This window comes from Vitis vinifera, chromosome 14 (assembly GCF_030704535.1).
Source record: "Vitis vinifera cultivar Pinot Noir 40024 chromosome 14, ASM3070453v1".
NCBI lineage: Eukaryota > Viridiplantae > Streptophyta > Magnoliopsida > Vitales > Vitaceae > Vitis > Vitis vinifera.
In genome coordinates this window covers 3,907,815-4,029,710 of record NC_081818.1, presented here as the reverse complement: position 1 = coordinate 4,029,710, position 121,896 = coordinate 3,907,815, and the positions used below count along the sequence as shown (strand labels likewise).

Sequence of the window (121,896 nt, the reverse complement as noted above, 5' to 3'; positions counted from 1 at the left end):
GATGCTTTTTTCTCATCTCTTCTTCTAACTCTGAAGTGGCCTCTTGGATACTATAATTACTTCACTGAACCTTTACCAACTTGACAACAACATGTCCTAGTACCTTATCCATCACATCCACAATTTGAACGGGCACCTCTTCATAGGTCAAGTCCTCAAAAATTTGAATAGGCTCCAACTCCACAACATGAGAGGGATCATAAATATATTTCCTCAAAGTTGAAACATGGAATACATTATGAATCTTAGATAGACTTGGGGGCAAGGCCACTTTATAAGCCAAAGTGCCTACTCTTTCTAATACCTCTAAATGTCCCACAAAACAAGGATTGAGTTTCATTTTTCTTCCAAATCTCATTATAGACTTCATAGGTGAAACTTTCAAGAAAACATGATCACCCACCTCAAACTCCAAATCTCGTTTGCGATTATCAACATAACTCGTCTGTCTACTTTGTAATGTTTTCAATCTTTCCTTAATTAAAGAGACCTTTTCAATAGTCAACTGCACAAGTTCAAGCCCCAAAAGTTTCTTCTCTCCAACATCATTCCAACAAACAGGAGATTGACATCTCTTACCATATAACGCCTCAAAAAGTGCCATCCCAATGCTAGCTTCAAAACTATTATTATAGGCAAACTCCACTAGGGGCAAATAATCATCCCAATTACCTTTTAGGTCCAAAGCACAAGCTCTCAACTAATCTTCCAAGACCTGAATTACCTTCTCTAATTGACCAACAGTTTGCGGATGAAAAACAATATTAAAACTTAACTTAGTACCTAATGCTTTCTGTAAACTATGTCAAAATCTAGAAGTGAAACGAGATCTCTGTTAGATACTATAGAAACAAGTACACATGCATTCTCACAATCTCCTTAATATAAAGAGAAGTCAAACGATCCATAGAAAAATTGACTTTCATAGGCAAAAAATGAGCAGACTTTGTCAATCGATCAACAATCACCCAAATCGTATTATTGGCCCCTAAGGTCCTTGGTAACCCTGTCACAAAATCCATAGTAATATGTTCTCATTTCCACTTGGGAATAGAAAGTGGTTGCAAAAACCCTACTGGTCGTTGATGTTAAACTTTCACTTGTTGACACACCAAACACTGAGCCATAAATTGCGCAATATCTCGCTTCATACCTGACCACCAATAATTCTATCTCAAATCTTTATACATCTTTGTCCTTCTCGGGTGGATCGCAAGCTTAAAACAATGAGCTTCCTCCAAAAGCTCCCTTCTTAAGTCTCCATCATTTGGGACACAAAGTCTAGTCCTAAACCTCAAAATCCCATCATCTGATAAAACAAAGTCAGGCTTGCTGCCATTTTTAACCTCTTCAATACATTGCACTAAATTCAAATCATTCTTTTGTAGGGCCTTAATTCTCCAAACTAAGTCTGGTTGCACTCTAAAGTTCGCCACAAGAGCTCCCAAGTCCAAAACTCTCATATGGACTTGTAAACTCCTCAAATATTCCAATAATTTCCTTTGACAACCTCTAATAGCTACTAAGGAACCAACAGATTTCCTGCTCAAGGCGTCAGCCACAACATTCGTCTTCCCTGGGTGATACTGAATAATGTAGTCATAGTCTTTAAGTAGTTCAATCCACCTCCTCTATCTCATGTTCAATTCCTTTTGGGAAAACAAATACTTCAAACTCTTATGATCTGTGAATATCTCATAAGTTTCACCAAAAAGAAAATGTCTCCAGATCTTAAGTGCAAAAACCACTACAGCTAACTCCAAATCATGAGTAGGATAATTTCGTTCATAAGGCCTCAACTATCTAGAAGCATAAGCTACAACTTTCCCATGTTGCATAAGAACACAACCCAAACCCTGACGAGAGGCCTTATGCCTGTCACTATACACCACAAACCCTCTTGAGCCTGAAAGGATAGTAAAAATAGGAGCTGTCACTAATCTATTCTTTAACTCTTGGAAACTACGTTTACAATCATTAGACCACTCAAACTTAACCTCTTTCTGAGTCAACCTGGTCAGAGGTAGGGCAATCTTAGAGAAACCCTCAATCAACCGCCTATAATAACTAGTCAGTCCTAAGAAACTTCGAATCTCAGTCACAGTATTAGGTCACCTTCAATTTGACACGACATCTACCTTTCCAAGGTCAATCGAGATGCCATCCTTGGTTACCACATGCCCAAGGAAAGAGACTTTATCTAACCAGAACTCACATTTCTTTAGTTTAGCATACGGTTGCTTATCTCTGAGAATCTGTAATACAGTACTCCAATGGCGGTCATGCTCCTCCTTACTCTTTAAGTACACCAAAATGTCATCAATAAAAACCACCATAAACTGATCTAGATAGGGCTTGAATACCCTATTCATTAAGTCCATAAAAGCAACAGGTACATTAGTCAAACCAAAAGGCATAACCAAAAACTCATAATGCCAATTCGAAAAGCAGTCTTGGGTACATCTTCACTTCTAACCCTTAACTAATGATAACCAGACTGAAGATCAATTTTAGAGAACACACATGCACCCTGAAGTTGATCAAACAAATCATCAATCCGAGGAAGGGGATACTTGTTCCTCACCGTCACCTTATTCAACTCTCTATAATCAATGTAGAGTCTCATAGATCCATCATTCTTCTTTACAAATAAAATAGGAGCTCCCTAAGGTGAAACACTAGGCCTAATGAAGTCCTTATCTAACAACTTCTGACGTTGAATCTTCAACTCCTTAAGCTCCATAGGTGCCATCCTATAAGGGGCCTTAGAGATAGGAGTTGTCCCGGTGCCAAATCAATGGTGAACTCCACCTCCCTCTCTAGTGGCAAACCAGGTAGATCCTCTAGAAAGACATCAGGATAGTCCCTTACAATGGGTATGTTTTCCAACTTTAAATCATTTTCCTCATTCACAACATAAGCCAAAAAGCTTTGATAACCTTTCCTAAGCAAAGAACTAGCTCGCAAAGCTGAGATCATATGCAGTGGTTTGTCCACATGCTTCCCTTCAAAACTAAAATCAGGCTGACTAGGAATGCTAAACGTCACTCTTTTCCTAAAACAATCAACAGATGCATGGTATGAAGCTAACCAATCCATCCCCAAAATCACATCAAAATCCTGGAGGTCAAGAAGTACTAAGTCAATTGTCATCTCTCTATACCTAATCATCACACAACAATCTCTAAGTATTTTATTAACCACAAAAAAATCTCCCAAAAGAGTAGCAACAAATAAATCAAAGTCCATGTTATTAATCGGCATACCCAACAAACCAACAAAAGATACGGAAACAAAAGAGTACGTTGAACTAGGATCAATTAAGGCTCTAGAAAATAAGGTGTGAATTCGAAGAGTACTTGTCACTACATCAAAAGTAGCCTGAGCATCTCTATGAGTCATAGCAAATACCCACCCTTGAGCCCTTGGCTTCTGTCTATCCTCTTTATTCTCCTCCTTAGGCTTCCCAAATACAATCTTCTTACTCTCTGGACAATCCCAAACCATATGTCCCTGTTTTCCACAACCAAAGCAAGCTCCTGTCTCTCTATAACATGGCCTACCTCCATGCTTCTTGCCACAAGTAGGACAAATCTCATCTAAATTTTGTATTGTTTTTCATTTATTCTGATTTCTACTTGGAGCAGACTTTTTCTGTGTTTGGTTACCATGATCACCATCATTTCTATTCCTCTTCCTTTGTTATTCCCTATACTGGTGAAGCTCTTCATTATCCTTCTATGCAATAAGGGCTCTGTCTACCACATCTGAATAAACACTAAGCTTCAGAATTGATATCTTATTCTTCAGATAAGGCTTCAGTCCATCTTGAAACTTTAATGTTTTTTGCTCCTCTGTAGCAATCAACTATGGGGCAAAACGTGATAGTTCGATAAACTTAACCTTATACTGGGCCATAGTCAAATTCCCCTGTTCCAAAAGGACAAACTCTCCCACCTTTTGTCGTCGAACATTGTTAGGAAAGTACTTCTTATAAAAAAACCTCCCTAAACTGACTCCAAACAATAGGCCTCTGATCCTCCAAAAGCCTCTTAGTCATGTGCCACCAATGGTTTGCCTCTTTGTCCAACATAAATGTTGCATAAGAGGCTTTTTGCTTCTGAGAACAATCAATGACATCAAAGAATTTCTCTATCTTCATAATTCAAGCCTCTGCCTCTGTTGGATCTAAAGTACCAGAAAAGTAAGGGAGACCCAACTTCTTAAAGTCGTCAAAGGAGCTACCCCTAGTAGATGAGGATTGTCCATGACCATTACTTCCATTAGCTCTAGCCTAACGTTCAACCAAGCCAACCAAAGTCCCTAAGTATCTATAAAGCCCTTCAGTACTCATAGGGGGCCAAACCTTAGATGGAGGAGGTATATCATCATTAGCCTGACTGTTTTGGGAAAATGTAGGTCTCTTTGGTGGCATGGTGTCCTATAAAGCAACATGTATAACTAAATTACTCACTAAGAAGCCAAATAAGCAAATTAGAATAGTAAGGAATAAAAGGAAACGGACTAGATGAAGTTGAAACTTAAACTAATGCGTCACTCATCTATTCCCAAAGGTAAAGTAAATAAGTTCACATCAAGATCACAACCTAATGCTCTGATACCACTCTGTCATGCCCCAAGACCCACTCCAAGGGCGTGACGGTCATTTCACACCTCAAACCCGAAAGGCTTAAAGTGTAAGTTGGCCCAAATAATCATATTGTAACTGGAAGTAACCAATTACCAAATACTTGTTTAGAGTAGTGGAACAAAATTCTAAAATCTTCAAACTTAACTTTAAAACTAAGCATTCATCAACCATAATCCATTATCCAAATAGATTGCAAACTCAAACAAATCAAGTGCTAACAAATTTTCATAATCTCCAAATCTCAATTTCAAACTATCATAAAAAAATTTGTAAGTTCAAATCTAAATAGCTTCCAAAAACCAAATAATCCAAATGAACATAAACTTATAAGCTAACAATGTCCAAAAATAACATCCTAAGTAAAATCCTAATGATGACCATTCCCTAACCTAGCCATCACTCCTCTCCCGAACTAAGGGTACCTGAAAAATAATCAACAAATAGGAATGGGCTCAAAGCCCAATAAGGAATATTAATACAGTCCATGGATCAAATATTTCAAGTTCACTTGCAAAATAGGAGATATTATAACTAATTATTTTCATAACCTTTGAGTAAGTTTTGCCAATACATTCAAAACTTTTAACTATACACTTTCATTTCTGATTCAAATATTTTCATATCAAATTCAATCAAAACATTCAAATCATTTAGTTACTTTGGTAATCAAACATCAAATGGTGCCCAGTTAGGTGAGACTTTTCAAATAGGTGGCTAGCCTCAAATTGTTCCTTTAAGGTGGACAAAACCAAGCACTACTAGTACTATAACCTACCAAACCTATAGAGGCTGGGGTCTAAATCAATTACATTCCCCACCAAGAAATGTAAAGGTCAACTATTATATCCCGTTGACAAGGGCCAAAAAGTCATAAGTCAACTATTATATCTCGTTGACAAAGGCCAAACAAACCAGAGTCAAACACTTATTTCAATTATTCAAATTTACAAAACAAAATATCTCCACATTTTTCTGGTGTAAATAAAATATAAGGTTCTAACATGCTTTTCATACAAAACATATTTGATCCATGCATAAAACGAATAATAACTCAAAATGTTTCCAAATGATGTATACAAAAATTTGTTTCTAAAAAAAATAATAACTGCATTAATTTCCCTTACCTCAAAAGAAGTCCTAAAAAACTTTGGAGAAAAATAATTCTGAAAATCTACTCTTCACCTAACAAAATATAAGAGAAATAATCATTACTATTTATCTAAAATTATAGGTTTGATAATCCTAAAATTTTAGGTATTCAAATTAACGTTTTTTAATTATGAAAGATAATTTAATCTATTCCTATTTTAGAAAATTTAATAAATTTCTAATTCATATAAAACTTAAATTTTATTTTCAATTTATTTCTTGGGACACAACATAATTTAATTAAATTATAATTTATTTCACTAATTAAATTCTATGCTATTTATTAACTTACACCCATCATTAATATAATTATAATACCAAAAACTTTACTTTCTTTTATTTATAAATTATATTTTCTCACTTTCAAGTTTTTTTTTCCACTAAACATAGCCTATACATAGCAACTTTCCATCATTGCTAATATAATAATATATATTTATATATATTAACCATCCCAATATCATCCGTACACATATTCCTTTATTAAATAATACAGTACCCATCAAAGTCTAATAACACAAAGTCCTGCCATTATTAAATAATACAGTACTCAAGTACCCATCAAAGTCTAATAACACAGAGTCTTGCTACTATTAAATATTACATACCCAAGTATCCATCAAAGTCTAATAATAGAGTATGTGAAAATCACCGACTAGATTTCACCCATAAAATCCTCACATCATGCTACAAAGAGTGGATGCACAGTTCCCACATGCATGCAACCAGTGCATACACGTTTTTTTTTTTTCTAATCCCTTAAGCCACAATTAACAATATATTTATTTACTCTTTTTTTTAATAAATTAACCTTAGCCTAAATCGAAATCTTCCAAAGAATCCTTTTTTTTTTTTCATCTAAAAACTTAAGATTTCCCAATTTCCAACAATAAATCAAAATCTTAAATTTTCACTATTTTGATATTAAAACGAATTAAAAAAAATAAACTAACCCTAATCTAGATTTGGGTTTTCCAAAAAAAAAAATCTAATGTGCTTGAAATTAACTAATGAATCTAAAATATTAATCTAGGGGTTAGAATCTTACCTATAGAGATCTGTTCTTCAAACCCTGAAATCCGACTTCAACCTTAAATAGGAATGCTATTCAGAAAAGAACAGGAAGAACAAAATTTCTAATTTATACCTAGGTATTTATTCATAAAATTACATTTTTACCCCTCTTTCAATTTTGTTGAATTGATTAATTAATTAATTTAATTATTATTAATATTTTTCTAAATTACCCCTAAAAAAAACTTGGGCGTTACACCGCTGGTGAGCATAATGTGGGATATGCAACTTGGGCAGAGGCCGAGTTACTTTCTTGAATATGGTGGACGTCTGATAGTAGTATTTATGAAAATGGTGTCAGATGTTTGTAGGCCTAAGTGCGATATATTCAGGTTTGATTGGCTGGATAGGGTTTGGATGAAAATGGAAAGCTTGGAAGGTGGCGCAATATTTCTTGGGAATCCTTGCCTTGGGGTTTAAGCAGGAGAGAAAACAAAAATAGTCGCGAAATAGGGTTTACCATTTCCTTCGGAACACAACAACGTTCATCACTTATGGGCCTATAAGTCCGGGAATCGGGTCTGTGTCCGAGGAAAGAATGGCTTATCCTCGTACTTCTGATCCTGATAATCGTTTGTATGGGGACAGAATCTGGATCGATCCCCCTCTGCTCCAGCCTTTGGCGAGGTTGATGAATCAAGGGTTAGGTTCCTTTTTCTCAAATTCTTTACGCTTTACTGTTTAATTTGTGGAATAGTTTTAAATGTCCATTGTTTAAGTTGTTTTGTGGAAGGAATTGCTTCTTTTGATGTTGGCTTGCAAGACAATTTGAAACACAATGCAAAGAGATCCATTAGTTTGGAGATGTCTCGACTTGAATTTATATGAACATAATTTCCCTCAAAAGAGGCAAATAGGAATATCCACTGCTATTTGTCCTTACTTCACCTGACTCGGGAGCAAGGCTATGGATTTTCTATTCAAACGTGGTACACCTTGATGGTAGGTACAAAGGTTTCACCATTAGTATATTGAACAAGTGGAGGATTTCTACTTGATGGATGGAGCTGGATAGGTTGTGCATGTGTTCACCCTACTTTAATCCAATCTTCATGATGCAAATGTTTCAAGTAAATATAAATCATAACAACAATCTGAAACTTTAAAACACATTTTGAATTGAATAGTCATCCAACTCTTTCATACACTCTAGAGAATCAAGGGTAGTGACATCAGACATGTCAGATTTAAGGTAAAAAAGGTGTATTTTCTAAACTTTAGATAAGAGATGCATTTTAATTTCAACAAAGAAAAAAAAATTAAAACTAAGAAGAAGTAATGGAAAATATGTAAATAAAAAAATTGGTGGAATTTAGATGAATTTGGAATTAGAAATCTTAAACTTAGATTTATTTTAATGAAGATATTAGAACAAGCAAGGGGTTATTGTGAACATATATTTTTAATTATGAATGATAATGTATATTCTTTTGTAAATTCTGAAAATTGTTCAGATAATGTTGAAGTACAAAAAATTGAGAATTATTTTTAATTTATTTATATTCTATTTTTTATATACATTTTTGTTCTCTGACCCTAATAAATAAGGAAAAATATTTTGACTTTTATTACTCGAGTAAATTCAATAAGTAGGGTACTTAGTGAATTATAGCATACCATTATATTAGTTCAAATTTAACCTACAACACGTTAGAAACATTTGAGGTAAAGTTTTACTGTGATGAGTATTTTTGTTAATAACCAGAATTCTTGAATATATATGCATGTTTATCGAAAATTTTTGTTTGATATTGTTTTGAAAATAATATTTGTTATGTATGCTTACTTTGTATGATTGGAATAATGCTATAAATATTCCCTATTCCATTTTCTAAAGTAAAAATTTACTTGATGTCAACCTCTTATTAGGCTTTTGAACTCACTTCTATTAGTAAATATTTTCAGGTGCACTTGATTTTGGGAAGGAGTAAGAGTGTAGGAGGGCTCTACAAGTATTTTCATTTCTTTAACTATGAGATTAGTTTAATTGAATACATTTTGTGATGAGTGGTTATTTTTACTACTATTCTGGGAGATTTGTCATAGTTTGATCCATGGATTTTGAATAGAAAGAAAATTTATTTCTATACATTTGATTGGCTTAATTACTATTTCATACAGGTTTATGATTAGCATATTACTAATCGTTCCAATTTGTTAACTCATTTTCATGTGAAGCTTTATGTTTCACATGTGTGAAATGATCGTGGTGGCCTAACGTTCACGTTTGGTCATTTATTAGTGGTTATGTTTGCTATTACTATTTTGGGGGATGTCATAGTTTGATCCATGGATTTTGAATAGAAAGAAAATTTCTCGCTACAAACTTGATTGGCTTAATTACTATTAATTCAAACAGGTTTATAATTAGCATATTACTAATCATTTCAACTTGTTAACTCATTTTCATGTCAAGCCTTTAGGTTTCACACATGAAATGATCGTGGTGGCCTAGCTTTTGGGTTCGATCATCACATTGACCATCCCATAGTACATCTCCCCCAAGCTTGTAATAATTAATGCCTAACCATCTCTAACTTTACAAAACTATCTCAAAATAATTTCTTTAACGGTTTATCATAGGTTTGTAATGAGTTGTGTTGTGCAAAATTAGTATTATGTTGATATTAAAAATAACCATCTCTAACATTACTTGCCTATCTCGAGATAATTTCTGCAGTTATCATTTTCCAAGGAGTGATATATATGGTTTATCATAAGGTTTGTTACAAGTTATGCAGTGTGATGTTGATGTTAAAATATATATATAAATTATCAATTTCAAACAAGACCCCTTTAATAATTATTTAGTATGATCTAACCTGAATATGACCTATTTATTATCCGAATAACATGATATAACATGTTTAATAATAGTGGTGAAACGATTGTGTATAAAATGGGATACATGACCCAATATGATTTTGATAAAATTGTATTTCCATGCATTCATATGAAAATACTTATAAAATAGAAACTCAAGTTTATAAAATGATTTTGTGTACTTTTTTTATGAAAGGTAATATCTTTGACCATTAAGAGGTACTACATTTTAATGATATACATACTATCTATGGCCATCCTATGTATTATCTTTAACCAATCAATACATGACATTTGAATTAACAATTCCTATTTTGTAGTTATTTTTCATATGAGCATGGGAACACACACTTTTCCCTTTGATTTAACCCTACTAAATTCATTAACATGAGTCTAACAAACACAATTATGATCCTTTTAACCTTTTAAGATTTTAAATTTTTAAAAATATTATTTTTAAAATATTTTTTGCTAAAATATTAATTAATTTAATTATTAATTTTAATTGTAATATATTTATAATATAGAAAATAAATTAGAATTTTAATTTTACACTTATTTATAATTGTTTAATGTTTTAATTATAAAATATTTTAGATCTTTATCATCTTTAGTTAGTTATTAATTTTTTTATTCTATAATATTTATAATTTACAAATATTTATAATAATTTTTAAAATATATAAAAGTAATAAATAATAGTCATTTTGCTATAATTAACTAAATTAGTTAAACAAATTATGATAAAAATATGACTATGCCTAAGTAAATCCCCTAAAATTGCCATCCTTGTGCTCAAGGTAGCCTTACACATGTTATGCAAGGCCACACACAAGGATTGGCTTGCACTAAAAATAATATTTTTAATGCATTTTTCTTGTAAATTGGTGACATATATACATATGATTTGATAATAAATTTAATTTCAATGAAAGTTCACATACTCTTTAAATATTTAATTAAATTTATTTATTTTATCCTTATTTTAAAATTTTTTAATTTTAGTGAGTTAATTTCATAATATAATTAAGAAACAAATTCTTTTTTATTTTACTTAATTTTGTGATTTACTGGAGGACTCCATACCTATCTATTGCATTCTACCATCCAAGTTTCAATCCTAATATTTATTACGGTATTAATAATAAATTTTAATAAAAGAATCAAACAATTAACAATGAATTTCAATTTATTTTTAAGAATTAATTTTGTTATTATTTGATTTTTATCTAAATTCTTTATACTTTGTTTGATATTTTAATAATATTTTTAAATTGTAGTTTTAAGTTAATGCTGGTATTTTATATATAGCCCTTCATATTAAGATTTTATTTTATTTTTAATATGAAGTTACTATCTATTAGTTAGATTTATATTAACATCCATCCATAATAAGATTAAGAAAATAATAACAACTTAGAAATTAAGGTCTTATTAGATAATCATTTTTAAAACAATTTTCTATTCTTTAAAATAAAAAACACGTTTAACAACCGAAAAATAGAAAATAATTTTCTATCTAAGAATATTTTTTTAGTTATTTTAAATTCTTTTTACGAAGTTCTAAAAAATAATTATATAAATTTAAAGAATTATTAAAAATAAAGCTATAGGCATCAAAATATTTTTAACGGATTGAATCATCACTAAATTAATCTTTAAAAATTGTAACTTGGGCTTAGGTTTGACAAGTGATGGGTTACAACATTTCTCTATTTTTTTTTTTTTTACTTATTTTAGTTGATTCTCCTCATCTGATTATATCTACCCTTTGTAGTTATAATTTTTCTCCAGGACTATCGTAGCACGCAACAATATTGATCCTCTTAGTGAGGATCACCATCTTCATAGTTGTGATTTTTCTTTAAAGCTATCATAGCACTCAACGAAATTGATCTTCATCGTAAGGATCGATGTTGTCAAAGGATTAAATATTATTAGAATTGTATTGGATCAAAAATTGTACCTTATTATTTTTAAGATGGTATTGGATCACAAAATTCATATTATTCAATAAATAAACCTTTTTAAAATTAATTTTAAAATATTTATCTATAATTATGAAACAAAGATGCTAGAAATCAAATTAATATTAATAAGAAAAATATCTTTTAAAAAATTTCATGAGGAAGTCAAATTAATATCAGTAAGGAAAAATATCTGAAATAATTGTGTTGAGAGTTATTTATATTATTTTATATATTTATATATGTTATGTTAATTAATTTTAAAATATCTAAAAATTATTTAGTTCAAATAAACCTTTAAACAAACTGTCTAACTTATTTAGCGCAGTCTTCTCATTTTATGGAAAGTCTTTATGATTTTTAGGCGAGTAATTCTGAACTTTTTATTTTTTTAACAAGAAAATCTAGAGTTATATTATTCTCCTATTAGGTATTAAGAATTGAAGAGGAGCGAGCCGTCTACACCAGCCATGGCAATGCGAGAAGAGAGTGGAAAGCCCGATCCTGATCCTCCGGAGGAACAGGAAAGCTGGCTATGGTCTGTTCTTCCTCAAGATCTTCTGAGACTAATAGTTGAACGATTGTCCCTAGTGGATTTAATCCGCCTCCGTGCAGTTTGCAAGGATTGGCTTCTAGCACCCATTCATGACCTTCAACCCATTCATAACCTACCATGGATTATGAATCATTGGTTTACACTTACTAGTAGGCTATGCTTACTCTTTGAACCTTTTCGCAGACTGCCCTACGTTATAGAAGATACACACGTTATACCAGGTAAAATGGGGTTACCACCAGGAAGCACCGAGCTCCCCGCTGCAACAGTCTGTGCGTCCAGATCCGGTTGGGTGCTTTTCACCGAAGGGTTGGAGTATTGTTTATTTAGAAGGGTAGTTAAAGATATGGCAAGCAATGTTAGGGTTACTTTATATCGGAAGGTGGGTATTAGTCGATATTTTGTACATAATGTTCTCACTAAAAAGATTATAACATTGCCGGGTTTGAAGGCCCCGGAACATCAAACTTTATTTAGGGATTTTGCCGCCACTTTCTCCTCCATTCCGACTTCTCCCGACTGTGTCTTCTTCGTGTCACATCCATCCACTAGCGATCAAATTTTTACCAGCACACACTCTATAGGGGATAAATCATGGAAGACTCATACCTTTACCTGTCCCAATGCGTCGAGTTATTCTGCTGAGAGTGTGGTTTACATGGAAGGCAGTTTTTATTGTTTTAGCGAAAGGGGATTACTGGCATCCTTCAATATCGCTACCCAAGAGTGGAGGCCGCTGGTGAGTATAATGTGGGATATGCCACTTTGGCCGAGAGAGAGATACTTTCTTGAATACGGTGGACGTCTGATAATAGTATTTATGGAAAATGAGTCAGAGTATTCTGGGACTGAGTGCGATATATTCAGGTTCGATTGGTTGGATAGGGTTTGGGTGAAAATGGAAAGCTTGGAAGGTGGAGCAATATTTCTTGGGAATCCTTGCTTTGGAGTTTCAGCAGGAGAGAAAACAAAAATGGTTGCAAATAGGGTTTACTATTTCCTTTGGCACACACCAACATTCATCACTTATGGGCCTGTAAGTCCAGGAATCGGATCTGCATCCGAGGAAAGAATAGTTTATCCTGATACTTGGGATCCTGATCGTTTGTATGGGGACAGCAACTGGATAGATCCCCCTCTGCTCCAGCCTTGGCAAGGTTGATGAATCTAGGGTTAGATTCCTTTTTGGAATATCTTTTAAGTTTCACTGTTTAATTTGTGGAATTGTTTTAAATGTCCATTGTTTAAGTTGTTTTGTGGAATTGCTTCGTCTGCTGCTGGCTTCCAAGACAGTTTGAAACATAATGCAAAGACACAGATTAGACTTAAATTTTTAAGAGTATAGGAGGGTTCAACTAGTATATTTCTTTAACTATGAGGTTAGTTTAATTGGATACATTTTGTTATTAGTGGTTATTTTTTCTACTACCATTTTGGGAAATTTCTCATAGTTTGATCCATGGATTTTAAATAGAAATTAAATTCCTTGTTACACATTTGATTCGCTTAATTACTATTTCAAACAGGCATATGATTAACATATTATTAATCATTCCAACTTGTTAACTCATTTTCATGTCAAGCCTTTAGGTTTCACATGTGAAACAACTGAGGTGGCCTAGCTTCGTTGTTCCGTCATCACATTGACCATCCCATAGTTCATCTACCCCAAGTCTATAACAATGTCTAACCATCTCTAACTTTACATAACTATCTCATGATAATTTCTTCAGCTATCATTTTCCAAGGGGTATGGTTTATCATAGATTTGTATTGAGTTGTGTTATGCGAGGTAAGTGTTATGTTGATGTTAAAAAATATTAAAAATAACCATCTCTAACTTTACATACCTATCTCAAGATAATTTCTTCCAAAGAATGGCATATGTGTTTTATCATAAGGTTTGTAATGAGTTGTAAATCCATGGACATGTCTATCCAAACTTGCTCCGGAATGGGTAACAGTTGTAGTAGCCCAAGATAAGAAACATTCTCATGTTTGTTCCTCTTAACATACGTCGCATTCTACCACAAATGCACCTATTTCCTTACGCATCTTCTTCCAATTAATAAAAGGCCCGTCGGATTCTTGCCAAAGTATTCTTTATACCAGAATGTCCTCCTACACCCGCATGAGCCTCTTTAAGTATAACTGGTTTCAAGTTTGAACTCCTGCCTAACCATAATCTTCCCTTATACTTGAGTAATTCATGTCCCCAGTTGAACTTAGAGTGAGAAGTTGGGTTTGCTTGTAATTCCTGGACTAATTTCTAAATTTCCACATCCTATTGCCATTCTTGCATGAGTTGTTCCACCCAGTCAGTCAATGGAAATGAAATAGTCATCACTATAGCCTTTTCAGAGGGCTCATTCATTCTCGACAGCAAATCAACAACCTTATTCTCTTTCCCACTTCTAAAACATATTTCAAAATCATAACCAATCAACTTAGAGAGCCATTTTTTGTTGCATTGGGATAGAGATGCGTTGTTCCAACATGTACTTTAAGCTAAAATGATCAGTGTATATCTTGAAATGTCTTCCTATAAGATAAGGACGCCATTTTTGAACTGCATACACGACTGCTATCATCTATTTTTCCATAGACAGACATGCCAAGATGTTTGGGTGACAACCCTTTACTCAAGTAAGCTACAGGTCGTCCTTCTTGTGAGAGTACTGCTCCAATTCCCCCACCTGCTGCATCGCATTCAATCTTGAATTCCTTCTGAAAATTAGGCATTGCTAAGATAGGAGCCCTACACATGGTTGTCTTCAGGTTGTTGAATGCATCATCTGCCTCCTTATCCAAAAGAAGCTATCTTTCTTAAGTAAATCTGTTGAAGGTTGACTAATCTTACCATAATCTTTTATAAATCTTCTATAATAACCTGTGAGTCCCAAAAATCCTCGTAAAGACTTCAAGGAGTTGGGTATAGGCCATTGTGTCATACATTCAATCTTGGTTGGATCAGTTTCCACCCCTTGCACAGAAATTAAGTGTCCCAAATATTCTAATTGTTCCTTACCGAATGAACACTTCATTTCTTAGCATATACTTAGTTTTGAAGTAAGACCTTCAACACCGTCTCCAAATGTTCCAAATGCTTAACCCAACCCTTACTAAATACCAAAATGTCATAAAAAAATACCAACACAAATTTTCTCAAATAAGGCTGGAAAATCTCATTCATGATACCTTGGAATATTGATGGAGCATTTGTCAAACCAAAGGGCATGACCAAAAACTCATAGTGCCCTTCGTGAGTTTGAAAAGCCATTTTGTGGATATCATCAGGGTGTACTCGAATCTGGTGGTAACCTAATCTCAAATCCAACTTAGAGAAGGACTTAGCCCCATGTAATTCATCTAACAGCTAGTCAATCACTGGAGTGGGAAACTTGTCCTTGATTGTGATGTTGTTCAGTGCCCGATGATCCACACACATTCGCCAACTCATGTCTTTTTTTCTCACAAGTAAAACGAGCGAAGAAAAAGAACTAGCGCTCTTTTGGATGCTTCCAACTATGAGCAACTCATTAACTACTTTCTCAGTCTTTCCTTTCTGCACATAAGGATACCGATATGGTCTAATATTTGGGGGAACACTTCCAGGCAGCAATGGAATGCGATGATCTTGAAGTCTTGTTGGGGGCAAGCCCTTGGGTTCAAGGAATATACCTTCATATTTGTTCAGTAACCCTTGTAACTCTTCTAGCATCTCCTCTACTACGACCTCCTTAGGTGACTCGTAAGTAATCGACTCCAATTACATCGAAAAAATATGGACAACAGCAATTGTTGGTGTATGTTTAAGATCCTTCTCTATGTGAGTGGTCGAAACTAACTTCAAGGGACCCACTGTAGTTCCGAGTAACACCACTCTCCTCCCATCCCACCTAAACTCCATCCATAAATTTTTGAAATCCCACAAGATTGGCCCTAATTGAGCTAGCCATTGTATCCCTAACACCATGTCACATCCCCCTAAAGGAATCAACCTCATATTTGCTTTAAACTCTTTGTCTTGCATGCTCCAGACTAATTGCTTGCAAGTAGCCGTACTAGCAAGCTTGGTTCCATCTGCCACAGCTACCATTAGAGGCTTGTCTTGTTGTACTACACAATCGTGCGCTTAGCCACAGTGACATCAAGAAAATTGTGGGTACTTCCATAGTCAATCAGAATGACTATAGCTTTTTTCTTGATATTACCTCTAATTCGCATGGTCTGATGAGAGGTGGCTCCTGCAATAGCATGGACTGACACTAGAGGCTCCTCCTCTTGTCCTTCGGGCTCGTCATTCTCACCAATTATTTCACCATCCTCCTCCCCTTCTAATAATTAAACTTGTCTCCTTTTACACTTATGCCCAGGGTCATATTTTTCATCACAATAGTAACATAGCTTCTTTTCCCTCCTATCCTGCATCTCGGCTTGAGAAATTTTTCTGATTTGGGGAATTTGTCCAAGGGTTCCTCTTCCTATTTCCTATGTGCGTGGTAATGAGCTAGTAGTGATCCTTGAGGAGGACTTGGCTTCCTTAATCATTGCCTCCATGGTATTCTCTTGTAGTAAAGCCAACCCTATGGCTTGAATCAGTGTAGTAGGTTGAAACATCATGACTTGATTCTTGATTGTATCTCTCAAACCACTTATGAAGCATTGCACAAAAAAATCCTCGGTTAAGCCTCTAGTCCTTGCCATTAAGGCCTCAAATTGCTCTTGATAAATTCGTACTGATGTGGTTTACCTCAATTTAATAATCTGGCCCATCGGATTGTCATACATTCCTGATCCAAATCGCACAATTACATCTGCAGCGAATGTTTTCCAATTCAATTCCTTAACAGAAGCTTCATAACCCTGAAACCATTCTAGAGCCTTGCTCTCTAAATGAATAAAGGCAATCCCAACCTTCGTTCCAACACTTCATTGTATTTGAAAAACCTCTCACACTTATACACCTAACCCGCATGATTTTCCCCCTCAAAAGTTGAAAAATACAGTTTAGAAAATTTGGTTTGTGAATTATTCATGCCAGAAGCAGAACCTGTTCTTGGCTTGGTTGGAATTAAACTACCATGGAAACCGCCGGAACCAACAATTTTTCCGTTAGTTGATCAATTTTGAGGTTCATTGTTGTCATCATACGAGTTAACTCCTTCAACTCTGTTGATTGCTTATCTCAGGTCTCCTTCAATCGCTTTACGGAATCCTCCAAATGGCAAACTTCTTATGTTCTAGTCCCATCTGCCATTCTTGGTGTCATACCAATGAAACAGCCAAGAAGAAGAAGACACAGTATAGACTACAGAAAAATAGAATTTTCTTATTGAATAAATTTTCTACTGTCTCTACATAGGAACCAATCCCTTTTTATACCTAAGATTCAACAAAAATAAAAGGAAAGCATAGATAATGGAAAGCATAAATCACGGAATCAAAAAAATCAAGCAATTGCCAAACTTGGCTTATTCCTAAATACCTAAAATAACCAAAATAAAATCAAAATAAAATCACAGAACCCTAATTTAAAATGGGTCGTTGCACCTTCAACCCATTCATAACCTACCATGGATTATGAATTATCAATTCACACTTACTAGTAGCCTATGCTTACTCTTTTTGAACCTTTTCGCAGACCGCCCTGCGTTGTAGAAGATAAACACGTCATACTAGGTAAAATGGGGTTACCACCAGGAAGAACCACGCTCCCCTACGCAACAGTCTGTGCGTCCAGATCCGGTTGGGTACTTTTCACCAAACAGATAGAGTATCAGTTCTTTGAAAGGGTAGTTAAAGATATGGCAGGCAATGTTAGGGTTACTTCATATCTGATGGTGTGTGTCACTCGATATTTTGTGTATAATGTTCTCACTAAAAAGATTGTAACATTGCCGGGTTTGAAGGTCCCGGAACATCAAACTGGTTCTAATAATGTCGTCACTTTCTCCTCCGTCCCAACTTCTCCTTACTGCGTCTTTTTCATGCCACATCCATCCACTAGCGATCAATTTTTTATCAGCACACACTCTAGGGAATGAATCGTGGAAGACTCATACCTTTACTTGTCCCCAGGCATCGAGTTATACTGCTGAGAGTTTGGTTTACGTGGAAGGGAGTTTTTATTATGTTAGTAAATACGGATTGCTGGCATCCTTCGATATAGCTACCCGAGAGTGGAGGCCGCTGGTGAGCATAATGTGGGATATGCCACTTGGGCGGAGAGAGAGTTACTTTCTTGAATATGGTGGACGTCTGACAATAGCATTTATGAAAACGGGGTCAGAGGTTTCTAGGCCTGAGTGCGATATATTCAGGTTTGGGTGAAAATGGAAATCTTGGAAGGTGGAGCAATATTTCTTGGGAATCCTTGCTTTGGAGTTTCAGCAGGAGAGAAAACAAAAATGGTTGCAAATAGGGTTTACTATTTCCCTTGGCACACACCAACGTTCATCACTTATGGGCCTGTAAGTCCAGGAATCGGGTCTGGGTCCGAGGAAAGAATGGTTTATCCTGATACTTGGGATTCTGATGATTGTTTGTATGGGGACAGAATCTGGATCGATCCCCCCTCTGCTCCAGCCTCGGCGAGGTTGATGAATCTAGGGTTAGATTCCTTTTTCTGAAAATCTTTACGTTTCACTGTTTAATTTGTGGAATTATTTGGTCTGCTGTTGGCTTCCAAGACAGTTTAAAACATAATGCAAAGAGACAGATTAGACTTAAATTTTTACGAGTGTAGGAGGGTTCAACAAGTATATTTCTTTAACTATGAGGCTAGTTTAATTGGATAGATTTTGTTATTAGTGGTTATTTTTTCTACTGCTATTTTGGAAAATTTGTCATAATTTGATCCATGGACTTCGAGTAGAAAGAAAATTTCTTGTTACACATTTAATTGGCTTAATTACTATTTCATGTCAAGCCTTTAGGTCACACATGGCGACCTAGCTTCTGTGTTTGGTCATCACATTGACCATCCCATCGTACATCTACCCCAAGTTTATAACAATGTCTAACCAGCTCTAACTTTTTATAGCTATCTCATGATAATTTCTTTAGCTATCATTCTCCAAGGTGTATGGTTTATCCTAGGTTTGGACTGAGTTGTGTTATGCGAGGTAAGTGTTATGTTGATGTTGAAAAATATTAAAAATAACCATCTCTAAGTTTACATACCTATCTCGGGATAATTTCTTCAAAGAGTGGCATGTGTTTTATCATGAGGTTTGTAATGAGTTGTATTATGTTCATGTTAAAAAAATATAAAATATTTACTTACTTCAAATAAGACCCCTTTAATACTCATATAGAATGATCTAACATGAATATAACCTATTTATTACACGAAATAACATGACATAACCCGTTTAATAATAGGGATGAATTGATTATGTATAAAATAAGATACGTAACCCATTCATCTGATTTTAGCAAAAGTCTCTTCCTATGCATTTATATGAAAAAAATCCATGAAATAGAAACTAAGTTTATAAAATCCAAAAGTAGGATTTTGTACACTTTTTAATTAAATATAATACGTTTGATCATTGAAATACTACATTTTAATGATATAAATAATATCTTTAACCTTTCGGTACCATCTTTCACTAATAAATACATAAAACTTGAATTAATTAACTATTCTTATTTTATGATTATTTTATGTGAAAAACACACTTTTCCTATTATTTTACCCTACTAAATTTATTAACACTAGTCTAGCACATTAAATGTGTTCACATAATTATAACCCATATAACCTATTATGATTTTAAATTTATAAAAATATTATTTTAAAACACTTTTTTGTTAAAATATTAATTGATTTAATTATTAATTTTTTATTATAATATATTTACAATATAGAAAATAAATTAAAAGTTAATTTTACACTTATTTATAATTATTTAATATTTTAATTATAAAACATTTTAAATCTTTATCATCTTTAGTTATTAATTTTTTTATTCTATAACATTTATAATTTAAAAATATTTTAAAACTTTATAATAATTTTTAAAATATACAATATTAATAAATAATCATTATTTTGATATAATTAACTAAATTAGTTAAACTAATTATGATAAAAATATGATTATGCCTAAGTAAATCCCCTAAAATTGCCATCCTTGTACTAAAGGTAGCCTTACACATGTTATGCAAGGCCACACACAAGGATTGGCTTGCACTAAAAATAATATTTTTAATGCATTTTTCTTGTAAATTGGTGATATATATACATATGATTTGATAATAAATTTAATTTCAATAAAAGTTCACACACTCTTTAAATATTTAATTAAATTTTATTTATTTTATTCTTATTTTAAAAATTTTTAATTTTAGTGAGTTAATTTCATAATATAATTAAGAAACAAATTCTTTTTTATTTTTACTTAATTTTGTGATTTATTGGAAGACTTCATACCTATCTATATTTAAATTTTAAATAGGAATTGATAGAAGAAACAAATTTGATGAATTAGAAGGTTGGACACCAAAAAATCTTAGATTTTGTAGGAAACTTATAAGTTCCTTGGGCCTAATATATGTTGGTGTGAATTTTCGCTCTACCTCGCTTAACTCATCCAAGTTGCAACCCTAATATTTATTCTAATTAATGTTTATACTAGTATTAATAATAAATTTTAATAAAAGAATCAAATAATTAACAACGAATTTCAATTTATTTTTAAGGATTAATTTTGTTATTATTTGATTTTTATTTAAAATCTTAATACTTTGTTTGACAGTTAGAAAGCAAAGCAAAAAACTGTTTTTTGTTTGAGAACATCTTTTAATTGTTTTAACTTATTTTTACATTGTTCTAAAAAATAATTATATAAATATGGAGAATTATTAAAAATAAAACATAAAAAATAAAAGTTATTTTAAAAATATAGAAAATAAGCTAAGAACATTATAGGTTTTCAAATAGGCTTTTATTTTCAAAATTATTTTTAAAACACTTTCCAAATAAAGCTTCAGACTAATTTCAAAAATAGAAAGACAATATGTTTCCTATTTTAAGAATTGTTTCAAAAAATATAAATTGTTTACTTTTAAATACATTTTTTCATTTTAAAATATGTGAACAAATTGATAATTTAAAATAATTTAAAATTTAATTCTTTCAACATTTTTATATTATTTTTTCCTTCAAGAATTAGAAATAAAATTTAAAAAAAAATAGCTTTCCATTTTCTTTGAAAGTACATTGTTTAAATTTTATCACGCAATTGGGCTTAGTCGACTCATGGATGAATCCTATGCAAGGATCCAAGAAGTTTTTCTTGTTTCCTTCTTGATAGAATCCCTTATTTTTAGCAAAGAAAGTTCTCTACAAAATTTGAAGGATTTGAGCTTGATTTTTAGAGTATAGGGTGGTTATCATTATGAAAATAGTTTTTTGTTTTGGACTTTCAAAGTAAAAATTATCATGATTTTTTTTTTAAAATATAAAAATAAAAATAATAGAGGAAATTAAATAAATAAAAATGGAGGAGACTTTTTTGGCTCCTATAGTTTGAATCTTTTTAATAGAGGAATTCCAAAGCTTTTCTGAATGAGAAGATTTCTGGGATTATATCCTTACTTGGCATATTTCTGTAAATAAATAAATAAATACCTTTCAAAGCAATATATCTTTTAACGATGATGGGAGAGAGCAATTCTTTCGCTCGGAGTTTTAGAGTTTAGTTAGAAAACATGTTAGCATATATCTTGAGCTAGTTTAGGGAAATCTTGAAGTCTACGGCAGCCATGGCTAAAGGGAAAAGAAAGACAACGGGAGATACCAATCCTCTTCAAGCCATTGGCAGTACAGTTGAGGGTGAGGGAAAGAGAAGCTCCAAGTGTGGCACAAAGATCCGGCCATGGTCGGATCTTCTTCCAGATATACTAAGATTAATAGTGCAACGGTTGTATCTAGGGGATCGAATCCGCTTCCAGGCAGTTTGCAAGGGTTGGCTACACCTACCCATTACTGACATTCAACCCACTGAAGAATTGCCATGGATAATGAATTATGTCTTTATACCTACTAGTAGCGTATGCGCACTCTTTGAACCTTCCCGCAGACTACCCCACATTAATCGAAGTAAGAGTGACTTGAGAAAGCCGAGCAAGCTGTTCCTTGCAAAAGTGTCTGCTTCCAGAGCTGGTTGGGCGCTTTTCTCCAAAAAGGCTAAGGAGCCAGTTAAGTTTACTTCATATTTTGTTTATAATCCTCTCAGTAAAGAGATCATATCACTGCCTAATTTAAAGTGGCCTTACTGCAATGATGTGGCCACATTCTCCTCTGCTCCAACTTCCTCCGACTGTGTCTTCTTTGTGCCCCATCATTATAAAGATGGCCGAGGTTTCATCAGCACATACTCCATTGGGAATATAGAATGGAAGACATGGGAATTTTCTGCTTTCCACCGACCCATTCAAGCTTCTGGTGTCGTTTACCTGGACGGCAGTTTTTATATTTTTACTGTACAGTCTATGGTGGGTGAGTAGACATGCTTCAATATCGCCACCCAAGAGTGCAAGTCGTTGATGAGATATTTGAGCTGGATCAATTTTCCAAGACCGCCGAGCCATTTTCTCGTATATGGTGGACATCTGTGTGTGGTATATTTGAGAGACTCAGATGCTGGTAAGCCGCCTCAGTGCACTATATTCAAGTTTGATTGGTTGAATAAGGCTTGGATAGAGATGGAAAGCTTGGAAGGTGGAGCAATGTTACTTGGGGTTATTTCGTTTGGGATTTCAGCAGGAGAGCAAACAAGAATGATAGCTAACAGGGTCTACTATTTTTCTTCCAACACACCCTAGTTCTTCACTTATGGGCCTGCAAGTCTGGGAACCAAGTCTGCGTCCCGGGTTTATAGAATTCCTAAGGTAAATGATGATTCGAATGAGAGTAGGATCTGGATTGAACCTCCTCCAGTCAAATATTCTTAGCAAGGTCTCATGTACATATTGGTGTGAACTATACATAAAATTAGTTAGGTTAATGTCCTGGAGATGACAAGGCAAGAGAAGTCTGTTGCATCAATTTCATCAAGTTGTCAAACCAAAGAGAGATTGAATCCCTTCAAAGAGAACAAGCTTTCTATGCGTCAGTCTAATTATTCTGGTTTTTGTTTCTCAATTACTACAAGTCTTTTTACCGTAGTTTAAAATCCGAACTCAACCAAATTTTGAAGGAGAGCCCACTGTTGAAAAGCAAAATGAGAATGTTGGACATGTCAACAAACTCTTAACTTTTTTCTAAGGGGAGCGCACTTCAAAGGATGAAAGGAAAAGTTCTTTTCTATCCTAATCTTCCCAAAGTTGTTTGTATTCCCATTCCTAGTGAAAATATCATGAATGAAGATGAGCTTTATAAGCATGGAGAGAAGACTAAACAAGATGAAAAGGAGGAGTACAATTGTAGATATCAATATCTCTTGACTTATCTTACATTTTTATGTTTATTATTAAATTTGTAAATCATTATAGAGCTACTATGACACTGAGGAGGTGGGTGAATCAAAATTGGTGGCAACCTAGTTGTAGCTAACATTATCGACAAGTCACTACTACCATAGGAATTTTAGAAAGAAATATTTAGTTAAATGGGATAAAATAATTCTCAAATTAGGAATTTAACATTTCTTATATTTTTTTTTTTCAAATAATCCATTTTTTACATAAATATTATTTACCATTTCAAGTATTTACATATAGGTTTTCAACAAAAAGTTATTTTTACAAGAAAATAACGATGATGACATTTTTATCAAAATTAGACCAAAAAAAAAATAGGGGATTAAATTTTAGAAGTTGAGTTTTCACTAACCCTTTTAATCAAAAAATCCTTTTAGAAAAGCATGTGCAATAAGTAAAAGAAGATGCATCTTCGGAATATGTTACAAATGTTACCACGCGTACATATTTGCATAGAAAATGATGCAAGAGACCAAGATGCACTCATATAAGAGAACAATATAAACGTAAATTAATTTAGTTTACCCAAATTGTCACTTTTCTAAAAATTCTCAAGAAAGGAAATGATAAAGGAAATCCAAGTCAAATGAATAACAAAAGATGGACGATAATCTAAAGTTTGTCTTGTTTGTAGCAAAAGTGAACAAGTTGCTCAAATTTGAAGACATCGAAAATGTGAACTTATTACTCACTAGGATGACATGATCAAAAAGTCTTTCATAAATATGATTAATGACATTAACATGGTTTGAAGTGTTGAAGGATATATATATATATATATATATATATATGGCGGGAAATCTCTAGCGCCAATTCAAAAAGATTGATTAAAGACGTAATCCTTTTAAGGAGCCTCATACTATTATTATGCTTGGTGATCCACACTAATCAAGTGCTTGGAAGTAGCAAGGTTGAACTAAAACTCATCTTTAAAAGGGTACTAAACTTTGAAAAATGTACTTTATACTCCTTCCATTAGGAAAAATCTTATGTCAAACTTCTTTCTTAACGAGGTTGGGTTCAAGCAAACAATGAAATTTGACCAATATGTAATCTCAAAGAAGATCTTTGTGGAAACCAACTATGCTTCCAATCTAATGTTTAAACTACAAACCAAACTGGTTCAAACCCAGGAAAAGCCTTTATTAACCTCCGAGTAGAAAAGCTTGTTGGCCACCGTTCTATTTCATCAAATTTTTTGTCTGGAAATGTAGAATTGAGCATATGATATTTATGAAAAACTAAATACGTAATCAGCAATGGTACTGGCTATAAGATACTTGAATTTTCACAATTTTTCATTACTTAGCATCAACATTTGTACATGGGGAACAACCCAGTTTGGTTGCTAATCTATAAATTGTTCATGGGGTTTTATTTTACATTCTTTGCCTCCTTTATAGGTATGCCTCATTATCCTATACCTGAAACTCAAAAAGAATGGAAAACGTTATAGGGAGCTTCTCTGAGTAGATGAACATAAGAATGAAGTTACAATTAACTCGAACCCCAAATTAACCTTCCCCATTGACAGAACCTTTGAGAGAGTGTTGCTTTCTGTCTGCTGGCAGATGTTAAACAAATCAATGTCAAGAGTTTGAATTCAGCAACAATGCTCCTGGAGTGGAGGTCATGCTGCTGGAGTGGAAATCCAAGCTACTAGTTTGATGATCTAGTCGGGTTTTGTGTACTCAAGCAGCATGTGTGGTGATCGATAGATTTTCACCAGTGTCCAATAGAGAACTTCTTCAACTTCAAGCTCACCCTCTGCCCTTGCTGCATAAATATCCTCACATATTGCAAGCAACCTGCAACGATCATGTAAGCAATTTCAACATCAACTTGAAAAAAGTACAGTTGGGACATTAGCCATAAAGAGTATGAAAATCCATCAAAAGCTAAGTAGTGATCTTCACTTTCCTTTTGCTGAAAACAGGATGATGTTGATGGGAACATCTTAGAACTGTTTAATGCATCTTATTTTCCCAACCCCAGAGGGAGACCATATGAGTGGGAAGATTGTCACACCCCAAGACCACTCCTAGTTACAACTTACAAGATGAATGTTTGGGTCAATTCACACTTTGAACCTACCACTTTGTCACACCCCAAGACCCACTCTAAGGGCGACATGAAGATCCATAATGAAAAAAATTCTAACTTGAAGAGGATTTCATGCAGTTTAACATGGAAAATATCTCCCATAATTGGATTTTAGGGTGCTGTACTGCATTCCCAATTTGTATGTGCAAATATTGCTCTTCCACCCCCAAACTAATGACACAAGAAAAGCCCACTACCTAATCAATCAACTGGACTTTGGAGAGAATTTGAGACCCAAGAGCAACACAAACAGAGGTTCAGATATGCAGAATTATTCACAACATTACTGGGTGTCAGACGAGCTAGTGACATGCAGCAGACATGAAAATTGCTTACCTGTCACAGGAGGGAAGATTCTCAAAGGGTATTCTCATTCTCAGGTCTGAACACTGCAGTCTGATGAAGCGGCCAACAGCTAGCACAAAAGTAATGTAGAGACCCCAAATACTGAACTTGCTTAGTGTTTCACCAAGAATGCCCTCTGAAGGAGTATGACAGATTATCAGCAGAAAAGGAGGAAGAAGGTAGAAAAAAGAAGAGCAATATACCTTCCATCTGCATAGATGACTGCAAAATAGACAGGAGTAACAATCATTTTCACATTATTTCTAGAACTTACGAGGTGTTTCCTCAGATACTATGATAGCCATGGGTCCTGCCAATTCGCCACATCCATTTACAGCAGATGCATCAATATCATGGAAAGACCACCACTTTGGATTGCCTTGATTGAGAACAAGATCCCCACTAACCAGATCTACCTGCATTTTAGGTTTAACATGGTTTTGTTCAGTGCCCAGTCAGAAACTATTAAGCCCATTACGGTCAAACTGAATAAGAGGTGTACATATTTGGAAAAGAACTAAGATTGCTGGATGTATCATACCGCCTGTTCAAGAAACCGAACATCGCCAGAGCCAGTGACCCGGAAGTATCTAGGATACACATTATATATTCTGAAAGTGTTGGCAGTACCATTTATCACTTCCATCACTTCGGATGGTTTTGGAAGATCCTGATCCTGGACAACAAGTTCATATTTCACAATTTCTTTTCCTTTTGGCCTATCCCTTATAAATTGCCAAGAAAAAATAATGTCCATACTCCACTTAAGAGATTGAACAAATCTAGACTGGACAACCTGGGGAACAACCCAAACAGAGCTTGCATCAGCTTGGCAGCATATTAATTGAACATCTTTTTCAGTGTATGCACTTAGATAACCTTGAGGATCCAGATTAAAATGTACATCAAGCTCATCCCATGAGAGCTTTTCACATAGAGTGGTTTCAAACAAAGTAAGCCTTCCACCTGTTGTCTTTATATCAATTCGAATGCTGGCATCTTTAATAGGGTTTGCAATGTTCGTAGGGTTACCACTGCTGTACATCTGTCCATGAAAAACATATGTATTTAAAAAAATAAAAATTAAAAATTTGATTGTAGATACTGATGAATAACACTAAAAAATGGCTCCAATGAAGATATGGTTCTGATGTGTTCCACCAAACCAATCCATGGAACATATACATAGAATGGTAGTTAATGAGAATTTAGGAATTTTCTGGCATTTTACTGCTAATTACCTTCATAATTCATGCTTTAGTTCCACTCATTTTAATATGGAAATGAAATTCAAACCAAGCAAGCTTGACATGTTTGTAAGAAATTCATTTCCTCTAGCATCCTCTTAATGGTATGCATTAAAAAGGGCAGCCTGGTCATTTGACGGTCTCTGATTTTCACAATGGACTGTTATTCACACAACTCAAAGATTTACGGATAAGCTAGGGCATCAATAATTGTTTCCTTTTCCTACTCATAATCTTTGTGAGATCATTCGTACACATACTCTAAGTAATGATCATGTGACGTGACCCACTTACAGAATAGGAAATTTAGGAATTGAAAGAACTTCTTCAATGATTTTAATTAAGGAGTTTTTTAGGTATGAAATTTTACTTGCTAGCATATTTTGGTACCTGAATAGAGAAGTTTGTCACATATTTTTCCATAGGATTCAATTTCAGAAATAAACTCCCTACAAAATAGCATTTTTCTTTTCAACTGGGGAAAGAGTCCAATGTGTCAAAAAGGTATGGTAAGCCTAGTTATATTATTTAGATTTTCCCGAATTGTTGAAATTTTGCTAAAGAATGTTGTGGAAACTAGATTTTCCAGAACAGATTATCAGATTTGGTTCAAGACTCTCACCAGCATAGGAGCCCATATAACACACATCAATATGAAGAACAAGCATATCCCATTGCAGAATTTAGTCATTCTGGTTTGCTTCTGCCCTTGTTGGTGTCTAGCCCTATTTAAATCAGCATCGCATTTGACGAGAAACAAGCTGGCATGAATATCCTCCAACTGAGAAGAAAGCTCATGTCAGATCTTAAGCATTCATGTTATATACTAAAACTAATAGGTATATAAGAAAACAAAACAAAATATATATATATATATATATCCTCATACCTATAACGAGGCAAAACTACCTACTGAATTTATTGATCATATTATGTGCAAAGCAATCATCTTTCTAGTAAAATATTCTATAGAATTAAGGAACATGAAGACTAGGCAATAGAAAATTGCCATGCAACTTGGTTTGATATTTTGTTTAGAAGGATAGAGAACGTTATCAATTGCAACCTTGGTACCAAACTACCACTTGATCTCACAATTCAAAACCTAGCCTGTTTTGAAATAAATCATGAAATTCATAATATTCCCAAGTAAGATAGCATCGCAATAATCTAGGCATTCCTTAATGTCTAAATACGCCAGTTAGTTTCTCAACATCTTAAACATACTCATTTCACAGTAATAAACTTGTATACGCACAGGTAGGGCTGAGGTTGACAAGACCAAACTGCTGACAAACTTTAACAATGAATAATTTATAAGATGAGTCATTCTCGATACCTAGAATGCTCCAAAAATTTGGGTCAAAGCATTACCTTTAAAGTTCCAGTGTTTCAAGCATGTCTACAGAATTTTATAATAGAGTCTTAAAGAATTTGAAAGCAAAGAATCAACCTCCCTGTTGAAATGGGAAGAGCCATAAAAAAATGAAGAAGCCATGGTTATAAAGGGATGGAAATCTATTTTCATTTGTTGATTTGTTGTTGTTGAAGCCCGGAGTGATAAAGTGATGGATTTATTTATTTATTTATTTATTTGAGAGCAAGAACAAAGAAAAGGCAATCTCTGTAACTTCCAATCTTAAGGATGGAGACAAGGCCCCAAACCCAATGGCATAAGCTTTCATGTAAAATTTCATTGGCAAAGTCTTAATTCAAACAATGTCACGCAACAAAAGGAGTTTCACTTTAACTACCTATTTTAAGATGGGATCTCCAAATCAATGCTTTGCCCTATTTGGTTACATTATAGAACTGTTTAGAAAGTGTATATCGCTGTGCAGACATACACGACACCTACATATATCCATGTCCATATATCTATAGATAGACATACAAACACAAATATACATCAATATGCACATATATACACATGTAGGCATATTCCAAAGAACCAAACTTATTGGCTACTGGAACAAATATAATCTGTCCAAAGTATCCACACCATGATCCACAAAGTACTCCAGAACATAAAAAGAGACTGCAACAAGAAGATGATCCCTTAAACATTTAGTCAACTGGAGGATTATCTTTACTCTCCATTCTATTATGTGCATGAATGATTGGAATTCAGGAATTCAAATAACTATTCTATGAAAACAGCTATTACGACAAAAAACCAACCAACAATATGGGGGAAATACAATTATTTACTAATAACAACAACAGCAACAACAACAAAAACAGCATTGCAATAATAATAATAATAACAATAGTATGAAGGTTGAGGCTAAAAGGAGATAGTAGTAGCAGTTTAAAATTTAAATAAGTAAAAAAATTTATAGGATGAAAGCTGCAACTAACTCACCTTCAACCAGTCGTACATAGTCAAAGATGTTGTTGTGCAGGACCAGTCAAGTACACATCGCAATTCATAAAGAAATGGCAGAGCACGATAAATTCGGAAACCCACATAATTAATTTGAGAAACACTACTTGTCAAAAACTGACGATACAAAGTACCCTTATTAGCAATCCCAAATCGGATTTGTATGGCCTGTAGTGCAAGAGAAATTGCCTTTGTGAGATAAATGGCACGGAGTGCTAGTTGTCCACCACATTGGTGTGAAGGCTCCATGCACCAGGCATACTTTGTGATAGAGAATGTGAAGAGGATAAGGGTGAAAACATAGAAGATGACTTTTCCCTTGGCAAATGAACAAAGGTATATGATACGATCAAGGACTATCAGAAAAAAAATAATCTGCAAGAGAAACGACTCTAATCACTTCAAAAAATTCGCTCAAGATAATAGATTTATTAGAAATAATATAGATTCAAGAAACCAGCTCGATTAGCTGTTGCAACTTGCCTTCTTTGAGTCCACTCAAGGACTCAGATTCTGAGATTTGTTTCATGTCAATACAAGTATTAGACACTTCGGAAAATAGTCCACCATAATTTTATGAACTTACTATAAAACTCATCCAATTCTAAGGCAAATTTATGCTAGGAAAGAGCTCATTGAGGGCATATTTCAATGCTCCATGAAAATTAAATTGATGAATTGTGTTTTAATGCCAAGTGTTGTACAGAACTTCATACTAATTGGGACCTTTACAGACAATGCAGCCTTTATAACAACGGATGGTCAACATTTGAGATGGTTTCATTTATTTAAATCCTAAAACTGATCCACATCATCAGTTGTGGGGAAAACTTTTTTCATGTAGAATGGCCCCATTAGGGATTTGATGGATTTGTAATATGTAAAACCACAATGGACATACAACTCAATAAAATGAATTGAAACTTAAGCTATGAAGAATGTATCAAAAGGAAAAAAAGGCTTACCATTAAAATAAATACAAACTCTTTTGGGAATTGGTCTTCAAGTTGATATACTTCAAGAAACTCACTGTTATTTTTTATGACTGATTGATAGAAAACGGCAACCAAGAAGAAAACTGTCAGATCTGCACAAAAGATGTAGGCATACAGATCAATTTCCCTTTTCCCTCCACCAATCACAGAGAGTATAGGATATGGGAATCTTGTTTCTTCAAACATTCCATCAAGTTGAGCTTTTAAAATCTCATTTGCTACATCGGCTGCTGGAGTTAGCGACTGGTACCGTTCCACTGGGGTAAATTCTTTAGATGGGGAGGCATAAACCACCTCAAAAACAGCCAGAGCGATATTAGGGTTTTCTGGACTTCTTTCGATGCTTTGAACACGAACCCTGCTCGCCAAGTGGAAATAATTTAGGTTCTTCTCCTTGCATCTCCTCTCACAAACAATGTTGAGCACCTTGTTTACTCCTGACTCAATTCTCTCTGGCTGAATCCCATCCTCAGGCCATAAGTTAACTTCCATAGACAGCTGTACAAAATAAGGAGGAGTTTCTGCTCCATGTGTCAGTGATTTCCAATATCTATGAAGACTTCTTATCATCAGCTTCATCGCATCTTTTATAGGTAAGATCAATTTCTGCAATCTCTTCCTAAAACTGCAACTCATTACTGTCTCCTTCTGATGAAGATTTCTTCTCTTAAGAAAGCTGAATTCTGTAACTACCGCCCATTCGCCCTCTCTTGCAGTAATGGAGGCTTGTAAGAGAGTAAAGAAATACACCAAAAATAGAGGCAAGTTGCTGATAACAAAAGATGACACTATTTTATGAGAAGGAAATCCTAATTCCTGAAGTAAGCTCAGATGGATGCTCAATCCAGAATGTTGGATGATGATCTGATATAAATACTGAAGCAAAATACACATTTCAGTGTAAATTAGCATAACAATCCAAAAAATAAAACCTGGGCCGGTAGTTACACAGAGAGCATATAAAAATAGAGCCGCAAGGTAAACCATAGAAAGCAAACTGAAGTTCCATAGGAACATCAAAATGAAACAGCAGTAACAAACAATATCATTATTCGATCGCATTTGGGCCCACATGTATCTGAAAATCATACCAATTTGCAGGAATGCAGAATCCGACATGGTACCCTCAGTACCAGAATGCGTAGAAAATGTTCGATCAAAATGTTTGCAGCCCACTTCCTGACTCTCTATCTCATCATACATCCCATCCTCAGACAAGGGCTCATTTGAATGTGGTTCCTCATGATCTATGTTTAAGAAACTTACAAGATTGTTAACTGCCAGATTACCAAGAGATTGAACTTGAGAAACTCCATCACCAATAAGATGCACTGCTGAAATTATTGGGTTTTCCTTACCTTGGGATTTTGCCTTATCTCTTTGGTCTGAATACAAAAAATCATAACTTGTAGTTTTCTCCTTGAGTTCAATGATCTCAGGAAGAGAATCCCCTGAATGCTTCCTGGACTCTACTGCTGAAGGACTTCCAGTTCTTACTCTTTCTGGAGATTCAATCGTATTGAAATGGGAAAAAGAATCAGTGCCTTCCTTCTTTAATTCATTTTCCCCTTTGTCAGGGTTGCCATCCACCCTGTGTGAATCTAGAGAAGAATTCCATCTCCTTCTAAGACCTTCATTCCTGGGAGAAGTTTTACCACAGTTTGAATTGGTGCTCATGCTCTGAAGCTGGATTTGTAGGTTGAGCATCTCTGATTTCATCTTTTCTACCTGCAGATTACGATGGCGTTTCTGCTCTTCAGATTTACGGATAAGCAGCAACTGTGCAGTCTTCCAAGCAGCTCTTTTCTCCTGCTGACTCACTATGGCTCCAATTTGCTCTGCTTCTAGATATTTTGACACATAATCAAACTCCTGGGATGAAAACATATATGATTGCAGTGATACCAGCATAAATATGATAATCTCAACAAGTGCTGATCTCGATGTAATTCGAAACCCATAATCATATTTATAAAATCCAATCACCTCACTTATGTAGTCTATCATTTCCCATTTCCCTTTACTGAAATCTCCTACAAAAGGAGATTGATAGGCAAGAGAGAGAACAATTAGAGCAAAATTGTACATTCGCAAGAACTTGAAGATTTTATTCTTCTTCTTTAGTATTTCAAGCCTCATTCGAAAGAAAACCATAGCAAAGCCAAGGTAGCCAAGGTGCAGAATGTCATACTCAAGGGTTCCCGTAATCAAAATCAAAGCAAGAACTAGATCTAGTAAGTGACAGTAACTATAAAGCCTCAAGTAGTCGATAAATGTCCACATGCTTTTTGTTTCAAATGATAGATCACTCAACACCGATGCCTTCATAAATCGGGACATGATTTTTTGATATGTATACGCCTCTGAAAGACTAGACAAACAATTGGCACGGAACTTGAAACACGCAAGCATGAAAACCACATAATAGCTAATCAGCATACGGGGATCATCAACAACAATTCCTGAAGGAAAGCAAAATGGTAGCTAAAGTTAACATTTGTCCTGCTTCTGATTAAACAAAATTCAATGAAGTGCTCTGAAATCAATGGAAGTGAAATGCTTCAATTTTTCAAGTGTCATGGCATGGACAAATAAGATCATAATGTTCAATGGTGTTGTGACCAAATTTACTAACATGATAACAGAAAAAGAATACAAGGACATTTAATAATGAAAATTTCTTGCTTTGAGCAAGCATCAAAAAACAGAAGGAAGATTGAAATCCCATGAAAAGCATGATAGACTCATTTAAAATGTAAGGAAAAGCAAAAAAGAATAATCTCCCTAACCAAAGTATCATATATTTTACTTATATAAAGGACTCATTTAAAATGTAAGGAAAAGCAAAACAGAATCATTTAACTTTTATGAGGTTTCGGTATCACATATTTGACTTATATAAATGTCCTAAACAAACATGCGACCAATTTTCTCAGAATCCCACAAGTGAAACAAGTGCCAGATGGCAGGTATCAATAAGTAACATGAACTGGCGGCAGTAAAGCCTTTCTATCATGCCTCTGAACATTCTGTAGAAACTTGAGTCAAAAAAATTGGTAACTATTATTTTATCCTCAAGATAAGGAAAGATCTGTAATCATGCATAAAAAAAGGGCTGAAGCAGAAGCAGGACAATACTACTGAGAATTGGAACCAGTCCATGTAAATAAGACAAAATTAAGAAAAAATGCATATTAGCATCCTATTTAGCCATCACTTGAGAGATATACCTAGCCAACATTTTCTACAGTAGTCAAAAAAAAGATCAGAGCTTCTCCAACAGTCATGGCAAGGCAATTTTTCCTCAGTGGGGGCATGTTGCTTCCAAGGTGTCAGATTCAACCAAATGGCCAAGTACTCCAGAATGATAACAGAAGCAAATGAGAATACAAACATGGGCCACAGTTTTTGTATTATTTGCCGATGTAAAATAACACAAGCAGCAACTGAAGCAATATAAAGCAAAGAGATTGCATTCAACACTGCGAAGCTGGCAAGAAGTAATGCAATCATGTTAATCTCAAGGCCAAAGAGACTGAACATATTCTCTATCCCATACTTTATATATAGTTTCAGGGCAGTTTTCTGCATGTCGAGCCTCTCCTTTCTAAAGACAAGAATCCGCTTCTTGTTCCATTTATCACCCTCCTTAGGACTTCCCCAAGCATACTTACATGAACTTTTTCTACTGTTACCACCTTCTGAGCCTCCTGCTTCAGAATGCATCTGATCGAAACACTGAGAGATGCCAGAGTTAAAAGATGGCAATGAGCTGCTCCTTTCTTCTTTTTTCCCTAAGAGAGGAGTAGTATCTCTAGATGGCTTACTTTCCTTGATACAAGAGAGAACATCATTCGGAAATTCTTCTGCAGAGCCAAACAGAGCACAAGGCCCCTCCCCTTCTCCTCTAACTCCAAAACCATTAGGCATATTTTCCGACCAATGAAAGACATTGTACTGAAGCACACATGCAATAATAACCAAAACTTTTCCCCTCAAGCCTGACTCCAAACCAGAGAAACCCCGACTAAACAACCTCAAACCCAGAAAAAGGGACAAATAAGAGCGCTTTTGACCAGGGAACATGTCTGCATGGCCTCCCCACATCTGAAAAAGATAATCAACCAAAGCAAGGAGTCCTGAATACACTAGAAACAATTTTGAAGGAACCCGAGAAGATTTTGGCAAAATTGAGAAAATGACCACGCCTAGAAGATACAAAAAACCAAAAGCACTGATTGGGGAAAGAGATGCATACAATAATGCAAGAAATAGTATCTTCTCACTGTGCCAAATCAGAAGGCGTTTAACAAATGCAAAAGCTCCAAGCTCTAGAGCATCGCGATCCTCCAATCTCAAGTTCTTGCTATTTCTCCTCTCATAACTGTATAGTTGCATTACAATCAAAACAGCTAGAGATTCCCAAATGTTTTTCAAGATTGAAGCTTCCGGGTTATAGCCAAAGGCAGTATAAGGATCTACTATTGTAGACACCCATGTCTCAAAGCTGAGGAAGACACTCAAGCAGTAAACAAACATAAATACTGCAACTGCATATACTTTCAGAGGAAACCAAAGGCGTCGCTTTGTCTTCTCCACAAGCTGCCGCCCACTCATCCACAGTAGAAGGAACAAAAGGTAACCAAATGAAGTATAATTAGGTTTTACTAGGTATAGTGTGACGAGGATAGTCAGAAATGCAATGTAGGTTCCACATGATCGATATGCAGAAAGAAACTTCTTTCCCACAGCACTCAGATACAATGCTATTCTTCTCTCTGAAAGTTCAAAGAAAAAAATCATTTAATGACTTTATTTGTAATAAAATTTGGTTCATTGTCATGTTTAAGACAATAAGGTACCCCTACCATGATACAGGCAAATTGAAATCAAATTTTGAAACAAGTAAGATATAAATAGAACTAAAGGAGATCAAAAGCATGCAGCATTTATTTGATTGTAGATTGAACCCTACCATGAGAAGAGTTATTGTGTTGGCTCTCTCTGGATGTTGACGTGTAAACTGATAGTAAAACTGATTTATTCAATCCAGCTTTGAGGACGCTAAACCCAATTGGAGGGCGGGGAGCATGCTGCACAATTGCTGAAAATGAGAAGAGCACTTCAAACCCATTATTATGAATGGCACAAAAACATGCAAGCACCGCTATCTTCAAGAAATCCCCATAACTATCACCCTCAAGGAGACCTGCAAGAATTCATAATATGTGAAAATAGATTGACTGTTAAACAAGGTGTATCTTACTAACAAACCTAAATTGCATCTACAACTTTATAACAATTCCAGGAAGGATGTAATGGAATATTTTACCTGACTGTGAGAGAAGTTCCCTAGCCAATGAGCCTTTCTGTTCTAATGCTTTGGAAATCAAGTTGAGCTGCAGAATGTACAAAAGCGCAAAATGCCCCTCACATAGAACAATCAGGGCCTGGCGTATCCTCCTACTTATGGTGTGACTCAACAGATGGATCATAAAGAAAATCACTGAGGTATGATACAGAAATCAGCACGAGTCAGTACATTACTAAGTTTCTCTACATCAAAATAACTAATAATTAATTCAGTGATACCATATCCAAAGGCATCTGAAAAGACAGAAAAGATGGATGCCTTCCAGGAGCATGTGAATTAAAAGTTTAAAACAAGACTTTATTGAGTGAATGCATAAAGAAATTGAAAATTTAAATAAAAATAGTTGAAAAAAGGTGAGGGACTGAACATACTGTATACAGCATGAATGAAGCCAGGCTTCGTGGCAATAAGAAAAATCAGCGCCAGCACTATAGCACGAGAGCTTTTGCGCAGTCCCCATGCTATTGTGGCTACAATCAATACTTTTGTCTCTTCTTTTTCTGAAATTGAAAATCATGATGAAATTTATGGAGATACAATCACAAAAACATGGATATAAGATGAGGCTGAAACCTTTTAAGGATAAATAACTGAAAGAAACTAAGCACAAAAAGAATTGTGAAAACCATTGCCATTGTTTATGCTTTGGTTAGGTTTATGCCAAATAAGAAAATGCTGCTTAGAAGGAAGCAAATAAAGATTCCACTGTTATTGGGGCACTTCCAAAGTAAGGGTTTAGCAGTATCTGACACTTACGTGTATGTAACAGTTTAATATTTGGCAAAATATTCAGTGTAATGTTCTGTGATGTTTCAAGTTCCTATCAAGAAAAAAAAGTGCTACTATTTCCCATGCTTAAGACAAAGAATCATTAGAAGGAATTCAATCAACCCTAATGGTGAAGAAAAGACAATTTCCAAGTTTAAGTATCCTTCAGCTAAATCGATAGTCTTGTGGACCTCATCCTCATCAGGAGACTGGTGGCTTTCCTTTGTCTATCTATTGATAGACTTCCTTGTACAAGAATACACAAGGGTTCAAAGTAATGTTCAACCTTTTAAGAATAAATAACTGAAATGAAAGTAGGGAAAAAAAAAAAGCACAGGAAAAAATTGTCAAAAATCATTTTCATTGTTTATGCTTTAATTAAATTTATGCCAAATAAGAAAAATACTACTGGGAAGGAAGCAAATAAAAGATTCCACTGCTATCAGGGCTCTTCAAAGCAAGGGTTCTAGCTATATGTGACACTTAGACATATCTAATAGTTGAATATTTGATAGAATTATTCAATATTATGTTCTAAGCCATTCAAGCTAATATCAAGAAAAAAGGGCTATTATCTGCTACACTCAGAGGAGTCATTAGAAGGACTTCAACATAGGAACACTGATGGTAAAGAAAAGATGAGTTCCAAGTTTAAAGTATCCTCCTGACAAATTGCTATTCTTGTGGACATCTTCCCCATCAGGAGACCAGTAGCTTTCCTTACTGTATCTATCCACAGACTTTTATGAACTGTGATGCCTTGACTTATTTTATGAGTTTTGGGTTGACCCTTAGAAGGTGTTCTTTCTTTAACTCTGTTTCCTTTAGTCGTTGCCTTTTGCACTATTTTGAGCTCCCTGTTTATATTTCCTGTGTAAGTGGTTCCTCCCCTTCGGTGCTTCCTTTTGATATATATATATATCTCCATTTTGTGTACACACAAATAAGCACCAAGGTGCTAACTTATGTTAATTCTTTGTGCATGAAGTATCTATTTCATTCATCAGATATTGGTACAGGCATAAACAGTATCTTGAATGTTAATGCTTTGGCCTAGACATAATTAATATTACGTATCAAGCAAGGTCAATAAGCTATCTTCCCAAAATAAAATTAGCAAAAATATTCAAGATACAAGTGTTCTAGCAACTTACGCTATGTTATTTACTAACCTTCTGTAGTACAATTGTCCCTTGTGGATTGTCCTTCTCGATCAGACAAGTAAAGGAAAACAGAGTTGCTCACAAGATTACCCAAAGCAATAAGAATTCCAAGACAAAATTGTGCTAGTAGATAAAATCCTGGAATAGGGTAGTGCCATAAGCCAATAGTTTCCCAAATCTCCATGTCCTACAAACATATGCTAAAAGATCTCACCAAGAGAATTCAACTATAATTATGAACAGGAGCACAAAAGGATTTACCAGAACAGAGATAACAGAGATTACCTTCCCCATTTTCTTATTTAGGAAAGCGAATGCCACATTAAAGATATATGTGCTGGCCGCCCACAGGAGAATGAAAACAAGAAGCAATCCATTTAAACGGTGCAGGTGAAACACAGAGGGAAAGGCATATAGAAGGTGACCAACATATGCAAGTAATCCAAGTGCACAGAGGCTTGCAAAATGGAAACTCCAAAATGAAAGTGCAAGCAAGGAGATCTGCCATATTCACCACTGAAAGCTTTAAGTAAAAAAAATTTATAATCTCAATTGTATCAATATATATCAAGAGAAGGGGAAAGACAAAGAAAACTCCATGGAAAAGCATAAGTAGTAGGCATTACTGAAAAGATAAAAATCATCCAAATTGGAAAACACGAGTGGTCAACATCTAGTATCACATGAGTTGGAAAGCAAGAGATTTATTTGCAAAAGGAAGGAAATCTTACAAAAAAAAGAAAAAAACAAATGCCTACCGGAAAACCGTAAGTGAAAAAGTTGATACAAAAGGTCCGAAAAACTGCTCCCCTTAGTAGAACATTAGCATGCCGTACACCAGATCTAGAAAAGATATATAAGAGAAGAAAAAGTAAAGTGCTATTAGTTTGTTGAGAGAGAGAGAGTTAAAAAGGCTTTCTTAGAAGTAGGATGTACGATAAAAATCCTAGAAACATCTTAGAAGCAAAATGCCTCCAAACAATCTTGTTACCAGACAATACACACATGTGGGCAGACATGTTCACAAAATAAAGCAGTGGGGTGAGGGGGGAGAAGAGAGATATGGAGAAGGAAAAACACATACCTAACCAAACAGACTATTGGCTACAAAAAATATATGAGACAAAAGTTTTAAAATCTGAAAGCAAATATATCCTCACATAGACAATGCAGCATGTATATGATTGTAACAATTCTTGAAACCTCAACCAAACAGAGTCTTAGATTGATTATTTGGGTTCATTCACACAACCTATCTTGTTGTTCCACTCCACCTTTGCCCATATTGCTCATTAAATCATAAAGCAATGCTTAATTTCCCATTACCTTGGCCCCCATCATTTACATTCTCCCCTAACCCTTGCATCGCTTCCAACCTGCTCATACAACTCCTCATTGGCAAGTCATCGATCTTTAGCAGGGCCAAAGCATCTCAACCAACTCCTGAACCTATGTCCCTAATTAGGCCTACCTCTACCTTCTCATGAATTCATTTCACTGTTAATAGCTCATTTGCACTTCTTCACTCATTTCCACTTTGTCACACTGAATCAAAAGGAATGGTTTATTGTTATGCATGTGGTATACTGTTACAATTGAACTTATATCTGCATTTAAATGGTTTCAATATTAAGTTACAGAGCATTGCTTCTAACATTATGAATATTTTAATAAAATTTTCCTGCTCTAACACATGATATGCTACATTTCTTGAAATTTGAGCCATGCCTATAACTTATTTTTCTTTTTGATGGCTCGTAAATGTCCACTGATTTTTTAGCCTAAATCGTTTACCTAATTTTAAAAATCAATAAGAAGCTTCCTGCAATAAAGAATATGAAGATTTAACTTCATAGACAGAGCCCAGACGACCTACTGTAGTCTTGCCCTAGTTTGAAACATACAATGATTCATATTGATAAGAATTGATTTCACATTCGATAAACTTACATTCAGTCCTTCCAAAAGAGTTCAAATACTCATTTTTTTCCCTTCAATAACTTTGAATCTGCTGACACAGTTTAATAGTATCTTGAAAACACCCCTGTCCATGCCCTGGCAGAGTAACTTCATTATAAAGATGTCAATCAAACAAAATCTTAATCACTAAAAGTTCCTATAGAATAATTGCTCCATGAGTGTTACTTTTATTAGAGCATGATATGAATGGACCAAAATCCTAACAGCTTAAGCTTTTTAGAAAATTAATAACTTAACATGGTATCAAATCTCTGGTTAACCAGAGATCTCATGTACAAGTCCTCCCCCATATATTTTTCTGCCTGTTTATCTATGATAACAAACCTATTTGTTTTACTTTGTGAGGGAGAGTGTTCGAACATATGTATACTATGGGGCCCACATCCTAACAGCTTAAGCTTTTAGGAAAGTTAATAACTTAAACAAATTTCATTCTAAATATTGGACAGGAGATCTTTGAAATGAAATTTATCATAATTGCCAGAACACAATAACCAACCAAACAGAGCAATGAAATTTCAACACTTGATTCTTTGAAAAGATCTTTGAAATTATGTTTTCTTGAGTACACCACACACTTCAATCTAAAACCATATCAGTGCCTATTTTATGCCTTTTTATTGCATGCTTAAATTTCTTATTGAGATATATTGACAACAGTAGTGCCGCATACTTAGCAAGACAATTCTTGAGGCGAGAAGAGATATGGAAGGTCACATGAATAAAACAACCCCAGTACCTCGATTGACGAATAAAAAATGAATGCTTGGAGGGAAGAAGCTGCTCGGTCAAACTGTTTTCTGTTGAGGACATAATGAAATCCATTTCCATAAGATCACATCTAACCCAGGTTAGCTGTAACAAAAAAAAAAAGTATATATATATAAGAGATAACAGAACCAAAAAACAAAAGTAATACATAAAGAAATTATCCTACTTTCTTGGAACAAAAACTAAGGCATAGCAATTCTCATTTTCAATTTTTGAGATCTGAACAATACACATTTTTTACTCAGCAAGTTGTATAGGACTCAAATAGCATTTTGATCATGGGAAGTTGCATATGTGACATGGACCTGGATTATCCAGTTTTTCAGCCACAATTTAATCTGCTGGAAACCAAAATGGTATTATGTATCTCTTTATAAATTCCAATCATTAGCAACACAGTTTATTTTATCAGAAACAACCATTTTCATTATATTGAAATGGTAAATAAAAGAAAGATGAAACAAAACTAGGTGACACTGAATTGATTGAAAGAAAAGAATGTGTAGTTAATATTAAGAACATATATTTTACAAGTAAAGAAAAATGAATGCAAAAAGGGCTGAATCCTATCCAGATAGGGTGTATGCCAGCAGCACCCAAATGAAGAGGAAAAGAGAACAAAACTAAACACAGATCAGTCAGAAGAAACATAAAAAAGAGAACAATGGAATGCAAATGAAAGTTAACACCCTCCCTCTCTAGAGAAAGGAGCTCTTTTAATAGGGCATCCTTTCTCTAGGGTGTTCTTGTGATGGCTCTGTATTTTTTGGGCTCCACATACACCTATTCTACCAATGCTAAAAGTAGGGGGAGTGGAACATGTAAGCATCTTTGTGTGTTGGCAATTCCAAGTCAAAATTCCCATCATGTTTCTCCTAGCTCAATTGCTTCAAATCCTCCATCAGACTCTTGTCATTTCCAAAGTGTTTGTGATTGAAGATTGCTAGAGGACACGCTAAGTGTTTTTGAGGTGAAAGATAATATCAAACATTGATCAACAAAGTTTTAATCATTTATCCTTATAAGTTATTTTGTGTATTGGCAATTCCGGGTCAAAATTCTCATTATGTCTTGTAGCTCATATTCTTCAAATCCTCTCTTGGACACTTGCCTTTTCCAAATTGTTCGTGTTTGAAGATGGCTAGAGGAATTGGTAAGTACATTTGAGGTGATGGATGATCGCAAACAGTGATCAATCGTATTTTAAATTTTTATCCTTGCATTGGAAAATGAAAGTGAAGCTTAAAAGTGTAAAACATTGTGTTTAAAACATTTGGATCAATTTCTGATCAATCAAACTAAAGAGTAACAGTTTATCTTGAACTCAGATTTTTCAGTCTTGTTCGATCGATCAGATTTCAATCACACCTGCGAATTTTCATGATTTTCCAAACAAATCTCAACCATTGGATAAGTTTCAAAACCCTAATATTTAAGCCCTCTTTCCAGATGTAGAGTGGACAGCCATGAGAGAAAAAACCCTAGGTTTTTTAGCTTCAAGTTTCTCTTACAATATTGGGGAGTGTTTGTCTTGTGAGAAAATTTATGGGTTTGAATTGAAAATAAGTTTTTGAGTGAAAAATCTTTAGTTTCAAATGGGTTGATTCATTGTGTTCTTCATCCTATCTCTCATATTGCTTTCATATCCAACTTATTAAGGTAAAACCCAAGATTCTTCTTGTGTAGACTCAAGAAGAGGCCGAAATCAAAGCTTGGAGTGGATTCCAAGTGTTTTCTTGAATAATAATGGTGGTAGTTGACGCTTGAAGGTTCTAGACAAGTGGTCCGGGAGAGGATAAGACTTAGGCTAAGTAAAACCTTGTACTCAGCTATTTTTTCTTCATAGTGGATTAATTGATTGCTTGAGGCCTGTGGTTTTTTATCTCTTCGAAGGTTTTCCACGTTAAAAAAATTGGTATCATTGTCTCTCCTTTCTATCTTGTCTTTTGATTAGCATTTCATGAGCTTATGATATTTTTCTTTGCATTATGGTGATTGAACTAATTGAAGCATGAGCTGAAATGTGTCTATTGAATATTTGAAAGAACAAGATATATGTTAGTTGTTGTTGATTGATGACAAGGGGCATGTGAAAAAGAGTTTTTTATATTGGTGCAATGTTTTATATATTAGGTTTGGGGAGTGTTGTCTCATTTGCATGTGACTTGCATTGAATTACTTGTTTGGGAGAGTGTTGGTGCATCCGTTGTTAGTTGTGATTTGCTTGTTTGTTCATAAGGTTGAAAAAGATCATTGTATAAGGGAAAAACAGGGGAACTGTGCTCATTTGTGAGATACCATCTCTAATTGTTTTAAAAAACACCTATTCACCCCCTGTTATCCATAAGTGAGATTCATCTTCAATCCTTCTGTTGAAAAATGGAGGTAAAGCTTAGGAGTGTCAAAATTTGTGTTAAAACATTTGGATCAATTTCTGATCAATCAAACTAAAGGGTAATAGTTTTTGTTGTACCCAAAATTCCACTCTCGTTTGATCAATCAAGATTCGATCACATCGGTGAATCTTCATTATTTTTCCAAACAAATCTTAGTCATTTGATGGGTTTTAAAACCCTAGTATTTAAGCTCTTTTCTAGATGAGGGAAACACAACTATGAGAACTAGGTGGTCTCCCTTGAGCTTCAAGTTCTTTACCTATTTTGGGAGCGTTTGGTTTGAAAGAAAATTTTATGGGTGTTGAGCTAAAAATCATCTTTTAAGTGAGAAAAAATTCTTTTAAAAAGGTTGATTCAATGTGAGTTCCATCTCTACTCTCATATTCATCATATGTGGATTCAAGAAAATACTGAGATCAAATTTGGTGTGGACTCCAAGTATGCTTTAGAAGAAGAAAGTGGGTAGTTGAAGTTTGAAGGTTCTAGGCAAATGGTCTAGGAGAGGATTGAAGGTTTGGGCTAGGTAAATCTTTGTACTTAGTTAATTTTCTTCATGCTGGAATTTTTTATCGTTTGTAGGCTTGTGGTTTTTTCTCTTTGAAGGTTTTCCACATTAAATCTAGTTGTTATTGTCTTTTACCTTTATCTCATCTTTCCATTAGTTTATCTTAGCTTATGAAATTTCCATTAATATATTATGTTGGTTGATTGAGAAAATGGGCTGAAATTGGATCATTTAATCTTTGGAATAGTGTGAAATAATCTCTAATTTGGTTTTGATTTTAATAGAAATTTGAAAATGTGTTTTTTGAGTAGTTGAAATGCCTTATAAATGTTGGTTGGGGAGTGTTGACTCATTTGCGTGTAAATTGCATTGACTACCTTGTTGGGAAAGTGTTGGTGCATCCATTCTTGCTTGTGTTTTTGCTTGTTTGTTAATAAGATTAAAAAAGAAGATCAAAACAATTGGAAAAATCAGGGGAGTGATTAGCAATTGTAAGGTACCATCTCAAAAACACCTAACCAACAGCCCCCCTTCTCGGTGTTAAAAACCAACCAAACCAAAGCCCAACCCAACCAATGGACCAGGATGGGATGGAGTCATCTTATATTTAGTTGCTTTGTTTGAGACATCAAGCCACCTAAATAGGCCTAAACCCAATTTAATTTCTATCTGAATTATGAATATGCAGATCTGTTGAAATTCGGCATTCAAAGTTAGGGTTTTAATTTAGGAAAGTATTTTAGGAATAAAAAATGAGAGATCATTTAGGATATTTCCTTAGGATTCAGTTTCCTATTTTTTAGGAGAGAATCAAGCTAGATAGATATTTTCTTATTCGGTCATTTGTGTATATATATGTGTATGGTGTGTACCGAATAAATCAATAAAAGGAGTTCAAAAATTCTTCATGGTATCAAAGCCAGTTTTCTGAAACCCTAATCCCTTCTGGCCGCCTCTTATTCAGGCCATCATTCATTCCAGCCAAACCTCTCTGGCCACCTTTCAATCCGGCCATCTCTCTCTCTGGCCATGACTCATTCCGGCCAAGTCTCTCTGGCCATCTCTCAATCCGACCATCTCTCTCTCTGGCCATCTCTCATTCCGGCCATCAGTCCCTGTTCTCAGGCCGGTATCTCTGGTTTTCTTCTCTTCCCTATTTCCAACAACCATATTCGGTTGTATCTCAGGCCGGTATCTCTGGTTTCCTCCTCTTCCCTATTTCCAGCAACCATATTCGGTTGTCTTCCTCATCTCCATGACAAAATACGGAATGACATCATCACAAGTATCCAGCGTCACAGCACCAGAATCAGGGGGCAGTTCTGAAATTCCAAACCTTGGTGGCAGTGATTCCTCTCCTATTCTCATCATAGGACACAAATTAAATGGCCATAACTATTTACAGTGGTCACAATCTGTGTTGCTGTTCATTTGCGGTAAAGGAAAGGATGAGTACCTCACTAGAGAAGCAGCCATGCCAGAAACTACAGAACCGGGTTTCAGGAAGTGGAAGATTGAAAACAGCATGATCATGTCATGGCTTATCAATTCCATGAACAATGACATAGGTGAAAATTTCTTGCTGTTTGGGACTGCAAAGGACATATGGGATGCAGCCAAAGAAACTTACTCGAGTTCTGAAAATACTTTAGAACTTTTTCAGGTTGAATCAGCCCTACATGACTTCCGCCAAGGAGAACAGTCAGTTACTCAGTATTACAACACACTCACAAGGTATTGGCAGCAACTTGACTTATTCGAGACTCACTCATGGAAATGTTCGGATGATGCAGCAACATACAGGCAGATTGTGGAACAAAAGAGACTGTTCAAGTTTTTCTTAGGACTAAACAGGGAATTGGATGATGTTAGAGGCCGAATCATGGGCATTAAACCCTTGCCAAGTCTCAGGGAGGCTTTTTCAGAGGTTAGGCGTGAAGAAAGTAGAAAGAAAGTGATGATGGGATCCAAAGAGCAACCTGCCCCAACATTGGATGCCTCTGCCTTTGCTGCTCGGTCATTTAATAATAGTGGTGGAGATCGTCAAAAACAGGATAGGCCTTGGTGTGATTATTGTAAGAAACTAGGCCATTATAAGGAGGCTTGCTGGAAGCTTCATGGTAAACCAGCTGATTGGAAACCAAAGCCACGGTTTGATAGAGATGGCAGAGCACACGTGGCTGCCAACTCTGAGAGCACATCTGTTCCTAAGCCGAGTCCATTCAACAAAGAGCAGATAGAGATGCTACAGAAACTATTAAGCCAAGTTGGCAGTGGCAGTACTACCGGGACAGCCTTCACTGCTAATTGAGGAGGAATGAAGCCGTGGATAGTGGACACAGGTACTTCTGATCACATGACAGGAGATGCTGCCATTCTTCAAAATTACAAGCCAAGTAATGGTCATTCATCCGTCCATATTGCTGATGGTTCAAAGTCAAAAATTGTCGGGACAGGTTCCATAAAACTTACTAAAGAATTGTATCTTGACTCTGTCCTCCATGTTCCAAACTTGGATTGTAATCTTTTGTCCATTAGCAAATTGGCCCGTGATCTCCAATGTGTTACTAAATTTTATCCAAACTCGTGTGTTTTTCAGGACTTGAAATCAGGGAAGATGATTGGCAGTGCTGAACTGTGTTCCGGGCTCTACCTCCTCCCATGTGGCCGATTCTCAAACCAAGTCTCTCAAGCAAGTTGCATACAGTCTCAAAGTCTGTTAGAGTCTTTCAATTCTGTGTCAAATTCTAAGGTCAATAAAGATAGTGAGATTATAATGTTACATTATCGCCTTGGTCATCCTAGCTTTGTTTACCTTACAAAATTGTTTCCCAAATTATTTATCAATAAAAATCCAGCATCTTATCACTGTGAAATTTGTCAGTTTGCAAAGCATACTCGAACAGTATATCCTCAAATCCCATACAAACCTTCGACTGTTTTCTCTTTAGTACATAGTGATGTGTGGGGTCCCTCACGGATAAAAAATATTTCTGGCACTCGATGGTTTGTGACATTCGTTGATGATCATACACGGGTAACATGGGTTTTCTTTATGAAAGAAAAGTCAGAGGTCGGGCACATTTTTCAAACCTTCAATCTTATGGTTCAAAATCAATTCAATTCCAAAATTCAGGTCTTCAAGTCAGATAATGCAAAGGAATACTTTACTAGTAGTCTCAGTACCTATCTTCAAAATCACGGCATTATCCACATAAGTTCTTGCGTTGACACCCCACAACAAAATAGGGTGGCTGAACGCAAGAATAGACATCTCTTGGAGGTTGCCCGGTGCCTTATGTTTTCCTCTAATGTTCCGAACTATTTCTGGGGGGAAGCCATTCTCACAGCTACCTATTTGATTAACCGTATGCCATCCAGAGTGCTTACCTTTCAATCCCCACGTCAACTTCTCTTAAAAAAATTCCCTCACACCCGTGCGGCCTCTTCTGATTTACCACTCAAAGTATTTGGTTGCACGACATTCGTTCATGTGTATCCTCAGAATCGTAGCAAATTTGCTCCTCAAGCCAATAAGTGCATTTTCCTAGGGTATTCTCCAACCCAAAAAGGGTACAAATGCTATTCTTCAACAAACAAAAGATTTTACACCATCATGGACGTCTCTTTCTTTGAACATGTCTTCTTCTATCCCAAATCTCATGTTCAGGGGGAGAACATGAATGAACATCAAGTTTGGGAGTCTCTTCTTGAGGCTGTACCTTTTTCTCACTCAGAATCACCAAATCCTTTCCAATCTGCGCCCACTGAGTTGTCCACACCCATGTCGTCATCAATCCAGCCAGCCCAGCCCACAAATGTTCCTTCTCCCGTGACCAATGTTCCTTCTCTCGTGACCATCCAGTCTCCCACGCCTATTCAACCTATAGCCCCACAACTTGCTAATGAGAACTTACAAGTATACATCAGGAGGAGGAAAAGATAGGAATTAGAGCACGGATCACAGCCAACATGTGGCCAATATATTGACTCCATTTCAAGTCTACCTAAAGAGAACATAGGTGAGGATAGGGTTGGAGAGGTGTCAATTCCCAGCATTGATGATTCTACTCTGCCGATTGCATTGAGGAAGGGTGTTAGGAGATGTATAGATCATCCAATTGGGAATTATGTTACATATGAAGGGCTATCACCATCTTACAGAGCATTTGCTACTTCTCTTGATGATACTCAGGTTCCCAACACAATACAAGAGGCATTCAAAATTTCAGAATGGAAGAAGGCAGTACAAGATGAGATTGATGCACTTGAGAAGAATGGGACATGGACTATCACAGATTTGCCGTTTGGAAAGAGGCTCGTGGGGTGCAAGTGGATTTTCACCATAAAATACAAAGCAGATGGATCAGTCGAGAGATTCAAGGCTCGTTTGGTAGCTAGAGGGTTTACACAATCCTATGGGATAGACTATCAGGAGACTTTTGCTCCTGTTGCAAAACTGAACACTATCAGGATTCTTCTCTCATTGGCTGTCAATCAAGATTGGTGTTTGCAACAACTGGACATAAAAAATGCGTTTCTAAATGGTGACCTAGAAGAGGAAGTCTACATGGAAATACCACCTGGTTTCAAAAGAAGTATGACAAAGAATCAGGTTTGCAAACTCCAAAAATCCTTGTACGGCCTTAAACAATCTCCCCAAGCCTGGTTTGATAGATTCACAAAGACAGTCTTGAAGCTGGGCTACAAACAAGGTCAGGCTGATCATACTCTATTTGTCAAGAAGTCTCATGCCGGGAAAATGGTCATATTGATAGTCTATGTCGATGATATTATTCTATCTGGGAATGATATGGAGGAATTACAGAATTTGAAGAAGTATTTGTCCGAAGAGTTTGAAGTTAAAGACCTTGGAAATTTGAAATATTTCCTTGGTATGGAAGTGGCTAGATCAAGGAAGGGAATTGTAGTCTCTCAAAGAAAATACATACTCGACCTTCTTAAGAAGACCGGTATGCTTGGATGCAAACCAATTAATACTCCTATGGATAGTCAGAAGAAACTTGGTATCGAGAAAGAGAGTACACCGGTAGACAGGGGGAGATATCAGCGACTCGTCGGGCGCTTGATTTATCTCTCACACACTCGGCCAGATATTGGCTTTGCAGCGAGTGCTGTAAGTCAATTCATGCACAGCCCCACTGAGGAACACATGGAAGCAGTCTACAGGATTCTTAGATATTTAAAAATGACACCAGGGAAAGGTCTATTCTTCAGAAAGACAAAGAATCGTGACACTGAAGTATACTTAGATGTGGATTGGGCAAGAAACATCATTGACAGGCGGTCCACTTCTGGATACTGTTCTTTTGTTTGGGGAAATCTTGTTACCTGAAGGAGTAAGAAGCAATCAGTTGTAGCCAAAAGTAGTGCAGAAGCTGAGTACAGAGCTCTAGCACAGGGAATCTGTGAAGGGATTTGGATAAAAAGGGTTCTTAGTGAACTGGGACAAACGAGTTCATCTCCGATTCTGATGATGTGTGATAATCAGGCAGCTATAAGCATAGCAAAGAATCCCGTGCATCATGACAGGACCAAGCACGTTGAGATTGACAAACACTTCATCACAGAGAAGGTGACTAGTGAGACGGTTAAATTAAACTACGTTCCTACCAAGCACCAAACCGCAGACATCCTCACCAAAGCTTTACCTAGGCCTAACTTCGAAGACTTAACTTGCAAGCTGGGATTATATGATATATATTCTCCAGCTTGAGGGGGAGTGTTGAAATTCGGCATTCAAAGTTAGGGTTTTAATTTAGGAAAGTATTTTAGGAATAAAAAAGGAGAGATCATTTAGGATATTTCCTTAGGATTCAGTTTCCTATTTTTTAGGAGAGAATCAAGCTAGATAGATATTTTCTTATTCAGTCATTTGTGTATATATATGTGTATGGTGTGTACTGAATAAATCAATAAAAGGAGTTCAGAAATTCTTCATCATATGCCTAATAAATTAATGGTTTTTTGCTATAAAGTTACGCTGTAATTGTAATTAGCACAAGTTCACACTTCTTTTTAATCAACAAAATAAACTATAGCACTGTAATTTGTTTAGAAAAAGCAGTCCATAACACACATCAAGTTTCCTTACCAAATGGCATTTTCCGTCTAAGATGCTATAACATATGCTTGAAGATGCCAGCTAGTTTGGGTACAAAGGCAAGGGAGACTAAATATACCCCAGATGTAAGTTCAAATTTTTTCCTGAACTCTGTACCATCTTCGCTCTTTTTCCAATGATAAGTGACCCCTCAGGAATTCCTTCCTTTTACCTATCACTGTGTCCAGGCAAGACTCCATTTGATGCCACTCAGAATCAGATATATGTCCTCTCAAGGAACTGTTTCATTTAGCAATAAATGTGTCCAGATTTTGGTTGTCTGGGCTGTAGGTTGTTATAAAATTTTAAAATGACAGCATCTAATTCAACCATTTCAAAAGAAAATAAAATTTGAAGGAATTTGCACAATAATTGAAGTTACTCCGTGTTAATTTTCAACAGAACTAAGGTGATCAAATCATTTTACTTCTCTCTCAACAAGAAATTTTTTGGTATCCTATGATTTAATTTTTTTAGAAGCTACAAATTGGGGGCTTCCTCCTACCTAACCAGGGATGTCAACTGGGTGAATTGTTTACAGAACAGGGAAAAGAGGGCCCAAAAGTTAAATAATGACAGATAGTCCCTTGGGATATAAAAGTATCCAAGTTTTCTTTAACAACATCTATCATCTAAGGGACAGAATAAACTCACACTTTCAAACTCATCTAGTTGCGCTAACCTACAGATTCTGAGACCACTAATTGTTGGGGTTATTGATCATTTGCTCGTAAGCTAAAACTTAAATGTTTCAAGGTGGACAATCACATAGCTTACTGGAGGATTAGATTTTCCATAAAAGATAAAAGAATAAGAGAAACATATTAGATTAATATCCCTCTCAAACTTCTAGTAATGGGTTATGATCACATTAATTAAAATAAAATCAGCTCACATTCCAAAGCATCATTGTAGCATCCAAAAGACTCTTAACAGAAGAGTGGAACCAAAGGAAAGTATATGAACTATATTATGGAATGTGGGTTAGATATTAACCAGTGCACTTCTACAAGGGAATTTGCAAGCACATGAAACAGGCATAAAATTGAAACAAGATATGCTTACCATGTAGTAGAAAAACAGAAGGGAAAGACCAGAACAAATTTCTGACCACTCTGACTCTGCAGATATTTTATAAAGCCCAAGGAAATTAGCAACCCACATAAATGTCTTAGTAAATTCGATTGGAAGCTGATATACATACAGCACAGCCATGTTTAAGCCTGCATACAACAAAAGATACCTCCACCACCTTCAAATCCATATGGATAAATGAAAATCAGTCAGATCAATAACAACTGATGTTAATCAAAATAAGCAGTATCATGTAGTAAAAAAAAGGAGTCACAAAATGCTTACCGAAAAAGACCTAAGAAGTTGCTTGTTAAAGACCAATCAACAAGCCCACTACAGCTACAAATAAAAAATGGTAAAGAAGTCCATGACGGGTGGCTAATCCCAACAACAAGCTGTACAGCAGGCAGTAATAAGCAGCATAGAACCCTCAGATGAGAACCTTCAATGCAGAAAATAAGAAAAGAAGCCAAAATCAGCATCCAAGGCATGATTAACACAAAAATAACATGGTGACCAATGCTTATGAACTTAATTTAAAGCATGACAGAAATCTAATTGTAGAAATACAGATGGATGAAACATAAGGAATCCTTTTAAGTTTGATATGGTATTTTGTCACCTCAGATGAAGAGAAACTGCCATTTATCTGATTATTCTGAAATTTAAAAGAGAGCAAGCGAGCGAGTGAGAGAGAGAGAGAGAGAGAGAGAGAGAGAGAGAGAGAGAGAGAGACCAACGACAATTGAAAGAAAGTCAAGATTTCAGATGAAATTTATAATTTGAAATCCTAAGAGTCCATCCACTTGGTTGAGAACTAAGACCTTAACAAACAACCTTGAGCTTTCATGTTGCACAAACTTCCTATGAGTTTTATACTTGATTGGAGGGAGATTTACAAGATTAATACGAGAAACTTAGGAATCAAGATGAGTCTCTGACAGTCTTAACCTTAACTTCAGTGACTGTGGGAAACCAAGATAAATGGGCACTGGAGGTACTTTTAGACATCATTTGGGTAATTTGGTAAGAGTTTTCTGCAGCCAGCTAGGCCAGGATTGATATTGAGGCCGACATTTTAAACTTATTGCACAGGATGACAGAGACAAAATCCATAGGCATTAACAATTTGGAGGTGAAAGGGGATTAATCTACCATTCTCCCTGGGGTCTCTCAAGGTAAGAAAAGGCATTGGAGGTTAGACTCGTCGATCTGCAAGACCATTGCTATGGCAAAGATTTTGAGGTGCTCCTTTACGCGGATCCTTCCATAAGGCAATCAAGCAATTGGCCAGCTAGACAAATGGGATGCAACCTGGGCAAATAGTTTGTGAGAGATTTTATGTCCTTGCCCTGGGATGGTTATATTCCATAGTCCACAGGACCTTAAGTGGCATTTACTATTGATATGCCTCTATTTTTGCATTATATTTTTCTATTCTTAAAGACAGCTCATCATTCAGGTTTTTTTTTTTTTTTTGGCCTTTTGATCAGTAACATTTTTCTTTTGTATGTGTCCATGTTGGGACTCATCCTTCTTTTGAATTCTTATCTTCAATGAAATGTCCAGTTCCTACAAAAAACATTTATAGAAACTTAAGTGTTTTCATTAGTTAATGACCCTCAGATTGATTTACTTCACCCAATAACTTTCCATTCCTGTTTGTGTAGATCTTCAAAATGGATGTAGAAACACCGGACATCCCAAATGAACTGTGAAAGAATTGTAGAATATGTCCAGATGTAGAAAACAAAATAGAAAATGCATAATTAATTAATTTTATGCATAAGAAAGAACTTGATATTACAGTGACAAACCTATGCGTTCAATGGAAGAAAACAAATGCCCCAAACAGGAATTTCGGTGATGATCCAGACCAAATTTACTCCCATAGATTTCAAGCAGAGCAACAGAAGCCACTAATAGTTGTATGACCAAGAAATATATTACTGATGGACACCTCCAAGACTGAACCCTGAAAGACCATTCCACTTTAACATGTGCTGGAGGATTTGCATAGAGAAGTAACCATGCAAAATTGGGAAAACTTAATTAAAAATAATGCTGGCATGAAAGAAAAAGAAGAGGACAAAAAAAAACTTAGATATTGTTAAATATGAGTTTCTACCTTAAATAACCCATCAGCTTTGCCCACTGAGCATCTGCTACATTCCATTGATCCCCCTCAACAGCCCAAATAATATAAAATATAGCATGTGAAAGAATAGCCAAGAAGGAAAAGATAAGCATGCACCATGATAGCAGATACCGCCTCTGAAAACGAAAACCTATTGAATGTCAAAAAAAGAAAACATTTATAATCAGAGTCATCAAAATAACAAACAGAAAAAACACTTACATGATGAAACAGATGAAAATTCTGCTCACTGACATTCCATTTTGGATAACCGATGATATCTGCTCATTAACTACATTAATTGCAGAATTTTTTTCCAACACGTAGTTAACTAATTACATAATATGGCAATTGTGGTATATATCTACAACAATGGTATATATCTACTCATTAACTACTTTCTTCGGCCAGTTATAAACATTGTGGTCAATGCTTTTTTTTTTTTGTTTTTTATCAGAAACAATAATATAGTGTATATTGATAAAAAGTGCAAGCAAAGGATGAGGGATCCTCCCCACAAAATACAAGAATCTGATCAGAATATGACTTAAGCTCCTCCATTATATAAGGAAACCTATACAAAAACTAGTCCAACCATGGCTATTTATCAAGACCAATCAAAGCTCCTCTTATTGTTGTTCACCCCTTTTTAATTACAAGGCAAACACCAAATAAGTTGAATAACATTGAGGGGAGTGTCTTTAAATGTAGTAGTACAAGAAGCCCATAAGGAGGAATAGAAATGAAGTAGATCCCACAATGTCTCTACCATCCTCAACTTTTCCTTAAAGATCCTAGCATTTCTCTCTTGCCACACGATCCAAGGCAAGGTGAGACAAGCGATTTGCTAAAGGGTCTTGCCTCTAACAGAACTCCCTAAACCTCTCAAAGAGATGATCATCATGTCGCATATGCTCCTAGGTGGAACCCAATCCATCCTCACTAGACTAAATAACTTGTACCATAACCCTAAAGTAATCAGGCAATGTAGAAAAAGATGATCAACCGACTCTCCACTCCCCACACATAAGATGCTCTATTCAAGGTTAAGAGATTTGTAAGATCTTCTCAACTATAGCATGTCATTGGTGTTCACCTTCTTGTGCGCCACTAACCATGCTAAAGCCTTAACTTTAGATGGAACTTTTGAAATTTGGCTAGAAACAACAGATTTGAAAATGATAAATTGGACAAGGCCAAAAAGAAAGATTTTACCAAGGATAAACCTAAAATGGAAAGAGACCAAGCTCTCATAGCTAGGACAAAAGGAGACTAGTGCACTAGGTTGAGTGAAGACATAAGCCTTTCAAGGCTCTCAATTTCCAAATATGTTAGGTTGCAATGAAAGTTCAAGTTCCAAGACAAAGAAGAAGAAGAATTGCCAAGGATTGTTGAGATGGTGAGGTTTTTTAAAGTGGTAACTCTATAAAGTCCTACAAATTGTGAACAAAAAGGTTGATTTTCCCACTACAAATATTCCCAAAAACAATTTTCTCCTCATCGCCCACCACAAAACAGATATGTGGAGAAAAATCCTGGAAAACTTGTACAATGGCCTTCCTAGGGCACTGATGTAACCATCTGACTAAAATGTTGGCATCCCATCCATTAGGATGTGTCCTATAAATATTCGAAATAACTTGATTCCAAATGGCAAAACTTTCCTTAGGGAACCTTCATAACCACTTCCCTAATAGAGCATGATTCTGCAGAACAGTCTTCCCGAACCCCAAACCTCTAAACTCCTTTGGCCTACACACTATGTCCCAACTTATTAGATGATCTTTTTTACCCTCCCTAGCCCCCAACCAAAGAAAATCCCTTTGCAATTTCTCAATCTTTGAAGCTATTGATAATGGAATCATGAAAAGAGATAAGAAGTAGCAAGGGATATCAGACAAGCAAGACTAAAGTAATGTTATTTGTCCCCCCAAAGACAAAAATGCTTCTTTCCACTCATCCAGTCTCCTTTTAGATTCTATCACTATTGAATCCCAAAATTCGCTTGCCAACAGATTCCCTACTAAAGAAAAACCCAGAAAAAATAAGGATCAATCTGAAACTTTACAACCAAGCATCAAAGACAAACTAGAGACCTAATACTCACTTGTATTGATACCAGAGATAGTGCTCTTATCTAAATTAATCCTTAGCCCAAAAATTGCTCAAATACCTACAAGATTAACTTGAGTTTTTGCAGGTCTTCCATAAATGTTCTAGAGAAAAAAAATGATATCATTTTCAAATTGTAAAAGAGATACTCTAGTTCTATCCCTACCCACTATAAAGCCCTCTAGAAAATCACTATCCTTTTATTTGAGCATCATCCTACTTATGACATTAGCTGCAATGGTGAAAAGGAAGGGGAAAAGAGGATCCCCTTGTCTTCAAACTCTAGTTTTAACCCATTCTTTGGCATTTCCATTCACTAGGATTGCAAAACTTACTGAAGACAAGCAGCCTCTCATCCAAGACCTCCATTTTGTGCTAAACCCTTTTCTCTCTAGCAAATGATCAAAAAAACCCCAATCCAAATTATCATAGGCATTTTGTGGTCAACGCTTGTTGCAATTAATTTATTACAATCAGCCAAAATCTGCAAGAAATATGTGAAGAAAAAAATGAAAAATGAAGTGTTTTGTAGGAATATGAGAGTTACAAGTAGTTGTATCACCATTGTTTTTTATATTAACCAAAATTTCTCTGGAAACAACTTAATAAGTAAAACTTTTGAGATGCTAATCCTTATGGACCAAGTGCCCTATGGATCTATTTATACCATAAGATATCAATTTCAGAAAGATCAGTGCAACATAGAAAGACATGACTCATTTTACATAGAAGCCCTTCGTTCATCAATACATGGGTAAATGAATCAATCGCAGCCCATTTGAAATCCTCATCAGCAGTTGGCAAAGCTTACAAGAAGTTCCAAGAAGGATGTAGAACAAAAGACATTCAGTACGTAAGACATAACCATGGATATCAGAATTTTTCCTTGTACATTTTTCTTTTTTTTTTTTTTTTTTTTTCTTTTAACCTGTGAAAATACACCTGATCACAACTAAATAAGGATGGTGAGCTAAATCATATTCATTTCCTTATAATTGTTTTTTATTTTCTTTCACAACCCTGTGCATTGAGAATTCAATTGGACGATAGAGGAAAAGCAAAACACTACTTCAATAAATATTATACCTTATAACTTATACACAAGGGCACATGCAGAGGGTTGAGGACCATTTTTTCTGGTTCATGTTATTGACCATCAAATAACACTCAAATCAATTGGATGGCAGGTCAGGTCAACTTTAACAGATACATTTTAAGCCTTAGAAGTGACCAATGCAAGCCATTAGCAAGGCTTAGTATAAATGTGCGAACATACCTTAAAAAACACAGTTGCTATGGTATACATATATTATAAAATACCTCATTGTTGTGCCTCCTTTTAGGCACTTTTACTATATTTTCTCTTTTGCCTATCAAAAAAATATATATAAAATAATATAGCTCCAATCTGTGGACATTGATGTTGCATCAACAAATGATTTGCATGCCAATTATCGCTAGAAATGGCAGCTACCTTTTGGTGGGGGGATCAGGTCACCATTAAGTCTAATTTTTCTCAAAGACTAAACGAGGTGTAGCCTTCAGCTAGAATCTTCATATCCATAATTGCACAAACATCTTTAGCCCTTTACTCCATTTTTTATTCCTTTTCCCTTCTTTTTGTGTGCATCTTACTAGAGAGTGAGGGAAACTAAACCTTTATTCTTTTCAATTTTTTCACACTCATCTTTCTGAAGTATGGAGATATCTAAAATTCGACTAATCTAGAAATTCTTCCCCTCAATAGAAATCACACATATAATTGTAGATGTGCCTTTCATCCTTTTCAAGTCCATGTAGCCACCCTCTCCCAAAGAACAATTGAATTACAACAAAGTATGTAAAAAATTGATAAATCTCATCTAATTTAAGTTTCTCAGGACATCTCTTGGTGTCCAATTGTACTATTTGATCTCTTAGGCTCGTTCCTTTGTGTTGAGCTTGAAAGATAGTTCATATTCATTGGCATCTAATTCTTTTCCCGCTAATACAATTTCTCTTGTTTATCATCCACATAAAAAAACTATAAGAATAATAAAAGTAATAATAATAATAATAACAACAACAACAACAACAACAAGAAAAACAATAATAGACAATAAGAAATGGAATGGCTTACCAATTTTTGGAGCAGAGAATTGAATAAAAAGAAAAGCTAGCAAATCGACCAGAGATATTAAACTCCAATCAAGGAAAGCACCTGTTTGAAGCAGATTAAAAAAAATGGAGGGAAACATTATAAGCAAGTTGGTATATTTAGAAAAGAAAAGGTTGTGTCAGTGTTTGTGTATATTCAAATGTCTGGAAAATACATGACAACAAGAATGATATAGATAAAATCACAAGACCTCTCAATGGAGCTTCTAGATTGCTACATTAGAAAATAAAAAAAAGCAAAAAAAAAATTTAATTGGATGAAGCCACAATACCAGATTGAAATTAACATGTACTTTCCACTAACAGGAAATATGTTTATAGCCTCATGGAATTACCATATTAAGAATTGTTAACAACTTCAATCGAGAGCCATTGTGCCAACAGGCCAAAATCAAAAGGCAACTGCAACTAACATTCTTAGAAAAGATAATGTATTCTCTAGATTTTGTCAACAAAAATTGGGTATTTTGATTACGATCATATGGATATTTGAAAATATTTTTTATAGTTAAATAAATTAACTCCTTAGGAAATGATACATTCTGGATGACGGTTCTTGTGATACTAATTGACCATCTGAACGTCAAAGCTTGCAATAAAAGATTCTTGAACATCTTGCATGCCTTGGTATGCCTTGGAATGCCCTTTTTGCTTAGCACTATTCATGAAATTTTTGTTTGACTATCAAAAGAAAAGGTTCTAGAATATCCTTTTTCTTGATGCACTTGAAATTAGATTTACCTTTTCCTATTTTAATCAAAGTCCATGTTTCCCCTTCCTATATGGAACATCCCTTTTCAAACTACCAAATATACTATAAATTCTTTTGAACAATTTTTATGAAAGTTTCTACACTTTCATATGTACAACCATCCATTGATGTCTCATATTGTGTAATTGACCAAAAATTTTAGATGGATGCTATTTTGAGCTTGGGATGGCGGCTAAAAAATAACATATTGCACAATGGACTCTATAAGAGAAGCTGAAAGTTGGGAAATGTCTCAGAAATCTAGGAGGGAAAAAAAACTGTAACGGCAAACATCCAAGCAAAAATCTCACGTTAAAAGGTGTAAATAGGTACACATTACTATAGTCACTTTTTGTTTGTTTTTTTTTTTTTTAGACAATGAAATCATCAACTAATGGTTGAAGTGTCAAGCCAGAGACCAATTGAATACTCATTCAAAAGAAACTCAATTCTATTAAGAAGTCAAGGTATGAAATGGATAAAGAGCCTATAAACCAACCCACAACCTCCTCTGGGATCCAATAAAGTTTCTTTGTGAACACCCATAACTCAGCCTTCCAACTAATTGAAATGACCTTGCATATACGATTCAAAGCACCAAATCATCCACAAATATTGTCTACAACTATTATGTCATCAAAAAATTTCTGGTGGTGGAAAAGAAAGATTCTTGTCCCCAATCATTAACAATCAAATCATCAAATATGCAGAATTTATCTAGCATATTCAACTAAACCTTATAGTCATACCTGGAATCAGCTATAGACATATTTCTTCACTAACAAGACCCAAAACCATAACATCATAGATTAAATCGTGTATAATTATATTATTTCCCACCCATTCAATCCACATTCCTTTTCGCCTTCCTTTTGTCCTCATTGCCCCTTCAACTTGAACAGAATTTTCCCACCTATTAGTGCATTTTTTAGTCTTCTTTGCATGCTAGATTTCAGAGCCATGCATCTACCACCTCAGTTATCAACAAAAAAATTCTATCCCTCAACTTTTGATCTCTGTTCTCTGTTCTACTTCTCCAAGATAAATTTCAATCTCATATAGCACAAATGCAACACATAATTCATCCATTTATTAAGAGCAATCAAGTCTCTCAAACTTTTTGTTATCCGCCTCTGTTTGAAACTTATAGAAGTTGAATATCACTTCAATATAAAGAGTAAGAAAGGTGGATTTTTCGCCTAGTTCAACCTGTGCAAATGCTTGATAGCATTTTCCCTTGGAAATGAAATTAGATCAGTCCACAAACTCTAATGCTGCATTTAGTTGCTGAAAAAAGCTAGGAAAAGAACAAAATCAAATTTTTTTAGTGTGAGTTTATCATTCCTTCAACGTTCAAAATTTTTCTTATCTTCCTCCCCTAGGTCTTCTCTGCAACTAAAGAGACAAATAAAAAAAATTAAAAACTAAGACAGAGAGAATGAAGAAATCATCCAACAGAACTTTGTAAGACAAGACTTGTGATTACCTGTCAAAAGCAGTATGGGTAATACAAATCCACTGAGGAACTTCCCCATGTCAACTTCTTTTGGACAATTGAATCACTTCAGTTTCATCATCTTCTCCTCTAGGATACACATTCTTCTGTAAAATTTGCAAATTCTAATGCAAAACCCATTGGAAGAAAACCAAATTAAAATTAAATAAAAAATAAAAAATAAAAAAATCAACGACAACAACAATAAATTTAGAGCCGAATTTTGAAAAATAAGCTCTATAGTCTAACACAAGACTTTTTTCTGGGTTTTGCTAGCAATGCCGTTAATGCTTTCTCTGAATTGCAAAGGAAATAAAAACAAAAACAATAACAAAACAAAATCCCTTTGAAAAAAACAAACAAAACCTTTCCTTTAATAGCTTTGGAAAAAAAAAGGAAAAAAAAGGATTAAACCAACCAGAGACCAGATTAGAAAGCTCGGTTTCTCAACATGGTCACTTTTTTCTTGTTTCTCTAACAATGGCGATTTATACAAAAATCCACGAGTGGGTTTTTAAAATTAGAGTAGGAAAAAAAAAAAACCATTTCAAAAAACCACCAGATTGATTTCATCACTTCAAAGCTTCCGAAACAAAACCGAGAATTAGAAGAAAAAATGAGGGCGTCCTCTGATGTTCCAAATTGAGAAAGACTGGACAGATCTCACGCATTAAAGTTTAATTGAGCCGAACCGGTCCAGATTACGAGAAGGGCAATTACCCAAAAACCAAAATAGAAAACAATTTCAGATTTGGAGAGGCCGAAATTTCCGGCTCTTGAGGATAACTGTTTTCTGATGCAACAGTGTTGCCCTGTCCTTCTCTGAATAAGGGGCAGCAACGAATGGGAAAAAAGAGGACGTTTTTGACATTTTACAGTTAATATTCAGAAAAATGGACCCACGTTGATATCATCAATGTTCCCACTTTCTGGGATTTTGAATCGGAGAGGAGGCAAAGGTGTTTGGAAAATGACATCCAGCATTGAATGTGATTTATTATTGACAATGATAGCAACTCAATCCATAAACAAATTCTTACTTAGTATTTGATTTTATTCATAAATCTTTTAAGATTTGTACGTTTAATTTCATTACACCTTATTTGGAGTGTCATTCATTTTTTTTCTCCTAGGAAATTGTTGGTACTAAATAACTATTATAAAAAAAAATTATATATTGATCGAATCATCCCGTCTTAATCATTATTTTACCTTTCTATTCTTTCCTTTCTTTAATGTTGGGAGGAGGTTCATAGTCTTTTTGTTTTGTAAGAGGCAAGGGAATCTGCAAGTTCACTTTTCCTCCCAAGTAGGGCAAGCCTTTTCTTAAAGTCTGTTCATAGCTTGATTCACTTGCCGTCAGCTTGGAAGAGAAGGCAACAGAAAGTGTCTAAATCAGGTATTGATATCGTGTTAGATCATAGATGAAACGAGAAGGCTAAGTTTTGTGAGTCACACTCCACTACATCTAAGGTGAATGGACCATTTGCTTATCCATTTCCATGTCTATGCCCAACTTACCACCTTGACACACCAAAATAGAGAGAAGGCATGTCTTTTTCTACGTGAATCCACATCCCAATTCAATTAGGAGAGGAACAACGTGTCTCCATGGTGCTAAGGATAAGTCCATCTCCAAAACACCCACCACTTTCTAATTAGCTCCATGTTTGAAATGTCATACATATAAATGAGAATTAGAAATTAATGTCGAGTATATGAAAGTACTGATATTATTTATTGAAAAATGTCATAATATACCCAAATGCAATAAGAAAAATAGAGAAGATAAAACTTACGTGTCTGATGGTGGCATCAACTGAAACTTATTTATTTTTCGCAAGATTAATCGTAGATTAATTATTAACATTCAAAAAATAGCAACTCCCTAATTAAAAAAAAGTTGGGAGTCGAAGTTTTTCTCCTAAACCCACATATGGACCTATTCCCGAGCAGAAGCAACAACCCAAATCATCGTAATATTGAAAAGGTCAAGAAAATCAAATTTACCTTTAAGATTACATACTTATAACTTTCTGAACTTTTCTCTCCCTAAAACCCAATACATTTTTTTTCTATTTCTCTTTACTTTTTTTTTCTTCATTGTAAAGCCCATATTAATTGAAAGTCTTGTGTGTTAACCATAAAATAATAGTTTTCTAATTTTAGTCAAACTTAAAAAAATAATTTACCAAAGCATAAACTCTATAAATACTATGTTTCCTAAAAATAAAAAAATAAATAATTTGAATCAAATCTCAATAATTAATTTCATTTTAGTTCATGAATGTGTTCGTTAAAATAAAAATATGAATAAAAAATTTATTATATGAAAATTAAATTTAAGTTTCATTAGGATTTTAATTCCTCTAAACTAGAATTATAGTTATAATTTTTAAAAAACAGTGTTATTTTTATTGAATACAAAATATTTTTTTAGAAATTTTTTTATGAAAAATAATATTTTTTTCATAAAAACTTTTCTAATAAAATTATCAAAACAAATATCTGAAATCTATATTGAATTGAAAAAGAGCTTTTTGCAAGAGGTAGAAACTCATATACCAACTTTATTTTCAAAGGGCAAAATCTAATAAAAAAGCAAATCCAAGTTGTATTTCAATGGCTAGTAATCCATCTTAAGAGACAATTAAGAATATTTTTTAATCAACTACTGTCATAATCTCTGACACCTCGGTCTCATATTGAGCTGAATCAGCTCTAATCTTGAGGTTAAAATACCAACCCACCTATGACCTGGCAGACCAGGCTTAGCCATTTTAAATACTATAGATTATCTCTGTCCTAATAAATAAATATAAGACATGGGACAGAGTCTCCTTTTAACTAATTTGAAGTAAAATGACACCTCTAAGACGTACAAAGTTGGCTGAAAGGTCAAAAGTGAACCCAATTTGGATTCGGCCCTGCTCTTACCCAAAAGAGAAGAAAAAAGACCATAGAAGCTGTGGTTCTTTGAATCATGACCAAGCCTCATGGGAATCCAGTCACTAAAGGAAGTGTGAAAATGTTTTGGACCAAGGAATCATTTTGAGAATGCTTCAAGGGGTTGGAAGAATTTGACCATAAAGGTCTTGTTTTTGAAATACTAGAAAACTTCATCCACATTCCAAACTCCTCATCATCCTTTGTCAAACTTCTCAATCCAAGGTGTGAAAATTTGGGGTCAAATATGGAAATTTTGATTTAAATCACTAAAAGTGTTTTTTGGAAGTACTTTGTTGAAGCAACTTCTAATAAAAGTAAACATTGTAGCCAAAGCTATAATAGAAGAGTATTTATTAATAAACTTACAATTTCTCCTTATTTTGTGGAAAATTATCTAGTTTATGCTATAATATAATTAATAAATATTTTTTAGATCCTAAAATAAATTTTGCAATATTGTAATAGTAGTTGACAAAGGTTATACATATAAAAAAATTCTGAAAAAGGTTTGGAGGCAAGTCCTGAAAAAAGAAGGAAGCTATAAATAGAGGTGATGGAGGGAGAGGGAGAGGGAGAGGGAGAGAGAGGCGTTGGGAAAAGATCAGAGCAGCAGCATTGAGAACAGAGGCAAAATGATAAGCCACCAACAGCATCATCACTCCCACAAGCCATTGCCCAAGAGAATAATACTGGTGCGCCATGGCGAGAGCGCAGGGAATCTTGATGGCACCGCCTACACCACAACCCCAGACCACCAAATTCCTCTAACCCCACAAGGCTTGGTTCAGGCCAAGCAAGCCGGCGAGAGGATCCGCCAGATCGTCTCCGGGCTGTCCCGGGACTGGAAGGTTTACTTTTACGTGTCGCCTTATGAGCGGACGCGATCCACGCTGAGCGAAATCGGGAGGTCGTTTTCGAAGAAGAGGGTGATTGGAGTGAGGGAGGAGTGTAGGATTAGGGAGCAGGATTTTGGGAATTTCCAGGTGGAGGAGAGGATGAAGGTCGTCAAGGAGACAAGGTTGAGGTTTGGGAGGTTCTTTTATCGGTTTCCTGAGGGCGAATCGGCTGCCGATGTGTACGATCGCGTTTCCAGTAAGTGTTTTTCATTAGTCTTGATGTTTTCTTTTGTCGGGGTTGGTGTGTGATTTATTGGTTTTTTCTTCTCAAGCAAATTTGATCTGGGTTTTGCTTTAAAAAAGCATGGAAAAAGTACTTTTAAAATGCTATTTAGGGCAAATAGTATTCGTTCTTTCATTGTCTGAAGTAAAATTTGATCTGGGTTTTGCTTGGAAAATCCATAAAAAGTACTTTTGAAATGCTATTTAGGTTAAATTAGCTTGTGAAATCACCAGACGAAACGTGCATTGTGGACCAGTCAAATTTAATGAACTATGAGTAGTTTGGGGATTTATGGTTAAACTACAGCCAAGCCGTGACCGCTTGGGACTTGATTTCGGGTAAAGAATAAAATAGAATCAAGCTTAGATCTTTGCTTTTATGAGCTACATTAAGCGACCCTTGAATTGACCTGAATTAGTTCGTGTGCCTATTGAGTTGTCTAGCAGTTTGATGAGGCTCAGCTCACCTGAATAATGAGCTTGGAGATGAAGTTGAGCTAAGAGTTGTCTAGCAGTTTTCTGAGGCTCAACTCTAATATCAGCAAGCAAGCTTGGAAATGAGGTTGAGCTAAGCTTGTTTGTGTTGGGATGAGTCTAGAAAAACCCTGTAATTGTTGTTAGATTTTACATCCCTATGTCGAGTTAGAAAGGTGGAGAAAACAAAATACAAAGACTTAAAAAATACACTGATTATTGATTTACATAGTGACTTAACTCTTTGAATAAACCGTATGTCACAACTTAGTATGTTTTGCATCATATATAATTGGCTACCCAGACTGGGAATCCTAATGATTGAACTCCACTGACTGATTTGTATTCCAGAACATTGAGTCGAGGATGCCCTACTTGGCTTTTTTTCAATCACAGAACTTTTATGTCCATCCACTATATTTGAAGAAACATATGTAAAGCACTTCGCCCTGAGAAGTTGCATACCAGGAATGATTTTTATCTTCTCATAGCAGTTAGTATGTTTGGCTTTCTCTTGGAAGTAATGGGACAGCGATAGAGTTAGGCGTGTGGCCAGTGCTTTATATTTTGTGTTTTTATATTTTCATTTCTTTGGTGGGGGCTCAAGCTTTAATTTGGTGGGAGATGATGTTACCTTCCGTAGATGACGAAACTAAACTCAGAAGGCAACATCACATGTGGCACCCATTCCTCCAGTGAATATGTTCGTGAAGTATGCAGTGGGTGCTAAAGCCAGCATAACTTTTGGTTTAGATAAGTTTAATGGTTTGTTTTTCCAGCCACTTTATGAGAGGCTGCAAAACTTTTAACATTACCTAGTTTCACTGCAATAGTTTGCTTGTAATGGGCTTGCTGACATCATATTTTAAGGTCATGGAAAGCTATAAGCATAGTTGGTGTCAAGATGTGATGGCACTTCTGCCTGGAATGCAAACCTGTGTGGTGTCATGAAATTTTCTCTGCATTAGAATTCCTGTAATCATCAGGAAAAATGTAGTCACTCAATTTCACATCTTTAATTTTTTTTTCTTCCTTTTAAATTTTAGAATATACTAATTGTTTCCTCATATGTAGAATCAGAATGACACACCTACGATTGAGTCAAGAATCTGCTAGTTCTAAATGTGAAACTTACTGCTTCTGCCAGATTACCTGCTTTATTTGTTGTCTTTTAAAACCTGTGCACTGTTCCTCCCCATTTCAAGTTGTTTTTTTTCACTTCTTTTTCCTTCCTTCTTTTTAAAAAAAAAATTATTTATTTATTCTAAAGTGGTGAAAGGAAAATCTAAAAAGCATATGCTCTGCATCAAATGCTGGGATGCTACCTTGTCATGGGTTGTACTAGGGAAAAATTGTTGTGTTTTTCATTTGGAAAAAAAGGGATAATTTTTTCCTAGAAAGTAGGAACCATAAGAGAAAGCATCTTCCTGCATTTTATTGCAGATAGGGTAAGGTTGGTGTTATTTTGGTTTCACTGTTCCTACCATTGAAATTATTATATTTATGAGCCCAACCTAAACTGCAGGTTTTCTTGAATCACTATGGAGAGACATAGATATGAACAGGCTTCATAATGAACCCTCAAGTGACCTAAATTTCATCATTGTAACGCACGGGCTAACCTCACGAGTATTCCTCATGAAGTGGTTCAAGTGGACAGTCGAGCAATTTGAGGGCCTAAATAATCTTGGGAACTGTGAATTTCAAGTGATGCAGTTAGGAAATGGTGGTGAATATAGCTTGGCAATCCACCACACAGAAGAAGAGATGATAAAATGGGGACTCTCCCATGAAATGATAGCTGACCAAAAATGGCGGGCACATGCTCACAGAGGTGATTGGAATGAAAAGTGTTCCTGGTATCTTGATTCTTTCTTTGAAAATCTACAAGAGTCGGATAGCAGTGATGAAGAAGAGAACGATGAACTAAATGGTCCAATTCCTTTGTATAAATGTGCATAGACTACCCCAGAGTTTGGTTATGATTCTTTGTATTCATTATCTGACATGACCTGCCGGCAGTATGCAAACTGGAGATGGGAAATTTTAATAAATATTGGATTTGATTTGGAAGCATCCCTTGAAAATATACCTTTTGGGCTTAGTTTAGAACAGTACATGTAGATATTGGACAGAAACAGTAGGTCTTGTAAGTTATAACCAGCATTGATCTGATAATTTTGATGGTGTCAAAAGTGCATTGAAACTAAATTTATGGATTAATGTAAACTCTTTCTATATTGCTTCACTGTTGTCTCCTCTTTGGCAATTATATCTGCTGTTAAAATCAATTCAATTGCCTTTTTATGTTGAGCTTTTTGAAGAACCTTAGAGTATCCCACTTCCATTTAGATCTCAGGAAAGGATGAACAGAAAAATCAAAAGGCTGATCAATGAGACTTTGCATGCATTACTGGTACTGAACTTGGGCCTGTTTGGAATGCTGGAATTGGGAATGAGCATGGAAAATCCATTTCATTTCCAGTTCATTACTAAATATGAACTACTTATTAGAAATGGAAATAAGAATAAAAATTTATTCTATAAAAATCAAAACTTACTTTTGTTAGGATAATGGAGTGGAGAGGGCATGGAGCTCCAGTCGATGAATGCAAATCAAAGTCATCAAAGCTACTCTCAACAAACACAAGCAATTATTAAAGCAAAAGCCATCCTTAAAAGAATTGGTTCATTCCTAAAGTCCAGCCAAATCTCTCTTTATATATCTTTGTCTCTCTCTGCAACTCAAATCCCAAAACTTCATTACTCTTTCTTGGGAAATGGGTCTCTTTGTTTCCTTGGAAAACATACTAAAGATTGATATCTGTTCAAATTTTTCATATTATATGTTATCCTTCCAATAAATGAAATTAAAGGGTGCCAATGATTTGAGTTGTAGTCAAATTCTGATAGCTTGACGCTAATCTCCAAATGATTTTTCACCTTTGGGGGTGCTCTTAAGCCTTAATCTTTCTGGGCTGAATGTCTGAATCTTCAGTATAGTGTTTTGAGCTGGAGTCGGATTCTAATACGTTAACCCATATCTTCAGATTAGTGTTCTTCATTTTTGGTATCATATGAAAGTCGGGCACTCTTCAAATGATATCAAACTGTCACAATAAATTCTGAATGTTTGATAGATATCTTCAACTGGGTATCTGATATCTGTTCTTGGGTGTTCTCCATCTTCTCAATCAGACCAGAATTTGGGTCGGGTAGGGGATTGCTTCTCCTGGAAGTAGATGGCTCGTCCCTCATACCACAGGTTATTCAACCACCAAAGAATTCTGAAATTGGTGATGGTTTTGGTGGGCTTTTGTTTGGCTTGTTGCATTTTAGGACCACCATTATACTGGCACTTCAAGGGGAGTTCGAGAGCTCAAACTTCATGTGGTTCATGTGATTGTGGCTGTGATTTAGATACCACCTTCTCCATTACTCTAGGTGAGAATCACTGCTTTTATATAGTTGTGTGTGTCCATTTTCTATGAAAATTTGCTTTGATTCTGAGATTTAAGTTCTCTCTCTTTGTTGAAGCTCAGTTTATTTTCATTATATTACCATTATGTGTAGATTGTGGCGATCATGACCCAGACATGAAAGAAGAAATGAAGAAGGGGAGATTGGCTTTACTAGCAGAGGAGCTACGTCTCCAGAAAAATGTAACTGATGACCGCCTGGAACGCACCAAGGAACTAACAACGGAAGTTAGGAAAGCCTCTTCACAGTACAGAAAGGAAGTAGAAAAATGCAGCGTAGGAATAGAAACATGCGAAGAAGCGAGGGAGAAAGCTGAAGCAGCCCTAGTGGATGAACTTAAGCTTTCAGCATTGTGGGAGGAGCGAGCTCGTGAACTAGGATGGAGCCATGGCATATAGACATGGTTGTTGCCATTTATTCTTGCAATTCTCTTTCTGTGAATGTAATTGGGAATGATATCATGGTTTGAACTTGGTCTTTATTCCCTTTGAGATATTCTCTGTGCTGCATTTGACTTGAAGGGAAAAGATATACTTGAATGCTCTTTCTTCCTTTTACTTGTTGAGTATGGTGACAGCAAGATCGGTTAGGTTGGTTTTTGGAAGCAAACAAAAATCGATCGAACCGACATAATTGGTTTATGTATAGCAAAAACCGAACTAACCATATTTTCATAGAAAGCCAAACCAAACCAAACCTTTAGGCTATGTTTGGTTCCCGGAAAATTTGAGGGAAAATGCGAGGGAAAGAAAATACAAAGGAAAAGTAGAAGGAAAGAAAAAGTGAAGGAAAATAAAAAAATAGATTAAAAGTTGATAAATTATTTTTTTTATTACTTCAAACTCATTTTATTTATTTTAACTCATCAATATAAAGATTAAATAATTTAAAAATACATAAGTTTTTAATTAGTTTTAATTATATCTGATTTTCTTTGATATTTTTCATAGGACAACCAAACATGAGAAAATCATTTTCCTTAGCATTTTTTTTCTTTCCTTTGTACTTTCCGGGAACCAAACATCAAAACTCTTGTTGGGCTTTAGGCCCAACTGAATTTTTAAGTGGATTTGTTTTATTTCGAACCCAAATGCTTATCAATTTAGGTTTACCTTAAAGGATGTTTTCATTTAAAACACCACAGTCCACTATAGAAAGCCCAAAGCCTATTTAAGCCCAAAGCCAATAATAATATTTTGTTATATATTCATTATAACACTGCAAGTGTTTTAAACAAAGGGTTAATTTCATCAAGACCTCTTGAAGTTTGGTGTAAATACACTCAACCACCATTGATTTCAAATTTCGTCAATTAACACTCCTATAAATTTATTTTGTTTAACAAAATATATTTTTTAAAGAAATAATTTCAAATAGAAATTTGAGACATTTGTCAATACTATTGAGCCTTGAAATATGAATATTTCTCATTCTCTGTTCCTATTCTTCCTCACATCTTTGTAGTCTTCCTTCCATGACTTATAACATTTATAGAAATATTCTTAATAAATTTATTTATTTTATAATATTACAATGGCATATCAACATGGAAAATAATTTATATAATATTCTTTATAAAAAAATATATTAATTAAAAATTTTTGTATCTCATTCTAATGAGAGAACAATTAACTTCACATTGAATCAAAATTTCTTTTGTAATCCCCTTCTATGCTTTTTTTTCATCTTAGCTTTTCTAGAAATCTTGATTTGGTCTTTCAATGAAGTGGAGAATAGTTAATTAATACCTATGAGAACATTGAATATTTCACCTATACAGGTTTAAAATTCTTTCACAATAATTACAACCCAGCAAAAAATGACAATACTAATACAAGAATGTCTAAGTAAGATGCACCACCACCACCACCACGGTGAAAAAAAATCCTCCTAAAGAAAGTAAAAAACCATGGAGAAGATATCTTTAATTTCAATAAAAATAGGAATACAACTTGCTACTAGTTTCTATACACTGGAGACTAATGAAAATATATCAATACTTGAGATGAAAATCCATCATTCAATAACAAAGCCAAAACTTGACTTTATTTGTTTGATTTTACAGCTTACGTAGGGATGCTCATGTTTTTTAGCTGATCCATCTCTTTTTGGTAATGAATTGATTCTTGAATCTTGCTTGGTTTTGACTAGTAAGTATTAAGTGGTTCTTTAGGGCTTTCATTAGATATACATAACCAAAACAAAAAGAGAGTGAAAAGATTATATATATTATAAGAGCTATAATGAAATATTTAAGAAATAACCTCTACATATAAAATTGAAGGAATCACCCTAAGATCTGGAGGTATTGAGCTTAGAAGATGGTCAACACACGGGTCCACCCCACCCATTTGGGCAGATAGTAAATTTGCTATAACTGATATCTCCCAATAGGAGGCCTTTGCCAAAAGAGTACCAAGGCAACACTGCCTAATCAAATCGTCTATCATAATGGCTCCCAGGGCCACTCGAGTCTAAATTTGTCCAACAGCTCGCCTAGTCAATGGACATGTTGCTAGAAGAGTACCAGACCAACGCCACTTGATCAAGCCTTCCCTGGGCGCTGAGAGCTCACCCTTGTCAATCCTGGAAAAACTTTGCATACACTTGCTGAGAAGAAGTTACTAGGATACCTGACAACCCTAAGTGGCGTAGATACCAAGGGTTATGACAAGACGCGTACGAGGAACAAATCCTTGTCATATCAACATATGGTGTCAGGGAAGTCAACCATGGCCCGTGTGGCGTAGGCTTGTTTAGCCAATCATAAAAGTCACATAGTTTCCAACATTTGACGAGCTTTGGGTCAAAATGGACCCTTTTAAAAAAAAATTGTAACATCTAACCACTCTTTGAAATTTATGTTTAAATTGGCTTCTTTGATGCCACGTAAACACTATATCATTAAAAATATTTTTTTCGTCATTTTAGTTAAAATCGCAATTGACAACTGCAACTTTATTTTTGAACTAAAGCCGTAGTTGACAATTACGGCTTCATTTTTGAACTAAAGTCATTGTTGCTAACTACGATTTCATTTTTGAACTAAAGTCACAGTTGACAATTGCGGCTTCATTTTTAAACTAAAACTGCAGTTGCCAACTGAGACTTTAATTAATTTTTTTTAAATTAAAAATTTAATTAAAAATTATTAAATTACAATTTATGATTGAAATTTAAAAATATATTTAAATAATAAATTATTTATATTTAAATTTTAAAATCTAGTATTACTTTAACAAACATAAATTGATAAATAGAAGATATTATAAATGAATATTTTATTTATTAATAAATTAATAATCTTAAAATAATAAACTTATATAACATATAAATAATATATAAAATTGTATAATTTATTAATTTAAGATATTTAATTTGTTGTTTTTTAGGATATTAATTTATTTGTATTATAATAAATTTATTTTTATCGAAATAATAATATACTTTTAATCTGTAATTGATAACTGAGATTTTAATTATAATTTTTTTTTTTACTTTCAAATTTAATTAAAAACTATTAAATTACAATTTATGATTGAAATTTACAAAATATACTTAAATAATAAATTATTTATATTTAAACTTAAATTATTTATAAGAACATTTTCATGTTTAAATATATTAAGTTTAAAAATGACAAAAAAAAAATATTTTTAATGACATGGTGCCTACGATGTTACAATTTTTTTTTAAAAATGGGCCATTTTGACCCAAAACTCACGTTTGACTCCATACATGCCACTGTCCTAGAAGAAAGTTGGTTCATTCAACCAATTAGGAGTTGGCTTGGGGAGCTTATAAAGGAAAATGGAGAAGAAGGAAAATGGGAGAGCTGGTTTGGGGTGGCCAAGGCACGCATTAATAGAGGAAGTGATACTTAGAAGTCGGTGTGGGTCCTAAGTAGTCATTGGATCATCGCATCTAGGAGGGTCGTACACGAACAAGACCTTCCCTTCACACCTTGATTTGCTTCATGGAACCCTAAAATAATGCCTTGGAAATAACCTTTACTCCCCCTCCCCCGCCTCTCTATCCCACGATATAATAATTTTGATAACCCAATAAAAATAAAAAACCCAATATATGATAATCCAAGATATGGGTTAGGAGAATCTTCATGGGCTGGAAAAGCTAGCCCAACAATTAGATAAAAAAACTATAAAATAAAAAAGTTTGTGCCATCTGGGTCATGTTACTTCCCCTTTCTCTCTTTCTTTTTTTTGTTTGCCACTAAAATGGTAGGTGAGGGGAGAGGCCCAAAAATTGGGCCGTTCAAGTGAGTCAAAAAGAAAAGAAAAAAAAAGGGAAAGCCCTTGACTGGCTTAACTAAAGGGCATTTTCGGGCACAATGAGAAATGTACTATTATAATGGAGTTTTGGGTTCAAATGGCCAATTTATTAAAAAAATATATATATAAGATGTAACCACTTTTTAAAACTTATATTCAAATTGGCCTATTTGATGTCATGTAGGCGCCATGTAATTAAAAAATATTTTTTAAAATCATTTTAGTTAAAGTCTCAGTTGATAATTGAGACTTCATTTTTGAATTGAAGTTATGGTTGCCAACTGAGACTTCATTTTTTAACTAAAATCGCAGTTGCTAACTGAGACTTTATTTTTAAACTAAAGTCGCAGTTGCCAACTGAGGCTTTAGTTAATTTTTTTTAAAAAAAATTAATTACAAATTATTAAATTATAATTTATTACTGAAATTTAAAAAATATACTTAAATAATAAATTATTTATATTTAAACTTAAGAATATAGTATTACTTCAACAAACATAAATTGATAAATAGAATATATTGTAAATAAATATTTTATTTATTAATAAATTAATAATCTTAAAATAATAAACTTATATAACATATAAATAATATATAAAATTGTATAATTTATTAATTTAAGATATTTAATTTGTTATTTTTTAAGATATTAATTTATTTGTATTATGACAAATTTATCTTTATTGAAATAATATTATATTTTTAAGTCGTAGTTGCTAACTGAGATTTCAATTATAATTAAATATCTTAAATTAATTAATTATAAAATTTTATATATTATTTAAATGTTATATAAATTTATTATTTTAAGATTAGTAATTTATTAATAAATAAAATATTTATTTATAATATCTTCTATTTATCAATTTATGATTGTTGAGGTAATACTAGATTCTTAAGTTTAAATATAGATAATTTATTATTTAAGTATATTTTTAAAATTTCAATCATAAATTATAAATTAATAATTTTTAATTAAATTTTTTAAAAAAAATTAACTAAAGCCTCAGTTAGCAACTACGATAGTTCAATAATAAAGTATCAATTATGAATTGAGGTTTTAGTTTAAAAATAAAGTCTCAATTATTGTCAACTGAGATTTGAACTAAAATGATGAAAAAAATATATTTTTTAATGATATGACGCTTACGTGGCATCAAAGAGGTCAATTTGAACCTAAGCTTCAAAAAATGGTTAGATTTTTTTTTTTTTTTAATAAATGGGCTATTTGGACCAAAACACATTATAATGCATGAAAGAGAGATTTTTATTCTTTCAATATATTTTTGCTTTAGTAGCAGATAATGGAATCATGGATCGTGATCATGTTTTTGGAAAAGTTTGCGCCATCTTCGTCGTGTTCCTCCCTCTTTTTCTCTTTCTCATTTTTTTGTTTGCCACTAAAATGGTAGGTGAGGTGGAGGCCTAAAAATGGTGCCGTTCAAGTGAATCAAAAAGAAAGGAAAAGAAAAGGGCTTTAATTGGCACAATCGAGAGGACACTATTATAATGCATGAAAGAGATACTTTTTTTTGTCTTTGAGTTCCATTTTTTTCTTTTGTTTCATAATGCTGCATAGTTTAAACAATGGAATCACGGATCGTGATCACGCTTTTGAAAAAGGTTGCGCCATCGTCGTGTTCCTACCCCTCTTTCTTGAATTTGGGGTCAAAATGGCCCTTTTATTGCAAAAATTATCACTTCTAGGCACTTGTTGAAACTTATGTTCAAAATGGCCTCTTTAGTGCCATGTCATTAAAAAATATTTTTTTTCATTATTTTAATTGAAACCGCAGTTGGCAAATGCGGCTTCATTTTTGAACTGAAGCCGCAGTTGGCAAATGCGGCTTCATTTTTTAACTAAAGCCGCATTTACCAAATGCGGCTTCATTTTTGAATTGAAGCCGCAGTTGGCAAATGCGGCTTCAGTTATTTTTTTTAAAAAAATTAAAATTTTAATTAAAAATTTAATTAAAAATTATTAAATTATAAATTGAAATTTAAAAAATATACTTAAATAATAAATTATTTATATTTAAACTTAAAAATCTATTATTACTTTCAACAAACATAAATTGATAAATAGAAGATATTATAAATAAATATTTTTATTTATTAATAAATTAATAAATTAAAAAAAATAATGAAGTGCTAATATTTTATAACTTAAAATTAATTTGATTAGATAAATTGTTAATAATTTTAATTGTGGCTCAGCCCCAATCAATTTGTTACGGGTTTCTAAGTTTTTAAATGAAATTGTGGCTCATCCATGTTCACAATTTCTTTAAATAATTAAAATTATTAACAATTTATTTAATCAAATTAATTTTAAGTTATAAAATATTAGTACTTCATTATTTTTTTTAATTTGTTAATTTATTAATAAATAAAAATATTTATTTATAATATTTTCTATTTATCAATTTATGTTTGTTGAAAGTAATAGTAGATTTTTAAGTTTAAATATAAATAATTTATTATTTAAGTATATTTTTTAAATTTCAATTTATAATTTAATAATTTTTAATTTTTTTTAAAAAAATAACTGAAGCCGCAGTTGGCAAATGCGGCTTCAGTTCAAAAATGAAGCCGCAGTTGGCAAATGCGGCTTCAATTAAAATAATGAAAAAAGATATTTTTTAATGACATGGCACTAAAGAGGCCATTTTGAACATAAGTTTCAACAAGTGCCTAGAAGTGATAATTTTTATAACAAAAGGGCCATTTTGACCCCAAAGTCCTCTTTCTTTCTCTTTTTTTGTTTGGTCACTTTTTCGTGAGTTTTGGGTCAAAATGGCCCATTTTTGAAACTTAATGTTCAAAATGGGCACATTTTGAAACTATTGTTCAAAATGGCCTCTTTGATGCCACGTAGGCGCCACATCATTAAATTTTTTTTTTTCGTCATTATAGTGAAAGCCGCAGTTGGGAAACGCGACTTCATTTTTGCACTAAAGCCGCAGTTGGCAAATGCGGCTTCATTTTTGCACTAAAGCCGCATTTGGCAAATGCGACTTCATTTTTGCACTAAAGCCGCATTTGGCAAACGCGGCTTCATTTTTGTACTAAAGCCGCATTTGGCAAATGCGGCTTTAGTTAATTTTTATTTAAATTTAAAATTTAATTAAAAAATTATTAAATTACTTAATATACTTAAAAATAATAAATTATTTATATTTAAAAATATACTTAAATAATAAATTATTTATATTTAAACTTAAAAATCTAGTATTATTTCAACAAACATAAATTGATAAATAGAAGATATTATAAATGAATATTTGATTTATTAATAAATTAATAATCTTAAAATAATAAACTTATATAACATATAAATAATATATAAAATTGTATAATTTATTAATTTAATATATTTAATTTGTTAATTTTTAAGATATTAATTTATTTATATTATGATAAATTTATCTTTATCGAAATAATAGTATAGTAGTTAATAACTGAGATTTCAATTATAATATTTTTTTTTTACTTTCCAATTTAATTAAAAACTATTAATCACAATTTATGATTGAAATTTTAAAAATATACTTAAATAATAAATTATTTATATTTAAACTTAAAAATCTAGTATTATTTCAACAAACATAAATTGATAAATAGAAGATATTATAAATGAATATTTGATTTATTAATAAATTAATAATCTTAAAATAATAAACTTATATAACATATAAATAATATATAAAATTGTATAATTTATTAATTTAATATATTTAATTTGTTAATTTTTAAGATATTAATTTATTTATATTATGATAAATTTATCTTTATCGAAATAATAGTATAGTAGTTAATAACTGAGATTTCAATTATAATATTTTTTTTTTACTTCCCAATTTAATTAAAAACTATTAATCACAATTTATGATTGAAATTTTAAAAATATACTTAAATAATAAAGTATTTATATTTAAACTTAAAAATCTAGTATTATTTCAATAAACATAAATTGATAAATAGAAGATATTATAAATGAATATTTGATTTATTAATAAATTAATAATCTTAAAATAATAAACTTATATAACATATAAATAATATATAAAATTGTATAATTTATTAATTTAAGATATTTAATTTGTTAATTTTTAAGATATTAATTTATTTATATTATGACAAATTTATCTTTAACAAAATAATAACATACTCTTAAGCCGTAGTTGTCATATATAGATTTTTTTACAAAATTAGTTAATGAAATTAATTACAAAAAGTCTACTACAAAATGTAATTTTTAATAGTTTAATTAAAGTCACAAAAAATATCCACTAAACATTAATATAGTGGAAAATAAAAAACATATATAATCTCACATGCCTCCACAAGGAGAAAACCTATGTGTAACTGGTACTCTCTTCCTTTTTGGACGCCCCTCTCTAACTGTAGCAGGTACTGCATGTGACACATGAAGAACATCTGTCTGTGATGGGGCTAGAGCTGGAAATAGAGGTGGTGGAGGAGGTAGCAATCTAGGTCGACGTAAGCCCCGCCTACCCCTCGGAATGACTGGCGGTAAATCTAGCTGAGTAGATGTGTCAATCTGCACTAATGGTGGGTCTGAAGAGGTAGGAGGTTGTGATGGAGGTAGGTCTAAAGAGGTAGGGGGTTGTACTGATGGTGGGTCTGAAGAGGTAAGGGGTTGGGCTGATGGTGGGTCTGAAGAAGTAGGGTGCTGCACTGATGGTACGTCTAAAGAGATGGGTGACTGTACTAATCATGAGGATAAAAAGGTAGGGGGCTGTAATGATGCTGATACTGACGATGTGATAGGATGACAACTACTATATCTACCTCTCCCTCGAGATGTCGACCGACCTCGAACAAGTGGTGGTTGAGCAACTGTCGACTGAGCTGGTGACCTATCTCCTCCATGCTCTACATGTGGGAGACGATAATCCTCCCGAATAATGCACATAACATCAGTGGCCATACGAATAATATCAACAATACCAGTGCGGCAAGCATCAGTATCAGAGTCCTCTAATGCATGACCTCCTCGAGATATGATAGATGTCATAGTCTCAATCTGTCACATAAAATGATATATAATTATTTGTTGGAATAAATATTATACAGAATATGTACATAATATTAAAGTGATACGAACCAATAAGTGGGCAGATAAAGCAGTAGCCTGGTACCGCATAGGTCCAAAATCACTCATAGGTGTAATAAAACGACGTGTAATACGACGATACCATGTCATGTACGGAGCATGGTAGTCCATATGAGGCCCTATAGGCGCCGCAGTGACAATGTGGTCCCCCCTAGCCTCCCATAATGCCACGTAGTGCTCATGATACAACCTCCAATCAAACTGAGGTCGACCACGTCGATCTATGGAGTGAAGGTCAGAATCTATAGGGGGTGTCGAAGGAATACCCTGTATGAGTCCAAACTGTCGCAACACACGCTCAGGACGATGCCACTCAACAATAAAAAAAAATATAAGTGGTGACATCGTCCGCCAAAGAAGTGTCAATATTTCTAAACTTTCTATTTTATAAATTAATCTCTTTTCTCTTAAGTTTCTAGTTTGAGTCTTCAGAATTTTGAAGTCTTTGTTATTAGAAATTTTATCCGAAGGTGTTTCTATAAAGTAGGATGTTAATTCTAAAAATGGAGTTTTTTTTTTTTTTTTGATTTTATTTTTCAAAGATTTAGGAGTTCTAAAAAATGAACAATAGTTCTAACAAGTTGCTACATAGGTTAGGTTTGCTTTCCATAATTTTTTTTAGTTTTAAGGGTTCTAAAACTTTATAAATAAAGCTAATGGATGTAAAAGGGGATGATGATTGATGATCCAAAGATTTTTATTTTTATTTTTTTATGGGTGCAAATTTTGCAATTTTCATGGTAGGACTTAATTATTTTACTTCTAAATGAGACTCCTAGGGCCTATGTAAGTTTGTAAGATTGCTTCTTTATCTTTTTTTTTTTTTTCCTATTTTTTATTTTATTTTTTCCCTACTATTATAATTTTATCTTTCTTCTCCTTAAATCTCAAAAGACTAAAGTCCTAGTCCGCCTATTTGATTATAGAAAACCATCCTAGTGTTGTCAAATATCAAGCAATCAATTACACACAAAATGTAATCACATCATTCAAAAGATCACCAACCAAATCACAAATGAAATTTAATGTCAATGAAAGTACGTATTTTCATCTTTTGAATGACTCATAATGATCATGATGATACAATAAGTTTCTTGATGAACTTAACACTGTCAAAGAGTTCTAAGCAGGATGAAAAATAAATAAAAAGTGAAACCATGACTAGTTAGCAACTTAGCTTACCTCAAGTGAATCAAGATGTTCCAAGGTTTCAATAGTTATATTATTATCATCCATTATTAAGTATTTACTTTGACTTTTCCAATCAATATAAAAAACAAACAATAAAACAACTATTCCAATTCCAAAGTTTCAAATTTCAAACCAACCAACTACCCTTTTGATTTGAATAATTAACAATTACTAGGGTGGGTCCCCTTGTGTTATTCAAAAGCCAACAATTATCTAATTGAATTTTTTTTTTTTGATAAATAAAGAGAAATTTTTCTAATTGAAATTTGATAATTGATTAATGAACATCACGCATAACTGTGGTATTATGTTGACTTGTTATGAAATTAAATAATATTTTTTAACAAAAACAAGATATTAAGTAAATTAGCAATTGAAAATATGAAAATAAAAATAAATAACACTATATTTTATAAAATTTATTTAAAAGTGAAGTATTTAAATATGATATATTTATAAAAATGACTCTACTACACCTTCAAACTTTAATTCTTATATTCATTTATTCATTTAAATATTCAAATATATAAATATTTTATAAATTTAGTCATTTACTTAATATCAATAGGAAAATTTAGTAATATTAATATAAATTTAGTAAATTCAGTTAATTCCATAGGAAAAGTGATAAGTTGATGTACTAATACCAAAGCAAACCCATAATAATAATTCCACACGAAAATTTCATAATAATAATATGATAAAATTATTTTTATTAATATCTTTTTTATTTAATCTTTAATTTTATTAAAAATTATAATATATTCTATTAAGATGAGATAAAATTGTTCTCATGATTTGTTTTTTTTTTTTAACTCTATTAAATCTAAAAATCAAAATGCTACCCACTTCTTTCACTCGGGCATGAAGAACCCCTTTTCTGAAGTTGCCTTCCAGCCGAAGAATCCCTAAAAAAGCCCTTCTCTCACTCTGCCACTCTCAATCCTCGCAGGTACTAATCTAATCATGTTATTATTTTTTTTTTTTGCAACCCCCCTTTGATTCCCAATAAAATCCATGCCCCATTCGATTTCCGGGAAAATTCATCCTCGTTTGATTTCCGAGAAAATCCATGCCCCATTCGATTTTTGCGAAAATTCATCCTCATTTGATTTCCGAGAAAATCCATGCAAAACCCCCAAGGAAAACCAAAAAAATTGCTTTTCTTTTGCTCTTTGTGTTTTCTGGATCCATTTTAGGGGTCTCTTTGCTGTTATGCCATTGGATTTAAATTTCAAGAACCCTAAATCAAAACTGAGAAACGGGAAAAATCAAGAATTTTTTTCTTTCTATTTTCATTATCGTTTCCCACTTTTCTCAGCATCCAACGGGAAAAATAAAAATACTAACAACACATGATAAAAAAAACTTAGATCTGAAAAAAATTAACACTAACCTCAACCTCCAACGTCAGTGGCCCACTGGTGGGGCTTGGATTTTTAAGGAAAAATGAGCACGGGCTGGGAATAGAGAGCAGATCGAATGGAGTTGTAGCTCCAATGTCTCCCTCAGTGGCCCACTGGTGGGCCTAGGGTTTTTAACAAAAAAAAACCACACGCAGAGAACAGGGGAAGAGAGCAGCTCGGATGTTTGGGAAAGTAAAAAATAAAAAGAGAACAGGGGAAGAGAGCAGCTCGGGTGTTTGGGAAAGTAAAAAATAAAAAGAATAAAAAATTACTTTGTATGTTGACGTGGGCTGAAAAGGGCTATTTTGAACATTTGTTTGAAAAGCAGGCCATTCTGAGCATTTTGTTTCAACGGAAGGCTATTTTGACCCATAAGTCCTTTTTCGTCAGAATGATTGAAAAGCCAGCTAATAATGTAACAAGCTTTTCTGTTTAGAGTAGACAGTAGGGTCAACAATAATAATTACTTGCACTCATGAAGGAATCTAAGGCTGAATATACTTGCTTTGCTTAAAAATACAAGCATCGTAGGCTGTGGTGTTTTCTAAACAACCGCCTTATCAAAACCTTAGAACATGTTTTCAATGGTTTTAAAAAAGAGTTTTAACTATTTTTCACACTCAAAAATATATTTAATAATTTATGATAAAAAAAAAACCATTTTTTTAGAATTTATTCTTGAAATAAGGTATTTTTTAAACATACTTGTACTACATAGATATAGAATAGTGAAAGGAAAACCATACTAATGAGGCTTAGGAATGATGAAAAACATCCTCCACAAATTTTAAAAACGATACATTAAAAATTTGGAGAGATCTCAAATTACACGTAGAATTGATTGAAATCATACAATTTCTTTTTAGCCCCGATATTGTTTTTCCTACTTTTAATATTTCATCCAATCTTTTCCCAAAAAAAAAAAAAATTCAAATTTACAATAAAAATTTAATAATACAATTTTCAATTACTAATTAACAATAAATACTTATATTATTTTTAAAAAAAAAATCCACTCCAAATAGTTATGACATTGTTTTATAAGACTGATTACATTCGTACCCTCTACTTTTTCTAATTTTTAAATTTTTTGACACTTCTAATAGCATCAATATTGTTTAGATATACTAATCATCCTTGTAAATGATGGAAGTTAGGCACAAAAAAATTTTAAATTAAAAACACAAAAATGTCCTCACATTTTTGTACCATTCCCACGTTCTTGGCACTCTCCAAAATTCTCAATTTTTTTTCACTTCCAAAAAATGCTTTCAATATTTAATCCAATCTCCTATATAAAAAAAATTTAAATTGCAATAATAATACCATTTTTAATTCATAATTGATTTATTATAATTCTGATTTTTAATAATAAATACTCATTTTAATTTAATTATAAATGATTTTTTTTCACAAGGTCTTAGTATTAAAACCTTATATCATAAAATAAGTGGCAAATTATTAGTTTTACAAAATTTTAAATATTTTACAATTTTTATAAAATAAATTGGTCAATAATATAATTGGTTGTTGGAAAGATAATTTAAATATAAAGTGTATGAGATTACCTCCTTTTAAAGATATGGTCATTGACAATAATGAAAATATCAGTAATCATCTATATATTAACAATTCGATTTTACGGATACATCAGAGATATATTGGTCGATATTTTGGAAAAAAAATTCGATAAGCTTAAAATTTATGAAAACTAATGGAAATGTAAGAAAAAACTTTATAAAAATATAATTAGAAGTATAATAAACATTTTAATGTTGTTTTTTTAATAATTTAATATGTGTATTTGATAATAATATTATATATGTATGAATAAAAAATATAAATATAAATTTTATAAGTAAATATTCATTATTAAATTACATCATATATTATCCGATAATAATATTATAATTTTTTATTATAATAAGTCTAATTTTAAAATATATTTAATATTAAAATTATGATACATTTAATTTAATTGTATTAAATGGTATAAAATAAATGATGATATAGATTTGATTTTTTAATATTTAATTAATATATTAATAATATTTAAAACACTATAAATAAAATTATTATGAAAATTTTATAATTAATCAAATAAAAAATTTTCATTTAATTATAAAATAATTATAATTAATTTATTGTTTAAAATATTATTTTAATATTTTGTTTATATGATAATTTTTAATAGATATATATAGAAGGGGTGAGTTTGCCCCGTGGTGGCAAGGTTTATGCCAAACCTTTGTTTTTCGATCCTGTTTCGTTTCGACGACCATCGAAATCCAATATCCCTGGTAGAAATTTTCATCCATCGCCACCGGTTGGTAACTTGAAGTATTGGTTTTTTTGAAGTTTTTATTCTTCTAAACCTTACACGCGGCTTATTTGTATCGGGTAAAAAATAAAGGTATGGTCACCGAAGCCACAAAATTATTATGCTTTCTACTTCTCAACGCGACTATACCTTCATTATTAGACTTCTGCAGTCTAGCACATATGGGAGTTTGACAACAGGATTAATGGTCATGACTTGACTGTCCACAACCCAATGCATTCTTACCCACTCTACACCTAAAGCCATAACACTCTACTTGGTTTTGTATTATAAGCGGTTCTTACGTGATCCTGTTGTACCAACTCTCTGCCCTTCACATTCAAATTTCGAACCAAAATGGGACATTAAAAAAAAAAAAATCCACAAAATAAATCGGTTTTCAAAATAATGCTTCATACCACGCAAATTCTCATATCATAAAACCGTAATAATAATGCTTCATCTATGCTCATGTCACGTAAATTATCATATCATAAAATCGTAATTAATGACTATCATCTTATTTTTTTAAACGGTAAAAAATCATAGTCAATAACTATGACTTTAATTTTAAAATTATGTTATTTTGTTTAAAATATTTAATTTTAATTTTTAAAAATAAAATACTATATTATTTTAATTTTATATTTATTAAAAGTATGTAAATAATTAATAAACTTATCTCATTATTTAAAAAATAATAATATATAAAATTAAATAATTAATATTTTTAATTTGATATAAAAATATTTTTATTTTATTTTATTAAAATAATTGGTATTTATTTAATATAAATATAATTAATTATAAATATATTATTAATGGGTATATTTTGTGATTTTGATAAAACTACTAAAAATTATTAATAGACTTTTTCTAATTCATTTCATTAATTAATTTCAAAATATATCTTGAAGGCATATATATCATGTGTATAAATAATAGTATTTTTTTTTTACCTAAAATTATAAACATATGCTTTAAAATAATAAAAAACAAAATTATGAATATACTATTATTTCAATAAAGATAAATTTGTCAAAATATAAATAAATTAATATATTAAAAATACAATAAATTAAATATCTTAAATTAATAAATTATAGAATTTTATAACTTCTTATTTATATGTTATATAACTTTATTATTTTAAGATTATTAATTTATTAATAAATAAAATATTTATTTATTATTATATTTATCAATATATCTTTATTGAAGTAATACTAAGTCTTTTAAGTTTAAATATATAAAATTTTTATTATTAACATATATATTTTTAATTTCAATAATAATTTGTAATTTAATATTTTTAATTAAATTTTAAAGTAAAAAAAAAAAACTAAAGCCTCAATTTACAATTAAGATTTCAATTAAAAAATTAAAATATCAATTATTAATTGTGGCTTCGGTTTATAAATTAAGTTCAATTACCAATTAAAACTTTATTTTATAAATGAAGCTTCAGTTACCGTCTTCAACTTGAATTTTGATTTTTGATTTTTTTATTTTTATGATATGACTAAGGGTTTAATTTGTAATTAAAATTTTGTAAAGGGCTATACGGTGAATATAAAATATCAATTATTAATTGTGGTTTCAGTTTATAAATTAAGTTCAATTACCAATTAAAACTTTATTTTATAAATGAAGCTTCAGTTACCGACTTCAACTTGAATTTTGATTTTTTTTTATTTTTTATTTTTATGATATGACTAAGGGTTTAATTTGTAATTAAAATTTTGTAAAGGGCTTATACGGTGATTTTTTTTTATATATATATATAAAAGAGTTATTTTGCCCTCAAATCATGCATAATAAAACTTCTTTAAATATGCACAACAATAACTAATTTTTTTTAATAAATTTGATATGAATTAATAAAATACAGTAGAGTAAATTTCATTTACTCTTCTGTATTCTTCTGTGGACAGTTCAACTCTTCCTATCTCTCTCTGTTTTGTTACTTTATCGACAAGAGAGCTAATAATTCACCATAGTTTCAGTTTTGAGCAGACTGTAGGACCCACGGTAATAATGCATTTGAAGAATAGTAAATACAAGGCTGAAGATATTTTCTTTGGTTGAAAATACAAGCAAGGCAAGCCGTTGTGCTTTCTAAACAACTGCCTCATCGGCATGTTTTGAACTGTTTATAAAACCATTCAGAAAATTTTAAAAAATATATTGAAAATATTTCATATTTTACATTTATTAAATAAAAAATTATCAAATTATGATATGGGTGATTCAAAATACAAAAAATCAAAAATACCTTAATAATCTCCATTTAAAAGTAAAACGTATCATTATTTTCTCTATTTTATCTTTTTCCTTTTTAATAATAATAATAATTTTTTAATTATTATCATCATCAACAACCTATCAAATAAGAATAATATTAATGTTAATATTAATGCATATAAATAATATAATAATTAATTATAAATGGTTGTTTCCTTAATTATTATTTTAAAAATATTATAAATAACTTATCCAAAATAATAATGTATAATATGATAATTTCACAAATAATTGTTTCATTATAATAATTCAAAATATAAAGTTATTATACTTTTTATTATATAGATTTCATATATTTTGAAATATTTAATTTTACAATATAATGTTAAAAAAATATTACAATAAAAATATTTGTCCTTATATTTCTTATTAAATAGATTTCAATAATTTTATTAATATTTTTACGACATAAGTGTTAAAAAATATTAAGATAAATTTTATAACTATTAAAAAAAATAAAATTAAAGCATTTCATAACGTATATTAGTATAATGTACTTATATTATAAGTTCAATACATAAATATTATATCCACATTTTGCAACAAATCTAATCACATTAAAAACAATGGTTTTTTCTTCCTATATCAGTGTCTATATTAATATATCATCTCAATAAATTAACATTATATACTAGATGAATTCTTATTAGAAATAATTTTCTCACAAAATCATAAACTTTAAAAAAAAATATATTCTAAAGTTAGTTTGTGGTAAAGGAAATGTTAAAGAGTACAATGTTATAAATGTGATAATATTGTTTATTGATAGTATTTAAATTTAAAAATAATGGAAATTATCTTTAAAAAAATTTAAAATTTAAAATATTAAAAAATTATAAAAGGTAAGAAAAAGGTGAGGAATGATATAAATAATGTGAAAATCGTCACTTTGTATCCTTCATCACATTTTTCTTTGTATCCCCATAATTTAATAATAATTAAAAAAAAACACTTGAAGATGCGGTCGATACTAATTAACCTTATAAATAATAAAAAAATATCTTAAAAAAAATTTAAAATTAAAACACTAAAAAATTAAAAATAATATTAAGAATGTGAAGAAAATTACAAAGAATGAGAAGATTCTCACATTCTTCGTATCATTTTTCAAATTCTTCGTACCCTCAAATTTTCATATTTTTGTTTATATGATAATTTTTTATATAAGGGGTGAGCTTGCCCCTGTAGTGGCAAGATTTATACCAAACCTTTGTTTTTCGATCCAATATCCTATAAATTTTCATTCATCGCCACCAGTTGGTAACTTGAAGCATTGGTTTTTTTGAAATTTTTATTCTTCTAAACTTTACATGTGACTTATTTGTATTGGGTGAAAAATAAAGGTGTGGTCATCGAAGCCACAAAATTATTATGCTTTCTACTTTTCAACACGACAACACCTTTATTATTAGACTTCTACGGTCTGACAATAAGATGAGAGTCTAATAATAGGATTAATGGTCGTGACTTGACTGTCCACGACCCAATGCATTCTTACCCTCTCTACACCTAAAGTCCGTTGGCTTTGTAGTATAGGCGGTTTTTGCGTAATTTTATTAAAATAATTGGTACATAGTTTAGACTTCCTAAACTTTAGACCAAAATTAAATCATATATTTATATAACTTTATTATTTTAAATTTATTAATTTATTGATAAATAAAATATTTATTTATTATCATATTTATCAATTTATCTTTATTAAAGTAATATTAGGTCTTTAAATTTAAATATATAAAATTTTTATTATTAAAGTATATATTTTTAATTTCAAAAATAATTTATAATTTAATATTTTTAATTAAATTTTAAAATAAAAAGATAACTAAATTCTTAATTTACAATTGAGATTTCAATTAAAAAATAAAATATCAATTGTCAATTGTGATTTCAATTTAAAAATGAAGCTTAATTGATAATTGAGGTTTTAATCTAAAAATGAAGTTTCAATTACTAATTACAACTTTAATTCAAAAATAAAGTTTTAGTAATTGAGATTTCAATTTTTCATGACATGACTCTTATTAGATAATAAAGAGGTTAATTTCAAATTAAAATTTTGTAAAGGGATTATGCGGTGCAATTTTATCATTTCTGTACCACCTAGCATAACAATTGGATAAAAAGCTATAGTCCAACTCAATCAAATCAGTAGTTGAATAAGTTTTATTCTTTTTCTAGTTTTTTATAATTATTATGTCAAAAGTCATGCATAATAAAACTTCTTTAAATATGCACAACAATAAATAATTTTTTTTAATAAATTTGATATAAAATAAAAAAATTAAGTAGAGTAAAACTAAATTATTTTCATCAATTGATGCATAGAAATTGATGGAATATATGAAAATACTAATACTTGAAATATTCCCAATTCTAGCATCTACCGATTTTATTATATCATATTAAACACAAAAACAAATCTAGGTATCAAATGTGTATTCTTTAATTCAGATGTAGTGGCAGAGAATGCAGTCACGTGTCCTGTAACTCCATCCATCTCTCTCTTTCTCTTTTCTTGTTTGGTCACTTTCTTCGTCAGAGTGATTGAAGAGCCAGCTAATAATGTAAGGGAAAGTTGTGTTTTCATGGGCCAATATGGGAATAATATTGTTTTTGAAACCCAGGTTTGTGAAAGTTGAAAAACATCTGTTAATGTGGAAATTTATATCAGATTCCTGCACTCTGAGCCGGCTGTGTTTTTTCTACCGAAATTGCCCCTCCGAACTAATAAAAATCTGAAGTCACAAAATAGCTACATTTCTTGCAGGTGCGTTAAGGTAGTACCTGAGGTACATTAAGGTAGTACTTGAAGACCATTACGGTAGTACCTTAAGTGCATTAAGGTAGTACCTGAAATTTCTTATGATTACATAAGCTACCGATGGAGTCGCTTATGACAACATAACAACGTCATGCTACAATAGGTAATGAAATGAACTAATTGTGTCTGAAGTCATAGAAGAGCTACATTTCTCGCAGGTGCATTAAGGTAGTACCGGATGTACATTAATGTAGTACCTCAGGACCATTAAGGTAGTACCTGAGGTGCATTAAGGTAGTACATGAAATTTGTTATGATTACATACGCCACCGATGGAGTAACCTATGAGAACATAACAATGTCATGCTGCAATGTGTAATGAAATGAACTAATTGTGTCTTAAGTCACACAACAACAACATTTCTCAAATATGCACTAAGATAGTACCTGATGTACATTAATGTAGTACCTCAAGACCATTAAGGTAGTACATGTTTTGCATTAAGGTAGTACCTGATGCGATGAAACAATTCTGTCTTTGTTGACAAAAGATGTACACCACAAATTCCAACAAACATTACAAATTCACAAACACTACCAACAATTTCTACTAACCAACACATAATTTATGCATTTTAATTTTTATTATTATTATTATTTTTATTTTTATTCTCAACATATATGATTGAATTATCAAGTTTTTCGCCAATATATGATATTTCCTAATTATATTCATCAATTATTACCATCAGTATAAAAATCTGAATAAATACACAAGTTTTCCACCCAATTTCTAAATATGTCCACAACATTTTTCCATTTCATGAGTCTCCAATACACAAAAATATTGAAATCGAACAGCCACTCATGCGATCCAAAATCGACATTCGCCTCAACCTATGCCCTCACCAATGGAGGAAAAATTGCAAATACAACAACCACTCGAAAATCACTCTTCTGCTCCATTTTAAACAAAAAAAAATGTTAAAAAAACAACCCTAAATACAAATTAATTACCTTCACATTTGATGTGAAGGTTACAGAAAAATGTGACCCAATGAGAAGAACACGAGATTTCTTCTTCATGAACCCAATATATCAGAGTTGTCGTTTCCATTTCGGTTCGCTATCCTAAACCAGATTTTCAGTCAACACATACCCTCCTCAAGCCGTCTTCTTAACTTGACCTTGTTTCAATGAAGTGCTCCATTTGGTTCTTCACAATTACCACAAGCAACAAAAATTTCGATTCAGGTTTTCAAGTAAAGGTTTATGCTTTCAAATGTGTGAAATTTTGCAAATTTTCACACCCTCTTCGATCCGGAGGGGTGACGAAATTGGGATGATTGGGTCTAAATGGTTAGGACTTTGAGAGGAGAAGGGGCTGAAGATAGAAAACTAGATTGGAGTTTGGGATTAAAGGCTTCAGAAATTAAATGAGAGAAATTGTTGAAAAATATACAAGATTCTCTGCTTCGCCTCGGTGACGGAGTGAAGACAGATGAGAGGAATGACTGCCAAAATGAGAGAGAGGGAAGAAAGAACGGCTGAATGCTAGGGTTTTCTTGTGGGAACCTTTGCTTTGCCTCCGTGACAGAGTGTAGAAAGATGAGAGGAATGGGTACCAAATTTATTCTTCTGTTGAAGTGGATACTTGGAGGGGCAAACTCGGTAGAAAAAACACAGCTGGCTCAGAGTGCATGAATTTGATAAAAGTTTCCACATTAACAGATGTTTTTCAACTTTCACAAACTTGGGTTCCAAAAACAATATTATTACCATATTGGCCCATGAAAACACAACTTTCCCATAATGTAGCCAGCTTTTCAGTTTAGAGTAGAGAGAGGGTCAACAATAATAAGTAAGGAATCCAAGGCTGAGTATACTTGCTTTGTTGCAAATGCAAGCATCACAGACACAGGCTATTGTGTTTTCTAAACGATTGCCACATCAAAACCTTAGAGCATGCTGTCAATGGTTTTAAAAATGAGTTTTAACTATTTTTCACACTCAAAAATATATTTAATAATTTATGATAAAAAACCATTTTTTTTAGAATTTATTCTCGCAATAAGGTATTTTTTAAAACATATTTGTACTAGTTTTTGTTGTTTTTATTTATTTATTTTTATTTTAAAATAGAAATATAAAAAATAATTAAAAGTAAAATCTATATAAGAACTATTTTTTTAAAAATATTTAAAAATATAGGTTCATACCTTCTAAATGTTAACCAAATTTTTATTATTAGAGAATTCGTTTGGAAAATATTTAAAAAAATTATTTCTTCATACAATAGGGACTTATACACTTGATCCAATCCAAACCTAAATTTATATTTAAATGAGTTTGAATAATAATTTTTAATACTACGATCAAATTACGTTTTTCTAATCCAAGTATAATTTGAATTGTGTTCTAACTCTTTAAATTTTTTCTAATACTTGGGTTGAGTTAGGTTTTTTAGTTTGACTTCAATTTGGATTATGTTCATAGCAAGATTTATAAAATTGAGATCTAATCCAAATCGATTTAATGTTTATAATATATATTATTTTATAAAATAAAGATTTTTAAGAGAAAATATATCAAAATGTATTACATTATATACTTTTTTATTTTTTTAAAAATCTGTAAATTTATTTATTTATTATGTTATCTTAAAATTTTATCTTACAATTTTTTTAAAAAAATATTATAAATAAAATTTGAATTATACTACCTAATTAATCCGAATTTAATCTAATCATTCCTAACTCAACCTAAACTTAAAAAAGAAATGAGAGTGGGTAGGGTGTGAATTGATTATTTCGAGTGATCGGGTTGAGCTTCCATTTATGGTTTCGCTCTATTTAATCATCAGCTTCAGCCGCTCAAGTGCTTCATTTTTATTTGTCAGAATGATTGAAAAGCCAGCTAATAATTTCGAGTTTAAGACCAAAATAATTTATTTGTAAAAAAAAATGATAAGAATAGTATCCATTTGAAAATATTTGTCAAAGTAGTCTTCTTTGTCTACGTAAGCATCCACATGGATTTTAAGTGTAAAAAACCACTGTTGGTGACTGTGGTTTTAAAACTTACAAAAATTTCCTTAAAACCACAGTTACAAACTGTGGTTTTACAATTTCCCTTAAAACCACAGTTAGTAACTGTGGTTTTACAATTATTTTTAATCCGTCCCCATTTTAATGGTGTTATAATTTTAATATTATTTTTAAAATATTTTTTTATCAAAACAACCATAAAACCACAGTTACTAACTGTGGTTTTACTAATGGTGTTGTAATTTTAATATTATTTTTAAAATAATTTTTATCAAAATAACCATAAAACCACAGTTAGTAACTATGGTTTTACAGTTATTTTCAATCCGCATCTATTTTAATGGTGTTGTAATTTTAATATTATTTTTAAAATATTTTTTTTATCAAAATACCCATAAAACCATAGTTACTATAACTATGATTTTAAAAGAAGTATCCTTAAAACCACAGTTACAAACTGTGGTTTTACAATTTCCCTTAAAACCATAGTTAGTAACTGTGGTTTTTCAATTATTTTTAATCCACACCTGTTTTAATAGTATTGTAATTTTAATATTATTTTAAAAATATTTTTTATCAAAACAACCATAAAACCACAGTTAGTAACTGTGGTTTTACAATTATTTTCAATCCGCATCTATTTTAATGGTGTTGTAATTTTAATATTATTTTTAAAATATTTTTTTTATCAAAATTACAATTATGTTGTAATTTTCACAAATATTTTTAAGGGGAACTCATGTATAAAAAAGTATGGGATTTTAGAACTTTGCTTTTCACAAATTTTTTTGTTACGACTGTTTTAAATATATATATATATATATATATATATATATATATATTATCTTTATTTTTTCATATTTTCCTTGAAAATTTGAGAAAATAATTTGGTCTACATGCATTCCCATAAAAATTTATATATTTATAGTAAATAAAATATTTATTTGTTTTACAAATATTTTCACATATGAACTAAAGAAAATTATTTATTCATATTATTTTAAAATTTTAAAATAACTAAAGAAATTGTTTATATTATTTTAAAATTTTATATTTTCATATGAAAATTAATGCCAATGATTATGATTTTAGGTTATTTATTATTAAGTATGATTTGAACTTATGTCTTGGTTAAATGTATAATTTTTTAATTATATGAAAGAAAAATAGGTAATAATGGTTGTAATAATTTATTTAGTTAGAATTTCTTTCATTTAGACTTTAGGATGCATTTGAGTTTTATTTGTTTAAATTATCAAGGAAACATGTGAATAACATAACATCACTAATTTGAATTAACACTTTATATAACCTTAAATGTATAAACCAAAGTATAATAGTTCTACAAACATGAAAAAATATCTCAATGTGTCCCACATGATGGAATCTTTCTCTTTCGTTGTGAACATCTACGGTAGATGACCATATTTGTTGTATCCATCTGTGCTATCTGAAAAGTCTCCATCTCTATAGACTGTGACACGTCATCTACATGAGCTGTCGAGATAGATGGAACTAATGGAGGTAGAACTCGACGTACACGTGGAGCTCGATGTCCTCTAGGTACCCGTACATGTAATCGTGCAGCATGAGTTGTCCCCTGAAGAAAAGGTAGAGGTGCAATGGACTCTGTAACAGGTGGAGGTGCAATAGACTCTGTAACAGGTGGGGGTGCAATAGACTCTGCAATAGGTGGGGGTGCATCCAATGATATAGATGGCTGAACAGGGGTAAGGGTAAATGGTATGGTAGTCTCGGGTCGAGGTGAATAGGCTGGTATGGATACATCAGGGGAAGAAAGTGGCGACTCTAATGATGTAGATGGCTGAAATAAAGGAAAGGTAGATGTGACTGGTGGATGTGAGGGTTGTACCAAAGTAGATGCCAAAGGTACATGTCGGTGACCAGCTCGACGACCACCTCTCCCCCGACCTCTAATGGGTGGTACCCTAACAGGCGTAATCAATGATGGTGGTCTCATGGATGATCCTGAAGATGTGGATGGCTCATGTGTCGAGTGTACGCGATGGTCCTCTCCTATAGCACGTAAAACATCAATAGCAATTCGGTGAGTTTCCTCCAAATCATTTGAAATAGCCATCTACGATACGGCGGTGATCTGTATAAGAAAATAAAACATGAGGCATTTGCACATAATTTAAGTTTAACATTCATTAAAAAATGGTTTTGTATCTCAAATGCTCTCACCAATAACTCAGTGGCAGAAGCTGTACTATGGAACCTCATATGATCTCTATGCAAAACAGGTGCGATCAGGCGTCACGTGATACGTCGATACCACTGCATATATGGATCATAAAAAGATATGGTAGTAATCGCAAGTGGTGCTGTCGCAATACGCTCAGAACGAGTAGCCCAAAGAGAAATATACTGAGCATGGAATGTGACCCAATCGTACTGATGTCGTCCTCGCCTATCCACTAAATGTAGCTCCATATCTATCAAACAAGGTGGAGGTATCCCTTGTTGCATATGAAACTGGCGTAAAACTCGCTCTGGTCTATGCCACTCAATAATATCAAAGCAAATTAGAGGTGACATAGTTCTCCAAATTTCTTCATCAGCCTGACATATAGTCGGAAGATGTGCAATCAAATCTGCTGTATATGGTTCCCATAATACCTGTAATTTTTTTTAAAAATAATTAGTCACATTGGTGGAAAATATTGCAAAGGTAATCTTACGCATCTACATTTTACCTGATCCTGTGTCTGGGCATCCAATTAATCTCGATAGAATGTCAACACATGTGGTGATGGGTTATGAGACCAAGACAGGGGTACTCTCCACCTATGGCCTAATGGATCGATTGGGAGTGGCTCATCTGGCAATAGATGATCATGTAAACCATCAACTACATCATCATGTACATGTGGGACTACTATAGGCATTGGAGGACGACTGAAATCAGGTCGACCCACATGAAGTCTCTCCCATGACCACAACTACAAAATCAGATAACATTATCAAAATTAGACAACTTACAACAATAATGTGAGTCAATTACTTATAATAGATAGTTATGTCGAAATACCTGTAATAGTGTGATAGGTCCAGAAATCTCTGTGGCACTATCTAAACTCGCACGACATAGCTCTCTATATAGGTATGCCAACACTGCACTGCCCCAACTATAGTGAGAAATCTCAGTGAAGTCTCTCAACAGTGGAAGGTAACATAACTGTACATGTGTGCCAGTCTTGTCTGCGAACAATGCTCCACCCAATAGTGCTAATATGAAAGCACGCACATAACGCTGTAAAATAACATCATCGACCCCTGCTGGTGGATATGAGAACTGCTCACGCAACCATCGTGCTGATATAGATCACTCTCTAATATGAGATGGAGGTGGGACGACACCTAAAAACTCAGAACATAGTAGTGACCAATCTATGTCACATGTGCCAGTGATATGAGGCCCATGAATACGTAATCCAAGAATCATGGCTACATCCTGTAAAGTAACAGTCATCTCTCCAATAGGTAAATGAAATGTGTGTGTCTCGGGCCGCCATCGCTCAACAAGACTCGTGATCAATGGCCAATCTAGTGAAATGTGTCCGACACGATATACACCATAAAATCCAGACTGCATCACATATCGCCGAATACGAGGGTCCATCTCCCACTCTCGCATGAATGTCCATAAACGTTGTCGACATGTCAATACCTGATTAAGCTACAAAAGATACCATTTCGATTAAATAAGAACTTAATTAAGGTTTATGATTATGTTTTTCTATACATCTATATTTATATATACATATATACCTGACCAGAATCCACTAATTGAGACCTATGTCTGTCCTGTAGCGCTAAAATAGAGCGATCTAATGGATCTGGATCGAATCTGCCCTCTCTATGCTCCATTACTATACTGTCATAATAAAATAATGTTAATATTATAATTTAAACTATTTATTTGCAACCAATATCAATATCCAACAAGTACAATAATTTAAAAAAAAATTGTCAAACACTAATGTTCACATCCAAATTTTAAAAATTTCGGCAGAGTATCCCCTATAAATAGGGCATTCTCCAAAATACAAACAACCTGATTAATCAAAATATTTATTTGCAACCAATATCAATATCCAAGGACAATAATTTTAAAAAAATTATCAAACACTAAAGTTCACATCCAAATATTAAAAATTTCGGCAGAGTATTTCCTATAAATAGGGTATTCTCCAAAATACAAATAACCTGATTAATCAAAATATTTATTTGCAACCAATATCAATATCCAAGTACAATAATTTAAAAAAAATTATCAAACACTAAAGTTCACATCCAAATATTAAAAATTTCGGCAGAGTATCCCCTATAAATAGGGTATTCTCCAAAATACAAATAACCTGATTAATCAAAATATTTATTTGCAACCAATATTAATATCTAAGTACAATAATTTAAAAAAAATTATCAAACACTAAAGTTCACATCCAAATATTAAAAATTTCGGCAGAGTATCTCCTATAAATAGGGTATTCTCCAAAATACAAATAACCTGATTAATCAAAATATTTATTTGCAACCAATATCAATATCCAAGTACAATAATTTAAAAAAAATTATCAAACACTAAAGTTCACATCCAAATATTAAAAATTTCGGCAGAGTATCCCCTATAAATAGGGTATTCTCCAAAATACAAATAACCTGATTAATCAAAATATTTATTTGCAACCAATATCAATATCCAAGTACAATAATTTTAAAAAAAATTATCAAACACTAAAGTTCACATCCAAATATTAAAAATTTCGGCAGAGTATCCCTTATAAATAGGGTATTCTCCAAAATACAAAAAAAAACCTGATTAATTAAAATATTCATCTACAACCAATATCAATATCCAAGGACAATAATGAAAAGAAAAATGTAATAATATGATATTCGCATCCAAATATTAAAAATTTCGATAGAGTCTCCCTTATAAATAGGGTATTCTCCAAAATACAAACAACCTGATTCATCAAAATATTCATATTACAATTTTGAAATTAACAGCAAAGTCTCTCTTATAACATAAGTATTGTCCAAAATACAAATAACATAATATCAACATCCAAAGCCTAGCACCCATCATGAAGGCCCAGCACCCATGTTCTTATTTGGACAAGAACGACGATTGTGACCACTTTGTTTGCACAAACCACATGTAACTGAGGTTTTACCTTCTCTAACATCCATTTCATTGTGTAAACGAGTAGATTTAGGTCGTCCACCTGACACACGTTTCATTGAATCTGCAGGCACAATAACTGGACCAACATATGGTGACCACTCGTACTCATTGTGTATCGGGTTAAACAGTGGTGCCCAAGTGCTAAAGTATGATTGTATAGTGTAATAATGTTGAACAAATGATCTAAAATCAATTGAACGAAAATGACATGTTGCTAGAATATGACTAAATGGGAATCCATATATGAGTGTTTTGCCACATGTGCATACATGCTCACGTAGGTTAACACAATGTGTTCTTCCACCAGATGATGTCTTTTTACTACCCCTACTGGCCTTCACATGAAACAGTCCTTGGAAGTGATCATACAAAACAACCTCATGAGAACCTGCCTTAACAACATTTGCATTAATCTTAGCATCAACATAAGGAGTGTATTGTTCACCTGAAGCAAGTCGAATAGCACCATGTTCTCTTCTTACAGCAAAGTAACTATTAACTCGATAGAATGTCAATTGAACAAATGCGGTGATAGGGAAACTTCGTGCCCCTTTAAGCACACTATTGAACACTTCTGACATGTTTGTAGTCATTATGCCATATCGTCGACCTCCATCATGTGATAGTGCCCATTTCTCAAAGGGAATAGCCTCCAACCAACTGAGTGCGTCTTGATTGATTCTCCCAATTGTCTCCATATGCATGTTGAATTTTTCTACCTTAGTTTCTAAGGCGGCTCTGCATAAAAGTTGTTTCAAGCATTTGTCCTTAAAGTGAGTCATAAAGTTGCTAGCAAGATGGCACATACAAATTCGATGATATGCATTTGGCTCAGACCAACCAAGATAAACATCAGCAAACGCAGCCATAATGCCCGGATGACGATCAGAGATAACACAAAGACCCCTCCTTTGAGTTACTCGATTTCTAATACATGCCAAAAACCATCCCCAACTATCAACATTTTCACCCTCGGTTAATGCAAAAGCAAGAGGAAACAATTGATTATTTCTATCACAGCCCATGGCAATCATTACAGTGCCCTTATACTTCCCATACAAGTGTGTACCATCAATAGTTAACACAGGACGACAATGCTTGAAGCCCTCTATGGAAGGATGAAATGCCCAAAAGACTCGGTGAAATACCTCTTCATTTCGCATATTTCCTGGGAATGTTTTAGAAATTACAACACATCCTGGATTGGCTTGCTCTAAGGCACCAAAAAAATGTGGCAGTTTAGCGTATGATTTATAGAAATCACCAAACAAATTAGTTAATGCTTTACGCTTGCCTTTCGAAGCCTTAGTGTATGAGATATGGTACCCGAATCTTTCTACAACACTTGCTTGAATGGCAGCCACTGAAAGTGTGAATTGTGTCTTAATCATTCCCTCTATATGGGCGGCTATCAGGTTTGAGTCTAACTGATGATGATCTTGGTTCATGCAAGGATTAACACATGTGTGTGGGCCACTATATTTGTTGATCTCAAATAAAGATGTCCCTTTAACAACTGTAGCACGTAGTCTCCAAGGACATTGAGATTGTTCAGCTTTCTTGCATCTTAGGACCAACAATTTCTTTGTGGATGACAAAATGATATACTCTTGGTGCGAATTAATAGAGTACATCTTTACAGCATGTTGCAAATCTCCTTTGGAATTAAAGATTTGTCCAACTATGAACTCTCCAGTTGGATGTCCCATAAGAGTGTTTCCCCATGGGGTCCATTCACTTGACACAACATGACCAATGTTTTCAACATTTTCAAACTGTGGTGATGGTGTCAAATGATATTGCATTGGAGATAATTCAATTGGGTCATCTAAATCCTCTATATCTGGATTGTTTAACAAGTTACATCCTTCCCCATCCACAGCCACATATCTCATTTGTTCTCTTTCAATTGCCTCACGAACAGCTAAAAAAGGCGAGCTACCTTCCCTATCTTGATTATCATCATTATGAACATCCTCGGCTCCTACACTGTCATCATCACATTGTGTTCCTTCTTCGTCTTCCTCATCCTCTTCTGATCTATGCTCAAAAGTAAATGGATTTTGAACATTACTAGTACCATCATTTTCACCAAGTAACAAAGGCATGCAATTACCAAGTGGTGAATTCATTTGTAAGTCAATAGGTACTTGTTCAACAAATAACTCAACTTCATCCATCCCAAATCTGTTATGCATTTCTAACATTCGAGTTACACTACTATCATTCTTTACTGGGCAAGGTTGGAATTTGTTCCCTTTTTTCATAGGATACTTACAACTAAGTATTAATCGAAAATGTTCTTTATTGATGTCAGTGACCGAGTATATCATTTCCAACAGTTGTTCATATGTTGTCCCAAGAGGCACATCAATAGGTTCAACCACAACCCTATCCCCAACGTAATCAACATCGGTCTGTGTTCTCACCATTTTCCCATTACAAAAACAAACTATTGCCACCGATAAATTAGACATAGTTTACCTATAGAAGAAGCCAAAAAAATCAAATCAATTTCATTTTTAACCACAAAATTACACAATATAAAACATTACTAATAACATCAATTTGTAATGAAATAACAAATAACAATAATAGGGTATGTTATTAACAATAATCAAATAACAAATAACACCTTAATATCCAAATAATTCAATGTTTTTTATTAATAATATTTTTTTATTATTTATTACCATTAAAATTGAATAAAAGGTTGTTATTTTTCCATTAACAATTAAAATGTCTTTGTTTAAGCTACCCAAATTAAGTGGGAAAATTTTTTAAATTTGTTCAAGAATGGATGTAATGTGTACATATTCAACATAATTAATAGTTACGACTATAAATGTTTTAATATTTTCCATTTAAATAATTGAAAAAGAGAAAGCGGAATAGTTAATACACTTTTGCTTATGTCTGGTTAATTTTTTAATTTTTTTAATTTAATTAAATTTCTACAATTTATAATTTAATAAGTTAAATTTGAAGTAAAAACTAATATTTTCTATATATTAAATTTGGTTTTAGTGTTTTTTATTTATTTATAACTATTGAGTTCTTCAAATATTTTATAATCTTTAGGAGTCTATCTCGATCTTATAGATTTTTCCCTCTATGGCCTAAAATATTTATAAAAATATTCTAAATAACTTTCCTTATTCTATGAGGAAATATGATATCACAATAATAAATTAACTTAGAAAATACTTTATACAATATTCTTTACCAAAAGGAATTTATAATAATTGAGAATTTGATACATTTTCTAATATATGATACAATTCAAAAGCTAACCAATAATTACAAGCAATTTTCATGGTTTGGAGATCCAGCCTAGGTTCTACATGTCTTTTTACAGTTTTATAAAGTTGTTAGCATTTGTATAAGTGCTATTAAATGTTCCACATGCCATTAAATAATTCGAGTTCTAGGAGCCCTAGAGTTTGGTCATGATTCGAGTTCTAGGAGCCCTATAATGGGGAAGAGATTGTTATATGCGCAAGAGTATTATCTTTATAAAAATGATGATTGAAAAATGACACACTCAAATCTCCTTCATCCTAATAAATTTAAAATATATATATATATAATAAAAAGTATATATTTTTTTAGATGAGAAAAAGAAACAAAAATAAATTTAATAATCACTTCCAATTTTATAAAGTTAATAAATTATGAAAACAAATTTAAAAATAATTTGAAAAACTTAAGCATTTGTAATGATGGTTTCTTGATAAATCTAGTAATTATAATAAATAAGAAGATAAAATATTTATTAGGAAGTGTAGAGGCTTTCACTTTTCTTTTTCTGTAACTTTTTGAAGTTGCTTCCATATGTCTTATGTCAAGAAGATTCCCATAAATATGTATTAAACCTGGAAGAAGCAGATTCTTACAAAAAATAATGAGTCATTTTTCCCAATTTTTTACTTTAATGCATAGGTGTTTTACAAAATCCACAAAACAAAGCTTTTTGAATTTTTGGCTATAAATTTTAGTTCCAGATTCTCACTAGGCAAATATTAATATTTGTTGTTCATATGTATTGTTGTACGTGTATCATTGTATTGTGCATAATATTTGTACCATAAAATACACTTCAGATGAGATACAGCCAAGCAATGAATAAGATTTACATCAGGAAAATGAATTATATCATTGTATTGTAAGTTTTCTAACAAACATGCTTACAACCACTAAGGTACTTTTAGAAATAGTTGATGGATAAGATCAAGCAAGCTACTGCCTCATAACCAGCAATAGCAGGCCCATGTTTGTGAGGAATTGAAGCTTCTATCCGGGAGTGAGTAATTGTAAGGCTGTTGAAATTTTACCAATAGTAATGGTTGAGAAAGTTGAACATGTAAAATATGCCACAAAAAATATGAAAAATTAGCACTAATGTGAAGAGCGTGCTTTGATCAGTGTAAAGCAAAGATCAGTACATTAAGTTCTACATTAAGCAGGAGTGTATTTCCATTCCATATTGGGATTTCATAGGTTTCCCCTAAGCACCCTGCTAAAGGCCATATTTAATTTCAAACCCTTCAACTTTCAGTCAGTAAACTCTCATTTTAATAACCAAGGCATAATAACATCTTTCACATTCTTATCCAAGAAAAGTTAAAAGGAAAAAACATCATCAACAGTTATCATCATCCAATTTGTGATTGGAATTGGCTAAAAAGAAAATTTTACACTTCATGTGCAGGGATAACAGAAAATAATAAACCAAATGATATTGTAGTCACAAATTCATCAGGGGTGGCCCTGTCCTGTAATACATCATCATTATTCCAAGTATAATCAAAGCTAGATAGCAATAGACCATTTGTCCCAATTTTGAGGAACTCACTAAAACATATTCTTTTCTAAAATTAATAGCCACTTGATGCATTGTAACTATGTTAATTTCCAACATATTAACTCCATTTTTATAGAAAAAAGAATTTTTTTTTTCTCCCTTTCGAAACCCCAATTCTGCTGTCTTTTGTAGGCCCGCGCATGTCTCATTTCAATGAGGACAAGGATGGTCATCTATCTGATCCGACACAAAAGACTCTTGCTAACTTTATTATATCAGGAGATGCTTCTGGAAAGAATGTGGGTGAACACAGTTTGTTGGGCTCAGATACAAGTGATAGCCACTTCATGGTTGACCCAGAAAATGATCTTTCTATGGACAACCATGAGACATGTCATTATGTTTCTGAAGACCCGTTGGACAACAACCTATTATCAGATCTTGATCATTGTAATTTTAATTTGAGCAATAATTCTAGTAAAATAGACAACAATAACGAACTTCCCCTGAATGGATCTGTGGCTAAGGTATAAACCTTAACCTCTCCAAGTCTCTCTCTCTCCCCCACCTTCATCCAATCCGAACTCCATATTTTGGATCACGATGAAAATGAATCATGGGCAGATCGACAGCTATCAGGATTCCGAGATGAGAGGAAAATGAGGCAAAGGTTAGGGTTTTTCGGGTTCCAGGATAAGAGGAATACAAGGTGGAGGAAAGGGTTTTTCAAGTTTTTTGGATAGCTATGAAATTGAAAACAACTTGAGATTTTTAAAATTTTCAAAACAACTTGTTTTCCTCTGTTTGGTTGGTGAGAAAGCTAAGGAAAATGAGTGGGAAAAAACTCATGAACCCGAAAAATGGAGCCGCAGAGAATACTTTCTGGATTGTTGATTTCGGGAAAAAATTGGGTCTCCAAAGTAAAAAAACAAGTTTGACGAAGATGGCTTGTTGACGTGGATTGCTGATGTGGATTCAAAAGAGTATTTTGGCAAATAGTTTGAAAACTGGATTAGTTTGGGTTTTTTTTTCCAAAGAAATACTACTTTGGCCGTAAACTCAATAATTTCAGTCCACAATAATAATACCTCCTTACACTCAAGCAAGGATCCAAGTCCAAAGAAATTTGCTTTAGTTGAAAATGCAAGGCTGACAGGTTGTTGTGCTTATTAAACCACCGCCCAATCAAAACCTTTGAGTATGTTTTTAACTATTTTTAAAAACACTTTTATTTCTTAAAAATAGAAGCATTATTTTTCATACTTAAAAAATATTTTTAAAAAATAATTTTTTAAGATCTTATTGCGAAAACAGTGTGTTTTATAAAAATATATTTTAATTATTTAAAGTTTATTTTTTTACTTTGTTTGTTGTGAGTAATTTTAAAAAATAATTGTATAAAATTTTTATTATAAATGGAAGAAATGAATTGATGAAAGTGTTTGAATAAAGAAGATATTTTAAATGTTACATGAAGTATTTTCAACCAATTTCTATAGTAATCAACTTAGCCAGATAAGCTTAGTTATTTTGGTGTCTTGGTTGCCAAATTCAAACATGTGATGTGCGACTAAAACTAAAATGAGTCATTGTCAGTGATGGATATTACTCAGTCTCCACTCTGCAGCCCTTTTCCTCAGTTTCCACTCTGTAGCCCTTCTCTCATTTTATCAACTCTTCCTACTTTCTCCCCTTCACGCTCGTTCTTCCAAGTAATCAATCTCATTTTCATTTGCTGGTTTGCGTTTCTCCTCTCCTCTCCTCTCCTCTCCTCTTGTAACCGGCAAAAAAAAAAAAAAAAAAAAAGATTTCTGGTTTCCTTCATAATAGCTGAAACCTTCCACACTCTTTGGATACCTCAAACCTTTCATCTCCTTATTTTCATCTGTCACACTCAATTGAATACCATTTTTTTTGTGTGTTTTCCTTCTCCTGAGGCCCTTCTCTCTACTGCTTTCATTCTTCTGCGATTTACTCGTCCATAATCACTCCCTTCTCTTCACCTCCATCCTAACTCGTCCAGATCCCGCTTTCAATCCGGTGTTCTGCTCCGTGAAAATCTTAATTTGGCTGGGCCGGTCTCACTTCTCCTTCTCTGGTTTTCCTTTTGTCTAGTTGATTCCAATAGCATTGATTGAGCTTTTTCTCTTGAATCTGAATCTGTAGCCCATTTGTCAGTTCATCACTCAATATTCCCGCTCTCTGCCCTTTGTTCTCTTTCTTACTAGTAACCAATCTCATTTTCCTATTTGTTGGTGTGTTTCCCTTCTCCCTCTTTGGAAAAAAAGAAAAAAAGAAAAAGAAAAAATTCTTGTTTCTTTGATAGCTGAAACCTTCCACATACTCTGCTCTTTTGATACCTCCAACCTTTCATCTCCTTATTTTCATCTGTCACACTCAATTAAATATCAAAAATTTTAGTGTGTTTTCCTTCTCCTGCTGTCGTTTCCCTTTTTGATATCTGCTGTTGCACAATTCCCATCTATTTCTAGAGAAAGAAAACTTGGGAAATGGCAGAAATTCTTATTTCCATTGCAGCAAAAGTTGCAGAGTACCTGGTTGCTCCCATTGTACGTCCACTGGGTTACCTGTTTAACTACCGTAGCAACCTTGATAACCTTGAGGAACAAGTTGACAAGCTGGGTGATGCAAGGGAGAGGCGGCAGCGAGATGTGGATGACGCTAATAGGCAAGGGGATGAGATCGAACCTGATGTCCAGAAGTGGCTGACACGTACAGAAGGGATCATCCAAACGGCAAAGGAATTGATTGAAGATGAGAAGGCTGCAAGCACGAGCTGTTTCAATTTAAAGTTGCGGTACCAGCGAAGCAGGCAAGCGAAGAAGCAGTCTGGGGATATTGGTAAAATCCAAGAAGAAAATAAATTTAACAGGGTATCATATGGCCTTCCTCCACAAGGGATATGGTCTCCACGCCTCAGAGATTGTGGAGCTTTGGAATCGAGGGCATCTATTTTAAACGAAATTATGGAGGCCTTGAGAAATGATGATATCAGAATGATTGGTGTGTGGGGGATGGGCGGTGTGGGCAAAACCACTCTTGCCAATCAAGTAGCGAAAAAGGCCGAGGAAGATAAGTTATTTGAAAAGGTGGTTATGGCATTAAATATATCCCGAGTTCCGAACGTGACAAAAATTCAAGGAGAAATTGCAAGCATGTTAGGTTTGAAATTTGAGGAGGAAGAGGAATCGGGAAGAGCAGCCCGCTTAAGCAAAAGTTTGCAAAAAAATAAGACGGTCCTGGTGATTCTGGATGATATTTGGGAAGAACTTAGTCTGGAAAACATCGGAATTCCTCATGGAGATGCTCATAGGGGGTGTAAAGTGCTGCTGACTTCCAGAAAACAGGGTGTGTTATCTAGAAAGATGGCTACTCAAAAAAACTTCCGTGTTCAACATTTATGTGAAGAGGAAGCCTGGAGTTTATTTAAGAAGACAGCAGGTGATTCAGTGGAGCAGCTTAAATCCATAGCAATTAAAGTACTTAGAGAATGTGATGGTCTACCAGTTGCCATTGTAACAGTTGCAAAGGCGTTAAAAGGCGAGAGTGATGAGGCTGTGTGGAACAATGCTTTGCTAGAACTGGAGAATTCTGCAGCAATAAACATCGAGGACGTGCATGAAAAAGTATACTCATGTCTGGAGTTGAGCTACAACCACTTGAAAGGTGATGAAGTGAAGCGTTTGTTCTTACTTTGTGGTATGCTGGGCTATGGTGATATTTCACTGGATCAATTGTTAAAATATGGCATGGGTTTGGATTTGTTTGAACACGTGAGTTCATTGGAGCAAATAAGAAATAAACTAGTGACATTGGTCAAAATCCTCAAAGACTCGAGCTTGCTGCTTGATGCTGAAGATCGTTATCGGTCAGGTGTGGGGCCAGGTGTGTTTTTCGGAAATAATGATGAAAACAAGTTTGTCAGAATGCATGATGTTGTTGGTGATGTTGCCAGAGCAATTGCAGCAAAAGATCCTCATCGATTTGTTGTGATCAAAGAAGCTCTTGGATTAGAAGAATGGCAAAGGAAGGAGGAGTTCAGAAATTGCAGTCGTATATCTTTGCAATGCGGAGATCTCCGTGAGCTTCCGGAAAGATTGGTATGTTCCAAACTTGAATTCTTTTTATTGAATGGTAATGATCCGTCTTTGAGAATTCCAAACACCTTTTTTCAAGAGACGGAACTACTAAAAGTTTTGGACTTGTCTGCAAGGCATCTTACACCACTGCCTTCATCACTTGGTTTTCTTTCCAATCTTCGAACATTGCGTGTATACCGATGCACACTCCAAGACATGGCATTAATCGGAGAGCTAAAGAAACTACAAGTTCTTAGTTTTGCAAGTTGCGAAATTGAACGGTTGCCGAAAGAATTCATGCAATTGACTGATCTAAGGGTGCTGGACTTGTGGGATTGCTCTCATCTCGAAGTAATTCCCCAAAATGTCATATCAAGTTTATCTCGATTGGAGCATTTATGTTTAGCAAAAAGTTTTACCAAATGGGGGGCTGAAGGATTTGGTAGTGGAGAAAGCAATAATGCTTGCCTTTCTGAGCTGAACAACTTGTCCTATTTGAAGACTTTATATATAGAAATAACGGTACCCAATTTGCTATCAAAAGATCTGGTCTTTGAGAAGCTTACCAGATATGTGATATCAGTGTATTCCATTCCAGGATATGTTGATCATAATAGATCCGCAAGAACGTTGAAGCTCTGGAGGGTTAACAAACCTTGCTTGGTGGACTGCTTTTCCAAGCTGTTCAAGACAGTTGAAGTTTTAGAATTGCATGACTTGGAGGACACTAAGCATGTCCTTTACGAGTTTGATACAGATGATTTTCTTCAACTCAAGCATCTTGTTATCGGAAATTGTCCTGGGATTCAATACATTGTTGACTCGACCAAAGGGGTCCCATCACACAGTGCCCTTCCTATCTTGGAGGAATTGCGTCTTGGGAATCTCTATAACATGGATGCAGTATGCTATGGTCCAATTCCAGAGGGATCTTTTGGGAAGTTACGTTCTCTACTAGTGATTGGTTGTAAGAGGTTGAAATCTTTCATATCCCTTCCGATGGAGCAAGGAAAGAATGGATCGGTGTTACCTGAAATGGGATCCTTGGATTCGACACGGGACTTCTCCTCCACAGGAAGCAGTGCTACCCAGGAGTTATGTACGAGTGATGTTCCCACACCATTCTTCAATGAACAGGTATGTTAAAATTTGAATGATATCCAATTTCTGCCATTAATAAATAAGTAAAATATGAGAAAACATAAATGAAAACAACCAGTATCCAATTTAAAATAATCTTAATTTTATCCATAATATGGATGCAGTATGCTTTGCCCCCATAAATTTTATCACTTTCCTTTTCTTTTCTAGTCTCTCTGCCCCATAAATTTACGAGAAAACATAAATTAAAACAACCAGTATCCAATTTAAATACATTATTCAAAAATCAATTTTTGAAAACAATTTTTAAAATAATTCTATGATGTTTTTTAGAGTAGAGTACATTAATAACTTACAATTTTTTTTTGATAGGTGTATTAACAACTTACAATGTTTTCAACTTATTTTTTATGTTTTCAAATATTTTTTAAGAATAAATTTTAGATGGAATGTTTTATTTTTTATTATTCTTTATATTTGTTTTTTTTTAAATAAACAAATAAATTAAGTGAAAACAATTAAAATAACTAAAATATGTTCACAAGAAACACATGCTTTATGTTTTGGAGAGCAGGTTTTATTTTTTTTGGTAGTTGCCAAAAAATTTTCTAGATTTTTTGTTCTCAAAATAAAGAGTGTTTGAAATGTTTTTAAAAACACTTTTAAACAACAAAAAATAAAAAAACTCATTCGTTTATTAACTTTTGTCGTTTTTAAAATAAATGTTATATTTAGATTTTGTAAAAAAAAAAAAAATGTAAAGTTGATTTATATAATATTAATTCGATTTAATTCAAGTCTTATGGAAATAATTTTTTTTAATTACTAATAAATTAACAAAATAAATGGTTTGTATTAAAATATGGATATTAATATTATAATAAAATCATGATTTTTTTTTTAATTTAGAAATTGAGCCATTTTAATATAAATTATAAAATATGGATATCAATGTTTTTACAAATGCATAATTGATTTTTTGTTAAATATGAATGGTTATAATTTAAAAATGCTAATGATTAATAATGTTTTATTTAAAATAAATTAAAAATTAAAGTTTATTTTTTTATATATATGTAAATAAGTTAGATTTTTCAATACTCAGCAATGGATAAAGTATTTTGAACCAATTTTGATTCAATTTAAAATTAATTCAGTCAATTTTTTTAATTCCATCTTATTCTTAAAAATTAATATATTCATTAGAGAATCTAAAGCATTAAGTTTTGATATCACTTTATTTAGCTTATTTACTTAATGAGAAAAATTGGAAAAGTATAGTAAGGTGCAAAGGAGAAACAATATAGCTCTCATAGACTCATTTTGGACTAGTTTTGGTTTATTATATTCAATTATTGTCTAAACTTATTTTTGAGTTCCAGATTATTTTTAAAAATGAGTGCAATCATTAATAAATCTAAAACTTTTAAGTCTTGTTTGATTTAAAATTATTTTCTAATAAAAAATCATCAAAATATAATTACATATAGAGGAGAAGTAAAAAAAAAGTTGTTCTAGACTAGTTTTAATCGTTGAATTTCTAGTGGTGATTGGGTTATTTTATGAATCATAAATTACTTTTTAAATTTAATAGACTTGATAGTGAATCTAAATATTAAGTCTTACTTGATTTAGAGTTTATTTGTCTATAGTGTTTTGAACCGATTTTCATTCATAAATTTTTTGAATTCATTAGATTAGTATTAAAGTTTTAAATTATTGTTAAACTTGCCAGATTCCAATACATCAAGTCTTCCTTGATTTGGGGTTTATTTGCCTATTAAAAAATATAGTTATTGTCAAGAAGAAATTAGTAAAGTAATTCAAGATGAGATTTAAATTGTTATTTTTTAATATTAGTTAGATTGATTTTAAGTTCCATGATTTTCTAGTATTTATTGCCTTAGTTTTTTTATTCTAAAATTATATATATATATATATATATATATATATATATATATATATATATTAAATGTAACTTGATTTAGAATCTCTTTTTATAGTAAAAAAATTTAAGTTAAAAGAAATTTAGAAAAAAATTGTGTAATTTAGAGGCATGAAATTTTGTTAAACTTTATTTTTTTAATGATTTTTTTCTAATATATATTTTTTATTTGTTGATGGTTTCCTTTTGTTTTTAAAAATAGATGAAAGTAATTTCTACTTATTTTCTAAAAATAATTCTTTATTTTACTTTCTTTTTAAAAATTTATTCAAGAACAACTTTCAAATACTGGTGTAAATTTAAAAAAATATTATTCTCAAATATATATATGTTACACCAACAAACAAGCTTTAAGAATCTAAAGGCTAGGTTAATTAGTGAATGAAGAAGGCTCATGCCTGAGCATCTATTGCATTTGTGGTTTCCTAAGTAAGGAAAAACTAGAAGGAAAGGCCTCATCATAAACCACCTGGTCTTCAACCACCCCGCTTTAATAGTTATTTTTATTGTATTTATGTGGAATATTTTGAATGGAATCACTGCATGGTAAAAAGAGTAGATACTTGTTATAAGACTATGAAACATATCGATGGATGGCTATCATGGGTGCTTCAAATACATATATAATCCATTAGGCTTTGTCAATTTTGAAAAAGAGATCCAAAGATTGGGAACCTGTTGCCCCATTTGAAAATCATCTCAAATTTAACATCTTTAAATTCCATTCAATTGTTAAAATATTATGCATTCTCTTTCATTTTCTTCTAGTTTTGTGCTTTGTCACATTGATATCTTGACCTTTAACCTCTTATATTCTATTTATTTATGTATCTGGTTATTAACTCAATCGGGAATATATATACATGGGTATACATATTGTTAACCAAATGTGATCGATTGTGCAGGTTACACTCCCTAGCTTGGAGGACTTGACAATGGAATCCTTGGATAATGTGATAGCAATTTGGCACAACCAACTTCCTCTAGAGTCTTGTTGCAACTTTAAAAGTTTGGAAATATCAAAGTGCAACAAATTACTAAATGTTTTTCCATCCAATATCCTAAAAGGGTTACAAAGTTTGGAATATGTGAAAATAGATGATTGTGATTCCATAGAAGAGATTTTTGATCTACAGGGAGTAAATTGCAAGGAAATTCATGATATTGCAACCATTCCATTGCTTCATTTGTTTTTAGAGAGGCTAAATAGTTTGAAGAGTGTATGGAATAAGGATCCTCAAGGACTTGTCTCCTTTCAAAACCTACTGTTCTTAAAAGTTGCTAGGTGTCCTTGTTTAAAATATCTTTTTCCAATTACGGTAGCAGAAGGCCTTGTGCAACTTCATGAACTACAGATAATAAATTGTGGAGTGGAGGAAATTGTTGCAAATGAACATGGAGATGAAGTAAAGTCTTCATTATTCCCTAAACTAACCTCTCTCACACTCGAAGGATTAGACAAACTCAAAGGTTTCTACCGAGGAACACGTATTGCAAGAGGGCCACATTTGAAAAAGCTAATTATGTTGAAATGGGATCAAGTGGGGACACTTTTTCAAGAAATAGATTCAGAAGGTTATATTGATAGTCCAATTCAACAATCTTTCTTCTTGTTGGAAAAGGTATGGTTTGGTTTTTCTCCATTTCTTTTGCCATATTTGGATTGCTAAATTTAGTCCATTAAACACTACGTCCTAATCATTTTTCATTAATATGATAATGTTTTAATCTTAAACTTGAATAGTGTTGGAATTTGAAGTCTACATTTTGTATAAAACTTATCCAAAATTGACCTAAGTAAGCTTATGTTCCATTTCTAAATTAATCAAATTACGATAAAATGACTTGGTAATCCAAAGAATAAGAAATAGTCAGTTACAAGTCATAGGAGTTTGTAGGTATAGCATGCATTATGGTTTATCCAACAATTATACCTTCATGGTCAAATTATAATTTTATGTAATAGAACCAACAAATTATAATAAATTTAAATAATTGATTTATTTAAATTAACATGATTGAACCTATAATGAAAATAAATTATTTTGAAGCCTCTTTTTTTATGTTATGCTTACATTAATATTGAATTCAAAGAATTCATATAAAACCATAAGAATTGGTTTATTTAAATTATTCTCAAACCAAGATATGGTAATTTCTATATTGCATCAAAATATGTCAAGTGCTAATTATTTGGGAGAGTCTTTGGTCATTAATATATAGTGCAAATAATTGAAATGGATTATTTAGATGTAGTGGTTTGTTATCTTGTATGGAAAATAATATGTGTATGTGTTTAATTGTGACATTAGTTGTAAGGGCAATGTTGATTAGCCATCAAGCTACATAGGTAATTTTTTTTTTCTTTTCTTTTTCCTTGAAATTAATTCCTAAATTTTTTTTCCCCCTAACTTAATTTTTGGCATGGGCCGTTGGATGAAATACATAAAAAAGAAACTAAACTCATGTAATTAAGTATAAATTAGAAAGGAAATTATGGAAAACTTTTTTTTTTTTTTAATTTGGTAAGTAAACAAACATGGTCCTTAGTTATAAGTCATAACAATAAGAAAAAAAAAATTGTATGCCACAAGAGTATTCTTTTTTACTTTATTTTAAAATATTTTTGTACATACAATTGTGTATATAACTTATTTATTTAGCCACAAAAAGGGAGGTTGGAGAGGGGGGTTAGGGGAGGGGGGAGAGAGAGAGAGAGAGAGAGAGAGAGAGATAGAAGACATATCGTTAATCTTGTTTGTTTGGTTGTCAGGATGCATTCCTTAATTTGGAGCAATTGATCTTAATGGGCCCCAAGATGAAAATATGGCAAGGCCAATTTTCAGGGGAGTCATTTTGCAAGCTGAGACTTTTGAGGATAAGAGAGTGTCACGACATTTTGGTTGTGATCCCCTCCAATGTGCTTCCAAAGTTGCATAATCTAGAGGAACTTCATGTGAACAAGTGTAATTCAGTGAAAGAGGTATTCGAACTTGTTGATAAGGAATATCAAGTTGAGACAGGTCAAATTTTTAAGAATCTTCATTCTCTAGAAGTACGTGGTTGTGGAAATTTAATATATCTGGTGACTTCCTCAATGGCTAAAACATTGGTGCAGCTCAAAGTGCTTACTATAGAAAAATGCGAATTGGTGGAAGAAATAGTCAGACATGAGGGAGGTGAAGAACCATATGATATTGTTTTCTCCAAATTACAAAGGTTGAGACTTGTTCACTTACAAAGTCTAAAATGGTTCTGCTCAACTAGATGTATCTTCAAATTCCCATCCTTGGAACAATTTGAGGTGAAAGGATGCCCTCAGATGGAATATTTTTGTGAGACAGTCCCAAGTACACCAAGGGTAAAGGAAGTAAAAATTGACGATCATGCGGAAGAGCATTTTTTGGGGTGTGACATCAATACCATCATCCATAATACAGCTTTGGAGAAGGTATATATCTTGAAATTTTCTAATGTCATTATATTATAAACACTATTTTTCACCTTCGCGATTCTTTAGAAATTTGTGAATTCTAATTTTATTTCTTTTTCATCTCTCAGAAATTTGTCTAACTGTGAGAAAAAGACACAGAGCAAACCCATATAATGTTTGTGTTATGTTTAGTCTGTTTAATTTTTTAGTACAAGGAACCTGATTTGATGGAAGCAGAATTCTGCATGGGTTTGTATGGATCCTTTTATGCTCTTATTGTTTGTTGTTGCTTAGTTTATTGTCTATTTGGGTTAAGTTTGCTTTGTTAGTTGTTAATTGTTCCCTTAGCTTAGTAGCTATACCTACCAATCTTTGATGCCTAACCTTTAAAACATGAGTAACCATTCCTAGGAATTTCAACAAATTTAAAGGCAAGCATGAAGAGGTCAAGGGGTTTTTTGTGCAAAAAGTGTTTGCCAAAATATTCATACATAGATTTTCAGTTAGTTTAAATGTAGACCTTGAGACAGTCTATTATTATGGTTGAAATTATAAGTTAGAATACAAACACATTTGAAGGTAAATCATTCTCAAAATTTCAAAATTCTTTAATATTTGATGTTTGATTGAGGATAATATTGGATATTGATAGAAAATGATTATCTATTGTACATAGTGTTTTCCTTTTCTACTTTGTTTTTGAGTTAAGGAGTTTAATTGGATTAGAAAATTGAAGTGTTGTTAGAACCTAGGGTGAATGATAGTTGTGTTGGGTTTCACAAACTATCAATTCAACTAGTCACAAGCAAAAGTACGAAGAAAATAGAAATTTTATTTTGCTTAGATTTGTTTCAAAGTACCGAAAATTAATTTTATGATGGAATACACATCATTTAGGAGCAATAAGTGAAGTAAGGATTGTCCAGTCTTTGTCACTTATTGTAAACATTTAATCACGCAACTTTTAATTTTTTATTTTGTTAACAAAAACATTCAATCTTTGGAGATAAGCAATGGACATGTTCATATTGATAGTGATGTCCTTCCTTTGGTCAAAGGTTAAAGGCAAACAATTATACGAAATTCTTACTCTCATTTGTGGATAGAAGAACCTGCTGGGACTTAACGTTGTTTATGGGTCTTTACCAAATGTTGTCCAACTCTAGCCCAAGATTCTGGGCTAAATACACTATCACTTCTAAAGGAGACAAGGATACAATATAGCAGTAGTTTGATCTACCATTCCATGATTTGTGCTCCTATCCTAATTGCTTTTTAAAACTTTTATTATTATACTTTTCCTTATTCCTACCCATTGTGATGTTTTGTGTATCGAATGCCCAGGATTCTAAAGAATGGGATTATGGAGATAGTGACGATGATGTGGTCAACAACGATGATGATGAGGTCAACGAAGAGGAGGATGTGATGAGAAAGATGAGGATGGTGGAGAGGGATAGAAAGAGGAGGGAGTGGGAGAGAAGTGAGAGGATGAATAGGAGGATGAAGATGATGACAGACCACAACCAGGACAACTGATTTAATTTTTCTATATGAAGAAAAATGAATAGGTGTTTGTATTTTTCTTTGACATATATGATATATATATATTATCTTATCTTAGTATAAGGGCTTTTTGTTCTTATTGTCTTCATTTTTTTTGTCAGGTATGTGAGATTTCCTTCTTTTGAGGAGCTGCACAGATACCATCCTTGGCAGAAAGACGCTAGTTAATGATATTTCCTTCATTTAAATTAACTAGCGGAAGGTTTTTCTCTCTAAGTGTCTTGATTTCTTTCAATAAATAAGCTAGATCTTTTGTATGCTTTGCTTTAAAGCTTGATATTTCTAGATTGCTACAATTCAACTCTCCATGATTTAAATTGTTAGTGAATTTAGGAAACTTTATTAGTATTATTCTTGCCTATATGTATTGATATTAAGCAATGAATGTGTTGTTGAGGATATTTCATATCTATTAACTTCATAAATATTTTGTAACCAATTCCTAGTACCCAACATTCTAGTTATTTTTCCAAATGCTTGAATAGTTATATCTCATATTGTGAACACTTGTTTATGATCCAAATGTAGAGGCACATCAAACCATCATTTCATAGGCCAAATATATTGTGATTTGATCAATGATACTTGAGAATTTAGTTATAATTCTTTTATTGGTGTACAGGTCTTTCCATTTATTTAATCAATTCATATTATTCTAGTCTCTAATAGACTTAACTTGGATGAATCAGTTGTAAACTAACATATTATCTTAGCCATTTTTAGTTTTCTTGGTCATGGCTTTGTTGAAAATTTAGAAAAGTAAAAGCATTACATCAAAAAAATTATTATCTTAATGAGGTTATTGATTTATCAATAAATGAATAATTAGTAATTTATTAAAAAAAAATGTTATGTTTCTTTTGTAAGTAATTATACATGTATGATTTATAAATTCACAACAAAAAATTATGAATGTATTCAAAAATTAATACATAGAAACTTAAGACTCTAAAAAAAGATATGGTTATTAATTATAAAAGTTAAAAAAAGTTGTAAAAGGAAGAAATATTATATCAAAAGTTAATATTATAGAAGATAAAATGGTTTTAAATATGTTATGGTTTTGAGAAAATATTGAATTGAGAAAAATATAAGTTTTAAAAACATTACTAAATATAGTATAATAAATTTTTATTTACTATTTTTTGTGGACTTCAATTATTAATTTATATTTTCTTGGGTTTTCAAGGATTTTTTTTAATATAAAAAAACATTATCTTGTACATTCAACAAGGTTATTAATTTTGTAAATTGGCCTGAGACCAAAAGATTTTATTTTTTAATTGAAATTATGAATTTATAAAAGGTTTATTTGTCAAGGTTTTATTATAATACGTAAAGTCCCTCGACATGAAAGCACAATCACTAGAAGATGGATTCAAGAGCAATCACCCAAACACAACCCTCCCTATTTGAAGGAATTAGAGTATTTGAGAATAACAACTAATTTCTTAGATAGGACAAGACTGATACTAGTAAGCATTAAGTTGTTCTGAAATGCCTTGTATTAGACCTGTCACTATACTTTCAATAAACTTACCAAAATGTGAGATTTTCTTGCTCTGGCACTATTTAGGAGTTACATTGGTATGCTTCTCTTTATTATTTTTATTATTTTTTTCAAAATAACTCAATACTTCCAAGCATTAAGAGTGAAGGAAAAATGAGAATTTGTTTTCTATATGGTACATATTAAAAATTAATTTCAAGATCTAGCCAACATCAAATGAAAATTTTTTTGTCGTACATAGCTGAGCAGTTCATGGAAATGAAAACCCCGCTCTCTTTTATAACATTGGAATGAAGGTGACCCTTCCCTTTAGCCAACTTTCACATTTAGGCTTTGTTTAGACTAGTTTTATAGTTAGTAAATAATAATGTCTAATATTTTTATAACTGAATCGGTCATTGAATTAAAAAAATTATCGATTCATGGTTCAATAATCAAATCAATAGTTGAACCACTATTGAACGATCATGATGTTCTAAATAGATAATTTATATATTACTAAAATAAAAAATAATTATAACTGTCCAAATATATATAATTAATTTTTTTTTATCTTTAATAGTATCAAATTAAATCATAAGATAAATATAATATATTAATATTTTAAATTTTATTAAACAAAATATGCATAATGTTTAACTATGAACTTGTACAAAATAGAGGAAAATTTCTATTATTTAATTTTATCCATATGTCCAAATTATATAAATGATAATTTTATAACTTTTGTAATGATCATTATGTTATTAAACCGATGAAACTGATCAATCTAGTTTAATTTTCAAATCGTTAGTAATATCACGAATATATACAAGTTTCATGGGATGTATACACAAGTTTTGAGTAGCATAAGGATTTGTATTTTTATGATCAACTTATGAAGATCTAGAGGATTGATGGTTTGATATGCCTTCATGACTTGAACAATAAAATCGTAAAAACACATAAAACAAGAAGTCAATTTTTATTCCATACAATACAAGATCTTGGATAAAGTCTTTTATTATGTTTGACTTAAAATTTAAATTAGTTTAATATCTCCAACACCAAGTTATTGTTTTAATTTCAAGTAAATTTGCTAATTGTTCAACACATCATTCATTGTACATTGTTCTTAAACAAATAATTCCCACTTGACTTGTCTGAGGCCAAATATATGGACAAGTTTTTGTGGAATGAAGTCTTCTTTTTCATATGATCTTCAACCAAGCCTTTTACTATATTTATTATTTAAAATAGTTTAGTGGGTATTCCAAGCCATGAGGTCTATTTTAGGAGTTCTATAAGAGGAGAAAATCTCACCATAGATTCACAATATTGATCTTTGGGTCAGTGACCTATAATAAAAGCCGAAAATAGCTTTTATTGTGAAACTTTGTTTGAGTTAACCACTTGAATGATAATAAGATTTTTTTTTTTTTTTTTAGAAGTTCAATTGAGGGATTTAGCATAGCTTGTTCATCATGGTGGAGAGCATGAGGGCATTAATCTTTGTCAAACCCTCCTATCAAGCCATTTCTATGGTAAAGCTTTTTCTTCCATCCACCTTCATCTTAGAAAGTCACCTTTATCTATGAATGAAATTAAATATTAGAATTTGAAATCCTTAAGATTTAATTCTTTAATTCAAAGAATTTGACTCCTTGATTTAAACAAATTATCTCATTCACTTAAGAAATTTGTGGACATGAAAATATTTCTTCTTAATTTCCTTTTGACTTCAATTAAAAAATTTATTTCCTTCATTTTGAATACAATTTATAAACAGGACAATATTTTTTTCTAATTCGACTTTAATCATTTTATTTGATTTTATTTTGTAAGATTTGATTTTATAACCTTCCAAATTTTGTCATATGTAACCTTTTGAATGGCATGTCACATGTTTAACATATGTGATTCATCCCTTGTCAAATCAAATTTTTATTGAACTAAAAAGTCACAAGTTTAATGATCAATTTAGTGGTAATTTAATACACTTTTTCTTTTTCTTGTTTTATGTCTACACATGCATCATATTTAATAAAATGTCATTATTATATTTATATTTATTTATTGAAATATTTACAATGATACTATTCATCACATTTATAATTGTGCTACCTATTATATTTACAAAAATGTCAATTCATTGTATTACAACTATGCAATCAGTATTATAATACATTACTGATTTATTTTTAATCTATGATTTATAATAGAGACTCAAATGATTTTTGTTGTGACACATTGTTTAACCTTATTTTTAGAAACATTTATAATAACATCATTTATCATATTTACATTTATATCATTTATTATATTTGTCCTTATATTTTTAAATATTTATAATAATTCTATTCTTGGTGTTTACAACTATGCTAAATTATGTTTACAACAATGTAAATGAATTGTATCACAACCATGCTACTCACTATTTCCAAGATAATAGTGCGTATTTCTAATTTATTTTTAATTTAAACATTCAATAATAATAGTCATCGAATAAATCTCGACAATTTTTTCTAAGTTTTAAAATTTTTTATTAGTGTTAATTATCTTGTAATTTTCATAATAATAAATTTATAGAAAGGGAGCCGGTTGTATAACTCTTGCTCATTCTCCTCTTATGTGCAACCCCTATGACAATAGAGAGCAAGCAGTTGTGTTATGGCTTGCTATGTCAATGCTAGCACGTACACTATTCTAATGTTGATTCATTTTTAGCTAGGATGACCTTAGACACAATAAAAGAAGAAGAGAAAGCACTTATCATACAAACCAATTACATAATATTAATAATCCATTATTAGGATGACCTTAGACAATAAAAGAAGAATAGAAAGTAGAAACTCATCATGCAAACCACTTTTGCTGACATCTTCTATGGTCCTTCTCTAATTCTGCAAGAATTGAAATTGGCAACAATGAATTGTGTGCACAAGTGAATGCATGAGATAGAAGAAAAAAATAAAAGCAATCACATATTGCAATTTGCAACCAAGGTTAGTAATACGAGGAAGCATGCATAAAAATAGTTTTTATCCATCTATTACTAGAAAGATGTACGTACTCTGTGCATGCATACATGCATGAGATGGAGGTTCTATAACAATGTAAAGGTAGTGATCAAAGTGGTGATGAATCACATACAAATTATTAAATGGGGATTTGTAAATATAAGTGGGAATTTTGAGGCTCAGTCAATTGGGGGGAAAAAAAAAAAGACATGTTTAAACCCACCAATTTTTTTAGTACATGCTAATTGTATATCTCCTCCTCTTTACCATCAACACCAATATCAGCATTCATATTCATAAAAGGTAAGCGTACGGGTACCATTCCAGTTGCCTCAATGGGTATACTCATCTTTCCAACAATAGGAAGATCTATGAATATTTCCATCTTGATACCATAAGAAATGACCCCATTCCTAACAATTGCTGCCTAGATTGCTGCGGCATTTGGGATGGAACCGGCTGAGATCAGGTTTCTCCCATCTCCTTCAATTGCTTCTCACTTATCGGATGATGACATGCCTTTAAAGCAAAACAACACAATACTACATTATTTGATCAAGAGAATAACCTAGAAAGGAATGTAAGAAGTTGAGTATGAGACTCACTTAACTGAAAATGTGAAAGGAGAAAGAGAATGTGTGTGGGGTGAGTGATGCAAAGACGAGTGAAGGGGTAGATATATATAGCAATAGCATTACCTATTTGGGTTTTTTCCCGTATTCTGTTTTGTATATTTATTTATAAATAAAATAACATTGAAACTTTTTTTAGGATAAAATAAAAACTGTCAGGTCATTTTTAAAAATAATTTTTTTTTAAAAAAAAAACTACCTAAAGTGTTTTTTGAATAAAAATTGTGTAAATATTTTTTTTTAAAATAAAGTTGTCAAAATATTTTTTTTTAATCAAAACTGTCAAAATGACTTTAAATTTAAAAAATATCAAAAATGATTTTTAAATAAAATTTTCCAAAATAGTCTTTAAATAAACTATCCAAAAATGTCTTTTAAATGTAAACTGTCCAAAAAAATTTTGTTTAATAATAAACTGTGTAGGAAAATGTCTTTTTAAGAAAAGACTATCAAAAATGTTTTTTCTAAATAAAACTACAAAATCCTTTTCAATAAAATTGTCAAATCTTTCTTTAAAATAACATTGTATAACTTTTGAATTAAATTAAATAAAAAAAAATTTTCCTTTTTTTTTTTTTAACAAAATCATCTTTTAAGACAAAAAAAAAAAAAGAAAGAAAAAAAAATATTTTTCTTAAATAATAATAAAATTTTAAATTTTTTTAATAAAACTAAGAAGTCTTTTCTCTTAAAATAAAATTGAAAATTTCTTTTAAATAAAATAAAGATAAAATTTTTAATTTTTATTTTAAATAAATTTGAAACCTTTTTTTAATAATAAATTTGAAATGCTTTAGTTTTAAATAAAAAAATCAATAATAGAGATGAAAATTCTTCATTCAATAACAATGCCAAAGCTTGACATTACTAAACAAACAAGAAAAACCCTTTTATGTTTTTAGTAAAGTGTGTAAATGCTTTAGTTTGACTGTCAAGTTGGCATAGGGATAATTTTATATTTTTAAAAATATTATATTGTTATTATAAATTATTTTAGAAAATAATATATTTTCTTTTGTTTGATATAATAAGCATCAGAGTGGTGCCCATGTCATCTCCTCAACTTGAGGTCCATCAATCCCACAACAGATGGTAAGAAGGATATGGAGAACTCAGCCAAGGTGTTGACATGTCCAAGCCTTGTGGGTTTAAGGTTGAGCCCAGCATGTGGCAATGTAAGGCGGGCTTGTTTGGACAGGCTTTTTGCCTAAAAACCAACAAATAGGTGGTGGCAATATGGGTTGGGCTTCCGCCAAAAATCCATTAAATGGAAGGAGGACCTGTTTAGAGGAGGGGTAATTGAACCGTTTTTCCAAGAACCGGCCGCACTGCCCTAGAATTTAAAATATGGGGAAGGATACTAATCTAGTGTGATAATGATTTTGAAAAAGGCTTCCCCATCTAAAACTCGTCATTTCCCTATCACTCGTCTTTCTATCTCTTATCGCTTTCTTCGTCAGAACGATTCAAAGCCAGCACGCCAATAATGCAACCAACAGTTCAACTTTTCTCATCTCTCTCTATTTTGTTACTTTCTTCATCCGAATGAAAAAGGTCATATTCATATCACTCTTATCACTTTCTTCGTCAGAATGATTCAAAGCCAGCTGGCCAATAATGCAACCGACAGTTCAACATTTCTCATCTCTCTCTATTTTATTACTTTCTTCATCGGAATGACTGAAAAGCCAGCTAATAATGCCACCATATTTTCACACCTATAACTTGGATATAATATTAGTTTTATTAATAATATTAATAATAAAATATAAAATTAACATCATAAAAATAATATTTGTAAAGTAATAATAATAATATAATTAATTTTAATGTAGCATATGAAGTTAAAAGGTTAAAAAGCACAGAATAATTTTTTTAATAAAGCTTATGAACCATAAGAATTAAAAAAAATTAGAAAATATCTTTTAGGGTTTTTTTAATAATAATAATATAAATATAATAAAATTATTATTATTATAATATTAAAAATATGACTAATAAGGTGAATAATGATCATAAAAATAATAGATAATATTAATAAGAATGATATTAATAATAATATGAATAATTTAAAATATTAATATTATAAATAATTATATTAATAGTAATATTAATATTTAATAATAATAATGGGTAACAAAAAGTATAAAAGGAAAAATATATGAAAGTAAAGATTTTAAATTTCATCATTAAAATATATAAAAAAAATTTAAGTTATTTAATGAAAGTATAAATATCGGGATAAAGATGTAACGAGATAAAAAGGGAAAAACAAAAAAAGTGATAAGCAAATGAATGGAATAAAAAAATAAAGTAAGAAATAAATACTGGGATTGATGACATTTTTGAATAGGTTTCCAGCTGGATCCTCTTCTTGATCGTGGGCTCCAGATGATTGCTAATAATTATTGATGTAATAAATGCTCTTGTGATTTCTCCTTATCAAGACCTTTATTATTAGACTTTTGCAGTCTAACACGGGATGGGATTCTGACAACAGGATTAATGGAGTTTAAGAACAAAATAATATATTTGTAAAAAAAAATAATAAGAATAGTATCCATTTGAAAATATTTGTCAAAGTAGTTTTCTTTGTCCAAGTAAGCATCCATATGGATTTTAAGTGTAAAAAATCACCGTTGGTGACTGTGGTTTTAAAACTTACATAAATTTTCTTAAAACCACAGTTACAAACTGTGGTTTTATAATTTCTCCTAGAACCATAGTTACTAACTACGGTTTTAAAAGAAGTTTCCTTAAAACCACAGTTATAAACTGTGGTTTTACAATTTCCCTTAAAACCACAGTTAATAACTGTGGTTTTACAATTATTTTTATTCCATCCCCATTTTAACGGTGTTATAATTTTAATATTATTTTTAAAATATTTTTTTATCAAAACAACAATAAAACCACAGTTACTAATTGTGGTTTTACTAATGGTGTTGTAATTTTAATATTATTTTTAAAATAATTTTTATCAAAATAACCATAAAACCACAGTTAGTAACTGTGGTTTTACAATTATTTTCAATCCGCATCTATTTTAATGGTGTTGTAATTTTAATATTATTTTTAAAATATATTTTTTATCAAAATTCCCATAAAACCATAGTTACTATAACTATGGTTTTAAAAGAAGTATCCTTAAAACCACAGTTTGTAACTGTGGTTTTACAATTTCTCTTAAAACTACAGTTAGTAACTGTGGTTTTATAATTATTTTTAATCCACACCTGTTTTAATAGTATTGTAATTTTAATATTATTTTAAACATATTTTTTATTAAAACAACCATAAAACCCCAGTTACTAACTGTGGTTTTACAATTATTTTCAATCCACATCTATTTTAATGGTGTTGTAATTTTAACATTATTTTTAAAATATTTTTTTTATCAAAATACCCATAAAACCATAGTTACTATAACTATGGTTTTAAAAGAAGTATCCTTAAAACCACAGTTACAAACTGTGGTTTTACAATTTCCCTTAAAACCATAGTTAGCAAATATGGTTTTACAATTATTTTTAATTCACACTTGTTTTAATAGTATTGTAATTTTAATATTATTTTAAAAATATTTTTTATCAAAACAACCATAAAACCACAGTTAGTAATTGTGGTTTTACAATTATTTTCAATATTTTAATGGTGTTGTAATTTTAATATTATTTTTAAAATATTTTTTTTTATCAAAATTACAATTATGTTGTAATTTTCACAAATATTTTTAAGGGGAACTCATGTATAAAAAAGTATGGGATTTTAGAACTTTGCTTTTCATAAATTTTTTTGTTACGACTGTTTTAAATATATATATATATATATATTATCTTTATTTTTTCATATTTTCCTTGGAAATTTGAGAAAATAATTTGGTCTACTTGCACTCCCATAAAAATTTATATATTTATAGTAAATAAAATATTTATTTGTTTTACAAATATTTTCACATATGAACTAAAGAAAATTATTTATTCATATTATTTTAAAATTTTAAAATAACTAAAGAAATTGTTTATATTATTTTAAAATTTTATATTTTCATATGAAAATTAATGCCAATGATTATGATTTTAGGTTATTTATTATTAAGTATGATTTGAACTTAAGTCTTGGTTAAAATGTATAATTTTTTAATTATATGAAAGAAAAATAGGTAATGGTTGTAATAATTTATTTAGTTAGAATTTCTTTCATTTAGACTTTAGGATGCATTTGAGTTTTATTTGTTTAAATTATCAAGGAAACATGTGAATAACATAACATCACTAATTTGAATTAACACTTTATATAACCTTAAATGTATAAACCAAAGTATAATAGTTCTACAAACATGAAAAAAGATCTCAATGTGTCCCACATGATGGAATCTTTCTCTTTCGTTGTGAACATCTACGGTAGATGGCCATATTTGTTGTATCCATCTATGCTATCTGAAAAGTCTCCATCTCTATAGACTATGACACGTCATCTACATGAGTTGTCGAGATAGATGGAACTG

At 32.4% G+C, this 121,896-nt stretch overlaps 6 protein-coding genes across 8 annotated transcripts; 5 read left to right on the top strand and 1 right to left on the bottom strand.

Annotated features, from left to right (window-relative positions):
* The first annotated feature begins 12,106 nt into the window (after positions 1-12,106).
* On the top strand, positions 12,107-13,593 carry LOC104881460 (F-box protein At3g56470-like). Its single transcript, XM_010661801.3, has one exon. The coding sequence runs from the start codon at positions 12,135-12,137 to the stop codon at positions 13,380-13,382; it is 1,248 nt and encodes a 415-aa protein (XP_010660103.1). The 5' UTR covers positions 12,107-12,134; the 3' UTR covers positions 13,383-13,593.
* Positions 13,594-21,994: 8,401 nt separating this feature from the next.
* LOC104881461 (F-box/kelch-repeat protein At1g57790) lies at positions 21,995-22,738 on the top strand. Its single transcript, XM_010661802.1, has one exon. The coding sequence runs from the start codon at positions 21,995-21,997 to the stop codon at positions 22,736-22,738; it is 744 nt and encodes a 247-aa protein (XP_010660104.1).
* Positions 22,739-24,990: 2,252 nt separating this feature from the next.
* Positions 24,991-60,443, bottom strand: LOC100245172 (piezo-type mechanosensitive ion channel homolog). 3 transcript variants are annotated; one of them, XM_010661773.3, is made up of 22 exons: positions 60,317-60,443; positions 59,588-59,721; positions 57,313-57,393; positions 53,073-53,232; positions 52,762-52,919; positions 51,230-51,386; positions 50,936-51,122; positions 40,814-40,929; positions 38,853-38,937; positions 38,380-38,595; positions 38,104-38,281; positions 36,535-36,663; positions 36,122-36,295; positions 35,765-35,998; positions 34,020-35,567; positions 30,760-33,251; positions 29,774-30,169; positions 28,031-28,189; positions 26,703-27,206; positions 26,436-26,577; positions 26,153-26,297; positions 24,991-25,521 (listed from the first exon to the last, which is right to left on the bottom strand). In XM_010661773.3, exons 2-22 carry the CDS (start codon positions 59,634-59,636, stop codon positions 25,386-25,388), a joined length of 7,446 nt encoding a protein of 2,481 aa, XP_010660075.1. In that variant the 5' UTR covers positions 59,637-59,721; positions 60,317-60,443; the 3' UTR covers positions 24,991-25,385. The 3 variants fall into 3 exon arrangements, with proteins under 3 accessions (XP_010660075.1, XP_059598608.1, XP_010660079.1); XM_059742625.1 differs by lacking the exons at positions 57,313-57,393; positions 59,588-59,721; positions 60,317-60,443 and having other exon boundaries at positions 52,762-52,947; positions 53,073-53,167; XM_010661777.3 differs by lacking the exons at positions 52,762-52,919; positions 53,073-53,232; positions 57,313-57,393; positions 59,588-59,721; positions 60,317-60,443 and having other exon boundaries at positions 50,936-51,093; positions 51,230-51,321.
* Positions 60,444-62,988: 2,545 nt separating this feature from the next.
* On the top strand, positions 62,989-66,385 carry LOC100255595 (phosphoglycerate mutase-like protein AT74). Its single transcript, XM_002262687.5, has 2 exons — positions 62,989-63,637; positions 65,663-66,385. Exons 1-2 carry the CDS (start codon positions 63,178-63,180, stop codon positions 66,097-66,099), a joined length of 897 nt encoding a protein of 298 aa, XP_002262723.1. The 5' UTR covers positions 62,989-63,177; the 3' UTR covers positions 66,100-66,385.
* A 104-nt stretch (positions 66,386-66,489) lies between these two features.
* Positions 66,490-68,156, top strand: LOC100250294 (uncharacterized). Its single transcript, XM_002263001.4, has 2 exons — positions 66,490-67,581; positions 67,711-68,156. The coding sequence occupies exons 1-2, from the start codon at positions 67,380-67,382 to the stop codon at positions 68,013-68,015; spliced, it is 507 nt and encodes a 168-aa protein (XP_002263037.2). The 5' UTR covers positions 66,490-67,379; the 3' UTR covers positions 68,016-68,156.
* Positions 68,157-102,405: 34,249 nt separating this feature from the next.
* Positions 102,406-111,202, top strand: LOC100248572 (probable disease resistance protein At4g27220). Its single transcript, XM_019224747.2, has 3 exons — positions 102,406-105,340; positions 108,155-108,871; positions 110,023-111,202. Exons 1-3 carry the CDS (start codon positions 102,614-102,616, stop codon positions 110,737-110,739), a joined length of 4,161 nt encoding a protein of 1,386 aa, XP_019080292.1. The 5' UTR covers positions 102,406-102,613; the 3' UTR covers positions 110,740-111,202.
* The last annotated feature ends 10,694 nt before the right edge of the window (positions 111,203-121,896 follow it).

Coding starts and splice junctions, on each gene's coding strand:
- LOC100250294 (XM_002263001.4), top strand. CDS start 67,380: ATGGCTCGTCCCTCATACCACAGGTTATTCAACCACCAAAGAATTCTG. Junction 67,582..67,710: donor CACCTTCTCCATTACTCTAG/GTGAGAATCACT, acceptor CATTATGTGTAG/ATTGTGGCGATCATGACCCA.
- LOC104881460 (XM_010661801.3), top strand. CDS start 12,135: ATGGCAATGCGAGAAGAGAGTGGAAAGCCCGATCCTGATCCTCCGGAG.
- LOC100255595 (XM_002262687.5), top strand. CDS start 63,178: ATGATAAGCCACCAACAGCATCATCACTCCCACAAGCCATTGCCCAAG. Junction 63,638..65,662: donor TGTGTACGATCGCGTTTCCA/GTAAGTGTTTTT, acceptor CCTAAACTGCAG/GTTTTCTTGAATCACTATGG.
- LOC104881461 (XM_010661802.1), top strand. CDS start 21,995: ATGGCTAAAGGGAAAAGAAAGACAACGGGAGATACCAATCCTCTTCAA.
- LOC100245172 (XM_010661773.3), bottom strand. CDS start 59,636: ATGGGGAAGTTCCTCAGTGGATTTGTATTACCCATACTGCTTTTGACA. Junction 27,207..28,030: donor TTATATGGGCTCCTATGCTG/GTGAGAGTCTTG, acceptor TTTCATGGACAG/ATGTACAGCAGTGGTAACCC. Junction 26,298..26,435: donor AGTATCTGAGGAAACACCTC/GTAAGTTCTAGA, acceptor ATACTCCTTCAG/AGGGCATTCTTGGTGAAACA.
- LOC100248572 (XM_019224747.2), top strand. CDS start 102,614: ATGGCAGAAATTCTTATTTCCATTGCAGCAAAAGTTGCAGAGTACCTG. Junction 105,341..108,154: donor CACCATTCTTCAATGAACAG/GTATGTTAAAAT, acceptor TCGATTGTGCAG/GTTACACTCCCTAGCTTGGA. Junction 108,872..110,022: donor CTTTCTTCTTGTTGGAAAAG/GTATGGTTTGGT, acceptor TTTGGTTGTCAG/GATGCATTCCTTAATTTGGA.